The following is a 144,179-nucleotide window of genomic DNA, read 5'->3' as shown; positions in this document are numbered from 1 at the left end:
CTCCCACTCACTTGTGGAAATCTAGAAAATAAATTTAACTGTATTGCTAAGCAATAATCTCTCTCTCTCTCTCTCTCTCTCTCTCTCTCTCTCTCTCTCTTTGTGTGTGTGTGTGTGTGTGTGTGTTAGAGAGTCAGAGAGTCCATGTGTGTGTACACAAAGAGCCATTGCTAGATACTGAAAAGTCTCAGAGCACAGGCCCATGACACAAATATAAAGATGGGGGTGGGAGTGGGGAAATGCATGTTCTAACTTATATGTATAGATGCAGATTTAGGTCTCTTGAGCAAATTAACTTGGGGTGTCTGTGACTGGGGGTCACAGTACTTTGTGTCATGCCCAGCAACCCTGTAAGCAATTTTTTAAGAAGGTGGTGAGAAAGAAAATCTGGGGCTCAGTGCAAAAGACCTGGAGTTTGGGGTCCCTAGACTGTGCCCCCAAACAACATGTGCATATGTGTGTGTGTTTGTGGAGAGGTGCAACAAGAAAGAGGCACTCATCCCTGCTGAGGTTTGGAGCAACCAGTGCTGTTTGGGATTGTGCCACCTAATTCTGGAAGTCTGTGTTCTGCTGCTAGGAGTAGCAAAGTAGCAAAGCTCAGCAAGAGGACTGGCATAATCCTCGTGTGGCTTGCGAGGGCAAGACACACCAAGTGAGCATTCATGATATGTGACAAGTCCACCATCTAGAAATACCCCTAAGATCTGGATTGGGTTTCATATTTCTGGGACAAGGTGCACATCCCCCCTATCTGAGACTCAAGAGTGCTCAGGCTCATATGGAGGGCTTGAGCAAATTCCTTTCCATTGGCTTTAGCTTTCCAATTCAGGGCTCAGGGACTTCTGAAAGTAGCACCCTCAGACTATTCCCAAATATGTGAGTGATGATGCAGCCATTCACTACCAAGCCAAATTTTACTCTTTGTATGCTCAGAATCATTCATAGTACTGGGGTCTCAAAACAGTTAGACATTCCAAAAGTAGATGTCTAATGCAGATAATGAGATATTGCAAGGAACTGGTACAAATGATAAGGCTTCTAGTGCATTTGTTCTTTCCAATATCCAATGTAGATGTTATACTTCAGTAAGAACAGCTTCACAATGCCCCCAGAGCAAAGGCTGTAGGGTTGGAGCAAGTGGAGGATCCAACAGACATGACAGGGGGGGGTGCCACCTTAAAAAGGAATCTTGAATGGAATTTTTAGATGATTACCTACAGTTCTGCAAAGCCTAATTGCTTGCTGGATTGAAACCCAGGCACTTTCATTGACAGCAGCCACCAGGCAGTTTTCTGTTTCTCATTTCCCTTTGCAAAAAAGGGCACTGCACATTAATAAGGGGATAAGGGACAAATTCAATAGGCAGATTGCACAGATTCCAATTTCCTGGGGTGGGGGGAACCAGAAGAGCACTTCAATCATTTGATTTTCCTTTTACTAGATAGATACTAGATGAAAAATGGGGTCAAGTACATGGTACTGGGTGCCCAACACACTTAATAAAGAATCTATACTGGTCTGATTCACACATCACACAAATCAAGCCATCCTAAGCCAAACCTTAGTACAAATGTGCAAGTGTGTGGTTCCTTGGAGAGGTGATCGCAGTTGTTTTGCTACTTCTCTGGCCCTCCTGTTGGGATGTTACTGTGATCTAAGCCATGGTTTAACTTAGAATGCTACTGTTCCAGACAAACTTCGAGCTGTGACCAAGGTTTGCTCTTTCTAGCTCAAGGTTTGTCTGGAGGGGGTTTGTCTGGAGGGGGCAAACTGAGAGCATCTGCTCAGACAACTCAATAAACCATGGCTTAGCTCAGTGGTAGGCAACCTAAGGCCTGTGGACCGGATGCGGCCCAATTGCCTTCTCAATCCAGCCTGCGGACGGTCCGGGAATCAGCGTGTTTTTACATGAGTAGAATGTGACCTTTTATTTTAAATGCATGTCTGGGTTATTTGTGGGGCATAGGAATTCGTTCATCCCCCCCAAAAAAATATAGTCCAGCCCACCACATGGTCTGAGGGACAGTGGACCAGCCCATGGCTGAAAAAGGTTGCTGACCCCTGGCTTAGCTCATGGCAGCATATCAGGAAGGCAGCCAGGGATGAAGCAAAGCATCCATTATCTCCTCTCCGGAGACATGCACAGTTGCACTAAGAAAGATTTGGCTTAGTGTGATCTAGGCCACATTGTGTTCATTCCTCTGGGCCTTGCTTTTTCGGTCTGACTTCCTGGCTTTACTTCTGACTTCTCCCTATAACTCAATTTTGGCACTGTGAAAGAAAGCCAGGCTAGCAGGAACTACTTTTAAGGGACTCTCAATAGGAGTTTTTTTTTTGAAAGTACTGAAGAAGACAAGGGGAAGCTTTCTCCCTACAATTCTTCACATAACTCAAGCAACTGTTCTTATGAACAATGTTATTACAGTACTGCACCTGGAAGGTATCAAGAATAACTTTGACCATGATAGGGATATTTTGCTCCACTGAGAGCTTTGTGAACTTCAGGAAGTCCTGCCTTTTAGCTGACCAAAGTCTGATGTGTGTAACAAAGCCAGAAGGAAAATGTGCTTTTCCATAGTGTCCTGCATGCTAATATATCTGTTTCCAGGAAGGCAAAATGACATTGAAGATGACAAAAATGAGATTAATTTTTTTGCATGAAAAAGATAATATTCTTTTCTCAAACTGCAAGCACGGGTTTTACAGCTAAAGCTATGAAGTACACCTCCATAGATTGATTATAAATTAAACTCAATGGCCAGAAGAACAACCAAAGTTTTTCTTTCATGAGGGATACATAATGTTTTGCCATTTGGAGTTTTTCAAAAGAGAAAGGGAAAGGGTCCAAGGTCGCAGGCCACAAGGAAAAAAGAATTTGAAGGACACAACACTGCCCTAAGACTGGCAAGGTCACCATTCGACTTCTATCTCTATTCTGAAGCTCCACTTGAAACTTCAAGCAAATTCATATGCCTCAGGGCCTTGTTTTTATTCTGTGGGCAGTAATTTTCCTTTGTGGTTTAGAGTGGATGAGCTGCCTTGCATGAGGGACCTTGGAGCTAGCTGCTAGAGGGTGCTACCACCAATACTTAAAACCAATCAAATTTGCATTGTGGCAGCTAAAATGTCAGAAACTGAAACAATCCAGATTCTAAAATAAGTTATAGCGGCACAAGTGGTTGCCGTGTTCTAAATTGCTCATAAGAATGTGCAGCCACAGCTCTCTTAATATAAGGAAAGCACTGTAACTGGATGTAGCACAGTAGCCCCCAGGGTAAGTTTTCAATCTTGCCTGAATAGATGTGCAAGAGCAAGACTGCCAGCTGATATATTATGCACTGTAGTCCAATTCTGAATTTATTCAGAAGAACAGGGACTCTCTCTTGGGACCTTTAACCTACACTATTTGCATCTCTACCCAATATATTGATCTGCCCCCCCCCCAATAACTAGTGATAACTCCCCAATTTGCCCTTCTCTTACTTTTGCTCACACAGATAGATTATACAGGGGAAATGCCTCTTCTACAGTGCAGATTATCAGTGAGGGGCTGCAGGTTCAAATCCACATTCTTAAGGGCATCCCCCAATAACAGTATCTTATGGAATTAACTACCCTGGGATATAAAAGTCTCTGGACTCACCTCACTTCAGCTTCTTCATTGCTATGTTCAAGAGAAGAATTGCAGATTGAAATAAATTGGCAGAAAGTCCATAATTCCCAGGAAGACCTTTTGTACCCACACCAATAATAATATAATATAGTTGGGGGGACCTTAAGGTTCATTTAATCCAGTGGTACCCAAACTTTCACCCCTTCCAACGGCAACATGAAAATTACTAAGCGTCTTGGCAGACCACTTAATGATTTCCCTGCCTGCTGTAGCAGTTGTAATGTGCAGTAATAGATGCCGCATGATTTAAATTGAATTTTTATTGCTTCTTTTATTTCTTATATTGTATTTTGTTGTTTTACAACCTGAATTCAAATTGCATTTTATTGTATCACAGCAAATAAAAGAAGCAATAAAAATTCAATTATAAATCAATATGAATATTTAATACAGACACATCGCGGACCACCTGAACGAAGCTCATGGACATAGGTTGGGAAACGCTAATCTAGTCCAACCCCTTGCTAATTCAAGAAACCTACTACTACTACTACTACTGCAGCGTATTTTTAAAAACAAATTACTAAAGATTTTCTTGGGATGCAGAAGTATGTGCATTTTCAGGTCATAGAGTCTTTTCTACAGATCAGTTACATTCGATGGGAGACATCTGATGAGCAGAGACTAGGTGGTCACCCAATAATCTCTAACAAGAGAGATTCCACGTCACGTAGCATTCACAGAAAAACACAGTAGCATCAACAATTTTGTCAGAATACGAAGCAGGGTGACTCAGGAGTGGCCAACAGAGTGCTGTGGTGCCCCTGTCCTGACACTGGCACCACTGGCATTTACTTGGATGGTACAAATGGAGAGTCAGGATAGAACAGAAGTCTTGGCAAAGCCAAACTGGTGTTGCCAACCATAGGACCAATCTCTCTGTTGGCCTGCCTCACTCCTCACTGTCCAGGTAAGCAGCCATGATGCTAGTGTCAGAAAGGTGGCTCTGTGGGTAATACACCTAAAAGAACCTGGAATTCTTTGATTGAGTAAACAAGGGATGAACACCCCAAGATATCAGTTATGAGGGAACAACCTTTGCTATTTGATTGTGTCAATAAGCCTTGACTAACAACATTCCTCCAGTGTACTAACAAATGCCACCGGTTCTGTTTTTTTAACTTCCTTCCTTCAAGTTAGTCAGGTTCAAAGTGGATTCTTCCCCACAGACACTAAATGTAGCAGCTGCTCCTACTCATGGAAAATTTCAAAAATGCTGGTGCACTATGAATAGCCGACTAGTCAAAAGTTTAAGGACATATAAAAGGCTTTGGGAACGTCGTGCAATATGCACTCTTGCAAGAGGCACAAGCCAAGAGAAGGGTCAGAGCTTCATAGAATGCTTGCAGAAACTGAACACACACCTCCTCACTCCCTTCCCATTTCAGGACTTGCGATAAATGTACGAAAGGGATGGAATAGAATGGAGACAGTCTTTTAGACAACCTGTGTAGCATAGCAACAGTAGTGAAAAAGGTGTTGCTTGCAACAGCACAGCTTGGCTCTTTACAGAATACTTTCCTATGAAGTGCTCGCTCCAAGATTATATGAAAGTGGAACCATCCCCATCTCTGAATGGCACAGCTTCCTCCTCTAGATCTACTTCCAGCTGAAGGGAATGATGAATACAAATGAGAACAGAACATACTAATGTCCACTGGAAAAAATGCTTGCAGTCTAATATTACTATTTTTAAAAAAAACACCTTTGTGATGGAAGGAAGGTCACATTTGAACAGATTTCCTGTTCTGCCACCCATGGTTTTTTTCACTGTCCCTTTATAAGTCAGCTGCTAAAAATGCCTAGCAACTCCACCAGCTTCCTTAATACCTTATATACTTGTCTTCAACTTTATTAGAGATCATCATCCTTACAGTAACAATTTCATCTCCTCTAAAGCAACATGCCAATCAACTCCAACTCACTTGGCTGGAAGAAATTAAAAATTAAAAATCAATGCCAGAAGCCTGAAGTTTCAAGGTACTAGGTCTTCCCCTTCACAATTAATGCCAGTATTGTGCTCATCCATCTGCAAAAGTCACTCTCCCTTTTGTTTTCTTAGAGAGAACAGTCAGTTTAAACACCCCTGGCACAAATTCTAGTCTGGCAAGGCAGGTGGCTCCAGTCTTATGCATTAGCTCATCTTGCTTAGGGAATGTCTTAACTCTATGGAAGAAAACCATGTCAAATAAGTATTTTAAAGACAGTTGTTCCATGAACTCAGAAAAACAATGGAGATGCTGGAGGAATCCAAAATGTTGTATGAGCAAAAGATTGTGCTTAATCTTTTAGATTAACTCTTGCTTGGACATTACATCAGGTAGCAGAGAAAAACAGAAACCTCTGAAGAATAGGTTTGAAGAATCTCATGCTGGATTTCCAAAGCAGAGTTCCTTCCCTTCCCTCCTCCTCCTCCTCTCCTATAAAAGCCAAAGCTTGTACCTGACAGAAGTCCACTTCAAGGGGTCTGGAGGCCAGGATAATATGGTTTAAAAGATATGGGAGGCTTCCAGGTGAACACAAGACTCCCCAGGTTACATAATGTCCAACTTCACTATCTGAATGGTTTGCAGGCATCAAAGATTTCAGATAAACCAGCATGCACCTAAAGATAAACACAGGGCATGGCCTGGCTTTTTAAACACACAAGATACAGGGATAAACTTGTGAACGCTCCAAACCACAAGTGGACCCTGCACAGGATTGCATGCTCCATACGAAATAACTCCATGCACACAGAAAGCCAGCTATTAAGAGAGAAGGCTGGTCCTTGTATTGCCTCAGTAACGGGCTAGCTTTCTGTGTGGAGGAATCTGTCACCAGTCCTCATGGAGGGAGAGCTCACAGTTTCCTTCTGCCATGTCAAAACTTAAACCCAGGGAGGTCAGAGGTGAGGTTAACCTTCAAATCCCAGGGTCTGTTTGGGCTGCTGCCTTCTCCCCCAAACCGAATTAGTTCCCCGAGTCTCCTCCGGGGTCTGAACTTTCTTCCCTTCGAGAGCCCCAACACACAGCCATCGACAATCGCACCCCTGAGAGGCGAGCAGCCGAGAAGGAGCAAGCTGGAGAGCTTAGCTCCAAGGGGGCCCTGGAAGAAAAGGCGCTTGTTTCAGGAGCCTCCTCCTCCTCGCCCCACCTTTGCTCTGTTTACACTGTCGCGCCGCCGAACTGAAAGAGAGAAGCGCGCCATGCAGGGCACGAGCCGGCGAGGGCTTACCGGCTCCGGCTTCGAGGGGCTCCCCTTCGAAAAGCGCCCGAGCCCCGTTTCCACGCGTCTCGCCCTTCTTCCACGCCCCGGCTGGGACTCCCGGCTCTTCCTCACCGGCCGGCCGAGAGCAGAAAGCAGAACTGGCGGCTTCTGGTTTCCAGCGACAACCTGAGGCAGGAGGAGGCGGAGCCACGGCTAGGGAGCGACCAATCCGACTTCGCGCGGCGCTGGCTCCTCCCCCCGTCGCTCGGTGGCATCGGGCGTGGGGTGCCTTGGGGTGTTGGGGTTTTTTGCTGAGGCTGCAGAGGGGGCGGGGCTGCCTCCCCCCCCTTCCGGCTTTAGAGATGCAGCTCTGCGCTGTCAGCGGCAAAGCGCCGCGCAAGGCGGAAATTCAACAGGTGCTGCTTTTCGTGGAACCGTTTGCTCCAGGGGTCAAGCTAGATGATCCTTGGGGGGTCTCTTCCAGCTCTACAATTCTGTGATTCGGTGGCAGGGCATCATCTTTGCATGCAGAAGATCCCAGGTTCAAAACACCCCCCATCCCCAATATCCAGGTAGTGGCCAGGGCCGGATTTAGGTTTGATGAAGGTCATTGGGGCCCTTTATATGTCCAGCTGTCCTTTGTCAACAACAAATTGTCGCTCTTTTTGTTGTTGAATATATGCTATATGGTAGGGACGCAGGTGGCGCTGTGGGTGAAACCACTGAGCCTATTAGGCTTGCCGATCAGAAGGTCGGCGGTTTGAATCCCCGCGAAGGGGTGAGCTCCCATTGCTCCTGCCAACCTAGCAGTTCGAAAGTACGTCAAAGTGCAAGTAGATAAATAGGTACCGCTCTGGCAGGAAGGTAAACGGCATTTCCGTGCACTGATCTGGTTTGCCACATGACCCGGAAGCTGTACACTGGCTCCCTCGGCCAATAAAGTGAGATGAGCGCCGCAACCCCAGAGTCGGCCATGACTGGACCTAATGGTCAGGGGTCCCTTTACCCTTTCTATGCTATATGGTAATTTATGGACCTAATAGGTATCTAAAGCCATTTGCACATAACAAAATATGTATTTTATCAAAGTAATTGTTGAACTGAAATACAAGTAAGAAGAGGTACCGTATATTAACAGTGAAATTTTTTGGGGGGGGCCCAAGAGAGTGGGGCCCTAAGCTATAGCTTGTTTAGCTTGTAAGTAAATCCGGCATATTTACGTTCATTCACTAGTGCCATAGGAGCCAATTCCTAGGGACCGAGGTCCCTTTGCCCCTCCCCAATATAATACCGGTATTTGAGGGGATCACCGTCGCCCCCTCCAAGTTGATGGGCATTGCCATTAAAATAGGGTGTGTTTGCCACATCTTGTGACTGATTGTGTGGGACTTACCTGGCTCCCCCCCCTATTTTATTCAAGTTGGCACCCTTGGGTAGTGCTGGGAAAGAACCCTTGCCTGAAATTCCTGAAGAGGTGCTGCCAGTCAGTGCTGGCAGTATGGAACCAGATGACCAATATGCAGCTTTCTATGTTCCTGAAGGGATTTAGCAGATGCCTGGAGAAGAAGGAATGGCATGACAGATAAGTTAAAACCATGTTCAGAGCAGAGGTAATTTCCCACCGAAAACCATGCATAGGGGGTAGCCCCAAGTGGTGCAGTTGTTTAAACCTTTTCTAGATGAGCCAGCTATTTGATGGTTATTTTGCATTGTTTTATGGTTTTTCATGCTTTATTACACCTGTATAATAGCTTACTTATTTCATAAAAATTATATAGGTACCACTTGATTGTAGAAAACCTTAAAGCCTTTTTAAAAAGCAGCTGATTTTGATATGAGGAGGTGGTCTATAAATATTTATATATATATAAAATCTGTAGCTGGCTGGGTAAGTACATGAGTTGATGGATGGGCAAGCTCATTAGCTATTATGTCACTGAGCCAGGATAACACAGTCTAGAAAGATCCCAGGAGCTCATAATTTAGGTACTCACATTAGTATAAAATGGCATGAGAAGACAGAGACGGAAGTAATGGAAATTCTTGGATTCTGGCTTGCTTGTACACAATATTGCCATTTTGTAGACATAAGGGTAGGCTTTGGGTCATACAGGAGGTCTGAGTGAGGCCTGATCTCCTCTATTCATTTCAGGAAAATAGGGCTGGCACCAGGATTTCCTTACTCATGTTATCTGCCACTGCTGAATTGCACTGGGCAAAGTATTTCTGCCGTTCCAAGGACAGAAACAACAACATGAGGTAGATCTGACAGCCCTGTGATCATTTCCAACAATCCAATTCCCCTTTTCAATAGCAATGAAAACACAAGCCTATTATTTTGTGACTTGGCTTTTGTATTCAGTCGCTTCCCCATTTTTCTGCAGTGGATTTTGTTATCTGCTTTCTGCTGCAAAATGTTATTTAAAAGCAAAACCAAACCCAGCTTCCTCCAAATAGATATCCACATCAGACAAGTGAAGGTGTGAACACCATCAAAATTGAAATTATTTAATTAATAATCACCACCACCTCACACTCATTTTTTATTGCATCCTGGAATGATTAATTCCAGGCTAACATCTAACCTGAAGGAAGCATAAGGTGATTTAAGAATCCAAATACAAAGCAGGGGATAGAAAACATGGACTATGTTGCGATTAACATATGGAATGACACCAGGATCTTGTAGCAGGTAGATAATGATGCAAATGGTGATTATAAATGGAAAAATTTGCATGTTGGAATACAAGGCAAAGAATGTTATTAAAAGAAAACAAAGTTAGCAGGAGCAGTGCTCCCTCATTGCCCCAGACAGATAGAATATTTTGCTTTTGTATTTGAATAATCAGGTGTTTTTTTTTCTTATTTAGATTTGGATGCTACTAAAAGATGCTACTAAAAGACAGAAGAATGTGCATACAAAATGGAAAAGGAGATTCTCCCTCCCCCCAACAATACACAAATTATTTGTGAAACTCATTAGTATCCATCAGTAGCTATCATAACCAAGTTGGGCCAGAAATGTGATTACTCCCCCCCCAAAAAAAATGCATTTCACATCAGGAGTCCAAGGTATGTTTGTCAATACCAATGGCTGAGTGAGAGCCCCTGAGCTCGTGTCTCAGTCAAAAGAGAGTCCATTCATCTCTGCTTTCCAGAGCAAAGAGTGCAGCCCAGTTAATAGTGTCCAAAATCAAGTATATGTTGGTGGTGGTGATCATCATCCATGTTCGGCTAACAAAGTTAATAAACATGTATCAAACCCATTCAGAAAAGTCTTTTTTCCCCCAGCCCATTGGCAACACTTTAACATTTGTGTTAACTTTTCAAGCAAAACCACCTGCCATACCCACTTATATGCACCCCCTGAAAGTTTTTCCAATTACATGGCATCAGTTTGATGGCTTTATGCTTCAAATCTAAATCAAGGCCTATATATAGATTTAAAAGCACCAATTGTGGAGAGGGGTAGACCCACTGACCTGTAATGGAGCTGGCTTCCTGAAACACCTGCACCCCCCCCCAAAAAAATGCTTGGGTGTGATTACTTATTTGGTTTGGGTGGAAGGAATGCATGTAACATGCCCAGATGATGCATACAACATCATTGCCTTTGGGACTAAAATTGATAGTTCATTCAGCAGCTTGGAACTCCCTGGCATTGCATACCAAACAGGTGCTTTCTCTATCATCTTTTCAACACCTGCTAACATTCCTACTTCAAGCAAGCCTTCTAAAATCCCAGCTGCTACCCGTCTATTAATTGAATTGATTTCGTGAATGTGATGTCAACGTTTTACACTGCTTTTTATATATTTATAATGTTTCTTGAATTGCCTTTCTATATGCAATTGTTTCAACTGTTTTATGTACATACACAAAGTATCAAATGCAGTGACAGTTATAATAATGCAACAAAACAACAACACCACAAACTGGCTTATAAGTATAAAACCAAATTTACTAGAATAATAGCTAGAATAGAGATAGACTTGTAACCATTCAAGCAACAAACACACTAAGGTGCCATATGCAAAACAAAGCCTGAAGATACTGTAATCATGGAGTGGATAAATGTACAAGTTATCCACAAGTTATCTTAACAAGTTACGTGTGCAATAAACATTATACAGACTGGATAAATGAACCGTTCAACAAGTAGCGTAAGTTCAATCACAGAATGGCAACCCCGTGCCGCCACAGTGGCAAAGGTAGCACACTGGAGAATATGAAAAAGTTTTTCAAAGCTGTTTTTCAAAGATTGAACTGGATGACAGGTTCTTCAATGGGTCTTGAGTTGGAAACACAAAGCCGTATGTATGGATCAATCACAGGAAGGCAAATCAAAGCCACCACCCTGGTGAGAATAACGCAAGTGGGCAAAATGATTTTTGTTGTTGCTTGAATGGTTATAAGTCTATCTCTATTATCAACTGTTTTACATACAGTAATGTCACTTTTACAATATTGTAGATCTCTTTGGGCTGCCTCAAGGGGTTTGTAAATTATATAAATAAAACAATTCTACTTTGAATTGCTCTGTTTCTTGCACACTGCTTATGAAGCATCTGCCAGCAGGTCTTGTCAAAAATGCGCAATTAAACTAGATGGAGAAATAGGTTAAGCAACATGCATGTTACATATATTTTAGGCTGCAATCCTATAATGGGAGTGCGCCTCATTGAACTCAATGGGACTTATTTCTGAGTAGACATGTCTATGGTAAACATTACAAATAGCTTGGATGCAAAATGGTCTGATTTCAGAAGCTACTTAGGAGAAATGTGCACCTTGTGAAATAAATATGCAGTTAAAATGTTGACATGGAATTATAGAATTGTAGAGTTGCAAGGGTCCTCGAGGGTCATCTAGTCTAACCCCATGCAAATGCAGGAATCTCAACTAAAACATCCATGACAGATGGCCATCCAACCTCTGCTTAAAAATCTCCAAGGAAGGAGATTCCACAACCTCCCGAGGGAGACCATTCTACTGTTGAATAGCTCTTACTGTCAGAAAGTTCTTCCTTATGTTTAGTCGGAATCTCCTTTCTTTCGTGCTCATCGAGATACAGTTTTCTTTACATTATTTTATCACCTACTTTGAGGGTGTTTAAAGTCAAAAGATGGGTTCAAAAATGTCCAAGAAACAGCTACAAAAAATGTGCATCAACGTTCATGCCCACAATGGCCCTCTACACCCAATTAAAACCAGGGCATAGGCTGGCACAGTGCCACAAAACCATTAACTTGTTTAGCTTACTAAACAAAACTGATCCTGTGTGAGATAATTTTATGAGCTATCATTGAGCTCAGACTTAAATCTTGCCACTGTGTCACAGGAACTATTTGTTGGACCATAATGTTAATTATATCATCATCACCAGTGGCAATGAGAGCCTAAGCCTGTAATTTGAATGGAAGGGATGCAAAAAGAGCCTGCTGGTTATCCAGAAAACATCAGCTGTTCAGAGACATCTTGAGGAGCAGTGCTAGAAATGATCACTGCTTCTGAAAAGCAGCAATAAAAGGACCCTACAGATTATTCTTTGTACCTCTGCATCTCATTTTCTGTACTACTGATGTTTGTTATTGTCTGCCAAGATTTTAGTAATATTCTCAATCTTCTTCCTTTGCTCATTCTACTTAGATTGCACATGCTTCTGGCAGAGACCATGTTACTTTTAAGCAGTCCTAGAACACAGTGGGAATTAAATAAATATTATGGAGAAATAATTATCCCGCAGCAAGAAGACTTGGGTCATCTGACTTAACTCCTTCTAAACATTGGTGGCCTTCAGCCTAACTTAGTATAAAATCCTTTCAAATAATTACATCAAATGCTGTTTCTTGGCTTCTGTACTGTGAAATGGGATGTAGGAAGTGTTATACAAAAAAGGCCAAACCAGGTGACATTGTGTGAATGAAATTAACATGGTGAGCGGCATGGGGACCATGGGGGACGGGTGGAGAAAGAATTTTATGTCCCACAAAAGTTGCCCTTCTCAAGGACAGGATTCCCTTCAATGCAAATAGCAGCTGTGTGTATGTGTATTTCCTCAGGATCACAGCAGAAGGGAAAGGGTGGAGCTCCACCTCCTCACTCCTTCAACTATTTACATTTTTAAAAAACGTGCACTTCAATTGCATCCACAGAATTCACAATGAGCCTCATTTGGCCCCTAACAAGAGCTGGACAAAAGGAGAAAACATCCTTGCCATCTTTGAAAACTGACTGCACAGCCTCTGAAAATATCATAGATAAATTTAATGGAAACCAGGTCCCTTTCAGATGGAGTCACTGGGTGGTATTAAATGCACAGGCAGAACAAATTCTGCTTGCATAAGGGGTCTTCCCTCCCCCCCACCCCACATGTACCCCCAATGTTCCCCCCACCCCACATGTACCCCCCAATGCTCTGGAGAGATGACAGAAGCCCCAGAACAGGTTTAGGGTGGGCGGGGAGCAGTTCAACTGCTGAGCAGACTGTCAAATATATTGTCAAATCTACCTTGTTGTTGGATTGAGAATCAGTAGCTAAACGTAACATAGGGAAGTGGGGCTGGGACAGATTCTGCCAAGTGCCTGGCCTAAGACTTAAGACTTTTCTCTGGCAGACTCACTGTGCTTTGAGCAGGTGTGGGGTAGGCTGCAATTTAGCAGGTGCAATAATCCTATCACTTCATCTCCATGCTGGGAAATGTTTATGTACCAATTTCCTGCCTTCAAACTATTATGGCACATGTTTGGTAGATTGCTAATAGAATAACTGCTTTATGATTTATCGTAAGGCAGATATGGGCACATCTGGAGGTTTTTATTTTGTAGTTTGGAAGGGATATGATCGGAATTATGTTATGACCTGGAGCTGAGACAAATGCTATTCATTTGTCGTCTCTTTTGCAACTGTGAAAGGTAAATCAGCCTTGATTGTTATTTTATCTGTCCTTATGAATGTTATAGATTTGTTTTAATTGCAGTTTCTGCTGTTTATTTTTTTAGTGGTTTATATATTTATTGCATTTTTTAAAATTGTATTTCAGCCAGGGAGTTCCTCTACCCCGTAGTGAAACACAGACCCTTCTCTTTCTGTCCCTTTGAATTCGATGATTCAAGATGGCCTTAACAGATTGCAGAATTGGGCCCAAACTAACAAAATAAATTTTAATAGGGACAAATGTGAGGTTCAGCACTTAGGCAGGAAAAACCAGTAGTATGTGTGAAAAGGATCTAGGTGTCTTAGTAGACCACAAACTTGACACGAGTCAACAGTGTGATGCAGCAGCAAAAAAAGATGTTGATGCTATTCTAGGCTGCATCAACAGAAGCATAGAGCCCAGATCAAGGGAAGTAATAGTCCCACTCTATTCTGCCTTGGTCAGCCATATCTGCCTGTGTCCAATTCTGGGCACCACAGTTTAAGAAACATATTGACAAGCTGGAACATAAGTAGAGGAGGGAGACAAAGATTATCTGGAAACCAAACATTATGAGGAATGGTTTAGAGAGTTGGGTATATTTAGCCTGGTAAAGAGGAGACTGAGAGGAGATATGACAGCCATCTTCAAATATCTAAAGGGTTGTCACATGGCAGATTGAAAAAGTAGGAGAGTAGGAGCTGAACAAATGGATTCAAGAAAGGAGATTTTGACTAAACTTCAGGAATAACTTGTTGACAGTAAGAGCTGTTCAACAGTGGAACAGACTGAGGTTTCTAAGCAGAGGTTGGATGGTCGTCTGTCATTGATGCTTTAGTTGAGATTTCTGCATTGCAGGGAGTTGGAATAGATGACCCTTGGGGTCCCTTCCAACTTTACAATTCTATGATTGCAAAGTTTGGCACTAAGTGAGAACAAGTTACATTCAACACATACCTCTCAAATCCACACTCTCAGCCCACCTAACAAGAAAGACTGGACCCTGGGGTTAATGGTAAGATTTTGCCTAGCCATGGAATCTGTCTTACTCAGGATGCCTACCCAGTTACCCCCCCCCCCCCCAGTTACCCCATGCTAAGTTTTCAAAGAGAGAGACTAGGAAGCACAGATTGATAAAAGTCTCTCTCTCTCTCTCTCTCTCTCTCTCTCTCTCTCTCTCTCTCTCACACACACACACACACACACACACACACACACACACACACAATCACTATAAACACAGCCGATGTCCAACCCACATTAGAATTATTCTGCAGTATTGTTGCTTCTTGCATGACCGTAAATACATGTTCCAACCTGTAATACTGCTGCTATTTCTGCCTCTTCATTCCAGGATTTTTCAGACTCCTTTATGATTATGATTATGATTATTATTTACATATTGCGTTGTCCTTGTGCTGCTGATTTCAATGTGAGTTTTTAAACTGAGAGGCAAACTGTGTGCTTGCTTTGGATACAAACTGGAAGAAAGGGTCTGCTTCAATTAAATCTGGTATAGAAAGTGTGAATTCTCTGCATGGATTCTCTGGGTTCTCTGCATGGTCTGTCTGCATGGCAGGAGGCTGTTGTGGGCTGCAATTTTATGCAAACTACAGCTATTGCAAGAACTAGAAAATGAGACAAGCAGGAAAAGTACAGTAAAAGGGAGGGGGAGGCAGTTGTTATTTAGGATCCCAGGGATTTTTATCACTTGGTGTCCAAACAGCTTACCCCTCAGTTACAGCACTGATAAGTGATCACACTGATTATCACTTAAAGCTTGTATCTGCAGAGAAATAATATGAATTCCTTAGTTTCCATAATATTAATTCCATAATATTCTGCATCCAATCCATGCAGAATACCTGCAGTTTATATCTGCTTCAGAAACGTGCTTTTTAGAGAGAATAAAGGCTTGTATTGCAAGATAACCAAGGCCGGCCCTGCCATTAGGCAAAATGAGGCACCTGACTCAGGCAGCATATGCTAGGGTGTGGCAGCAGCCCCTGATCATTTCTCCTAGGGCCATTGCTCTCTGTTTGTAAATACACCTATGTCTGCTAAACAGCATGCCCTTGACTCCCTAAACTAGCCTGCTGCCTCAGGTGTTGCAGAGGACACTATCCCATCCCCAATACTGAAGGAAGATTCAGCTGCCTGTCGAGGCTGCTTGCCTGCTTGAAATGTGGAGGTGTACCATCTTGTCCACCTCAGGCAGCAAAATGTATTGAGCTGGCCCTGAAGACAATATAGAAAGAGCTCAGCATGTATTTTTCCACCACAGCCTAGATCAGCCTAAGGTCAACATAGACTGCAGCTCCAAATTAGCAGTGTCAGCAGCTGCCATCAGCTGCACTTCCTGATGTTATGGTCTAGCCCTTGAGTTCCTGTGGATTTACCAAGCCTGTGGCAAGTCCAGACATTAGGTGTGAACAAACTCTGGAACTGGAAACATGTTTGTCTGCTGTGTTTCCTTAAAAAACCAAAAGGAGCCTTTAATCCTTAATGCAGACAATAAGAAGAAGAAGCCAACTATGTATCTCTGTGGCTGGGTCTTAAGAAGAGGACATTTTCATTAGGCTCTGGGGCTTCTTTTCCTAGAGTATGCTTGTGAGGCCCAAATAGCCTTTCAGTCAAAATGTGAAGAAAACAATACTCAATCCATCATTACTGCTTTCCCTCTAATCCAAAGCTCCTTCAGGTGAGAAAAAAGTAGTTCCAGAAGACAAGTCTGATGCATTCAAGTGTGATGTTCTGGCCTTATGCAAGGGAGAGTGATGATGAAATATTTAGTTCCTTACTTTCCTCCATCTCTCTCTGCCCTGGTCAGAGCACTCCCCAAATCTACTTTGTGTCATGCTTCATAACAGCATGACAGATGGTGTTGGGGGCAGGGGCGGAGGAAGGGGGCAGTGGTGGCAGTATGACCTGGGTGTCATCACTGAGGGGGGTGACATTCAGCGCGCCACCCACCTGGGACTCCCAAGGCTACCCCAAGCCGTCGGGGGAAGAGGCAGAGCTGTGCCACCTTGCCGGCAGCCTTCCCTCCTTCCTCCTTCGCTTTGACAACTCGGGGGAGGCTTGGGAGTCGCGGGCGGCTGGCACACCATTGCCCCCTGCTCCCAGGCTGCTTCCTGGGAGAGGGAAGCCTCCCCCGAGCTGTCAAAAGGAAGAGGGAAGGCTGCTGGCAAAGTGGTGTGTGTCCCCCCCCCCCCCGTGCCCAGGAAGCAGCCCGCCATCGGCAGCTCTCTCCGCCCCCCTGCGCATCTTGCCCCCTGGCCATACCCCCAGGTGCACAGCATGTGCTCCGCTCTGGGTGCTGGAGTAGTTCGCTCCGCCTCTGGTTGCGGGTGAGGAAAATTGGTGAAATTGGCTCCTTCCCTCTTCTATTGAAAGAAGCCTTCCATCAGTACTGGGGAAAACTCACACAAAGAACTTTGCTTTGATCCAGCAAGCTCAGCTCTTCCAGAATGTTTAGGAAACATCAGTCTATGTATTTTGAGCTGGATACTTTTCCTCAGGTCTAACCAAACCATTAGGCAGAGTGAAGCGACCACTAGTGGCAGCTGATTTGGGGCATCCTGGGAAGGCAACAACTTTTAGGGCACAATCCCCCCCATCTGCCGCACAGGGTGGGTGTGAATGGGGTGGAGGTCTCCCTACACCCAGCCTACAACAGCTCCAATGGCCTGTCCCCACCAACTGACAACAGTGACACTCTGGCAGCATGGACCTCCTTGTTCCACTGGCTGAAAGTGTGGAAGGGGAGAATTATCACCATTGGGAAGGACTACATGAGGCATTCTGGGAATGAGGAGGGGCTGAGCCAGCCTGGAATTCACTGGATCTCAATCTGGCCCCACAACACCATTGGGCCAGATCCTGACCCACTTCCTGTGCCAGCTCCAGCATGGTGTAGCCCGGAGCAGGCTTTTCACTTGCCTTTTCCCCCAGCCAGTGTGAATGTCAGGGCTGCAGATCTGGCAGTGGCTGTGCTACTGTGTCACACCCTGCCTGGTCAGAGTTTGAATTGCTTTATTACTACATTTATATGCTTAGGGAGAGGTGTGTGTGGGATTTTCAGCCTCTGGTGCCAAAATGACTTGGCCATTCTTGGGTACTATGGACCTTGATCGTGGGAAGAGAGCTGGCCTGGCCCTGCTATCATCCTGTTAGTCACATCAATGTCCATGTTTTGTATTTTCCCTTTATTCATGGCATTGGCTTCTGCTGTGATCCACTCCCCGCACCCAGAATAAGGTACAGGTGGCCTTCTCCAGGGTCAGCATTCTAGTTACTAAGCATGCAAGCACACAGCAGTGAAATAAATACAAGCAGCTCTATAGCCCTGAGGATTTAGCACTACGCTATAGAGAAATAATGAACCCTTTATTTCACAGCAGCACTGTGTATCCTAGACACATTATTCTCTGCATGTCTAATCTAGTCTGCAGGTAGCAAAGGCACCTCCTGTTCCCTGTTCAAGGGCAATCAGTCTTCTCCCCATCTGTAGCTTCTGCTCCAGCAGAACAGCTTTGCTGTCCCCCAGCTGCAATCATTCCTGAAGGAGTCCCAGCGAGGTGGGCTACAGATGCTCAAGGACATGTTTTTTCTCTGCTCCACCAAACGTGCTTGTTCACAAACATGCTTAGCTGCGAGAGGAGCAATCACGAGGGATTCCGAAAAGCGACCGCCCGCTTTCCACGGTGTGTTGCAGTTCCCATTGCATTTACACTCTGAAGCAGCACAGGGCCCAGCTCAGGAAATAAAGCCCATCCATTCTCTTCTCAGCCAAGCTTCATTATGCAAAGATGCACGCTTGAGCATAATTATACCGCTCCCCGATTTTAGGAGTGGGAAATATTAGCTTCATCCTTCCCATCTCCCTGCACCATTTTGGGAGCCCATAGTTACTTGCAAATGCTGTTAAATGTTTTAGGTTCTTCAAGCAGAGCTACTGCCTGCCAGGAGTTTGCTCTGTTGAAAATAACTGGCAGGGGGAATGGATGTGCATGACATTAGCCACTTGGGTCACCAGTGATTTCAAATAAGATGAGCATGTATTTACAAAATGCATAGATTCGTTTGGATGTTTCACTATCCAAATAACTTCAGAGTTTATGGAGGTTCCTTTGAATGAGGCTACCTTCATAATGAAGGGGGTGGAGGGGGGGCTCAGATGATTCCCCTCACCATTTCTCCAAATGGCCCCTTTGTGAAAGTGGTTCTCCTTCCCTACATACATAAAATGAAAGGATGCAGGGATTAAATTACACCTGCTTTTATGTAGCATGTAGTTTGACCCTAAGCTGAAAATCTTTGGTCATCCAAAGAGGCTGTTTTGCTTTGAGGTTGAGAGGCTGCTGAGTGATTTCTGTAACTTTCTGTTGTTGCTAACATGCGCGCACACACACACACACAGAGAGAGAGAGAGAGAGAGAGAGAGAGAGAGCTTGTAGCTGTATTCTGATCTTGCTTAGTGTTTTGAGGCACTATGGCTGCTTGCCAAGTTGTATTGCTTCCTCTTTCAGGTCTGTGGAAGCACATTTTTAAGCTGGAGTAAGACAACAGAAATGAGCTCATTGCTCAGGATGTCCCCCCCTCCACAAAAGTCACATGCACAAATAGATCAGATGGTTTTCACAAGCTGAGAAAGGAGATGTGGAAGCTCAAATCCAGGGCCAAATGTGGTCTTCTGGGCATCTCTGCCTGGTCCTTGGAACTCTCTCCAAGCCACACACCCCCTGGCCACATCCCACACCAGACCTGTTTTGCATCCTCCTTGTGTATTTTTGCGTGACTGATAATGCCTCTTGCCTGCCTGCATGGAAGAAGCAGAATGGTGTGTTGAGTGTGAAGATACCAGCCTACAGTACAAAGGCAAAATTCATAGTTATTGCCCTCCAGTGGTACCTCGGGTTAAGTACTTAATTCGTTCCGGAGGTCCATACTTAACCTGAAACTGTTCTTAACCTGAAGCACCACTTTAGCTAATGGGGCCTCCCGCTGCCGCCGCGCCGCCAGAGCACAATTTCTGTTCTCATCCTGAAGCAAAGTTCTTAACCTGAAGCACTATTTCTGGGTTAGTGGAGTCTGTAACCTGAAGCGTATGTAACCTGAAGCATATGTAACCCGAGGTACCACTGTAGTTACATTTGCCTCTGGTCCTCCTGCCACCAATGTGCATCTCTTGGAAGGTTGTCCAGAAGGAAATACAGCCCCTAGGCTGAAAAAGGTTTCCTGCCCCTGGCCTAAAGGTTTGCTTCCCTTTTAATAAGACAACAAATCCTTAGATATTACCACTGAGGGACACAATCATTAATACAGTCGTACCTTGGATCTCAAACACGTTGGCTTCCGAATGATCGAAACCCAGAAGTGAGTGTTCCAGTTTTTCAAACGTTCTTTTGGAACCTGAATGTCTGATGGGGCTTCCATGGCTTCCGATTGGCTGCAGGATCTTCCTGCAGCCAATCAGAAGCCGTGTTTTGGTTTCCGAACATTTTGGAAGTCGAACAGACTTCCAGAATGGATTCCATTTGACTTCCAAGGTATAACTGTAGATGGTTGTGACGTGCAGGACAGTTCCTGGACTTCCAAATGTTGTGAGTCTGCTGAGGACTGCTGAGATAGGTAACTAGTGTGTTACCTATCTTCTCTTGTGGCTTCTATATATGTAGCCATAGGAACATATATGTATGTAGTTATTAAGTCCTGCATTGGCTGTAAAATAAATGATGCATATTTCGTGCACCTACACACCCTTCTATATCAGAGAGCTCTCCACCTCATTCTGGATATTCAGTGAGAAGCCTAGGTATTGCTCCAATAATCCAAGGTATTGGACTAACTGTGACCTTGGACCACAGGATGAAAACGTAAGCTCAAAATGCCTTAAACAAAATAATTTCGATGGGAAAGGGCAACTGAGAGGAATTCATGCTATATTTTCCAGCAAATCTTCCCTCTCAGGTTAATTTTAACAGTAGTTTCCCAGATTTAGTACCAGAACCCGTGTTCAACACCTTGTTACAGTTCCAGTAATAAGAAAAAGAGCACCTCTGAGTACATTAAGAGTTCTTTTCCTTTATTGTTGCACCCCACACATCTGGCAGAAAAGTGAGGGTGCTGGCCATTGGAAAGTATGGCTTCCAGGCAGGTTTGAGCTGAAGCATCTTATTTTAGAAACTAATAACAGCAAGATCTCCTAGTCTTACATATAGTCCCAAGCTAAGTCTGCCACCAGCAGTGATTCATTCTCTTCCAGCTGCACACACTTATTATTTTATTACACATATAATTCCATGTGATTAAGTGTTCTGAGGGAAAGTGGAGTCTTCCGCACTTCACCCCGGCTCTTTATAAATCATGCTCTTGCAGAAAAGGAGACTTTGCTCCACCTCTGCAAAGGAAACAAAAACAGTGTTTCAGAGATTGTTACCATTTGCCTTTGCTTATATAAAGTTTGGCTATCCTTGTTTCTCAAAGAAGCAACGATCACATGAGGAAAAACGTGAGCAACAGAAGGTCTTCCCTCTTCCTGTGTGCCCCCACGCTCCCAACAGAGCAGACTTAGATTTAAGGGAGAGGAGAGGGAGAGGAAGTTCCCCTGTTCAGCCAGAAGTCCTTGCACTAATGGAACTACAGTGGTAGCCTCGGGTTAAGTACTTAATTTGTTCTGGAGGTCCGTTCTTAACCTGAAACTGTTCATAACCTGAAGCACCACTTTAGCTAATGGGGCCTCTGCTGCTGCTGCACCGCCGGAGCATGATTTCTGTTCTCATCCTGAAGCAAAGTTCTTAACCTGAAGCACTATTTCTGGGTTAGTGGAGTCTGTAACCTGAAGCGTATATAACCCAAGGTACCACTGTACTTTGTTGGACAGCACCCATCAGGTTTTTTTGGGGTGGGTGGAGATTGTATCATGAAGGCAGCCTTTGCCAAGCTGGTGCCTTTCAGAAGTTTGGGACTAAAACTCCCATCAGCCCCTGATGGAGGGCACCGGCTTGGCAAAGGCTGCATGAACCAATGGTTTTTTAAAGTATGGGGCCTATTTGTCACTAGAAAAGGAAAGTGCATCAGCTGTTACACCCCAGCAGTTCTCCTCCAGGCTAATGTATCACAGTCCTGCACACGCAGTATTTTTCTCTTTTCCCAAAGCAATTCTTGGTTATTTATAGGGAAATTGGTTAACTTTTAAATTCTTAATCACAGAAGAATTAATTACACAGGAGCAGAAATCGAAGGAATTACCTCTCATTTGTCATTAGCAATAGCCATTAGAGCATGTAATCAACATTTCTGTTATTCCATGAACTATGTATGGCACCGTGAGCTCCTGAGATAAAAAGCTGGGGTATAAATTCTGTGCACGTGTTTTAAAGACAAGGGGAGCTGCACTGTACAAAAATACTTGAAGTTAATCTGAAGTTTATAAAGTCCAGAGGTGGCTTTTTGGCCCTTGCCTTGCCTTTTTCTCTGGCAGGTATGCAGAGACCTGTGCAACTTTTCTTTAGGGAGAAAAAACCCCCAGGAAGAACAGAAGAGTGCAAGAGCAAATGTTACCAGCCTTAGCTGTCCTATTTCACAAGAGGCAAAAACAGGGGAAGAATACCCTAGCTTAATGGTAGAGGATCTGACTTGCAAGCAGACAATCCCTTGTTCAACCCTTGTTCAATCTCCAGGTAGGGCTGGGAGAAACTCCTGCCAGAAATCATGGAGCTGCCAGTCAGTGTAGACAATACTAGATGGCCAAATGGTTTGACTTAGTATGAAGGAGCTTCCTATGTTCCTAGAAGCTTCTGCTTTTTGAAAAGGGAGGGCAATTTCCATCTGGGTTTCTTGAAGAACGGTTTTTAATACTGAGGTCATGCTCAACAGCAATAGTTACCTGACTTCGTCTTGCCCAAGAGTGAGAAGGAGGTGTTGTGCAAAACCTTCTTGTTGTTTTTATGATAAAAAGAATGTATTGCATTAGTCTCCAAAGCAATCTCTCACATGTGGCACAGGGAGATCTTGGGACAAGAGGCTCTTCCTAACTGGGTTCTTAACATTCAAACATGACTTCAGCACGCAATAGGTAAAGGTAAAGGGACCCCTGACCATTAGGTCCAGTTGTGATCGACTCTGGGGTTGCGGCGCTCATCTCGCTTTATTGGCCAAGGGAGCCGGCGTACAGCTTCCAGGTCATATGGCAGTGCACAGAAATGCCGTTTATGGGAAGGTACCTATTTATTTACTTGCACTTTGACATGGTTTCGAACTGCTAGGTTGGCAGGAGCAGGGACCGAGCAATGGGAGCTCACCCCATCGTGGGGATTCGAGCCGCCGACCTTCCGATTGGCAAGTCCTAGGCTCTGTGGTTTAACCCACAGCGCCACCTGCGTCCCTTTTCAGCACACGACAGTCGGTGCAAATAGGCACACTTGTATTACTTGAGTGTCTAGGAGCAAAATGGCATGGTTTTGCCCAGGCAATGAGCAAACAGCCTTGGGGTCTGTCCATTGACATAGCACAGCAGCCACCCACCCCAAATGCACCAAACAGGTTTTCACACTAACAGAGACTGCAGATGTGTAACAGGTTATTTTTTCTACTCACTGGATTTCCACATTTCCAAATTTGTATGAACTGTAAACAACAACAACAACAACAAAGACACAGGTTGGAATTTTGATGAGGAAGATGTTAGCAGACTCTGAAAAAACCTTGTGTGGATGAGCAGCCCTGATTCCACACTGAACTCCCACCTGGAAACACCTCACAGTTCCCTGTATTTTATGGCTGCTGTGTTTTTTTGTAGGTATGTGTATTGTGATAGTAAGAATTAATTTAAAAAGATGTTCATGGAGCTAATCTGAGAAGCCTGTGTATCAGACAGGACTCCTTTTTCCCTTTAATAAGGGAGAATTCCTTTGAAGGCAGAGGCAACACCACACCTGTATGGGGAAACCATCTCCTCCAGAATCCTTTGAAGCGAACAATAGGTTCGTTCATATAAGGCTTAAACTCGGCTGTTGCTCCAGGAATGGGAAATTACATATTAGAATCTCATGTATATAATTAGACGGTGCCATTGTGATAGTGGGCTCAGATACAGGAAGGCTCAGGTTGCGTTTGAAGAAGTGGCGAAAGCCCCTTCAACGCTGGTTCAGGAATAATGCTGGGTGGGAAGGTTTATACAGGGAACAAATTTATTTGGGAAACAAGCATTTCCATATGGATGGGACACAATTCACCATCCTTTAATGTTCAGTATTTGTTTGTTTTCTGATGTTTGTGCTGCAGAAGTATGGATGAGTAGATTCCAAGCTTGAGGACAAAGAAATAGTGGGTGATATTGAGTGTTAGTTGTGAGTAGACCCACTTGCAATTAACAGACAAATAACTTAAGTCTATTTTAATTAATTAATTAACACAATTTAAACACCTCTTGATTGTGATGAGAACTCAGAGCGGCTTAGAAAAATAACAATTGATACATTAAAATTACCTATAAAAGACAACTGTTCCTCATAAGGTTTCCAGACCCTTGATTGTCTTGGTCACCCTCCTCTGCACATGTTCCAGCTTGTCAATATTCTTCTTAAATTATATCTCCAAGAACTGGAAACAGTATTCCAGGTGTGGTCTGACCAAGACAGAATAGAACAAGGTGGAATCTACACAGATATAAGAAACGCTGTGAAAATGCTTTTTTAAAAAAAGTTTTGAAAAATACATTGAATTTTGCGTGGCACAGTGTTGCCATCTAGTGTCACACTTGTATACTGCACTTTACAACACTTTTAAAATGTTTTGTTTGCAGCTCCCAAGACTATCTGAGTCCCAAGACTACTACTTCCCTTGATCCAGACACTATACTTCAAAGCAGTATAGAGGATGAATCAATAACACTGGCTATATGTCAGGAACATCAATCAACTCTGCAGCAAATAAAAAATCAAACCAGCCACCCTTATATTTCATCTAGGGTGTACACCAGAGCTTTCCAAACTGTGTCGCAACACATTAATACATTGGCTGTAGTGTGTAGGTGTGTCACTCAGACACTCCCCGTTCTCCTTCTGGGGTTGGAAAGGGGTTGGTTTAACCTCCAGTTTGCTAGTAAAAATGTATTATTGTGTCATAAAATGATGCATGAAAAGTTTGGAAAGCTCTGGTGTTCTCACTCTCCTTGTTCCTTTGCATACAAGGCTAACGTCATCAGCGCCCTCCAGATGTTGTTGGACTCCAGCTGCCATCAATGTGGCCAAAGGTCAGAAATGATGGGAGTTATAGGCCAGAGGGCACCAGCTTGAGGAAGGAGGCCAGGGGAAAAGGTGCGTCACCTTTTTCAAAGCTCTGAAAACTCACCCTCAAAAGAGTTCTCAACTCTTTCCTAACCAGTAGCTCCCTTTCAGGCAACATCTCCCAGACATCATTCCTGGGTCATTAAGCAGAAATCTGCGAGACACAATGAATAGCTGGCCAGCAGCCACAACAATATTTTCATTTGCTCTGAAGAAGTGTTGCTCAACTGCACAAAACCAGCTAGGTAAGGTTGCTTTTCTCCTTATAATGACTGCTTGCCTAGAGCTCGTCTCTCACCTTCAACCTACCTGGACAGTGCATTGTAGACTGTGATGCTATGCATATTAAGCCCCACTATGCTCAATGGACTCTAATTCAATGTACATTTACCTCCCAACTTATAGATAAGTATGCCTAGGACTGAGCTGTTCATTGCCCTCTTCACATAATCCAATTCACATGATTTATTGGAAAATGCCTTGAAGGGCCCTTAGCTGAGTATCGGAACAGGGAACAGGACACTTAATGTATGGAAATGCTGCCACCGTGTGGCATTTTAGGTTCACTACCAAAGATTCACAAGGAGAAGGAGACGACAGAGGATGAAATGGTTGGACAGTGTTCTTGAAGCTACCAACATGAGTTTGACCAAACTGCGGGAGGCAGTGGAAGACAGGAGTGCCTGGCATCCTCTGGTCCATGGGGTCATGAAGAGTCGGACACGACTAAACAACAACAACCAAAGACTCAGAAGGCCACACATGCTCCAAAGAAGGTTTTGAATTATTCACAGAATTTAGCACATTTCTGAAGTGAAGGGTTTGGGTTCTAAATATGTTGACTGACACACATCAGTATTCTAAATATCTGGGTACATTTGTCTGCACACAAATGTTTTTTAACAGGTGCCAAAAAGAGTACAGTGAAAGCGCCTGCCTGGTATCAAGAGGCAGAGAGTTCCAAAGTTTAAGTGCTGCCATGCTAAACTAATCTTACAAATGTGGAACAGGGATTGTGGTGGCACCTGTACCAGTTCCTCAGATTGAAACTGTAAGGCGATCTTGTAGATAAGCTGTTCCCAACTTGTTGAGGAGCTAGAGCTAATTGTTGAAATGTAGCTCCCATCATCTCTGGGCACTGGCTATGCTGGCTGAAAGGATTAGGAGCCCAAGACCTGAAGGTCTCCCACCTGATGCCTTCTTACTATCAGTCCAGAGGATGGTATTGGCTCTCACCTTCCTACTCCTTAGTGCCGGTGTTGCCCTTGTAAAGCACAGCAGAGTGGAGGATGGGACAAAACTTGTTGGTTTTGCCTGTCTTTGGCTCTGGCTCCCCCTACTGTTGGCTTCCCTGCCTTCCACCCAACAAGAACTGACATACATCAGCCACTGCCATTAGAAAGACCTTCATCGTTGACGCTACTATTTTAGGTTGCTGTTCCCCATTGGCGGTTAGTCTCAAGCACCTGCTGTGAAATAAATTCCTAGCAGGCATCTAGGCAATTAGGTGGCATGGCAAGTAACAGCAGAGGACCTGCTGCTAAACCTGCATTTTGGAGCCAGTCCCAGAGGAGGTGATATTTTGAGTCCAGAAAATGAGATGCTAAACAAACAGCACATACATCCTTGGCACGTACTTCTCATGCATATTGATAAAGAAATAACAGAAAGCCTCACCAGGGACTGCAGTAAAAAATGAATTTTGAAAAGGCCTATTATTTATGGGCACAGAAGAGTTCAGTCTTCTGATAATGCTGAAACTGAACTCTCTAGCTGCAGGTCTTGCCCTTTTATCTCCGCTTTTGCTAATCTACATTCCAAGTAGAGTGTGCTAGCTGATGGAAAACTGCTATCATCCAAAAAACTGTTGGCATCCTGCTTGGTAAGCAGTAGTTGACATGGTGGGGAGGCTGTGCTTATCTGAACTCCCAACAGCTGAGTCACTGCTGCTTCCTGAGAGGGAAAGTGGGAGGTGCAGCAGGAGTAAATCCGCTGGCAGGAGCGCTGGATTGACTCCACTGGTACTAACTCCCTTCCCACTTTGCTCCACCCCCTTCCTCCTGGTAAGCAGCACCAATGCAGCCACCAGGAGGACAATTAAGCACTGCTGCTGCTCCACACAACCTGCTACCAAAACCTGCAATGGAGGAGAGTCCAGCACCTTCCGAGGCTATCCGTTGCACTGCTGAATAGCTTTTCCCATCAGAAAGCTCTTCCTAATGTTTAGTTAGAATCTCATTTCTTGCATTTTGAATCCATTGGTTGCTTCCATTCATGGATGCTTCTCCTGAGAATTTGTCCAAAGGCTGGTTAATATTGTTGGCATCCGTCTGTCCCGGGAGACTGTGGAGGAGTGCACCTTTGGGGGTGAAGTCAAACCATTGGAGAATTACAGCGCCTGCTGTAGCTGTAGAGACCAATATGGGAGAGACATGTTTTGTTGCAGCTGGGGTAGATGAAGGCGTCCAGTTGTGCTGCTGCTGCTGCATCATGGCATTTCTTCTGTCTGCACTCCTCCCAGTTGTCATTCCTTCTCTGGCCACTTTGTGGATACACAACCTGACAGTCTGTCTTCAGGCACAATAGTCATCTGCAAGTGGTTGGTGTTGCAAACCTTCATGTCTCGTTTGCAGACTTCTTTGTAACATGGAGTTAGTCTGCCAGTGGGTCTGGTGCCAGAAGCCACCAGGATGACCAAACCATATTCACATTTGAGGCACAGTAGCATTGATTACTGGGGAGCCTCGCCAAGCACCCACATAGATACCAGGAGATTGTACACGGTAAGACAAATGATTGGTATAGCCCAAATCCTGTATTACCCATAATACCACATGTGCCACCAGGAGGCAGAACTTTGATGGGACTTGTGACATTGAAAGGAGCTTGAAAAAATAGAATTGAGCTGTTGTTTGTCTTATGGCCTGCCAACACACACGATCATTCCTAGTTTAATGTTAGCACCTCATGATAAGCAAAAGAAAAATTGCAACAAATAACAGGGGGCCATCCAGACATCCTTTTTATTGTGCATTCATGGTTATTTGTGCTCATGATGATATTGGGGTGGTTAGAAGCAAGCCCAGTTTCAATACTGTTGGCACCTGCAAAAGTTTCAGGGCTAATATAGTGCTTTGTTACCAGTCTGTGGATGCTCTGTAGCTTCCTGCTGAAATCCTGTAACTTTTCATATTACATAAGCTCCACCTTCGTTGTGCAAGAGCATCCCTCTAGATGGCGCGAATGAGGTAGCCTTGAGGAAGCATCACAGAATGACTAAAACAGCAGAAGGATGTGTAGACAGTCCAGCATAAATTCACTATTACTGTGTCAATATCAAAACAGTGAAAACCCTCCAGTCCTGAGGGGTTGTGAGTTGTATCCAGTGCTGTTGTGTGTGAGAGGAACAGACTTCTACTCACACAGTGGGACTTTCCTTTCCTCCTTTCTTTGCCCCCTGCAGCAATCTCAAATTTGGTTTCAGGGGGTTAGGAGAGCCTCCACAATAGATTTTGGGGGTGTACAGGAGTTTGCAGAGGGGAGGGGAGCAAAAAAGTGAAGCCCTGTCTCACACTGCTCTGGACTCCGTTCAGTTTTCTTTCCTGAATAATGACTTTGCTACTGGCGCAAAGAGCCAAATACATATTTTGTGTGTGATCTTATTGGACTTATTAGTCACTTGTCATCCAAAGGTCTCCAAGTAACACACAGCAAAAAACAAAATAATAGATATGCAATACATAATACCATGGGGGGAAAGTGGGAGGGGGGGTGTCATATAATACACTAGTATTTCATATAACATAACATCCATTAAAAACTTATTCAAATAATACACAAAGCAATACTGTGACCCACTAACACATAAATAAAAATAACAAAGCAATACTCTCACCCCTAATTAGCAAATAAACAAAAATAAACAAAACCTCAACCTCCCCCAGTCCAAAAATCATTTACATCGAACCAACAACTTTTCCCCTTTAACCTCCCCAGCCCTCCCTGAAGCTTGGTGTCAAGGCCAGCTGTTACAAATCAGTGGTGGGTGGGTCCAAGTGTCCTCCAGAGGTGGTCTGACATCTTTCCTTTCCCTTCAGGTTGGAGCAGTAGCAAAACAAAGCAGGAAGATGGTAGCAAAAGGTTTACCTACTTTGCAGTTGACCTGGCTATTGCTCCTGTCCTGCTGCTGGTGGTGGGGGGTAAAAAGGGATCCCTGACCGTTAAGTCCAGTTGCGCTGGGGTTGCAGCACTCATCTCGCTTTATTGGCTGAGGGAGCCAGCGTACAGCTTCCGGGTCATGTGGCCAGCATGACTAAGCCACTTCTGGCGAACCAGAGCAGCACACAGAAACGCCATTTACCTTCCCGCTGGAGTGGTACCTATTTATCTACTTGCACTTTGACATGCTTTTGAACTGCTAGGTTGGCAGGAGCAGGGACTGAGCAACAGGAGCTCACCCCATTATAGGGATTCAAACCACCGACCTTCTGATCGGTAAGTCCTAGGCTCTGTGGTTTAACCCACAGTGCCACCCGTGTCCCTGGTGGTGGAGGGTGCTTTCTATTTAAATTGCACTCTGTTCTTTTGATTCCATTTATTATCCTAAATATAACATGTATTTTATTTCACAACAGAAAAGTTTGTGCTTGACCATTTAAAAAGCCATTTCAGGTTGCATTTTTTTTTTTTTGAAAACAACAACAACACAACTTCAGTTTTGAAGTATAATTCTGTCGACACATGAACATTTGCTTCCAAATTCTTATCAATAGCTTGTGTCCCTTTGAATCAATAGGAAAAGACAATGGCAAGTTCACCCTTTGCACAAAGCATGTTGAAGGTTTGAAGAACACGATGAGGACCAACTTGAGGTGATCCAGTTGTGCCATCCTTGGAAGCTACTGGAAGCTACGGCAGCAGGAATTCTCTTAATAACTAGACACGGACATGAAGGGCAGAAAGCTGAGAAGTAAACAGGGACATTTGGCAAATACAAATTTAGCAGAGAATTAGCACCAAGCCTAATAAAGAGCAGCATGAAAAGCTGCTGTTTGCCATGGGAAGCATCAAGCCCCGGAAATTAAAACTCTGGTGCCATATGCTGAAACAAGACCCATGCATATGGAAGGAGCTGGCATTCTCCACAGAGAAACTAGCCGTATCGTTGAGGGGAGCTGGACATCTCCGGGTACCATTTCCAAGCAGAGCCGCTTGAGGGCAGACTTGACACGCGCTGCCTTTCCACACTCGCTTTTTCGCCCGGGGAAGAAGTCAGTCTTTTAATTCCTCCTCCTCCTCCTCCTTCCAGCACCAAAGGGAGCAGGACAGTGACACAGGAATAAGGGGAACTGAGGCGAGGGATGGCATGTACAACCTAACGTACTAGCACAGCTGCCGAGGAGCTGAGCCAATGGCTGCGCAGCCAAGTCCACCCATCCAGTCCTGCTCTCAGAGCCTTAAGTTACTGCTTTGAACTACCCTCCTTGCTCAGAGAGGAACATGATGATGATGCTCAGTGTGAGTGGAAAGGAAGACCCTGCTGACAGTTAGATGACATGGCCCCTGACAGGGATTGCTGCTGAGAGGTACGTGGTTTCTTCCACAGGCCGAAAATGCAAAGCAATTGCCTTGGGGATGCAAGCTAAGCGCCAGCTTTATTAGTATTATTCTTTTCATTTTTAAAAGCAAGGAAAGAATCCAGCTTCATCTAAAAATTATTCATCTTGTCCCCTCACTCCACAGCTTACAACGCTCAGCTGATTTGTGCATTTCTTAATGCTCCCGGCGATGCTCGGTGCAGAGGCTGAGTAGATACTTCAGGGTACAGTGGGTGGGTACCTGTTAAGGCTGTTAGTTCTGGGTGAAGGTTGGCTTCTGCATGGCATGAAGGTTATGTGATGTCCAGGGGTGTCCATGTGTGTAGGTTCTGGATTTGATGCTTTGCACTGAGATCTCCATAGTAAAAAATGATGAGCATATGTCCCAGTGGAGGTATGTGTGTGTCCATGGACAAGCAAGTCTTTCTTCAGACGTAGGATTGCAGCAAAGTTTCTATTGTGAGGGAGATTTGCAATGCAGCCTCTTATAAAATCAGCCCAGGGACCCGTGTTGAATAAGCTGTTTCAAATCCTCCTCCTCCCTGCCAAACACAGGCACCAGCTTCCTATGTTTTCTTTCTAGAATGGTGTCCTCTCTCTGTCAGTCTGTGGGACACAGCATAAATTCCCCTAGCCCCCTCTAAAATGGGTAAGTGATGTTAGTTTATGAGGGCACATATGCAGTTTCTTCAAAACTGCAGCAAGAAGCAACGGAAAGGGCAGAGGGATGAAGTTCAGCAACAGAGCAGAATAAGGCACTGCCGTATGGCAAGAAATCACTGCTCATGTTGATGCCATACCCTGCTTCAGGGTCAGAGGAAGACACTGAAGTGATCCCTTAATGTTATTGTCACATGATGGTCACATGATGCATTTACAAACGGCAACTCTCAAAGCACAGAGAGCTAACTCCCTCGGTTATGTTTTTTTAAAAAAGAGTTTTAAACAGGAGATGTGGTTCTTGATTCAATGTGTATGCTCACGCAGCTCAAGATTGCTGCAGTATGTGTGTGACAGTGACTTCTACACTTACAGGGGTGTGTGGTAATTGGACAGATTTTGATCTCTGACACAGATATTGTCATTCTGGTGATGCAGATAGCTATCTCAAACAACCACCGCGTCTGAACTGATATATCAGAAGTTGCATTTGCACATTCTTGCAGAAACTAGTTGGGGCTTTATTGTTGAAATTCTATAACACTTTCTTAGGAGTCACACCCCACAAAACTATCTTCTGAGTAAACACACCTAGGACTGTGCTGGAATGAATCATTGTGGAAGGCACATTCAGGGACCCTCTGGGCCGGTGTTTTTTGCAGGTGAATTCTGGAACATGTCATCGATGGAATAATAGTACATTGGTGATGGAGTTATACTGGACTCCACTTTGGAGTTATACTAGAGGTCATTCTGCATTCTTAGTTCTGCAACACTTCTTCAATTGCCACATCCACACCATACATTTAAAGCACCATGATGCCACCTTAAAATGCTTGGCTTCACCCAAAGAATTATGGGAGGTGTAGTTTGTTAAGGGTGTTGAGAGTTGTTAGGAGACCCCTCGCAGATTCCAGTTCTCACAGTGGTTTAACAATCAACCCCTCTTCACAAGGAACTCCAGAAATCGTAGCTCTGTGAGGGGGATAAGGGCCTCCTCAGTGCCCTTAAGAAACCACAGCTCCCAGAATTCTTTGGAAAAAACCATGGCTGTTTAAAGTGGTTTCGTAGCATTTTGAATGTGTGGGGTGAACATGGCTAATGCCCGCACATTATTGCCACCTGGAGGGGCACTCTTGCACTACAGCGCAGCAAAAGTGGACTATTCTTTTTAACAAAAACAAAAACCTAGAACATTTGCTGTATGAAAAGTTACAGGATTTTAGTAGGAGGCTACAGATATGTCCCGATTGCACACAAAGCAGTATGACAGTGCCAAAAGTTTTGCAGGCACAAATGGTATTTAAAGTGTGATCGCATCTAGTCGCCCCACATCATGAGTATGAATCATGATGAATGCTCAGTGAAAAGGACATCTGCAGGGGCTCTCAGACAAGACATAAAAGGTACACTGGCATATAGGTACCTTGAAAAGCAATGGAGTAAGCCAGAAAGCACCTGTGTTCAGTTGCTCATTCCGATGTACATTTTCATGTGCTTCCAATGTACTTTGGCAATTCATAAAAGCATCCTGTTAAAGCTCCCAGAGATGTTCGAGCCTGTGGGTGGACAAATGGAAAATCCCATGGAAATAGAAACAGGTCTCACACATTCCTATTCTCACACACCTACTCAGCTGGTGCTCGCAGAGAATGCCGAGTTCTGCCTTGACAAGACTTCAGTCTGCAGGAGGTCTGCTTCTGATGTTTGTTCCTCCAGATGGCAGGGATTCATCCTAGCGCCTGGTAGGCAGGGATTGGCGCTTAGGGTCAGCTGACTGAAGGCTCAAGCAGACTGCTATTGATAGCACAAGGTAGGACTTTAAATGCACCTAATTTATGGAATCACATACCGGGTATTACAAAATTAATAGAGGAGGGTGTGTGTGATGATGATGATGATTTGTCAGCACCACAGCATGTGGGAAGATGTCCACTTTTTGCTCTCTTGCTGCTTCCCACACTCTTAGTAGTAGTAACAGGACACGGGGGGGGGGGGGGACACTGGGGGTGCAGAAGAAGATAACAGAGCCTGACATCTGGGAGTCCCAGTTTGTGACTCACCTTTCTGCCTTGCTGACATCTTAAGGACATTTGCAATCTTCAAAAGGAGCCCTGCCCAACATAAAGGCCTTGCTTGGGCCAGTCACAGTCTCTCAGCCTGTCCTACCTCACAGGTTTGTTGTGAGGGTGAAATAGAGCCGAGGGGAAAGCTGTGTGCACCACCTTGAGCTCCTTGAAGGAAAGGCGGGATACAAATAAGTGTGGAAAGATTGGGTGGAGAAAACCTGGATTTAGCCAATGAAATGTATCTGAATTAGTTTGAGGAGTGACAAAAGCCAGTATTTATTTGTGTGGTGCACCACTGTTAATCTGTGGAATTCATTGCCACAGGATGTGGTGGTGACCACTTGCTTAGATAGATTTAAAGGAAATATAATATACAAGCACATACATTAATGGAGGAAAATCAACTGTGGACTACTCGCTAAGGTGGCATAGTGTGTGTGTGTGTGTGTGTGTGTGTGTGTGTGTGTGTGTGTATGTGTATCCCATCTTTCTCCCAGTTGGGATATATGAAACTTTCCTTCATATGCCTGCTGCTGTGGAGCAACAGCAGGAGAGGATGAATGCCTTTTTGTGGGCTTCCCAGAAGTGTCTGGTCGATCACTGTGGAAAACAGGATTTTTGGTTCAACTGAGCTCTTTCTTATGCCACTCTTATGCTCAGAGTGGCACCTGTCAACACGCTCTCCTTTTCAAGGGTGCAAAGTGTTAGTCTCAATCTTGCCCTCTACTGACTAGAGGCATGCCTGGTTGCTTATACCTGACAGGAAGTCCCACAGAATTTGGTGGAGTTTCCTTCTTGTGTAGACACGCATTCAGTTTGCTTCCTTCATTAGTACCCCCAACACCACCAATGGAGGTGGGCTGCCTTTCCCTACCTCAAGGGGCCAGGGAACCTCTCTGTCTGGCTCCCAGGCCACTCCCTACACCAGCCTTGCTTCATACCCTCTTTTGAACTTAACTGGAATGCGTCCTTGAACTCTGATGGTCCTTGCTTGCCTGAAGTAAGGTCAGAAAGGAATGTGGGCAGAAATCAGGCTACTGTACAAAGATACTGTTTGTTCATATCGCTGTATTCACCTTTGCCTCTGGCCTCAGCTGCCATGGAAGGGAATTTCCCTTGTGTGGAAAATGGTTCCTCATCCCTGCCCTACTTGACGATGCTGCTAAGACTATTGATGTTATTCAAGAAAGAACTTAAGATGCTTCCTAAAACTATACAGTCATACCGCATGTTGCGTCCGCTTCAGGTTGTGGTTTTTTGGGTTACTTCCGGGTTTGGGCAGTCACACATGTGCAGAAGCGCTAAATCACAACCCGTGTGTGCACAGACGTGGGTTGCGAACACTGTGGGTTGCGAACGTGCATCCCACATGGATCATGTTCACAACCTGAGCATCCACTGTATAATGAGCAGAAATGAATGCCCTTTGGTTTCCCAGAGGAGGCCTCCTGGCTCTTCAGGAGCTCCCCAATGACTTGTCCTCTAACTGCCAGATTGTTGGTCCCCAGAGTATCTGTTTTCCTCTCCCCAAACCTCCTGGTCCTGCACCTAAAGCACCAGAGACTTTTCTCCTGGGGTATGTGACAGGAAGGGAACCTTTTCAGCACAGTGTGACACCACCAGCACCAGCAGCCACCCCGTTCTGGCGTGAGGGAGACTGTCCCTCGTTAATCAGCATTTAATTAAAGGACATGCTGACATTTGGAAATCAGAAGCAAGTCTCCTGTGTGGGCTGGCTCCCTCTCCTTGCCTTCATCTTGCCTTTTCTCTGAATCACTTGCTGACATTTTGCCAGACGGCCATGCATTTGTCTCCTTTCCCTTTTCAATTTAAAAAATAAACAGAGGAGGAGGAAAGCTGCACTGCTGCTCCTTTGGGAGAGGATGATGCGAGGGCCTAGGAGGCTCTGGCAGTCAATGGCGGGACTGCACGTTGCTCTCAACAGTCTGTCAAGACAAGGAACGAGCAGACAAGTGCCTAATTACTCCTTGTTGTAAGCCATGCCAAAAATTCCTGCTAGGCCTTGTCTAGACGGGGTGCAAAGGGCCGCTGTCAGCTTTTGCTACCATTTTCTAAAAAGTATAGTGTAGTGAATGCAAGCATCCCTGCATGTCATGGCTAAAGCATGATGCTTTCCTTGTTGCTCTTTGGATGCAATCCTTTGTGCACTGACTTAGGCTCACATTCTACTGAACTAGATTCTACACAGCAATACTTTCCCCATCTCAGACACCTTTTCTCCTGCCGGTAAGGTCATGGCAGTCCCATAATATCAGCTGTGCTGATAATATCTAATGTAGATTCTTATATTGTCAGGAAACTAACCACTCTTGCCTATTTATACAAGTTGCTAGAAAAACACAAATCTAGTTTTGGGGCGGGTGGGTCAACTCATGTTAATTTCAGGGGCTTTTAAAAATATGGATTGTATCCAGCAAAGTCATCCTGTTTGTACAATGATTTCCATCTGCTCAGCTGGACTTCCTTTCCTTCTGCCCCCCGTGCATAGGAGCCAGCTCCTAGGGGCCAAGGTCCCTTTGCCCCCCCATAAATATTTGAGGGCATGGATGCCCCCCCCCCAGTTGGTGGGCATTGATATTCAAATGGTGTGTGCACACCACATATTGTGATGAATTAGGCATGGAAGGACTTACCTGGACCACCCAATATTTTATTCAAGTTGGCACCCCTGCCCCCATGTGCTCCAGAGAGGGTTGGAGAACCCCCAGAACAGACAGGGAGAAGCGAAGGAGAGGAAGTCCCCTTGTGCAGGCAGAAGTCCTTGCACTAACAGGGCACCTTTGCTGGATACAGCTCAGTGTATTTATTTTAATTAGTGGCAAAGGGTCTATTGAAGCCTCATGCCCTGGAAAAGATCTTGCTAATTATGAATGCAACAAAAACCTGGCTTCATAAACTATGAAACGTTTTTTCTCATTTGCCCGAGTGAGGGAGAAACCTTGAGAGCCCTTCCGCTGCTCATACAGAGGAATGTGTAACAGCAGCCATGCATTTATTTCAACACATAAAGCAAAAGGGAACACCTGAACAGTCAAGAACAATTCCCCCTCCTGCAACCGAGTGCCTCAGCGGTGCTATTTATCTTTCAAGTGAACATCTGCAGCAATCTGGGTGAGAACTCATCAGCCCAGCTGCCCTTACCTTCTGAGCGGTAGGCCAGCCGATCTGGACGGGGCTTGAGAGTGCAGCTCAGGGTTGCAACCTGAAGCTTTGAAACAGCTGAGCCACATCCCGAGCACAGTTTTCTTAAACAAAGACTACAACGAATTCTGAAACAGGCAGGTTACTGTTTCCTAAACCAACTCCCTTGGTGTCCTGCTCCTGCTTGAAACATGCAAACAGAGGCTGTTACTTGTTAGTAAGAAAGCTATCTTTATCCGGGCAGGCAATGGTACAGGCTCTGCAGCAGATACAGTGCTCAGAAGCCATGACTCTGGGGTTCAAGAACAGGAACTCTTCCAAGGTCACACCCTTGCCTGGCCTTGCTTTGCACCTTCCTCAATGGCCTTTGCCTGCCTAGAATGTGTCCTTGAGCTGCCTCTTGCTTGCCTGGATGTGTGTGTGTGTGTGTGTGTGTGTATCTAAAATGACCTAATTGCTGAATGAGGGATGTAAAGTAGAGATGTGGTGAAGTTTCATCCAGGGTTTACAGCAAGGGTCAGCAAACTTTTTCAGCTGTGGGCCGGTCCACTGTCCCTCAGACCTTGTGGGGGACCGGACTATATTGGGGGGGGGGAATGAATTCCTATGCCCCACAAATAACCCAGAGATGCATTTTAAATAAAAGGACACATTCTACTCATGTAAAAACAAGCTGATTCCTGGACTGTCCGTGGGCCAGATTTAGAAGGTGATGGGGCTGCATCTGGCCCCCAGGCCTTAGTTTGCCAACCCATGGTTTACAGCATCCCCGTTCCTGAGGTGCCTGAAACGCTGACATCACACTGCAAGAGCATTCTAGATTGATGAGCAGATAGACTCCGCAGTCATTTGAGGCAGAAGTCCATCCAAAACTTCAAGCTTGCTGCCATCCAACTGCCTTTGCAAACTCCCAGCCCCCCCCCCCCCGGCATTAGGTGCTTCCTGCCTCCCATACCTTCTGCTACTTTTGAAGCTGGTCCAGAGTTTTTGTTTATCTCTGAACCCATTCCAGGGACGGAGAAATGCAATCAGCAGTGAGTGATGGGGAGAGGAAGGCGAGGTGGGGGCGGGGGGGAGCCTTCACCATTCGCTTCCCCTCGGCTGCTCATTTCAGCCTTCTTTCAAGCAGAAATTACTCGCATTAATCAAGGGAGAGAATGTGTTTGCAGCCCTGCGAATCTGGTGCCGTGGAATCAAATTCCATCAGTGGCAGCGGGAGGACAGGAGCCTCTATCTCTGTCACACATGGCCTAATAGAGCCATCACTGGAGGAAATTGGATGTGAGAATTCTCCCAAATAAATCTGCCCTTAAAAATACCAGATCTACATGACAAATGGATGCTCGTAACAGAAACCAGTTCAGATGTCCAGTGTGCCAAATCAGTATGGATCACCCTGGCATTGGCTAAGGTGGGGGGGGGGAGAGGTTTTGCAGAGGAGGGGTCTTCTAAGTGGGATTGTGACAGGTTGCAAGAGGAGAAGGGGCACAGCAGTTTCCTTGATCACAGTGCAGGGTATAAGGATTTGGGGATTTTGTTGCTAGGTTAGGTGTGTGGATTCTAGGATAATAACACAGGAGCCAGGACTTCTGGGGAATGTATTGCTGCTGAATTAAGAAGCAGCTCTCAAAACCTTTGTAGGGGAGCATTTCCCTCCAGTCATTCCTCTCCCCACCTGGTTTGGGTCTTCAGCAGTCAGGTGCACATGTCGGCCTATACCTACCCATTCTCTATGTTCATTCCCAGAGGCACTATGAAGGTTCCTCACCCTGCTATAGTGCCCTGGATGTAGGTATTATGTTTGAATTTATTCACCTACCCCAGAACACTGAGACGGTACAGAGAGGCAACTTCGTTACATGCAAACAGCACTATTACGTGCATTGTCCAAGATCACAGAGGGAGGAGGGATGGAGCTCTGTTGCAGAGCAGCAAAAACAAAGAAGTGTCTTGTGGATTCGCAGATTTATCTCGATGGACCAGAGCCCGCTTCATCCGAGTAAGGAACTGAATCCGACCTCTTTCTTTTTGCAGCTCTGTTTAGCAGACTATTTTTCTTCCATGACAAGAAGCAAGGGGAGTTAATGTCCCAGGTCTTGCTGCTTAATTATAAGCAACACTGTAGCTTCTGGCAAGTGCAACCATCTTCCAGGCGTCCTGGTCTGTGCATTTATCCTGAGCTCTCTAGGTGCTTTGAAGGAGCTATAGTGTTGCCACTATCCAGGGGTGACAGCTGGTTTATTTTTAGTAGTGGGACTGGGAATAAGAGGGTTGATATGCGCTTTGCCTTAGGGTGAGCCTTTTGCCTGTGTGAGGGAGACACTCATGTCGACTGGAAGGGATGATCTCACCATCTAAACATCTTCTGTGTACCAGGCGGAAAGGTCTCCAGCTGGGGCAAATTACTGTCACTCCTTTCAGATCAACAAAAGGTTGGAGATTTACATCCTGCTCAGGAGATGCAGGTTTGAAGGCCAGAAAGGATAGTTTTGTAGTCGGTTGGATAAATCTGCTCAATTGCCAAGGCCAGAGCATTTCCACCACCTAGTCACACTTGTGTGAAGTGTGTCTACTTGAGTTGCTGCTGTCTCTCTGGGTTAAGTTTATGGTGCTGTAACAGGGATGAGTGAATACGTCCATGTCAGTTTCTCCCTCATTTTTTCAATCTTAAATTGGGTTCTCCATATTTCTCCCATCAGTTTGTGAGTGGTTTGGGGGTTTTTAAAATAAAAAATTCTCATGAAAATCAACCAGCATTTCAGCATTAATTTACATTAATTAACACACCACATTTTTGTTAACAAATTTACCTAATATACGTACTGTTGCAAAGAAATTTTCCCTAATACAATGAGTTTTTCTATATTATTTTCAGTAATATTTGCATTTATATGCACACTTTACCCTTGTATATGCATTTTTATACACGTCTGGAAAACTACATTGCAAAATCCATAGCAGGGCAAGTTTTGAAGGATTGCTGTGTTTCATTTTGCATATTGTGTGGATTAGGTAACTTCTCCTTTAAATGTGAAAGGAATCAAAGTTCTTCCCCATCTCTTTCCAGTTAAAATGTTGGCACAATTTTCTTTTTTAAAAAATAAGGCCCCTACCCACAATCCAGCCCACCTCATAGTTTCATAGTTAATAATTAAATTGGGCTATTCATTTCCAGACTGGTTTCAGGCTTATCCCCCTTCACCTAGCCTGTTCCTAGGTTCCATCTCTTTGTCACACACTAGCGGGTGGGGCCATGCAGATGTCAACACTGGAAACAGCACCTTCTTCTGCATAGTTAATATTGCGCACTGAATGCTTGGGAACTGCGATATACCCCGCAGCAAAGTACAGCCCTGAAGGAACAAGATGGGACTGTGTACAATGAATGAGAAAAACACATTTATTCTGCAATAAGCTAAGGGGCGAAATCCCCCAGTCAGTTGTTATGTCTCTTGCAAGATATTACATTTTCCCAGCTTCTTCGCCCCATTCAATAGGTGTCCACTTTGCAAGGAAGTCTTAAGACAAGAACCTGCTCTGGCTTCTGCAAAGGAGTTAATCACTTTCTCCCACATCAGACTGCAAACTCGTCTTGCCATTGTTCTGAACAGTGCCCGCCCTGTACCCCTATCTATTCCTTTTCAACTGTGTCTGTGCCTGTGGAGCCACTGAATGCCTTCTGTTCTTTGCTTCATACCCAGCAGCACCAGATGATTGAATCTTGACCTTTATTGTTGTGCTTTATTAACTCTCTGTCTTACTGTGTGAGGACTGAGCACCATGGCAGGTGGACAGGGAGACAAATGCCATTTCCAGTACATGCACATACCTGGGGGTTGTTGGACCACAAAACAAAAAATTCGGAGTGAGTTAGTGCTGTAGATTTCTCAAAGGTTTTCTGTTAAAGAGGCTTCCAGTTTTTTCTGCCTCATTCTCAGGGGACTTTAGAATGTCTTTAGACCGTCAGTGGCTTTTGAGCTTGTTTTGTTGTTGCAAGGTGGCCGAGAGTGGCGTGTCTGTTTTTCTTTGGTGAAAGCCAGCAGCCAGCAACACGGCACCCTCAAGCATGCACGCTCCTCCAGAGGCCTTCCCTAGCACTCACAGGGTGCCTCTGCTACTGCTCAAATTAGGCTTGAAAGAAGCATCCTATTATAGTCAATAAGACAGGTTGTGGTTTGTGTTTGGTTGCGCTTCGAGGCCCCCAAGCCCTTCCCCCATAAATAACTTCACAGCTTGGTAGGTTTCTGGACGAAACATCGGCTCTCGATCCATTCCAGTCCGGCTTCCGCGCTGGTCATGGGACCGAGACGGCTCTGGTCGCCCTAACAGATGATCTCCGCAGGCAGCTCGATTGAGGCGGGTCGGGGCTGCTGATTCTTCTAGACCTGTCAGCAGCCTTCAACATGGTCGATCACGAACTCCTGGACCACCGCCTTGCCGACGTGGGGATCCAGGGCACAGTCCTTCAATGGCTGCGCTCGTTTGTCTCTGGTCGGGGACAGAGGGTGGCGCTTGGGGGGTTATTGTCATCGCGCCACTCCTTGGTGTGTGGAGTGCCTCAGGGTGCGATTCTCTCCCCGATGCTTTTTAACATCTTTATGCGCCCCCTCGCCCAGCTTGTCTGGAGTTTTGGGCTGGGTTGCCATCAGTATGCCGATGACACCCAACTCTATCTGTTGATGGATGGCCATCCTGACTCGGCCCCAGACACACTGACCAGATGTCTGGAAGCTGTGGCTGGATGGTTACGTGGGAGCCGGTTGAAGTTAAATCCTTCGAAGACAGAGGTCCTCTGGCTGGGACGGAGCGATATGGGATTGAGGGGGCAACTCCCATCTCTTGCGGGGGTGCAATTAGTGCCAGCATCGTCCGTTAAGAGTTTGGGTGTAATCTTCGATACCTCCCTCTCTATGGAGGCGCAGATTACAGCTATAACAAAGGCGGCATTTTTTCATCTCCGTCAAGCTAAGCAGTTGGCTCCTTATCTCTCTCACCCTGACCTAGCCACTGTGATCCACACGACGGTCACCTCCAGACTGGATTATTGTAACTCGCTCTACATGGGGCTGCCCTTGAGATTGACCCAGAAACTCCAGTGGGTGCAGAATGCCGCAGCGAGACTCCTTATGGGGTCTTCACTGCGAGATCATATTCATCCGGTACTATTCCAGCTGCACTGGCTCCCGGTGGAGTACAGGATCAGGTTTAAGGTGCTGGTTTTAACCTTTAAAGCCCAATACGGCCTAGGACCCTCGTACCTACGGGACCGCCTCTCCTGGTATGTCCCACAGAGAAATTTACGGTCTGCAAATAAAAACATCCTGAAGATCCCAGGCCACAGAGAGGTTAGGTTGGCCTCAACTAGAGCCAGGGCTTTCTCGGCCGCGGCTCCAATCTGGTGGAACGCTCTGTCACAAGAGACTAGGGCCCTGCGGGACCTGACATCTTTCTGCAGGGCCTGCAAGACAGAGCTGTTCCACCAGGCCTTTGGTCAGAGCGCAGCCTGACCCCCTCCTCTGGCAATCTGCACAGAATTTTGCTTAATGGTTGCTATCAATTTGATTTTAATTTGATTTTAATTAATTTTAAAATGAATGTTTTTAGAATGTTGGATTATTTTGATTGTTGTTAGCCGCCCTGAGTCCAGCTTCGGCTGGGGAGGGCGGGATATAAATAAAATTTATTATTATTACGTATTTATTATTATTATTATTGACACTTAAATTTTAGTTTAAGTTATTGGGCAAAATTTTAGGCCACAACTTTATTAATTACAGCAAAGTGAGCAGTATTGGCTTAGGCATTGGCAACAGACTATAACTGACTCCTGCCTCTCTGGCTGGTAGTCTGAAAGGGTAAACACCAAACGAGGGAGCAACATTGATGAAGATCAACCGAAGCTCACCCCGGGGTTCCTGTGGTCCTGGCATGGCCCTAGCCCCTCAAGTGGACTTTGGACGAGATCCAGGGCCCTCAGATTCCTTTATCGGAATACCCTATTTCTGGAGGGGCAGTTGATGGCCGCACCTCCCCTCCTACATACTTCAATAAGCCAATGCCTAACCGCCAAACCTTACAAAGTTCTGACGATTGCTAAGGGGGTAGGTGAAAACCAAGTGGCTACAGCCAATCTGCCCAATGGAAAAAAATCCTACCCAGCCCCTGCTCCAAAGCAGGTGACCCAATCCAAAGCAAGGCCAAAGCAGCATGACCTAAAATTAAGGAGGGAGGGTGGGTGTTCAGCAGCGTGAAGCAAGTGCCCCCATCACATCACGCTGCTGCTTTTATCGGCCTCGGGAATCAAAACAGCCTGGCACAATCCCAGGGTCTAACGGTTAAGGCTTGAGCCACACCTAGCTACAACCCACCCTACAGGGGTGTCCCGGGGGCCTGAGTGCAACCAGGACCTTCATTAAGGACGATCCCATTTGCACTTCGAGGCCCCCAAGCCCGTAAATAACTTCATAACACATAAATTTGTGTTTGGTTGTGGACTACTTCCTATGTTCAGAATGGCTGAATTGCCCTCATGACAGCAGAACCGGGTGGGAACCTGTGTAGCTACTAGGGCCTACCCTGGTATACCTGATTGCAGTTTGTGCATTGCCCATGATATTTCTCCAGTTTGCAAATATCCCCACAGATTCAGAAAGGGTTGGTGACGCCTTCAGTAAACGTTTCAACAACACTCTCCCGCTTCTCAGTCATCCTTAGTTGAAAAAGCCCCAAGGGTGGAGTTAACACAGGAAGGCTTGCCCTGGTTTTTAATTGAGGGACAGGAGTGTAAAGTGAGATGATTTGTAGAATGGGAGAAAAGGGCACTCAGGAGCATCCGTCAGCTACCCCATAAATAAGCACGGCAAAACCCTTTCATCCCACTTATGAGAATTTCACCAACATTTTCTCCCCTGTTTGGAGATTGCCTGATGCAAATTCTTTCTCATTAATTGATGGGAAATGGTAGTGTGTGTGTGTGTGTGTGTGTGTGTGTGTTTTGGCACCAGCAGGATTTGTGACTGGATGGGAACAAAGAAACAAAGATCTCTGTCCTCTTCAGCAAAATCTTATTGGGTAATTTTAAGCAATCTGCCACAAAAAGCATGGCGCTGTCTTCTTAGATGTTATTAAGGCCCCCTTCATGCATTATGCACATGAAAGTGTTCCTATGAGGGAAAGCAGGAACATGCTCTCCGCCTTGCCCCCAGCATTGTTCCTCTTTCCACCAGTGCCCCTTGATGTCCGTACCAGACCCATAGCTATGGGGAGGCTAGCCAGGATTTTTGCCCCAGGTGAATCCTTGAGAGGGGTACCATTAAGGCTCCCAGCCCATGTGTGTACACAAATGGACATGGGTGGATGTGTGCCAAACCAGTTCTTTGACCTGGGTGAAAAAAAGCCTAGTTTTGCCCCTGGTCTGCTCTTTGGGCATGGAAATCAGAAGAGGGGAAGCCTTACTACTTCTGTTTCTGTGTGATCTGGAATACTGCCCTCACAGGGTTGGAGATGCATAGAGCTCTATGCACATAGGCCCCGCTTCTTCAGATGTCTATACTGAGGGCAAGTGGCACAGCCCTCTTCCTCTTCATTGCATGAATCTCCCTTCCTACGTCTGGTGCACCAAGGGGGTTTCAGACCACATCCAGAGAGTAGTTTCCTCCAGAAATCACAGCTCTACATGAGAAAGGGAATCAGGTTTTTCTGCCAAAGTGATACCTGCCAACTAACACAGTGGTGCTTTTGTTTGCTTCTGTTTTTTTGCTAGTAACTGGTTTAAGCTGTGTTATCTGTGCTTTCAGGGATCAGCATAGATTGTATACAGCTAATGGTGCCTTGGTTCCATGCACTTGGGATTTTCAAAAGCCTCCCGGAAAAAGCACAGACATTTTCACAGGAGATAGAAATGAAAACAGGTAAAAGTAATCAGGGAACCAGAACTGGCTATAGCTCCCTGTCAAGTGTAAACCCAGGTTTATTGCTCTGTAATGTGTGAAACAGCCAGCTGTAAGCCAGCCCCAGTGCCCCTGTGTTGCAGATATTAGTGTTTGTTTTGTCCTTCAGTGTTACCTTTCTGCACATGTTGGGCTTCTTCTCACATTGTGGACTGTTAATATGGGTCGGGTGAGTCCAATTCTGGCTCATATTTTTTCACCTTTGAGGGCATCAATTTCATAGTTGGAACCATGTAGAAGAGGAGCAGCCTGTCTGCCAATGGTGCTTGGGCGCCGGCCACATTCAGGGAGATGATATGCAAATTGCCTTAATTATGCAAAATATAATTATATAAAATCAAAATTACATGAAACGGAATTATGCACCTTAGCTGCATCCCTCCAGCTCATGACAGATTTCAGATATGCTTCTCTGTGCAGAACAAGTTGCCCATTGCTGCATTAAACTCCCAGGTTCTTTCTGTTATTTAAAAATTCAATTTTCCCCATGGAGGTTTAGAAGTATTAAACAAAAAAGGGAGGGGAGTGGAAGGTCCCAATATGCTTGGAGTCCCAGGACTCCAAAATCTGAGGAACTACATTTTTAGATGATGCATATCAGATGTGCTGCTTCTGCAAGCCACATCCACTAGAAGCATACCTTTTTAAAAATAAAAACAAAAATTTCCAGCCAGCCGAAGTAGAATTGGCCTTGTCTCTCATTCCTAGATGCTATGGGAACCCTAAGATTTTGTATGGTGAGTACTATCCACTCCTCACCCTTCACCATGCTCTGCATCTCTCTCTCTCTCTCTCTCTCTCTCTCTCTCTCACACACACCCACACACACACACACACACCTACACCCACACACCCACACACCCACACCCACCCACACCCCTAACAGGGAAATGGGAGTCAGCTGGGATTCTTTGAATCTTTTAGCAGCAATTTCACCATGATATTAGCTGTAAAGTAAACTTGTGCCACAAGGTTTAAATCTGAGACCATGAGGACTAGAAACTAGGATTTACAAAATTTATAAAGCTGAAATCTGGGCCCATTTGGCACACATGCTAACGTATACATGGAGAGTCCCAAGTACTGTCAACAAATCTAAACTTTGACAAATAATTTGACACACACACAAATTCATGAAGAGGCACGCAGACACCTTGCACAATTCTGAACCATCTAACATAACCATATCATATATTTGTTGGCAGTACTCCAATAACTGACCCAGCACAGTTCCCTTAGTGAGGTACAGCTAAACATAGTCACATACTGCTGATGAGAGGAAAGTGTGTGTGTGCGTGTGTTTAAAGAGAGAGAGGAGTGAATGTGCCTCTGGGAGCAAAGGCCCCATTCCCACAGGCAATACCAGAGGTGGGGTCTACTTGCTAAAGCCTGACAGGCAGCTTGCTGGCCGCAAGGGAATATTGATTACTTTTACAGTGTAAACTGACAGAGCCTATTTGGATGATGTAATGAAGACAGATGATTCTGGTCTCCTCTCTGCTCAGCTTGGAGGAGGAGCTGAGGAGGGGGAAAGGAATCATCAATCAGATCCTGAAGACACACTCCATCGCTTTCTCCACCTTTGCTCCCCCCGCCTGGTCCCTTTCTCCCATCACATTCCCCCAGGCCTCTTTGTTCACACCTCTAGGCTATTCCGCACCCCTCCCTCCCTTAACCTTCTTTTCCATTGCAGCTCATTTTCTCAGAAATGAGCCGGCTCCCTATTAATTGCCCTGCCTTCACCCATGCAACAGCCGCTGATCATTCCGTTCTCATTAGTGCAGTCTCTGCCCGTGTCTCTGAGAGCTGGGGGAAGCCATTCAAACCCCTTTTTAATAAGCAAAGAGATGAAACAAGGTATGGCTATTGAACGACTAACCTAAGACCTCACAGCACATGTGTGTGAGAAAGAGGACAGGGATCTGAACTAATGTCCACTGTGGATCTTGCTCCTGCAGGAAGTAATGATGGCCACCACCTTGGATGGCTTTAAATAGGGATTAGACACATTCGTGGACTGTCAATGGCTATGTCCTTCCTCCGCTGTTGGAGGCAGTAGTAGTTGCTGGGAATCAGAAGTGGAGTGAGTGCTGTTGCACTCAGGTCCCGCTTTTGGGATTCTTATAGTCATCTGCTTGGCCACTGTGATAACAGGATGCTTGACTAGGTAGCCCATTGGTCTGATCTAGCAAGGCTTCCCTTGTGTTTGTGTATAACCTAGACGCCACCTTATTTTTGACCAGTGGCCTTTTTCTTCACTACTTTGTCACCAGTCCCCCTCCCATAAGTGTATATGTGTTGTTTGTTTAATAACAGAAATGATTTATGGCAGTGGTCAGCAAACTTTTTCAGCAGGGGTCCGGTCCACTGTCCCTCAGACCTTGCTGGGGGCTGGACTATATTTTGAAAAAAATTATATGAATGAATTCCTATGCCCCACCAATAACCCAGAGATGCATTTTAAATAAATATGTAAAAACATGCTGATTCCCAGACCGTCCACTGGCTAGATTGAGAAGGCGATTGGGCTGGATCCGGCCCCCGGGCCTTAGTTTGCCTACCTATGATTTAAAGCCTGTGTTTCCACACTAGATGCCAAAGTCAGCTAACATCAATATAAACGCAAAAACGCACAGCAAAATGAATGAATAAAAAGTAGAAGATTTGGGGAAATGTCCCCTAGTTCAGTGGTAGATCACCTGGTTGCATGCAGAGGATGGCGGGTTTTAAACTGCTGCCAATCATTGCCGATAAAACTGGACTAGATGGGCCAGTGATATTTCACAAGGATGATCTATGCCACAAATAAAGTGAGGAGAGGGAAGGTGGCCTTCAACAGGAAAGAGGAGAGTTCCCGACCCTTGGTGTAAATAATGGGGAAAAGATGGCTCTACCCTCTCTTGGAAACTATTGTCTGTTTCCAGCTTAATGAGGAGATGGGAAGAACTGGAACAATGATGACACCCCTGTTCCACTGCCCTGTGCAACGTGCATGCGACAGATGTTCAGAAAAGTAACGAGTTTGCACATTAATTTCAGGAGCTACTGCCCAATTAATACCTAGGGTGGGTGGAAGGGGTGTGCCTGCAGGGTGGACGGCTGTTCTGCAACACAAAACTTGCTAAGGATTCTGCAGCTTATACTGTGGGGGAGACTGATTCTGAAATCTGCCTTTCCTTCTATTTGTGATGGTCAGTACTGAATGCCAGGGATGCATACGTGACTCAGATAATGTCGACCTCATTGGTGTTCTGCAGTGCAACTTAGGACGCACCTTTTCCTTCCAATTTATGATGCAGAAAGAACTATTATTCCTTACTTGCTATCAGCTTCTACTATGCATGACTGTTAGGACTGAAATTGCATTCCAGCTTTTTTCCGGGTGCCCGTGCTTCCTGATTTCAAAAAGACACATGGGAAAAGTTTCTTTATGGTGTCTTCCCCTGAGTTTTATTTGAAGTGTGGGAAGCTGGAGCAGCAAGGACTCCTGACAGCAGCATACTTACTGATTTTGTTTTAAGTTCATATTGGAGTGCTGGACTAGGACTTGTGAAACCAGGCGTCCAATCCTCACTTGGCCAAGGAGCTCACTGGGTGACTTTGGGGCAGTCATTGTCTCTCAGCCTAACCTACCTCACAGGGTTGTTGTGGAGATGAGAATAAGTGTGTTTGCCACCTTGAGCTCTTTGGAGAAAAGGTAGGATATAAATGTAATAGCAGATAAATAACAGTGGCAGGCCAACTGTATTATGAGGACGGGGCACTGAAAATTCATGCTATGTGTCACATTAGTGACCTCTAGGAGCAGGGAAAACTTCATAGGGGATTTCTTAAAGGCCTGGATACCTCTGTCTGTTGTATGCAGGGATTAGGATGCTGCTATAGCTGTGATACACAACACTGCTACTAAAGCAGAATTATAAAACCAGACGGTTAAATATCTCTCCATTCCAGCTCCTGTTTCAAATAGAGAACAACTAAATATTCATAGACAACTTTCAATCAATCTGATTGCTCTACTGAATTTTCATGGTGCTTCCATCAAGAACTTTAAGTTCAGATCTGCCTCATATGTGCTCATGAATGATGCTTCTGAAAATACCATTATGTTTGCAAATGCTGCTTTTGAAGTTCACAGAGGTGCAATAATTTTGTTGCTCATTAGCTCTCATAGTATTTGAGATGCTTTAATCTGGTGTTGCTGAATGGTTAATTCAGTGTCTACATCTGATTACTTTGGGGACACACAGTCTTGATTATGTACTTTGTGGTAGCTTGACTCCATCTCAGGTGTGCTATGAATATAAAAACAACCTGCCCGCCTTGATTCTAGGTGATGGGAAGTTCTGAAAGAAAATGAATAGGCCACAATTTAGATTTGGGTACTTGTCAAAGAAAACCACAAACTGCACATCTGTACAGCACATTAAACCTCTGGCTGGCATAGTATCTTAAATTATATTCAAATTAGCTAATATCTGTGCAAATAAAAGACTTTGACTATTTTATCTACCCATTGTTAGAGCAGATTCTTGGATCAGCTGCAGAGGGGTATCCAGTGTTGTTAGACTCCAGCTCCCATCAGTCCCCGCAGTCTGTGGTCAGAGATCATGGGATCTGTAGTCCAACAACATCTGGAAGGCACGGCCACATTGGCTACCCCTGGTCTGCTATAGGCTCACTCAGATGGTGATTTGCTTCTCATATTGCTGGTCTGGTGTCACAAGCAATGAATTGTGTTTACTTCAGGTCACATGGTATAATTCAGTGGAGAACCTGCTAGTGGAGAGTTTAAGGAAGTTTCAGAGTGAGTCCCTTCACTGAATTCCTGCTCTTTCATTCTTATCTTGTGAATTTAGTTAATCCACCATTGTACCTTCACTATTGTGTGCATCATGCCTTCTGCTTTCTGTGCCCTTGGTGCATCAAACAAAGTCGCAGGTGTCAAAGGGTGTGTTTGTGTGTGTTCAGATGAGACCTTTTCAGAAAGGCATTACAAAAGAGAAGAGGTGCTGCAAGCCAGCTCACTGAGAAACATGAGACATGTAGACAACAAAATACTATGGACAGAGTAAGAGGTCAAAGAACACACCATCTTGCCAGCCCTGCATTGTTGTGGAAGTGTTTCTGGTGAGCGTGTGGAACGTGATGTGGCATGATTTTCCTTCAATAATACCAAATTTGTGTAATTGTGGCTATGAAATCACACGTTCTTACATAATTTTAATACATTTCTGCAGTGCACCGGGTCGGCGGTGGCAGCGGGGGGAGGGGGGCAGGGAGAATAATCTTGAACTACAGTTGTGAACTCACCAGGTCCAGAATAGTGATACAGCTCTGCTGAGTTCTAGGAGAGGGTGGTGCCTACCATACAAGTTAACAAAGTTAAGGCATGAATGAGCAGATAGAAGAAGGTTACTTAAAGAGCTTTTTTTCCAGTCAGAACTCATCAGAACTCAGTTCCGGCCAGTGGCGTAGCGTGGGGGGTGCCAGGGGTGCCAGCCGCACCTGGCGCAACATCTGGGGGGGCGCGAGTCCAGAGGGAAGGGACAAGTTCCTTCCTCCGCCGGGCTCCCCGCCGCCACCGCCACCGCCAGCCTTGCGCCCTAGCGCGCGTGCGCGCCCCGCTGCCGCTGCGGCTGCGCTCCACTCACTGCTCGCAGGAGGACCAGCCGCTGCAGCAGCGCTGCCGCCGCCACCGACGCCTGGCCGGGCACGGGCAGCCTCCGCACCCCGCCGCCACCGCCATCTCCTCGGCCCAGCCACAGGCGGCAGCTGCTTCTGCCGACTGGAAGGGAGGAGAGCTCCGAGGGGCCTCGACGCGCCCTGCCCTCCCCAAAACCCTCCGAGAGGAAGCCGGCGGGCGGGCGAGGGTCTGCCGGCGGAAGGGGGCGCCGCTGGCTCCGGCTCTCAGCGCAAGTCTCAGCCGCGGGGGGGGGGGGCGAGGACGGAGCTCGGCTGGAAGCCCCCGGACCCGGCCGGGAGGAGGAGAGGCGCTCGCCAAGCCCGGATCTGGAGCGCCTCGGAGCGCGGGCTCCACCTACAGCCCAAGGAGAGGAGGGGGCGGGGAGGCGCCTGAGGGGAGGGGGCTTCGGCTGCCTCGGCCCGCGGGGGCTCCGCAAATAATAAATTTAATAAATTCCTGCTGAGCCTTTGGGGGGCGGTCCTTGGCTCCTTCGCTCGCCCCCAGCCCCAGTGGCGTAGCGTGGGGGGGTGCAGGGGGGCCGGCCGCACCGGCCGCAACATGGGGGGGGGGCGCTCACACTCGAGTGCTAAAATCCACGGGTTAGGGGGCGCAAATTACTTGCCTTGCACCGGGTGCTGACAACCCACGCTACGCCACTGGTTCCGGCACCTCTCAGGTGGGCGCCATTGCCATTCTAAGAGAACGAGGGAGACGTTTATGGTGAGTTCTAGCACCTCTTTTTCTAGAAAAATAGCACTGGTTACTTCTATTCTGATTCCACTATATTTGGGATGCATCAAGCTTTGGGGGGGGCTGCATGAGGTGTTAGGTAGCACCTCTCTGGTGGGAGACACATCATGTTGTTTCTGGGGTAGTTTGTGCACTTTTGGTCCCCACCCTGCACTCAACTCTCATCTATGGCTCCTAGAAGTTGCCAGCATACAACAGCAACCACATCCCAGGAATGGCTTTGACTGGCTAGCTATACCAGGTGAGGGTAGCTGATGGGTCTCAAACCTTTGGTGAGTTAGGGACTGCCCCTGCATGCGAAGATGGATTGAGTAGACAAGACTAATAGTGGGTCCAGTCAAGAAGGTGGTTTCTGCATGTGTTATAGGGGTCAAGTGAGGGGCAGATGGGGCTTGTCAACTTGGGAAGGTAGCCCATCTAGGAGAAGGAAAACTCCACTGCCTTGTGGGATATCTTTGGGAGGAAAAGAAAGGCTAAGGAAGGCTTACACCAGCGGTTCTCAACCTGTGGGTCCCCAGATGTTGTTGGACTACAACTCCCATCATCCCTGAGCTCTGGCCTTGCTAGCTAGCTATATATCTGTAGATACAGCCACCAGTGGCAATCATACTAGAGTCTAGACACTAGATAAGCAGCAAACTATATCTCCAAACTGTATTCACCTCTTTGCCAGGTGAGTCATAGGCAGAGCCCTCCATCTCTGGGTAGATCAGCCTGATTCTGCAGAACTGGACTCCTATTGCAAAACATTTCTTAATGGCAATTCACTTCATGAAAAGAATTACAGAAGCAAATCTTCAGCGGCACAGTTATTTTTAGTGACCATTCATCCACTAAGAACAAAAGTTCTGTCAAGCTCCATTGTGAGGATCATGCAAATGAAAGCCGCCAAGCCAAATAATAACAATAATAATTTTTTAAAAAAGAAGCCCAGCTAGGAACAAAGTCAAAAAGAAAGATCAAGAGCACACAATGTTTGTACCATCATTGCTGCTTCTGAAAGTTGCACAGATGCTGGCGGGTGGAAGGGGGAGCGGTGGCTTCTGTTTTTCTGCCCAGCCTAATAAGGAAAGACCCCAGTGTGCATCACTCAGTCTTGAGTGCTCACTTTATGTGGACCGATACATTTCAAAGATGGACCAAATCCTAGATTCCTATCAGGTCCTCTTCCCATGTTCAACTCCAGAAAAGTGATTTGGATGACCTGTCCTTTAAACAGACCCCCACATATCTTGTCACTCTTTATAAGCTAGTCTGTGATTGCAAATTGCCACCTCAGAAACGGACCTCAAGGGAAGCCAAAAGATACAAAGGAAGTGCTGGTGGCGAACAATAGATGGCTAGCTACATTTCATAAAGGAGGCGCTGCTCTTTGAGACACAGAATACTATCTGTAATTTCCTGTTGTGTTGAAATCATAAAATAAATTGAGAGTTGTGATTTTTAAAATCTGGTCGCAGGGAGACAGAAATAATATAGTGTGTGTGCCTGAGGGAGAGAGACTGCAAATTAATTTGGTGCTGTTTCACTTTAGAATTAATTAGTTTCTTAATTGAGCATCCTAACTGGGTAATAATGCCCAGATCCAGGAGCCTGCCTTAGCAGAAGGTAACAGTGTGGAACTGTGCGGTGAATGTAAAGATCTCATCATAACACCATTGATGCAGAAGTCTTGCCGGCGCTGCGGCCCAATGAGGAGAGAGCAAGGGATGGGGAATAATGTATTCAATAACCTCACTTTCAGGTTGCAAAGCTCCTTTCCATAGCCTATGCCGGAGGGAGGGAGGCCTCTTCATATGCACTCGTCCAAGGGCTTCCCTCCCCCCTTCCTTGCGCGCGCGCGCACACACACACACACACACACACACACACTTCCCTTACAATTAGGAAGATACCTATTCAACACTGCTCTTATTGCTAGGCTTTGTCTCTCTCTGTCCTTTCTTTGCTAGCAAGCTCTATCCTGAGTCAATCGGTGTTCTTGCGCTCAACGGTTTGGTTAGTTGCTTTTGTGTAATCTCTGCCCAAGAATTCCAGCTCTGCTGAAGTCTTGAAATTAAGGCACCAGGGAAGAAATCACATAAAGGAGGAGAGAGGGGGGAAAAGTAAGGCAGTGTTCTTCTCTTTCTTTGTTTAAAGTCTTGTCTGGTAGAAGAAAGCATGAGTGACATTTTTGTGAATGTGTGTGCACTGTGTACTATATAATGTTACACTGTATCTCTGTGTTTTGTGTGTGTGTGTGTGTGTGTAGCCCTTTATTCTTATTTTAAGCAATGAATCGAATGCCAGTGCCTGTGAATGATAATCATACATTCTCATTTACGCACACACCCATTTGTTTGAATAGTGTTTTGTTATACCTGCAATCAGTATGTTCACATAAATCTGTGGATCGTTGATGAATAAGAGGAGATATATTGTCATTCCCAAGAAAGTCACCCTAAGTGGATGCGAAGACAAGTAGCTGCATGTGGATAGGGTCCTAAACATACCCATATGTCTGCAGTGGAAAGATAAATAATGTGCATATGCGCACACAATAAATCCTACTGGATCAGAGCTCTTTGGCTCAATTTAGATTTGTTTTAAATATAAGACAATTGTATGCAGGCATATGGGACCATTTGCTTATAATATGTTTACTATTGCTCATGGTTGGACACTATGTCCTTTTCAGATAATAGTTTTATAGGAGTGTGTGTATATGTGTGGGCTACTAAAATGAATTTGTTTTTAATAAGCTCTCAACTTTTTGATTTTTTTGCACTCTATACATATCTTGTTCATATGCTATAAAGAAAAGTCTTATGTCTGCATGATTAAAATGCTGCTGCCATGTGTGAAGTATGCATGCCTTTATAACCATAAGCTTATTTCTGTAGAGACAGGCAATATATACTAGGTATGTTGCTCTTACATACATTTCTTAGAAGTTATTTTGAAATGAATGCAGTTGACTTTAGACTGAGGTGTGCTCATGGGGTCAGCCCAATCAAGCACAAGTCCTTGCTTATTGTCAACTGCCATCTGTGTGTATGAGTAAAACCTTTGTGTTTTTCTGATGCCGTTTGCAAGGAACTGATGGCTGCCTGTATATTTGTGTGATCAGATAAAAAGTTCCTTAATCTGTTGCAGTCAAGTATCCCTCTTTGACTGCAGGCGAAAGGGAAAGACACACGGTTAGTAATTACATCTCTTTAAAGGAGTGTGACCTGAACAATAGATAATGGTAGGTAGCTTGGTTTTATTTAAAAAGTAGCATGTCTTTGGTTACAGTTACAGAGAAGAGTGATGACCACCTCTAAAATGCGACATTGTGCTAAGTAAAAGCTAGAACTTCAGCGTAGCAACTGAGATTTTTTAAAGGAAGTCTTTATGAAGCCCAATCAACAGGCATAAACAGGAAAGATGAATTAATTCTCGGAAGGGAGAACCTTGATTAAAGTCATTTAGTTATTATAATTACTTCAAGGGTGTACATAAAGATGCACTCTGAGACAGCCTTCACCAGCCAGGTGTTTGGGACTACAGTTCCCATCAATGGTGTTGGTTGGGCTGAGGGGAATTGAAGTCCAATGCAGCTGGGGGGCACCAGCTTGGCAAAAGATGCTCTAGGTGTATTCCCAACTGCCAATTTAAGAGATAACAGTTTGGTGCAAAGAGACTAAAGACTTTTCACTGATTTACGCTCCTACCAGTAAAGAAAGATGGTCAACATGAAAGCTCATGAGATGAATAATTGTTTTCTCTATTGGAAGCTTACTTGAGAAGGACACAAAAGAAAAGGGTGAACAGGGAGATAAAGAGTGGAGAGAGAGAATGAGAAAGCAAAAAAGGAATAGAATTTGAGACTGTATTAGTAGTGCATCTTAGAAGTGTGTATGTGTGTGTGTGTGTGTGTGTGTGTGTGTGATCTCACCCACCACAACCCCATGGGGATATTGATTCGTGTTAATAGTGTTTGCCAGCTGGCATGATTGTGAGATGAAAGAGTATGTTGAACTTCAGATAGGATCTCCCTTTTCCTTTGATTTTGCCTCACATTTCCAGATCCTCTGCAGGTTCGCCCAGGATAAGATAGACACGGCATTATTGGCCCTTGCCTTGCTCCCACTGGCTTTATTTGTAACAAAGGTGGAGAAATCTTGTTTGTACTCCATACTGTGCGATGGAATTTGTCTATTAAAAGCAAGCTAGCTGGGGAGACACCGTAGTCTCGATGCAGACACATCCCTGCTGGGAAGAAATCTGCACTCCCTTTGTTTCTGCCTTAATATTTTTTCAATAAGGAGAAACTGCTAGCCATAGATTAGAGACGGCTCTGGCACACCTCCTGGGTGAGGAGAAGTGCACTGCTTGGGGGTACAAAGAACATTTGCTAACTACTAATTGTTGAGCTATAGGATCCTAATGTGATGGAGCTGGGTGGGTATGTTTAGACTGGAGAAGAGAAAAGTAAGTATAAAAGGAACAGCTGAAGATGGAGGAGAATTGGTCTGTTTTGCTCCAGAAGGCAGAACTAGACCCAAGAGCTAGAAATGGCAGGGAAGCAAATTTTGGCTAAGCATGAGGCAGCACACTCCCCAAATGGTGAGAACTGGTTGGCAGTGGCCCAATTTGCATGTAACATTGAGCCAAACCATAGCTCAGCAGAAATGAGGAAATACAAGTGAGTTTCTGGAGTGAATATTTCAGCCACCATGTGCTCTTTCTCTGGTCCTGTTGCTGCCATGCTACTTGGAACTAGTTTGGCGTAGCATTATGTCCAAACCCAGGTTTGTGGCTAGTCGCTGAGTCTGGTGTCATGAAAGAACAGCAAGTTGTTAAATATTTAATTTGTAATTTTTGTGTTTTTTACAGCCAGGAAGGAGAAGAGACAGTTACTAGATTTTCTGCCTCAGCTGCCCAGACAGCTTGGCTGGCCTTGGGTGCCATGCACCTTGACTTATGGTGAGAATAGGGCACCATTTGCTGCTCCATTTTAGGCAGCAAAATGTCTTGAGCAGCCCGGGGGGGGGGCTTTCTGTCTTGGAGGCATTTAAGCAAGGGCTGGGGAGCCTCCTCTCAGTGGTGTTCTGGTTGCACGCATCCTGCACTGCAAATCCTGCCCTGAGCAAGGGCTTGAACTAGATGACCTCTTAGCTTCCTTCTAACTCCATGTGTGGTATTCAGCTCAGTTTTACCCAGAGTACGACCGTACAACTGAATGAACAAGACTAAGTTGGTCCATTAATTTCAGTGAGTAAAACTTGGTTGAATGCCACCCTGTGGCCCTGATTCAACCAACCTGGTGTGCTAGTGGAAGCCAGCGCACAAGATCTTGCAAGTGTAATGGGATTTTCCCCCTGCACACCCCCTGCACCTCTCCTAAATCCACTCTGGAGGGTAGGTAGAACCTCCAGACCAGTGCACAGGCGAGGAGAGGAGAGGGGTGATTGCCAGGGGAAATGCTTGCACTGAAGAAGCAATCAGAAGATTATGACATTGAATTCCACCCTGTGTTTCTGTGATTCAAACTTGGGATACGGATCAAGATAAATGTGAAACTTTCCCCCCGCTTATGCTCAGAAAAGAAGGTGATGAATACTCTAGATTGAGCTAGATTATAGCTGTGAATATCAGCAGAGTGAGCCTATAGATGATTCAGAACAGAGTGTTCATATTTCCAAAACGAAAAAGAGGATTTGCTGATGTCCCATTGCCAGAAAACTGAAATAGCAAAAGATCTCTCTGTGTGTTTTGAAAATGTATTCTGTAAAAGAAAAGGGGGGGGGGGGGATCTCTGAGTAGTGTGAGATTCTAAGGGTTCGTGTTTCCACCCCCCCATCTGCAATCTGACACAGAGCCCCTTTCCTTTGCTCCCTTTAATGGCCCATCACCCAGACAATCGCCTCATCAGGAAGCTATCCTGGGTTATATTTGAACACTTGCTTGATCCAGGGGTTAGAAGGGTCTCACATACAGCCTACCCCCACAAATGAATAACACTACACAGACACACCCCAGAACAAGACAGTTGTCCCCAGATCTACAAACAAACAGCAAAATACAGATTCTCTGTAGAAGTACAACAGACAAGTAAGTAAAGGCATTAGAACACACATCGTTAAATCAGCTAGTAAAACACAATTGCTCTTTTAACCCAAGGCCAGTGAAGTAACAGCTTATTCAAGCAAGTTTTCAGTCCATCAGGATCCCTTCAGGCCTTTCTCTTTCTCCTTGGTTCACACTCCCAGCCACATTTCTGCATCTCAGAGCTGCTGTCTCCCACATCTGGCAGCTCCAAATGGTGAGTTTTGACATGTTTAAGTCAGGATGCAAGACTCGGTCCCAGAGCTGCATTGCTCAAAGGCCTTGCTCATTCTTTACCCTGTATAATTAAACTGCACTCTTGGACAGTGTTCCAATAGGGATCTCTGGCAGTGGCAGAGCTTCATGCTCCGGCACCGGGGGCGGAAAGCAGGCGGGGGCATGGCGCACTGCCCGCAGGGGCATGGCACATGTCCTGGGGGCATGGCGTGGCACGCCGCCTGTGGGGGCGGGGCGCCCAGCGCAGGTGGGTGGAAACAGCCACAATGGCACCCTGGGCATCTCACTGCCAGGGGTGGTGCATTCCCCCCGCACTCCTCTTCCTCCGCCAGTGATCTCTGGCACAGTTTCCTATCACTTTTAAACTACAATTCCCGGCATTCTTTGAGGTAAAGCTACAGCAGTTAAAATGGGACAAAGCCTATGCATGTACTGAAGCCTTGTGTATTCTTTCCCTTGCCCCACCTCCAGCAGTCCTGATCTTATTGGGGGTTGTTTTGCAGAACTGAGACTCTATTGTCCTCACTGATTCCTAAATGAGTTTATCTGTCCATCCCTCCCTCTCTGCTCTCCCATCTCACCTGTCATTAGTCTGGGTATAAACCTGCTGAAGCTGCACATGCAGACCCTATTTTACAAATATGAAGTGGATGCCAGTATGAGAGGCCTCTCTCTCAGTCCTCCTTAGGGTACTACCTACATGTTGTCAGACAAGAAGACAAAAGAGAATATGAATTTGCTTAACATTTCCACATGCTAATTCATATGTATCAGTGCAGATTTCAAAATGTTTGCTAAAATTTAAATAGAAATACCACATGTCCTATCATAGTGGGGAAGCCTAGATCCTAGTTACCCTCTGGGAACTGAAGTTCACTCCTCACACAGCTACAGTTCCCAGCACCCCTTAACACACTATAATTCCCACGATTCTTGGCACGGCTGCATGTTTTAAATGCCCTGTAAGTACATGATTTGTATGCAGCCTTGGACTGGGGTAGCCCTTCAAATAGCAGACTCCTCCCAAGTGAGGACGGTGCTCTGCAAAGTAGGACATAGGTAAAGGTAAAGGGACCCCTGACCATTAGGTCCAGTCGCGGACGACTCTGGTTGCGGCGCTCATCTCGCTTTACTGGCCGAGGGAGCCGGCGTACAGCTTCCAGGTCATGTGATCAGCATGACTAAGCAGCTTCTGGCAAACCAGAGCAGCGCACGGAAATGCTGTTTACCTTCCCGCTGGAGCGGTACCTATTTATCAACTTGCACTTTGATGTGCTTTCAAACTGCTAGGTTGGAAGAGCAGGGTCGGAGCAACAGGAGCTCACCCCGTCGCAGGGATTCAAACCGCCGACGTTCTGATCGGCAAACCCTAGGCTCTGCAGTTTAACCCACAGCGCCACCCAAAACTACCACCCAAAACCCTTTTCTGCTCCTTCCTCACCATAAGAGACAGGTGAGAACCAGTGCCTAGTTCAGTGCCTCTTGCTTTGAGTGTCTCTTGGTGGTCTCAGTTCAACTCCGTTACCATCCCAGGTTTGGCCAAAAATGTTCCTGGCTTTTAAAAATATCCTTAAACCTGGGTATATTTGCAGTAAACGGATATGTGACATAACAGAGAGAATGGATACAGCTTTTGCAGTTTGCTAACATGCTCTTTGAGGTTCCTGACACTTATTGTTATGTACTGAAGTTCTCACCCTGGGCCAGCAGGGGGATACTGTAGATAGTTTTCACTCAGGTCCACGTCAGTTATTTTAGGTGGGAAACCCTGGGTTGTTGTTGCTACAATGTTGACAGCCGGCTGCCTATAAAAGCAGGCCGGCTGAGCTGTTTGCTGTTCAGTTCTGTCCAGCTTACAAATAAAGAGCTGCTCTGGAGAAATCGCTGTGTCGTCTGCTATGTTCGCCCACAATTTAACACTTATTATCCCTCATCTCCTTTCATCCTGATGCTTCCAGTTCTTAATCCTATCGGGAACTTAGATCTCTTACCACGGATGAAAGAGGAGGAAGGTTCTGGTCAGGTCTGCACCTGGCAGGTGCAGCTCTGCTCTCCTTGCACTTCCATAGCATAAATGTCACCGCTCACTGAGACCTGAGGACAAACTGCACAGTATGTTAGGCACACTTTTGAAAAAGGAGCCGACTGTCAGCCATTGCTGGTCAGGAGAGATATTAAACAGAAAACAGTAATTGACAACTTCTCTCCTCTCTTTACTGCAGTGCTGCCTGTTTGCTCATCCTCTTTCTCTCTAGGCCAGGGGTTTCTAAGCCCTTGTTCAGGGGTCTAGTCCAGCCCCCACAATCAATTTTAACCCCCCCAAAAAATAGCAACAACCCACATTGGTCACGGCAGTGGTGGCAAAAATAGTTTGTTTGTTTGTTTGTTTACTAGACACAGCATTCACCCCACAAATCACCCCCTTCCTGGCCAGCAAATCAATCATTTGATGAGTGGAAGGGAATTAACAACCCTCCTCCTCAGCTGGTTTGCCTGGATCAGTTGAGGAGGGGGGCTATGTGCCTCTGTCTGTGTGGCAGTATGTGTTCAAAATTGCTTGGACCACCTGCAACACTGACATGGGGCCCTGGGAGAATTGGTGAAAGGTGAATTTGGCTGATAAAAGGTTAGCCATCTATGCTCTGGGTGCTGCACCACAGAAGGCTGGTGGTGGAAGGAGCAGTCGCAGTTCATCTGCAGTCTCCCTCTGGGTGGCATGGCAGAGACTGAACTCCTCATTCAGCCACCCTGTGGAAGCCTGTTCTTCCCACCAGAATGAAGAGGGTTCATGAGCCTGCCGGAAAAAGAGAGCAGCAGGCGAGTCATCAGAGGTGGCAGCAGCCCTCAAGAATCCTTGCTGCCCTTGTTTGTGTTCAGTGGCTAGTCTTATCTGATCCAGCTCCAATGTATTAGAGCCAAAATAGCCTTTAAAAATAGACAAATGTGCCTTTGTCCCTTAACTCGAACAGTTAAACTTTGTCCCTGCTGATTATAATTGGGTTCCACTGATCATCCAGTTATCGATATATCCAATTATGAGGCTTACTAAAGCTTACATGCCTAGCCAATTATGAATTTCATATACAGTACAAGGCTGAGCAGTTCTGTATTGCCCACACTAATACAGCTCACAGCAGCTACTCTACTTATTTGGGACAACTTTGCAGTGGCATTTTAGCATGAAAAATTCTGCCAGTGACCTTTGGCTGCTCAAACATCTGCCGAATATTCTCAGGATATTTGAAAGCTACATTTGAGACCTAGTGATACTTGATTTCATTTTTTGATCAAACAGTCAATATGTTATCGTATCCGATAGTTACATGTATGTAGTCTTTGGCATACATGCATGCATGTAGTATTTGACTAGGTATGTCATCTTGATATATCAGTGTTGTCAATCTGTCTACAGAGAACATAAGGAATCCTTTCAATGTTGTACAGGATTTTAGGATATTCAAATTCAATTTGTGTGGGACACCACTTGTCTTCACCACCAATCACTGTGAAGTGAGCGTATGCTCTAGTGCAGACCTGTGGTTGGTTTGGAGCCCTCCAGTGTGAAGCACACTCTGGCCATGGGAATTGTTGTCCAACAACATCTGGATGGCCACAGATTCTCCACCCCTGACTATAGTGCACCCAACACTCACCTATAGCTGTGCTTTACATGGGAACAGTGGCAGTGATTAGCTTTCTTTCAAAGAATTTCTTCCATCAACACTAAGCTTCTCCAAAAACCCTACATAAAGCCAAGTTCCTTAGCAAATATGTAGCTTGAAAACCACTGTGTGTGGGGTGTGTGTGTGATGGCTAGACTGCAATCATATTTTCAGTATGCAACAGATGACATACAATGGCCACCGGTGTTTGAGAGCCTATGAGATTTCATATTTTGGATCATTCTTTTTGCAGCCAAACTGGGTAGCTTTATCTAGCAGTTGGTAGGAGTGTCTAATTTTGTTTTTTCCCCCAAGTCATAAAGAGAGTAAAGGTAACCATGTTGGCTCATCAAAAATATTTCAAATTCCATATTACAACAATACCTTTATTAGGCCCACCAAAATATCACAAAACAGTGTGCAAACTTTCAGGTTCCACAGAACTCTTTGTCAGGCCAGATGGTAAACATGTGTGGGGCGGGGGAGAATTTTTTTCTATTGATGCTGAAACCATGGAATCTGCATCTGGTCACAGTCTTATGATGGAAGGGGGAAAGAGGTAGCAGACATTCAAATGAGGTTCTTTTGAATGCACACGCAGGGAACAGAATTACTAGGGGAATTGCCATGTGGGTGTTAAACAGCAGCAGTCGGAGCAGGCAAAGGAGGGAGGGAGCACAGCAAAAGCTCAAATCAAGTGAAATGGAGCAAAATGAAATTCATCTAGTATCATTTTAATCCAACGTTCCAGCAGCTGCCTTGGCTAATTATTCTTCAGCCGGTGCTGGTGGAATGTCAGCAGGCGGGCGGTGTCCGCAGGGAGGTTGGTTCGCAGAAAAAGAAGCTCAGAGATTCTGCCAGCATTCTTGTCTTCCCATTTGCCTTAATTTGCTCTCCTTCCTTCTGAAAACTTCTCTCTTTTTTTTGGAAAGGATAATGGTACATGAACAGAGGACTTGGGGCCACTATAATGCTGAAAGTTCATGTCATATCAGATTGGATCAGATTTCAGGAAGTAGGACCAGATTTGTTTTTGAACCAGGAGGTAAACCATCCCCCCCGCCCCTTTCCTGGTCAAAGTGGTTTAGTAAAAATGCTCCAAATTAGCTTGACTCCCTGTAAGAGCCATAGATAATCTAATCCAAGATACTCAACTCCAACAGAGTAAAGGCACACAGGCCAGTTTCATCCTTGTAGATATGTGTGGGAGCACTTAGTTTTCTCATTATTCCCCTTAATTTGTTAGCATTCAGAATTATAGTAAAGATGTAACAACAGAGAAATCATCTGCTGCACTGAGCGCTCAGTTAATTGCCAGTGTCACTTCAATTTCACTCTGGGGGTGTGCATATTTTTTGGCAGGGACCCCACCTTGGAAAAGCATTCGCTGCCTTTCTGACAGGGAAGAGGAGCATATAGCTCTCCAGGTGTTGCTGAACTCTCCTTAGGCCCAGCCAGCATGGCCAATGGCCAGGGATGGTGGGATTTGTAGGAAGCTGAATTAGCTGTAGAAAGGGGGTAGTCGGACATGGGGCCCTCAGATTGATGTGGGACTCCCAGGAGTCCCTTCCAACTCTACAGTTCTATGATTCTGTGAACATCTGGAGGGCCACAGGTTCCCCATCCTTATTCTTCAGGGACAGAAGGAGCCTGTTGTTCATGTTTGAGTAGAAGCCGGATTTGCACAGTGCTGATTTGACTGAGACTGTATTCAGACACCACTTCATTCCATTTTCATGATGTTTCATTACCTCATAATTTCCATGTTTTATGGTCCATAGCACATAAAAGGAACATTAGAAACTGGGACAGAAATGCTACCATTATAATCAGGATAACTAATGCAATAGTCCCCAAGTCTGAATGCAGAGCAGGGCTCTGCACAGCTTTGATTGGCTGGTCTGTGCGTCAAACATGCTCCCCCATAAGCAGCGGATTTCAAAGTGTAAAAAGAAGTGAAAATGACAAGCAAATAAACATTTGAGCAGATAAACATGCTGTTGCTTGGGGGTGGGGGGCAAAAACAAAATGCCACCTTGCACAAGGTAGAGTTCATTGTTACTTCTCTTAACTTTCTCTTAGCTTATCTTAACCCAGATACAACCCAAGCCCACTTTTTTATTGTTGACATTCCTTGGGGGATGAACAACCAAGAAATCCATAAACACACCCTGAGTGAGAATTCTAGGCTGCAGGCTGCGGTGCAAGGGTTATGCTTGTTTTCTTTGTTCCGTTCATGCAAGATAAATGGCCAGGCATTGCTAGGAAAATGTTTTCGCTCATTTCCCCTTTCCCTGTTAGACACTCTGGAGATTAAGTTCATGAAAGTGATTCCTTCGCAGTGTGTGTGAGAGTGCAGGTCAGAGGCATCCTCAGAAATAGCTGGAATTCGAACTCGCAGGGTTCGACCGGTAGCGTTGCCATGTTTCCATCCTCTCTCTGGAGTTACTCTTGTTAAGCTTGATATGAAGAAAGGGTCATATGCCCTTTGCTTTGGTAAGTATGTGTTTGTGAAAGGGAGGTGGGAGAGAGGGAAAGAGAGAATGAGTGAGATCTGATGTGCTCCTAGTACAGTAGACACAGAGGTTTTCAAAACCTTATTTTTCAGCTTCTGAAATGCTTATAACAGAGAAGCCCCAGATACATCTATCCCCCAAGAAACATTCCACATACCGTATTTTTCACTCTATAACACGCACCAGACCATAACACGCACGTAGTTTTTAGAGGAGGAAAACAAGAAGAAAAAAAATCTAAACGAAATAGTGGATATATGATTTTTGTGGTTCATGCTGTGGCCACAGACATGTGATCTGACAGTGAGTTTGGAGTAGCCCAATGCAAAAATCCTGAGGATCCATGTGGATCCATGCTTTGTAACCACGGAGGAGGGAAGGAAGGGGAACCATGGATCCTCTGCTCACGACTGCAGCAGATTCCCCCCCGCCACCCGCAGGCATTCATTCGCTCCATAACACGCACAGACATTTCCCCTTACTTTCTAGGAGGAAAAAAGTGAGTGTTATGGTGCAAAAAATACGGTATTTACAATGTACACCATACAGTCAAACGTTAGGCAGGTCCGGACAATAGTTTAGAGTTGATTATATCAGTTAAGTGTCTTCTACTCTCCGTCTTAACAGGCTGTCTCAGAGTGAGCCACAACATGGTCATTTCCAGTGTACTGAATAAACATGAACCATACTGTTTTGAAATTGTCTTTGGCCTTTGTGTTCCTTCATGAGGTGTTTCGTTAGTTTCTCCATAACAGCTTTGTTCTATAGTGCATCTCACCATACCTCTAGAGACAAGTTAGCAGCCGTTTTCCAATATTGTGTTTATATATTTCAAGCTGTACACATGAAAAAGATCAATAGGTCCTTAAACAATCAGTACTTATGGCCATCTATAAACATATTAAATAACAACCGCCATGTTTGGCTCCACCCTCGACTCCTCCTGACGTCAAACGCCTGCAGCGTTGCCCCCCACCCCATCGCCCTTGCAAGTGGGCACCTCTGGACAGGTGTAACCTGCAATGTATACTGATATTTTATCAGTGACACCACTTTGTAGATTCAATCTGACTCCTTCTATGCTGTTCTCCCTCTTTTTAATCCCCTTCTTCTAATCTTCTTTCCTCCCCGCTCTCCTCAGTCATATCCAGATCACTGAAGCATAATTTACAAGACTGCTTCTTCCCTCACTCTCTAGTTGCTTGTCAAAATTACTGGGGATTAAGCAGAGACCTAACAGTTTAGTCCTTCTTTGCATTTCTGTTTTGGGCACCTGAAAATGACACCCCTCATTCCCCAGCTCTTCCTGTCCTATCCTGTGTTCCTGTTTGACTCCGCTGTGTCACCGTGCTCTCAGATGACCCACAATTTTCCTCCAGGGGACTTGAAACCCAGACTGTTCAGTTTCATGAGGAGAGGTGCTCTTGCTGCTGCAAGGGAAAGATGGAAAAGTTCTCAGCTTGCTGATAGGAATGTAATAGGTACTCAGAGCAGCTTTTCCTTGGGCTGAATTGTTGTGGTGTTTTGGTTGTGCTAAGTAAGGGAAGAGACTGAGGCTGTGTCAACGTCAATCATGAGGAGCCTGATGGGCAGGAGATGGACAATACAACATCCCTCCCTGACCAGATTGACTTTTGAATCTTATTTCAGCAGCAGGGATGGGACAGCATCTTCCACCACATCTGAGAACAGTAAGCTGCTTACGGCAGGGGTAGGCAACCTAAGGCCTGTGGGCCAGATGCGGCCCAATTGCCTTCTCAATCTGGCCCGCGGACGGTCCAGGAATCAGTGTGTTTTTACATGAGTAGAATGTGTCCTTTTATTTAAAATGCATCTCTGGGTTATTTGTGGGGCATAGAAATTTGTTCATTTTTTTCCCTTTCAAAATATAGTCTGGCCCCCCACATGGTCTGAGGGACGTTGGACTGGCCCATGGCTGAAAAAGGTTGCTGACCCCTGGCTTAGGGCATGGGAGAGGAACCTGGTCTGGCCTTATCTTCCCTACTCTCTGCAGGCCACCCACATGTCAATGACTTGATGCTACAATGCTACCAGGCTTCAAAGCACCATGCAGGGTATGGAAGGAGCCTGATCAGCAGCCTTGAAGTCTTGATCAAGCAGCTGATGGGTGGTGATTTCCAGTCTGTTTTCTGCATGGATTGGCCATGCAATTGAGTTTCCCACTCCTGACATCATGCCTTATCTTTAAAAATTTGTTGGCACACCTTCATCTCTTTTGAACTTCTCACCTCTCCCCCAAATTCCTGGATTGTGACTCCCGAGCCTTGTGTCTATGGCTCAGCCTTGCCATTACTTGCTTGAACAAAACCCTCCTTCTTACTATAAGTAAGAGCCTTTGCTTGCATGTTTTGGAGGAAGAGCCAAGACCTGCTTCTACATGGTCTAGTGGCAGCATACATGCAGAAGAACCACAAAGATGGTGTACAAACCCCTGCTATCTGATTGCTCTGAATGAGTCTGGATTTGGAGAAAAGCATGTTAATAATGGTGGGGTGGGGGGATTACTGTTCCTTAATGGTCAATGGCCAAGCTGTGCAGTCTTTGCTCAGGGGGATTTACATATAGTTCCTCTTACTAGTCCACCATCCAGGCAGTTGACAGTTTTTAGAGTTGCTTAGCTACTTCAACTTAGTAGAAGTAGGTGATGTACCTGCAGACCATTTTCTGGGTCCTCAGTAGGGAAGGGAGAAAATCTGCCCCCCATTTAAAAGTACTGTTTACCTAATTTGCGTTTTCTGGAACAATATGAGAACTGAAACACAGTCATCCTTCAAAATATGTGCTTCTCTGAATTATGCAGCCAAGTACTATGAAGAAAATGCATAATCTGGGGCACAGTGTCCATAACTATGCATTTATTATTGAAAATAACGTACAAAATGTATTATTTAAGGTAGTGCTTTTTTCTAAAAAATGTTTAGGGGTACTCTCATTTTCCTATTCGTATTGAAATACTGCCCTGCAATGAGGCCAAACATAGATTCACAAAATGTTTAGGGGTAGCATACCCCTGCGTTCCCCCCCAAAAAACACTGATTTTATGGGATTATGACTTTGCAGAGATGTGTCTATTGGATGAAATTGCATAACATGTATATATTAGGAGAAATTCACACTAAAATGCTGGTGAATTTTCACAAGGACTCCCTTTTTAAAGAAATCACAAATTGATATGAAAATGTGGAGGACTCAATTTGAGATTAGAAAAATGAGAAATTGTGATTGTAGCACTGAAAATAACCTTTACAGAACAGAAAAAAGGTTACTGCTATTGGGGAAAATATTATTTTGAAGTGCTTTATTTGATGTGGTAATTGCAGGGATTTTCACAGAGGAGACATTTCAGGCAAATGGCTCCCCATATGAAAATAAGGTGGGGAACACCTCATGTGTGAGTTTTACCACTTAAAAATAAATGTGTGAACCAGTCCTTTGCTCTAGTTCCCTCCTAGGGCAGATCCATCCATATGCCTTGGCTCACATCCCTTGTTTAGTTGCTAGTAGTATATGAAAGAACCAGTATTTATCGCCATTTTCTCCTCTAGGTGGTAAATTTTGCCGTCATAATGCAATGTGCTTCCCAAGGTTCCAGGTAATTATTTGAAATGGACCGATGTATAGGGGGCTTAGTGTCACTCTATCCCATTTGGAGCAAGCTAGATTGTTTCATTGGTTGTTTATAGGAGAGTTCTCAAAACTCTAATCTTTTATTGCAGAGCATTACTCTCAGTATTTTTAGGCTGTCACAATCTGCAATGCAATTTAGATGAATTGTTTCACCCCAATGAAAGACACTCTAGAAGAGAGGTGGTTGACCTTTGCTGGCCTTATACCAGGCATAGGCAAACTCCAGCCCTCCAGATGTTTGGGACTACAATTCCCATCAGCCCTAGCTAACAGGACCAGTGTTCAGGGATGATGGGAATTGTAGTCCCAAACAGCTGGAGGGCCGGAGTTTGCCTATGCCTGCCTTATACATATGCCTTTGGCCAACCTTCTAGGCCTGCATGCCTGTGGTGGGTGTGGCCAAAGTGGAGGGATGGGGAGAATGTTCCATTGCGCAAGCAAAAATATTTGTAGTGATTTGTACAAGGTGCATTGTAGCATGTACCTTCATTCTACGTTGGACCTTAGGGGAGTCAAGAAGGTAGAAAGGAACCTGCCTTTTCGTCGGAACAAAGAGAGCTGCCTGACACAGAGTCAGACCATTGGTCCATGTAGCTCAGCATTGTCTGCAGTACCTGGTAGCATCTCTCCAGCATTTCAGATGGGGAGACTTTCCCCAATGCTACTTGGAGCTACCAGGGGTTGAACCTGAGACCTTCTGCATGCAAGGTGGAGGCTCTTGCACTGAGCTGTGATCATTCCCTTTTATTTCGCAGGGATGGCCCTACGGTTAGGCAGAATGAGGATGTTTCAGAGGCCGGATGCAGGAGTGGGGTGGCAGTGGCTTCCAAGTCTAGCTTGTACAGGCCCTCCTGGCTTACAGCCCTCATCTATCTCAGCACCAGTACTGAAGTAAAGGTTGGTTGCTGATCTGCGCAGCCTTTTTACATGGAATTGAGGGAGGTTCTGGCGCCATCTTGTCCTCCACCTCAGACAGCAAAAGGTCCTGGGAATCAACACAAAGGACCGTGTGTGCATACAACTGAAAACTGAGAATCTGGGAAGCTCTCATTATGCTCAGACCAGGATTAAGGTGCTCATGAAACTGATGCAAATGTGCTTTTGAAGATTGAACAGCCTGGCAGACTTTTAAGAAAATAATGCATCGATGCCTCCAGAATATCAGCATGTGGCTTCAGGAGTCAGCCAGGCATGGTGGGAAGCGGGACTGGGAAGTCTTCAATCTCTGAAAGAACCAATGTGGCTGGAGGGCTGGACTAGAGTAGACCCATCACAATTAATGGCCCCAGTTTAGGATTCACCTAATGAACCCTGTCAATAGAAGCCCTGAGCAAGGATTTCCGCTTGTGCCACAGCGATTTCCCCATGTCCTCCCTGCATGCTCCCCAAATGAGCCTTGGGGGAGTCAGGAGAACCCCCAAAATGCCACACAGGGGGCATTGTTCCATTTGACAAGCTGAAAAGCTTGCACAGACAGAACATTCACCTTAGCACTATGATGAATTCCATCCATAGTCGAGTTCATTTCGGTGTGTGTCCGCTGTGTAAAAGTTAGTTGAATTCCACCCTTGGTGTGGGGAGAGCAGGGGTCAAATCCCCATAGCCCCCAAACTGACTGGGTGATCTTGAGTCGGCCCCTGTCTCTCAGCTTACTCCTCACAGGGCTGTCATAAGGCTAAAAGGCAGGACATACCGGTAATATGCTTTAGAGGAAATATTGGACACAAATCTAATAGATAAAACATCTTTATCCTCTCTGGCCCCACCACACACAACTCATTAAGAGCAACGTGGGAAACTGAGCACCTTCCTCCGCTTCAGATATCTGCGTAATACGTACCTCCCAAGCCACCTTGGTAACGTCAGCATCCCCTGTGCTGCATGCGTGTATTGGGGGAGGCAGGCTGCTTTTCTATTCAGTCCTGGGAGAGCTTGGCTGCCTTGTGTAGGTGGTCTGCTGCAGACAGCCCACCAGTTGATTGTTTAGAGCGCTAATCAAAAGGGGATGCTTTCCCTTGCACAAAGATTTGTGTGAGGCAGCCTCTGACTCCCCTCTCCTCCCCACTTTTAAGGAGCTTAAAATCTTTAGTAGCTCATTGTTGTCATTCTCTGTATTAGAGTCCATTACTCATCAGGGCTCTTTTGTGCTGTTCCTGCAGATCTAGGTGAATTCCCCACTGGTTGTATCATCTGGTATTGCATTTCCTAACTCGCCGCCTAGATTTAATTACAGGCAGTGCTGCAGAGAGATGAAATGTCTGAAAGACAAAGCAGCGCTGAGAGACACTGGGGCATCCTGACAGGCTGGGCCTGAGCCTGCTGCTGCTGCTGCTGCTGCTTTGAGCCGACAGGAAACATGACAGTGTTCCTTGTGTCTTGAAAGCCAGAGATGGTGTAGCTAGGGAATATATACACATATTGAGCAAATATATACACATCTCAGTGCTGATCACTTTTGTGTGATCCTGTGTTTATGCTGGGCTGCTATACAGAGTGCCTCCAAGCACATCTATTTATTTGTTTATATATTGAATTTCTATTCTACTTTTTTCTCCAAGGAGCTCAAGGAGGCGTATATGGTTCTCCATCTCCTGCATTTTATTCTTCCAACAACCCTGTGAGGTAGATTAGCCTGAGAGGCCATGGTGAGCATCATGGCCAAGTGGCGATTTGAACCCTGGTCTCCCAGGCCCTACTCTGGCATTCTAACCACTATATTTGGCCAAAGCAGAACTGTTGTAGTTGTTAGAACATGGCTGACCAACACAGTGCCCTTCAGATATCGTTGAACCACAATTCCCATTATCCCTGATGGTTGACCATGCTGGGTGTTGGTCCAACAACATCTGGAGGGCAAAAAAAAGCTAACCTGGGTTATGCTGTTAGACCAGGGCCAGGGACATCCAAGTTTAAATTCCCACTCAGCTGCAAAGCCCACAGCCAGTTCCATCTCACACAGCACAATCCTATGCATCAGTGGGGCTTACAACCAACGCAAGTGAGTATAGGATTGTGGCCTTAGCCTAATCTATGGCACAGGGTTGCTATGAAGATGGAACAGAGGTGGGGACACTTTGTCTGCAGTCCTGAGATCCTTGGAGGAAGGGTCAGATCAAAATGGAATATTTTTTTGAAGATATACAGCCAAGATACTGTAGAAGTGTTACAGTGGTGGAGACCCCTGGCTTTATTGGTTTGCTAGAGGTGTGCTCTGTTTCACCCAAGTAACAAGCTAATGGTATGGTTTGACCTTTGCCTTGTCCTGTAGGTAAACCTTGAGGGGGAAGTCTCTAAGCATTGTAGCATGCTCTGTAATTTATCAAACAAAGTGTGTGAAAACGTGGAATTTAACACTTCTCCTTGTTGCACTGAAATAGTAACACCTTCAGCAGGCACAAGCAAGTCTACTAACGCTGCTTTAAGGCATGCTTGATGAAGACTGAAGAAATCCACACTCAGTGGGTGAGATGCATCTAATGTACACAGGGAAGTTGGTGCCCAAATTAAAGTAAGCAATTGTTTGGGTTTTCATTTAATTAGGGATGTTGTTCTTTCAGCTTTGACCACAGATTACCAGGAACAACATTTACTTATTTTACTTACTAACAATGAAAAGGTGATTTGGCATATTTTATATCATCAATTATTTCTAAAGGTCTTTTGATGTGGAAATGGGTTTTGGAGGAATGCTCTCTTGGCAGGATATCAGCCAGCCTTCTTGCTCAAAGATCTTTCCTGCAACCTCCTACCCGCCCCACCTCCAAGTGTTATTGTTGGAGCAAAACAGTTTTTACATATGTTCCTCTGTGGGAATTACCGTATTTTTCGCTCTATAACACGCACCCGACCATAACACGCACGTAGTTTTTAGAGGAGGAAAATCCGTAGGCATGCCACCCGTAGGCATTCCCTCCATAACATGCACAGGCATTTCCCCTTACTTTCTAGGAGGAAAAAAGTGAGTGTTATGGTGCAAAAAATATGGTACTTTAAGGCACTCCACTGGAGCAACTGACCTGTGTTTTGTCAAAACACAAGGAACCCGATCATAGCAAAGAGGTTACAAGTAGAAATCCAATGGCTTGCTCACCCAAATGGCAGAGGTAACTTGAGCAAGTATATGGCAAATAGGTGTCCTGCTTTCTCTTTACTTTTATTCCAAGTTTCTAAATGTCAGATGGGGGCTAACTTCCAGGATATCCTAGGTCCACTCTATTAATCTTCAGGTTTTGTGAGTCATGCTGCTCTCTTATGCCAAACACCTATTATTGTGCAGGAAAGCAGAGCTCTAAAGCATCTACAAGAGTGCAGCCTGCTGGATATTGTGGACTACAACTCTCATCTTCCCTGAACGTTGGCTATGCTGGCAGGGGTTGATGGGAGTTGTGGTCCCAAACTTCTGGTGGGTACCACATCAGCTGCTCCAGGAATATATATGCCATCTATATTTCAATAGTTTGGGAGATGAGAAGAACGCTGCTGTCTCAAGCACAACTTCTATTCTTTCATGCTAATATGAAGTAATTTGTTAGCAAGTGCCACAGGAGCAATAGCAGCTTGCGCTCTGACCCTGGATCACTTGTGGTCAAACTTAGTTGCAAGGCTTCTCTCGCTGGCATCTCCTAAGCAGGAACACAAGCAGCTGACAGGGACAGATATCACGGCCTAATAGACAGATAAAGTGTCAGGCTGAGGCAGCATTCATCAACTTGGTGCCCATCAGCCCTGATTTCATTCAACACCTTACCCGGCCATGTTACTCCTTAGGTGAAACTGAGCCACTCACACACTCTCAGCTTAACTTACCTCACAGGGTAGTTATGAGGATAGTATGTTATGCATGCCACCCTGGGGGAAGGATTGAAGCCAGCTAAAACAAGAAGCTCGTTACAAGTTCATTAAGGTTATTGCCACTGTTTCACAGTAACAGCTATCTAATATGGTTTTCGCAATTAGCATACGTATCAAACCTCTCAATGATTATTATCTTTATTGTTCTCATAACATGCACATTTGGGAAAATACTGCATAATGGCTGCTCAGCCTGTGCAGTCTGTACACACATAAGAAAGGTTTGACAATCTTTGAGTGGCCAATGGACCAAATCCTTTTTGACACGATCGAGGGGGCCTCCAAACTGTCCCTATTTTGCATGAGGAATTCAAGTACACACCAGTAATCAACATGGTGCTCTCCAGATGTTTCAGACCATAGTTCCCATCATCTCTGGCTTTTGACCACACTGACTCACACCCACTTGCAAATCTGATTATTTGGGGAGTAATCAACGTGGTGCTCTCATTGTCATCTGATTAGACACTGTGAAAGTAGGATGCTGGACTAGGCGGGCCTTTGCAGACCCTCCAAGTGTCCCTATTTTCCAGGAATGTCCCTGATTTAGAGAAGCTGTCCAGGTTTCTTTTTTGATCCTGGAATGTCCCACTTTTCCTTAGGACGTCCATTGGAGAAATGTTGGAGGGTATGGAGTTATCCGACCCCTGAGTTGCCTGAAGGCAATCCTGTATAGAGAAGGGTTTTTTTAAAAAATTTTTAATGTTTTATTAGGTTTTTATATATGTTGGAAACTGCTCAGAGTAGCTGGGCCAACCCAGTAAGATGTGTGGGGTATAAATAGTAAAATAATCTCTATGGAATGGGACGTCCCTATTTTCATCAGAGAAATATTGGAGGGTATGCCTTTAGTCTGATGCAGCAGGATTCTCCTTATATTATTATGAATTTAATAGAAGGACATGATCCTGCTGGATCAGACCAATAGTCCATCTTATCCAGCATCCTCTTCTCACTGGAGCCAAACAGATTCTTGTGGGAAACCTTCACACAAGAGAACTCTCCCATTTTGTGGTTTCTAGAAACTGGTATAGCAATACTTGGATCTGAGTAGGAGACAGCTGTTTTGGATTTTATGAAATGGGATAGACAATGTACTGGGAATAGCACCTCCTGCCTATTTGCAAGCTTCTGCACCTCATAATTACATAAACGTTTCCAATGTTTACAACCTCAAAGTGATTCTTATTATTTAGCCTGGATTTCCCACTGCTTGAGGAAGAGAAACCATCTTTAGAAAGTATGTTGTTGTTTAGTCGTTTAGTCGTGTCCGACTCTTCGTGACCCCATGGACCAGAGCACGCCAGGCACCTCTGTCTTTCACTGCCTCCCGCAGTTTGGTCAGACTCATGTTTGTGGCTTCGAGAACACTATCCAACCATCTCGTCCTCTGTCGCCCCCTTCTCCTTGTGCCCTCCATCTTTCCCAGCATCAGTGTCTTCTCCAGGGAGTCTTCTCTTCTCATGAGGTGGCCAAAGTACTGGAGCCTCAGCTTCACGATCTGTCCTTCCAGTGAGCACTCAGGGCTGATTTCCTTAAGAATGGATGCGTTTGATCTTCTTGCAGTCCATGGGACTCTCAAGAGTCTTCTCCAGCACCATAATTCAAAAGCATCAATTCTTCGGCGATCAGCCTTCTTTATGGTCCAGCTCTCACTTCCATACATCACTACTGGGAAAACCATGGCTTTGACTATACGGACCTTTGTTGGCAAGGTGACGTCTCTACTTCTCAAGATGCTGTCTAGGCCTGTCAGTGCCCTTCTCCCAAGAAGCAGGCGTCTTTTAATTTCGTGGCTGCTGTCACCATCTGCAGTGATCATGGAGCCCAAGAAAGTAAAATCTCTCACTGCCTCCATTTCTTCCCCTTCTGTTTGCCAGGAGGTGATGGGACCAGTGGCCATGATCTTCGTTTTTTTGATGTTGAGCCTCAGACCATATTTTGCGCTCTCCTCTTTCACCCTCATTAAAAGGTTCTTTAATTCCTCCTCACTTTCTGCCATCAAGGTTGTGTCATCTGCATATCTGAGGTTGTTGATATTTCTTCCGGCAATCTTAATTCCAGCTTGGGATTCATCCAGCCCAGCCTTTCGCATGATGTATTCTGCATATAAATTAAATAAGCAGGGAGATAAAATACAGCCTTGTCGTACTCCTTTCCCAATTTTGAACCAATCAGTTGTTCCATATCCAGTTCTAACTGTAGCTTCTTGTCCCACATAGAGATTTCTCAGGAGACAGATGAGGTGATCAGGCACTCCCATTTCTTTAAGAACTTGCCATAGTTTGCTGTGGTCGACACAGTCAAAGGCTTTTGCATAGTCAATGAAGCAGAAGTAGATGTCTTTCTGGAACTCTCTAGCTTTCTCCATAATCCAGCGCATGTTTGCAATTTGGTCTCTGGTTCCTCTGCCTCTTCTAAATCCAGCTTGCACTTCTGGGAGTTCTCGATCCACATACTGTTTGAGCCTTCCTTGTAGAATTTTAAGCATAACCTTGCTAGCGTGTGAAATGAGTGCAATTGTGCGGTAGTTGGAGCATTCTTTGGCACTGCCCTTCTTTGGGATTGGGATGTAGACTGATCTTCTCCAATCTTCTGGCCACTGCTGAGTTTTCCAAATTTGCTGGCATATTGAGTGTAGCACCTTAACAGCATCATCTTTTAAAATTTTAAATAGTTCAGCTGGAATACCATCACTTCCACTGGCCTTGTTATTTGCAATGCTTTCTAAGGCCCATTTGACTTCACTTTCCAGGATGTCTGGCTCAAGGTCAGCAACCACACTACCTGGGGTGTACGAGACATCCATATCTTTCTGGTATAATTCCTCTGTGTATTCTTGCCACCTCTTCTTGATGTCTTCTGCTTCTGTTAGGTCATTACCACTTTTGTCCTTTATTATGGTAATCTTTGTACGAAATGTTCCTTTCATATCTCCAATTTTCTTGAACAGATCTCTGGTTCTTCCCATTCTGTTGTTTTCCTCTATTTGTTTGCATTGCTCGTTTAAGAAGGCCTTCTTGTCTCTCCTTGCTATTCTTTGGAAATCTGCATTCAATTTCCTGTATCTTTCACTATCTCCCTCGCATTTTGCTTGCCTTCTCTCCTCCGCTATTTGTAAGGCCTCGTTGGACAGCCACTTTGCTTTCTTGCATTTCCTTTTCATTGGGATGGTTTTCATTGCTGCCTCCTGTACGATGTTACGAGCCTCCATCCATAGTTCTTCAGGCACTCTGTCCACCAAATCTAAATCCTTAAACCTGTTCGTCACTTCCACTGTGTATTCATAAGGGATTTGACTTAGATTGTATCTTACTGGCCCAGTGGTTTTTCCTACTTTCTTCAGTTTAAGCTTGAATTTTGCTATAAGAAGCTGATGATCTGAGCCACAGTCAGCTCCAGGTCTTGTTTTTGCTGACTGTATAGAGCTTCTCCATCTTTGGCTGCAGAGAATATAATCAATCTGATTTCGATACTGCCCATCTGGTGATGTCCATGTGTAGAGTCGTCTCTTGTGTTGTTGGAAAAGCGTGTTTGTGATGACCAGCTTGTTCTCTTGACAGAACTCTATTAGCCTTTGCCCTGCTTCGTTTTGATCTCCAATGCCAAACTTGCCAGTTGTTCCTTTTATCTCTTGCCTCCCTACTTTAGCATTCCAATCCCCTATAATGAGAAGAACATCCTTCTTTGGTGTCACTTCTATAAGGTGTAGAAAGTATATACCTCCCTAAAACGACTTGATGGGAAAGTAATATGGATAGTCAACAATACCACTATTCTATACCACTTTTCAATGTACAGAATGCTTTGCTTTTCTTATCTCACCACTCTGTTATGAATCTGTCACATGAACCTTGCAAACCACTTTGCTTGTCAATGAATAATTCAGCTCTGTCAGCCAAAAAGTGGGCATCCCTCCTAAAATAAACAATCTCAGCTGGTTTTCTTCCAATAATAATTCACAGCCTAATGTGTTGATTCAGATCTGTGATGGTGAAATGTGACATTATTATGCTACTGTACTGCAGAATGGAGCGCAGTGGTTCGATAGATCCACTTTATCTTTTGTCAAGTTAGACAGGAGATTCACTGTTGTCTAGGCTCTGTCTGTACTACATTTTTATGATGGATTAGTTATTACTTGAGGAAGGGCTGTCGCTCGGTGGCAGAGTACATGCTTTGCATGCAGAAGGTCCCCAGTATCAGCAGGTATGACTAGGAAAGATTCCTGCCTGAAACCCTGACATACGGTAGACAATATTGAACTAGATGGACCAACGGTTGACGTGGCATGTGCTAAGATTAAGAAAGATCGTGCGAGGGCATATTATCTTCGGTTGCTGACCTTTCTCCAGGGCCTTCACAAAACTTAGATTTCAAGTAATGCCATCTGTATATCTTGAAGGGAGTAAACAGTAGGAGCAAAAACCTTTTGGGATGTAATCATATCAGGCATATAATTCACTATTTGCTATTCTGTCCCTTATGTGACCACAGCAATATGACAAGTATTTCTTGATTTCTATGTAGACTGACGTGATAATGACGGTACAATACAGATGTACCACAATGCATAAGGAGGAAATTTGGTGTCCTATAATAATAATAAAATTATTTTTCTCTTTCTCCTCTTGCCCTTTCCCTTTTTTGTTATTGCCTTCCTTCTGGGTCTGTCCTGGTTAACATATCCTGCACCTAGTTTTCCTCTTGGTTGGAAGATTTCAGGTTCAGCTTTATATATATAGATCTGGTTTGCTTAGCCAGAGCTTAGCACAAATGAGCAGGTTCCTGGGCTGAAGATCACAGCTGCTGCACTTCTCCCCTGCTCCTGGGGCTGGTTTGGCTTAGTGTTACTTTCAAAGCTGGGCCAGTGGTTTGTCTCACTCCAGACAATCTGCAAGCCGCCATCAGTGTTTGTTCTTGGGTTATCACTTGTGATTTGTCTGGGAGGACACAAACCATGAGTTTGGGTTCAGAGGTAATGCTAAGCCAAACCATGGTTTAACCCTGGGTAGTGAGGCAGCAGCAGGACTGGGGGAGAAGTGCTAAGGGGAACCAGTTAAGGGGAGTGTTGGGGATGAAGAGTGGACATGGCAACATTGCAGCTCCTCTTATTTACAGCATTTCTGCACCACAGTGGAAAGTTCTGCTTAATTTTTTTTAATCAATAAAATGTTAATAATAGCAACAAAATCAAATATTTTCCCACAGTATTGGGTTAAAACATAACAATCAATTATTTGTAAATAACCAGGTTTATATTACCTATATGCTGCCAAGAAACTATGCATCCTTTTTAAAAATACAAAAAATGAAGGTACATTCTTTCACCTTTGGTGGACGTGCCCAAAGATTAAGGCTTTCTGGGAGATGATATATAATGAAATGAAAAAGGTATTTAAATATACCTTCCTGAAGAAACCAGAGGCTTTTCTCCTGGGCATAGTCGGCCAATTGGTGCCAAAGAAGGATAGAACTTTCTTTATGTATGCAACAACAGCAACAAGAATACTTATTGCAAAGTATTGGAAGACACAAGAGTTACCCACCCTGGAAGAGTTGCAGATGAAGGTGATGGATTATATGGAATTGGCGGAAATGACTGGCAGAATCCGAGACCTGGGAGAAGAGTTGGTGGAAGAAGTCTGGAAGAAATTTAAAGACTATCTTCAGAAACACTGTAAAATTAATGAATGTTAAAATGATGTTGGATTGAAAATAAGTGGCATTAGCAACAAAGTTAATAAGAATATGCAAAAATGAATTGATAATGGATGAAAATATAGAGTTATAATATGTTAAGATATAGAGTTAAGATAAACGAGAGGGTAAGGATTTGCTGATTTGATTATTTAAATGGGAATACAAAAAGGGGAGGTGTGAGGAGGCCAAGGAAACAAGCTAATGAGTTTAAAGTTACAAAAACGGATTTGTTTTTAATTTTTTTTAGCTATTTGTTTTTTGTATTTTGTATTTTTATTCTTCTTTTTTTCTATGTATTTTTCTATGTTCTCTTTTTTGTATCTTTTTCTTTCTATATGACTTTTTTCTATATTGTAAACTTATGTTTTTGTAAAATCTCAATAAATATCTTTTTAAAAAAATACGAATTCTGTTAATGGTTTTAACTGAATTGGCTTAATTGTGTGCTAAATATGTTGGACATGGCTTTTCTTTATAATAGATGTTTAACAAATATTGTAAATCTGCATTGTATCTTGCTGTTTGCTAGTCGGTTGAGGTTTCGTCTTTGGTTAGATGCAATAAAGTACATATCAAAACTGACTCGGTCCAAGACAGCCTCCTCGGTTTCAGGTCTCCTAGCTTTTGGAGACTAAAGTGTTAACTTGCGCTTCCTTGATGTGGTGCTGTAGAAATTTTTCTTCATCCACCTCCCATGCTTTAAAAATTGTTCTGAACATTGGTTTCAGATTTCCCCCACTCACCTTGATTATGTTTTGTGCAGCTGCATTAATTAGACCCCAATTGTGAGCACCACGAGAGATTTAAATATAAAAGAAAAAGAAGCATGTGACAATACATTTTGCTGTGTAGCTGCATTCCCCCCTTCCATTTCTTTGTCTTAAATATATTCTGTGTTTAATTGGTTAAATATATTCTTTGTTTAATGCTTAATTTCCCAGATGTTGGGACTCAAGCCTCATTCGAAAACTGTGATCCCTTTTCTTTAATCCTAGATGAGAAAGGGTTGCCTATGATGATTCGGAGGGTGGAGGGAGGTGAATATGGCCTGCCCTTTCCCACAGTGTGTCCTGTCTGAACACTGGCGCTGAAAACCAGTGAGCCCAGGAGGGACGGGTTATGACTCAGTGGCACATTTCCGGATAGGGCTGGTAGAGAACCCTGTCTGAAATCCTGGAGACCTGTTGCCAATCAATTTTATCTATTTATTTATTGCATTTATACCCGGTGTTTTTCTCTAAGGAGCTCAAGACACGATTCTCTCCCTCCTCCTTTAATCCCCACAACAACCCTGTGAGGTAGGTTTGGCTGCAAGGCACTGAGTGGTCCAAGGTCAACTGATGAGTTTCATGGCCGAGTGGGGATTTGAACCCTGGTCTCTCAGCTCCTAGTCGAACACTCTAACCACTACACCACTCTGGCTCTCAATCAATGTAGACAATGCTGAGCTAGATGGACCCAACAGTCTGACACAGTATAGAGCAGATTCTTGTGTTCCTATTTTCCTATCCCCTTTTGCTCCCAGCTCATTATGTACTTCAAGCTCAGCCTTTTATCATAAGAAGAGAATACAGGCAGATTCCTCCCCTCCCTTCTAGATAGATGTCTCCCCCCCCCATCCTTTTCTTCTGAAGCTCGGGGAGCTCTACAGCCAGAGGAAAGAGCTCTGGTGGGTGGCTTGTGATGTGGGCCCAGTACGACTGTCAGTTGCGTTGCCAGGAGTTCTTTTCCTTCCTTGGCATGTACTGTTTAACCTGCCTCTGGATGGTAACAAGGGTCTCATCAGAAGCTCAAGAATGTGTGTAGTCATGGTAAACAATGAGCTCTCAGAGGGGACAGAGCTGGGAGAAGAATGGGCATTCTGTCACACTCCCTGCAATCTCTCAGCTCCTTGGAGACCAGGCGTAACCTGTGGAATGAAAGCACCTGAGAGGCTGGAGGTGGAGAGAGCAAAGGGAGGAGGCAGCTGGGGACTAAATTAACTGGTGCCTCACAATATGAGGGGCACACAATAGGACATCTCCTACGACTTGCGTTTTAGAAACTAGAAACTCACACCCCCAGCTGCCATGGAACAAAACTGCTGGGGGCTCACAACGTTCTTGCTGATTGAAGGCCTCATGAAAGCCTTATTATGTCTGAGACTCAGAGCACGTATATAATCTGTGAGATTTTTGATGTCCAGTTTTACACACAGTTTTGCTATTTTATATCCCAGCCCCTCAAAAGGAGGCAGTGAAAGCTTGTGGATGCCCTAAACCTAAGGGCTGATAAATCACCCGGGCAGTTTTCAAAGCACAGGTACTTTAAGCTCATAAGGGTAGGCCAGCCGGATATTTCAAATACAGTGGTACCTTGGGTTACATACACTTCAGGTTACATACGCTTCAGGTTACAGACTCCACTAACCCAGAAATAGTACCTCAGGTTAAGAACTTTGCTTCAGGATGAGAACAGAAATCGTGCTGCGGCGGCGCGGCAGCAGCTGGAGGCCCCATTAGCTAAAGTAGTGCTTCAGGTTAAGAACAGTTTCAGGTTAAGTACGAACCTCCGGAACGAATTAAGTACTTAACCCGAGGTACCACTGTACAGGAAGCTGCCTTATACCAAGATAGACTGGTTCATCTAGCTTAGTACTATCTACATTGGCTGGCGGCAGCTCTCCAGGATATCAGGCAGGAGTCCTTTCCAACCCTAATTGGAGATGCCATGGGCTGGTCTTTTTCAAGAAAAACATGTGCTCTACCACTGAGCTATGGCCCTTGCATATACAAGTGAGATTGCCAGTGTGGTGCAATTTTACTTTTCTTTTTTAGCGGACAGGAATTATAGCCAAATTCCCCTAAAGGGCGTCTTCATTGCATCCTCAGAATAAAGCTTGGTAGTGCATCCTCCTCTTACAGCCAAAATAGTGGATAGCAAGCTATTAAAAAAGTAGAATTTCTATTTTTCCTAATTTTCATGCTGTTTTAGACAATAGAAAACAGCTTTACACAGTCCACCTCAAAGGTCCATCTAACTTAATTATAATCTTCTGTACTGAGAAGGTAACTGGGAAAACGGATAAGAACCTTTCTCTTCTCCTTCTTTCAGTTGCAGATGTATGTTGGGAAAAAGCAATGGAATAAATATGCAGAGAATGCTGCAGCTGAAGTTGCATTGCAAAAACATCATCTCCAAAGAGAGATTTTATTCCATTCTTTTTTTGGACTATGCACTATTCCCCTCCTCAGACTAGCCAAGTTTTATTTAATGCTCCCACTTGAGATTTGATACGGATGTTTTGACTAGGGGATATGCAAGCTTTCTCTGGTTCACTCAAAAAATGCCTTGAGCTTTTGAAATGTTCAAGCTGAATGCCGGGGAGGGGGGAGCGCCTGAGGTCTCTTCAAGCATTTAACTTTGAACACTTGAAAAGTCCAATATCCTGCTGCTCTGCCACCCATTCTGCCACCCATTCTGCCAGTCCTCCCACCCATGGGTGTGGACAGAAGACAAGGAGACAGTTGCCCCCTCCCAGATCTCAGGACTCTTCCTCATCGACTGAAATGGGGAAATCAGCAAATACCTTTAACCTTTTTTCTTTCTTTTTTACAGAATTGGTCAACATCAGTAGGCATGGCAAGGCCTTTAGAGATAATCTTATGAGATCAAGTCTGTCAAATTCTACACAACTAGATACAAAGTGTGTGTGTGTGTGTGTGTGTGTGTGTGGCACCTTGACAAAGTTTGAGGCTTTTAGAAAAAGAGAGAATAAAAGAAATGACTGTAACTTTTTTAATGAATCAGATGAAATGGTGTCAGTAATGGAATAAACAACCTGGGTACAGAAAGTTTCAGTATGTGACATTTTAGAACTGTGTATCATCATTCTTGCCACCATCCATTTTCTTCACTGCCACCACCAAGGGACTAAGGCTGCACCCCATGCCAGCTTACCTAGGAGTAAGCCTAGCTGAACTTAATGTGCCTTCCTTCTGAGTAGGCATGTATAGGAATGTGCTGTAAGGGGCAGCATTGGGATCCTGCAGCATCTGCATTTCATGTTTATCTTGCAAGTCTATCCAACTGAATCATGAAAAAGTTTTCAGGCAGACACCAGAATTGTGAAAGGTTGTCCTCAGCTTAGATCTGTGAACTTCATGGAAAGTGGATCAGTGCCAGCTATTCACAGAGTTTAGTTCTGATGACATAAGCTAGGTACTTTCCATGCATTTTCTAGAAATAAGAGAATTTTTAAATGGGGCGAGTTTAGCCTAGCAATGAGTAGTCTTTCTAGACTTCACATCTCAATGTTACCAAAATCCCCTCTCCTCAAACAGGTTTCTTATTTCCATAGCTGAAATTGTGGGGAAGACATTATGGACTCCCAGCCTTCCTTGCCTAACCTGATTCTTTAGGCACATTAATGGTATATTTTCCATTGTGGGACTTAATCTTCTTTGCCAGGCTGAAATGGTGGCAGCATTTCCAGCTCTCACAGTGCAATGCACTCTACATGAGGCTTACATCCATGTAAGTGCACAAGCTTTTCTTAGAACACATTGGCTACAAGCATTAGTTAAAGGCGTATTGGTGGTTCAGTGGTAGAATTCTTGACTGCCATTCAGGAGGCCCAGGCTTAATTCTTGGTCAATGCAACTCCCATTTGAGCAACTTCAACTGGCACAGTGTGTCGGTAGATCTGGCTGTTAACCAGAAGTTTGGCAGTTTGAGCCCACCCAGGGACGGCTGTGGGCAGGGAGCTGGACTAGATGACTATTGGGGTCCCTTCCAATACTACAGTTCTTTGATTCTGTGCTCCTAAGATCACTGAAATAAATGGGCTTGGATGCACCTGATTATATGTTGAACTGAGACGTCTAGGTCAACAGAGTTAATGGAGGAATTAAGTGTTGTGGCTGGTTGGAGAGGGAGGTTTGGAAGACATATTCTTAACTACATTCTCCTCCAGTTCTGAAGTTCCCCTGTAGGACATCTTAAAAGCTGTGTGCAAAAATAAAAAGTATGCGCCCAAGCAATCCAAATCCTGCACCAAGAAAAACTGAATACGTTTAGGGTGCAGTGGGCCCAAACCTGTGGACCTTCTTTCATGCAGGGACTGTCCTTGCTGAACTTCAGACCCATGACTAAGACCTGCTTGTTCCAGTAGGCATGTTAATGTAGTGTTCAGTTTTATGATAAGTTTGCATTATTCTGTTATTGCATTCTCTGTATGTTCTGTTTTTATGTACCCTGCTTAGAAATGTGAATGATTAAGTGGTATATAAACATCATAAATAGAGACATCACCTTGCCAACAAAGGTCCGCATAGTAAAAGCTATGGTTTTCCCAGTAGTGATGTATGGAAGTGAGAGCTGGACCATAAAGAAGGCTGATCGCCGAAGAATTGATGCTTTTGAATTATGGTGCTGGAAGAGACTCTTGAGAGTCCCATGGACTGCAAGAAGATCAAACCTATCCATTCTGAAGGAAATCAGCCCTGAGTGCTCACTGGAAGGACAGATCGTGAAGCTGAGGCTCCAATACTTTGGCCACCTCATGAGAAGAGAAGACTCCCTGGAAAAGACCCTGATGTTGGGAAAGATGGAGGGCACAAGGAGAAGGGGACGACAGAGGATGAGATGGTTGGATAGTGTCTTCGAAGCTACAAACATGAGTCTGACCAAACTGCGGGAGGCAGTGGAAGACAGAAGTGCCTGGCGTGCTCTGGTCCATGGGGTCACGAAGAGTCGGACATGACTAAACGACTAAACAACAACAAACATCATAAATAAATACAATATCCCACCTTTCTGCCAAGGAATTCAAGGTGGCCTGCATGGTGTTATTCCCCTTCTCGTTTTGTCATCACAACAACCTTGTGAGGCAGGACTAAAGAGATCAGGGTTCAAATGCCATGCTCCGTCCCACAGCCTAACCTACCTCACAGGTGTGCTGCCAGGATAAATGCTCTCTTTGAACTTTCTGTTTACTATTTTAAAGCACATTTTATACCATCCTTCCTCCAAGGACCTCCTGGAATTGTTCTTTCCTACCCTTATTTCAAAGGGACACAGGTGGCACTAAACCACTGAGCCTCTTGGGCTCACGGATCAGAAGGTGAGCTCCCATTGCTCAGTCCCAGCTCCTGCCAACCTAGTGGTTTGAAAGTACGTGAAAAAGTGCAAGTAGAGAAATAGGCACCGCTCCGGTGGGAAGGTATACGGCGTTTCCATGTGCTGCTCTGGTTTTGGTGTTCCGTTGCGCCAGAAGTAGCTTAGTCATGCTGGCCACATCACCTGGAAAAACTGTCTGCGGACAAACGCCAGCTCCCTTGGCCTCTAAAGCGAGATGAGCGCCGCAACCCCAGAGTCTTCTGTGACTGGACTTAACGGTCAGGGGTCCTTTACCTTTTACCTATCCTTACAACAATACTGTTAGGTAGATTAGGTTGGGAGACAGTGACTGGTCCAAGATCATCCAATGGACAATCCAGATGTCATCCAGATGACATTCTAGCCACTATACCAGCCTTACCCAACCTAATGCCTACGAGATGTTTAGATGGAACTACAACTCCCATAACCCCAGGCCAACATAGCCAATGGTCAGGGATGGTGGGAGTTGTAGTCCAACAACATCTGAAAGGCACTAGAGGTTGGGGAAGATACTAGCTCTCCGTCTTTCTTTTCTGCACTGGAAATAAGACAATGTAGGAGGGTGCCAGAAGAACAGAATAACTTTAAAATTCTGAGGGACTTGCCTGCACTTGGTCAATGGAAAACATAAATGTTTTCTCAGTCATTGACAATACACTGATCTAAGCTATTAAGGCATTTGTTATCAGTGGGGGCGAATTCTGGTAGCTGTTGGAGGCTAGCTCTGCTTCTTGGGTCCCATAATCCAGAAACCACATCCTCTTAGGATATATCTCCCCACAATGCCTCTACCCCCCCAAAAAAAGTTTTTTTGTGATAAAGGAGCCACAGCAGAGGATCTTTGCAAGGCAGGAGTTTAAAAAGCACATTCAGTACCAGAAGATCTAGGCATCCAGTCAAATATTTCCTTTGTTTGCCCCTTGTCCAGCTGCCAGTAAAGCCCTTTTGGAAAAAAGAAACGCATCCACCAGCTTCAATGTTCTCAGGATGCTAAGCCAGGACTGAATGGATTTTGCAAGGTGCTTAGTCACAGCAAGGGGGAAAAAGCTCATAATAAAAGAGGGCTCTAAGGCATAGCGGAATATTGATGCTGTCACTTCAATGGTTGGGCGAGTGATAAAAGGCAGGGATAAGTGTCTGTATCTCATCCTTGAAAATCTCGAGGCTGGGAAGGCGCTGCCTGTTTGGGGCAGGGAGAGGCTGTAGGGCAGGGAAACAGCTGTGACCAGACAGGGATGGGTGAGCCCTTTCTGCCATGCCTCCACAGAGGAGGAGAGGCCTTCCAAAACAGGGGAAGCTGGGGAGGGGTGGAGGGGAGCTTACACCCCAGGTTCTTGGCTGCAACAGCTTAGCAGGAGGGACATGACTAATACACATCCCACTGGGGGAGTTAGATCAAAGGCAGTGAAGTAGATACAAGAGGTTTCTGCTTCACAGGATCTGGTTAAATAGAGCCTTTGTTACCAGGGCCCTCCAGAGTCAGGAATGGAGAAATACCTGATCTCTCCCAGCCTCCCCCCACCCGGCCGCCTCCACCACCGCCAAGAGCCTTGATGCGGAATCAGTTCAAGTATGAAGCACAACAGTAGCTGCTTGGCTACTGCGGGAGGAACCTAGAGGGAGGGGAGAGGAGGGGGGAGATGAGGGGAAGGGAGGGGTCCGGGGCTTCACACACACACACAAAATGAGTCAGGTTTAGTTGGACACACAGCTCAGATTTCCGAAGCTGGAGTGGAAAGCAGCGTGCTCAGGGCTAGCCACCAGCTGGATTGCTTGGGTGCTTACAAGTGGGACAATCTTTTCCTGAAGCTTTGATGGGAGGTCTAGGAAGGACAAAGCCTGGCCTGGCTTCTTGTCACCAGCTTGAGGGTTTGATGCTGCTACCTGGTGCTGTCCTTAAGGCCTGCATCCTTCCCACCTGCCTGCCTTGGCACCCTCTCCGCTGCCAGGGGGTTTTGTCTGCTGAAGGTGAGATCATCTGCGTCTAGTGGTCAGACCAGAGACTTCAGAATAAGTCTCAGGTTCGGTCCTTTTAATTTGGAGAGGGGTGTGCATGTTGTATGTGCAGCGTGGCGAGGAATGGTTTGGCAGCAGGGGGGAAGTGGAGGTGGTGGTGAAAGGTATGAGCACTTGGAGAGCACCAGGTTCGAGATCATTCTGGTTCGTTTATGCCTTGACCCACTGTATCTACCCTTATTTGCAACTGCACAGCCAATACATGGGGGATGAAGTGTGGCAAAAGAGCTGGAGGGTTTGTCGGCTTTCTGTGTACGTTTAGGTGCAGAGCGTGCACCTATTCTTTTATTCTTTTTCACACAAAATATTTCTATACTGCCTTTCATTTGAAATCGCAAGACGGTTTACAGTAAAAAGAATAAGAACAAGTAAATATTAAAATTACGATACAAACTAAAACAGCAGCCGGCAGACCGGGGAAGGAATAAAATTAAGAAATACAACCAACTGGTACAAATGACCAGCAAACATCAGAGAAATTAACTGAGTTTTTAGCAAGTGCGAAAAGGCCTTTAGAGGGGAGATGGCTCCATAGAGAAGACTAATCTGTGTTAGTGATTGAACATAGAGTTGTAGGTCATTTGAAGCTAATTAATCTGGAATAAAAGGCTATGACTTTTGGTGCTTTCACAAATGATGCTAAGATGACTTTTTGTGCATTGAACAAGCTGCATGTCCCACTAAATCCAGTGGTCTTTATTCACAGGTAAGTATGAATACTGTTTGTAGTTTAAGGTTTTGAACACTTACTTGGGACTAAGCTCCAATGAACTTAGCAGGACTTTCTTCTGAGCAAGCATGTATGATTGTACTGTTAGCATGGGATGTCCTGTTGTGATTAATGGTGCCAACGTGCCATATTTAATATATGAGCTCGGTCAAAGCAGGTTTTTAAATTTGGTTTATAGTGGGAAATCCAAAAATGTTCAAGCATCACTTGTGAAACTGGCCTTTATGTATGCATTGCTGAAATTCCCTTCAGGCTGTATCTATGCGTGTACAATTGCTTGTCTGAAAGGGTGTACACTTGATGACTTGTACAGCCAACTGTTAAATACACAGACTGCACACCCACTGAATATTATGTTACATGAGAATAACTGTGAGCATACAGCTCAGCTATTTGTGTACACAGGTACACATATAGTACACCTGATGAAGGTAATGCTTGAACACCCCTACTGAGTAGGCAGGAGGAGCAGAATGGGAGGCCTCCATTTTTTCTTTTCCCCTCTGTACAACCATAGTGCAGAATACTACCATCTTTGACTATGCAGGCCGTAAAGTAAAGGAGCCATTTCCACTGCCATACTTGCTCCTGGTGGTTGCATGGCTGGTAGCAGTGATATCATCAGAATAGGTCTCTGGGGCAGAAGTCCAGGACACCATGAATCAGAATGGATGGGAGAGGAGGACCCAAAACACTGTGGGCTTAGCTAACCACATTTTATTTTATTTTATTTTTTAAGTAAGGGATATAACACACATCACCATTTAAAGGAGAGCAGTCCTCCTAAATACATAAAGTTCAGAGTCTAAAATTACCTAACTGCAGTATGAGCTGGTAGAAGTGGGAAGTTTCCAGAGAGACCTCACTTTAAGCTTGCATGACTCCTCTGGAAAACAGGAGCTGCACTCTATGGTTCATTCCCATGACCTTTTAGTGGGGAAAAATATATTGTACATATAGCATATTATGCATGCCCTGAGGACACCACATAAGGCCACTGCCCATACAAATGCAGCTAGACATGTAGCTTTCCGGCCTGTGTAAAAGGAGAGAATAAAGTTAACAGATGTTGCAGTGAAATGGAAGGTGCATATATAAGACAGAGGTCCTCTTAGCAGCTGTTGGAATTATGATTGGACATATAGTTTGAAACACAGAGCATGCACAGAAGATTACAGCTTTGTACTGACTGTTTTATAGGACATTGTCCATGATACATGACCTTATAACAGCATATGGTGAGGGCACTCACAGCCGTGTCTCCTGTGATGGACACAACCAAACCACCCTAATTTCTGCACTTAAATGAACCATGCACTAATCAAAGTTTTAAAACAAAATGTTAAACAAGAAAGGGTATTTTGTGTTGTGTTCGTTCATGATCAATTCAGCTTTCTTTAGCACTATGGAGTGAGCTAGTGAGAAGCACCCACTGCAGCTGTGAAAGGTATGCATATTTATTTATTTCCCTATCTTCCACCAAAGAGATCAAGGCATTGTACATAGTTTACACACACACACACACACACACACACAGAGAGAGAGAGAGAGAGAGAGAGAGAGAGAGAGAGAGAGAGAGTGAGAGAGTTCTCACAACAATCCTATAAGGTAGATCAGACTGAGAGACAGTAACTGACCTAAAATCAACTTTGGCTGAGCTTCATGGCTGAATGGGGGTTTGAATCCAGGTCTCTCCTCTTAAGCCAAACACTTCATCTACCACATCATACTGGCTGTCATGTATTTGTGATGGGTGTTTATGGGCGATGGGGATCATTCATCTGAGCTTGCCTAGATTTTGCAGCAGGTCATGCACTGGACATCTTCCCAGCACACACAGACACACAGACACACACACACACACACACAAACACACACAAACACACACACACACACACACACACACACACACTGCTGCTTATTGCTCTCATAGAGATAATGACTTTCCTATAAATACACACATATACATACTTTTTCTGGCTTTGGAAGGGAATAGTTAGGTCAGAATTGAGAGCCCATGTGATTTGATAGCCAGCAATGTTAGGCAAAGTCATACCAGATGTTCCACATTGTAGGATGCAAGGTTCACTGCCGAGACAAACAGACAGACAGACAGACAGACAGACAGAGCACACTAGCTTTCTGAGGTTGCTTAAAAATAGCAGTTTCAGAAGTCTTGGGGAAGGAACAAAAGATGGATGTGGAAGTTCTTCCTCTACCAGCCATCCTCCTGTCTTGGTTAAGTTAGTAAATAAGCACTGTTGTTGAGCAAGCATGAGTCAGAGCAGTGTTTGTACAGAGAGAAAAGTAAAAGGCAGAGAGCCAAACCTTCAGCTGGCCAAACTCATGTAAGTTCATTGATTTCCACAGGCGCTCGGCAGATTTAGCCCACAAATCCCATCTTGAGCACAAGGTGCAGACACATTCATTAAAGAGCAGGAACTGTTCCCATCTGTAGGAAGGAGCACTGGGGAGATTTTGTTCTTCTCTAATTAAAGCATTTTCCTTATTCCAAGAGCCCTTCTTTCTTTTTGTAGTTTCCCCGGCCTAAGCACCGAGAGAGGTTCCTTTGAAAAGGCAGCTGAGGAGAGAGACCATCCACCTGAAACGCGGGAGGCGGAAATCGTACACTCAGTGCAACTCTCTTTATCCCTTTTGTCTGGGAACTACAAAAAGAGAGAGAGAGAGTCTTGTTTTGTACACCTTTCAGAGCTCCACAGGCTGGCATTCATTCATTTCAGGCCATTTTCATGAGTGATGCTTAAATCAGGTCTCGCATTTCTTGTGTCTGTAAATGGAATTAAAACCTACATTGACTGGAAAATGTACATTTGGTTTAAAAAAGTATTTCCTTCTCCCTTTCTGACTTGCATAACATTCACAGAGGACACATTTCAGGCTGAAAGGCAGCATTGCGTATTGTGGAAACACTCAAGTTGTGGACTTGTATTCAAAGTTGCATTTTTCTTATATGCCTGCTGCCTGCCATGTCTACAAAGGGGCATTTGAAATGCATGCTTATGGGAAAATGCTGGAAAATAATTCACTGCTGAAAGAATAGCAAGTGGCTTCTCTTTCACTGATCTATTATCTTTCCGTATCTTACAGAAAATTGCCAGCAGTTGTGCGCCTCTGCATGAGCCGCTGAGCATCATACACATAAAACCTACAGTTGTGAGCATAGGGAGTGCATATCTGAAATTGGCCTTGCTTGCCTCACCGTGTCTTGTAGGAAAAATACAAATGCAGAACAATTGGGCTACAGTAAATTTTCAAACTCAATTTGGCATATCCTGATTTCAGTGTGCAGCATGGTGCAATGTTACTCAAATGTAGCCAGCTGTGACTGGTTTGGGGGCTATTTGTCATATAATACTTTGAGAGCTGGCTTTTTCAGAGGCTTGGCAATTCCTCTTCCCTTTGTGTCACAGTTAGCAAACAGATCCCTTGCAGTGATGTTTCCTGAAAGGGACAACGATCAAGCAAATTATACATGTTTATACGTACAAATGTTTTAAATGTAAACTTAAATTGTTAAGAGAGATTTTTTAATTGAATTGGAGAATCTGAGGTGAATACAAAAAGATTTGAAGGTTGGTTTCAAATTTAATTCATCCAGTGAAAATATCTGGGCTCAGTCCTAGAGACTTGCGCTATATGATCTTTGTCAAATCCATTTTACTCCTCTTCTTTCAGGAGAGCTTGGAGTGCATCATTATTTTCAGAAGTTCTTCAAAGTACAGCCAGTTTCCCAAGTGTCTAGCAGTCAACATGCTCTGCTGATCCTTTAGCCAAATCCTAGCAGTGCTGGATACTTTTATATGGGCTGTGCTATCTGGCTCCACATGTGTCTGGGGAGCTTGCTGGAGCAATCAGGAACTTGTGGATTTCACTTTTGAATTTATTGAGACTCATTCTAAGATATCCCCTGCTCTGCAAAAGCAGGATGAGGCCACTAAAAGCTTATCTCAAGAGATGAGCGCAAACAGACAAAGGAAATTTCATTAGGGCTGAGCTTAGAGTAGACTGGAAACTATCAAAGTGGATCAATTACTGAGGACATGACTAGCCAAGGTAGCATTTCCTGGAATGCCTCTGTAATGTGGAACACTGGAGACACAGTCAAGGTGGCCCCTTTTCTTCCCCTCCTTTTGTATTTTTCTAAAGTCGTTCCGCTTATCCTCCTTAAGCCCTCTGCTGTGGTCTATGGCTTTTTATTCCTATGTGATTGCTTTTCATAACTCATGTAGGGCTAAAAGCCATGGGCTACACAGAGGAATAATCCACTTTCTTGGGCACCTCAGCAAAGCTGTGTGAAATACAGATTCCTTAATGCTATCCCTCCTTCATTTAATAAAACCAAACATCCATATTTATTTTGTAACCAACGGTGAATGAAAAAGAGGCTAGGGTATAGCGAGACTTAGCTGGGTGAATGTGGCAAGGAATACTTAGCAAATGAACGTACAGAGGTGAAGGGACTGGTCTCTATACTTCTGGGCTTCTTCTCTCCATCCAGAGGCCAGAACAGCCACTGCAGTGCTCAGGGTACAGCTCAGTTGTTGTGAGACGTTTCCTTTTTTTAAGAAAAACCCACACCAAACCTCTGCTTTCAAACCCAGGGCCCAAAGATTCCATTGCCTCGCAAAAAGCCCAACATAATAAATGCTCTGAGCAGAATGCAGAGCCATTTCCATGAAAGATACACCGAGTGATGGTAGTTAACTAGGCGTGCCGAGAGCAGCTACCAGGTAATTAGAGATACTTTCTCACAGTCAGGTTCCACAGGTGTCCCAGCCAACAGCTGAGGGAAGCTAAGAAATCGAAAAGTTTGACTTTTCAGCCCACAGCACAGTTACAATAGTTTTTAGACCACCACTCCGGAAGACATGGATTTGCTGCCGCTAGGGAATCTGCAAATGAAGACTGCTTCCTTTTAAAAGTGCCACATAAAAAGCCCTGCTCCTTAATATGTATGTGGTGCCAAACTTATGGGTACAAACATACATGTGGAGTTCTGATTTCTGATGACACTCTCACAGCACAGTCCTAAACATGTTTCTTATGTCCCACTGAGTACGACGGATCTGCCTCTGCTTAAGAAGGATTGTTGCTTTTAAGCATACTCTGCCAAAAAGACAATCAGCTGAATTTTGATAGCATATTGTTGGAGAGAGCCCCTTCACAGTACATTTGGAGAGCCTGATATATGAAAATCTGGGCATTTTAGCATGGTCTTATCAGCTTCTCAACCGGCTTCCCTAGCTGTGCCTTTGGCAGCCGTTGGTGTCCAAACACCAGGAGGTGGTAATATTTATCTACATGCTGTTATATATATAAAAAATCACCTGCTGATTTCTGCAGACAGGAGCAGCCGATAACACTTTCCTCCGGGCTATAAAAAGTTCCACCTGCTAATTTTTTCAGATCAAGCAGGTAATAAAAGCAAATGTGACAGACCAAGCCAGTTTGGGGTTTTCTGGTCAGTTGGCAATCCAGCTGTGGTTAGTGCCTCTGAGAAGCACATGTTGCTGTAGCAAGAAGCTACATTTTACTTGCTGTAAACAGCTGCCAGTTTTATCTCTGAATGACTGGGTAGCTGTGTATTTGTGTATGGATAGGTTATTTTGAAAAGTGGGTGGATGGAGGTCTTCCTCCTATCCTACTCCTTTATATCTAGGCGTATGATATCTGAGACTTCTTTCTAACACGACCACCCTAGAAAATGCGCCTCTGCTCCTATGGCAGACACTCCCTTTGTGTGCTGCAGTGCCAACTGCAAAGGTCATACCACACACCTGCTTTTCTGATTGTATTTCTCGTCGCGGTGAATGAAGGGGACTTGGATGGCCAGTGCCTAATTAACTAGCAATAATAGGAAAAGGGATGGAGGGGGATAAAGAACCCATTTAACCAGCTTCTTTGTTGCAAACCAAAATGTTTTCTTGTGCTGGGAAAGTAATGAGCAAAATCCCCTTTGCCTTTAGCCGAGCCTGAATTGGAACAAAACCCCTATGGAATGTACAGGCCTGTTTTCGCTTTTTCCGCCCCCCCAATTGTATCTCTTAATGATCAGGGCAGCTGCATCAGGGGCCCAGGAGCTTTTGAAGGCCAGACTTTTAAATGGTCAACATTACTGAAAAGGATTGAGGAGCAGCTCTTCTCAAACCCTCAACCTTCCCTGTGTGGCGCTTGCTCACTTCTGCTCCTTTCTGATCCCCAAGTTAGTTCATCTGGAAGAGGTAGCCAGTACAGTCCATTAAAATGGTGGTGATGATGATAGAATCCATAGGGACAGTGATCCTTTTACGAGGATCAAAGGGGCACTTCCAGACTGAATCCCATCCCAAAATAATGACAACTACATACCAGCAAATTCAGGTTGTGTAATTAAAGCTGGTTTAGAGCTCTTATGGAACAAACTTGCTTCCCCAAAAGACTCTGCAGTAAGGGAAGGGATGGGGAAATGCAGTGGAAAGTGTGTGGCAAATTTTGCTTTGTTGCAATGTCATCGAGCCTCTCCACAAACCAATCAGAATGAATGCTCAACAACTAGGTTATCTAGAAGCACCCTAGAACTCTGTACAATATGTATTCTGGGGCTTGACAGCTGGCTAGGAAAATGACCCACTTGGCCAACTCTTATGTCTTTAAAGGCAGCTAGCTGCCTTTCAGTAGGTGAAGCTTTTCATGACTATCAGATATGTATTATTGGTGTTTCATGTCTGCTGATGAAGGTGCTGTTAAATGCACAGGAGCAGTGGCCAGTAAATAAGTAGCAATCCTGGCTGGAACAGAGAAGAAAGGAAGATCTTCTCCTTGGGGTGGGGGGGATATATTAGCTGAATCTGTGTCTAGCACTAAGCAGGACTCACAAAACCCTTGTAAAGCAGACAATGAACTAAACTGATAATCTGGTGATCTCTGTAACAGCCAAGCGAGATATTGATTTTAGAAACAACATGCTAATCATACAGGGACAATAGAATCGGAATTGAGCAGTGTTGCTGAGTGGTTGCAGGACTGCATATAGTTCCACCTTAGACAGCCCCATCTCAGATGGCAGAAGGTCTGGACTGCGTATTCTAATTGCTTGTAATTGTAATGCTTCTCCTGCTAATCTAAGAGACAGGGATAATTTGTTTCTCTGTTTAATTAAATATTGAGCGCCCAACATCCTTTTTTATATTCCAGACACAGGAGACAGGCAATTGTTTGTAAGAGCAAATTTTTATATTCGTATATCAACAGATTCAAGAAACAGTAAGTGAGGTTGTCCCCAATAAATATTCGTTTGTTTAGCAGAGAGGCTCTGAACAAATTTATCACCAAGTTTTTGTAATGTAGGTTAGATCTTTGTCCCTCACACTTTGCATCGCTCTTCTTTATGCTATTGATTTTCCTTTTAGCAAAGCAGATACCAAAAGAAGCACTCTGTTCCTGCAATGCTCCCATCGGACGGCAAGGACGGCAAGAGAAAGCGTTTCGTTTTGTGTAGGGCTTTGTCAATAGGATGGATAAATTAGTGTGACAATGTCATCTAATGGTTGAAATTATAGGGGGAAAGGGAGGGGGACCTTAATGGAATACATGAGCCATTGCCCCCGACTCTGCCAAATTGTACCCAAACCATAAGTATATAAAAAAAGTCCTTCTGGATCAGACCCAAATGCAGTCTAGTCCAGCATTCTCAGAGCTGGCACAAGGCTTTAGGGGCCCCTGCATGGTGTTGCTGGAGGGGCCTCACATTCCCTCACAGCCACGACTGCACAGTATTTTTCTGCAGTGGTAGCGCCACTGCTACCCGCCATCTTCCCCACTGGGTGCTCAGATGGCATTTTAGCAGTAAGTGGCAATGCCACTGTTGAACGGGGGTGGGGGGTGGGGGGGTGAAGCTCAGCTGAAAAAAGGAGCTTAAAGCAGCAAAGTGAGGCAGGGTGGGCTTAACTTAAGGTTACCAGACGTCCCCATTTCCCGGGGACAGCCCCCAGATTTACAAATCAGTCCCCATACAAAATCCATTGAAGTTGAAAAGTGTCCTTGGATTCACTGAAAAAAATCTGGTAACCTTAGCTTAACTCCCTGTTTGAAGGTGCTCTCATTGGTCTGTAGTTCCACCAAGACTGGACCTGGGCAGCTTGCTGCTTGAGCCCCACCCCCCTTGCAGGCACAACATGCCATTGCCTCCTTCTCTGTGGGTGCTCCACACCGCCACCTCTTCCATGTGTGTGTGTAGTGGCAAGCAGCATGTTCCTTGGGCCCAGATCTGCCACCTGAGGTGACCACCACCCTTCGCGTCATGGGAGGGCCAGCTGTGCCTCTCACTGGTGCCTTATAAGCCATATGAATGAGCACATGTATAATTAGCAAGTCTGCTTGGGCCTCTATGGAAGAGTTGGTCTAATGAAGCTAAAAAAATGAACCAGGGGAGTCCCCACATTTAGTGTCTCCTCCAATAGGGGTCCTGTCTCACAACCTGTATACAGTGGTACCTCGGGTTAAGAACTTAATTTGTTCTGGAGGTCCGTTCTTAACCTGAAACTGTTCTTAACCTGAGGTACCACTTTAGCTAATGGGGCCTCCCGCTGCTGCCGTGCGATTTCTGTTCTCATCCTGAGGTAAAGTTCTTAACCCAAGGTACTATTTCTGGGTTAGCAGAGTCTGTAATCTGAAGCGTCTGTAACCTGAAGCGTCTGTAACCCAAGGTACCACTGTACTGGACATTGCTCTTGAAATCTCTCAGGAAAGCAGGGCTAGGGAACCTTTATTTTCCGACAAGGGTTGCATTCCCTTGGACAGGGGTGAGTGGCCACCCCAGATGGAACAGCAGGACTCCACAGCGCAACATGGTGTTGCCTGCCCACTTTGTTATTTATTACAGACCCCCCCCCACTTATGCACAATTGACTTGTGCACGACAGCATAACATGCAGAAACACCGGGGAATAATTAAATAATTCAATTCAAACCAGGAAATGGTGGGTGAGAGCTGGAGAGTCCTCGTGGCTCATGAGGAGACCCTCCCCAGAGCCCAAAGAGGACATCAGCGAAGGCGGAGGAAGTCTTGAAGAGACTGGAGGTGCAGTGGGCCTTTGTTTAAGCTGCTCAGCCTTCCCTCTAACAGCTGGCATGCGGGGCAGCGCTGTTGTCATCACCGCTTTCCCACACACCCTCCAGCCTCCTTCAATTCTAGTTGTGGATATTTTTGGTATGGATGGAAGAGAGAGTGGCAGAGAGGGCATTTGGAAAGTACTCCTCACTTTACATGATTTCACTTATGCTCGCAGAGTTCCCAAAACGTAACTCCTGCATAAGTATTAAAGATACAGGAGCCCTGCTCCTACAGGAAAGCTAATCACAATAGTGATGTACTTTGCTGCTTAACACAGAAGCAGATGTCTGTTGTTTGAAAATGTAGCTAGTAGATACACTACATTAACCAACTTCCTTATGCTCAGCAATATCTCAAGCATGTCAGGCTTTTATTTTTACCTCCTTGGAGCTGACAGTTAACAACTGTGCTGTCCCTAGTTGTAACTAATGATACACTGGATTTTTTTTCTTGTGTGTGTGTTTAAGTGATCTGACCAAATTGTTGCAGGTGGCTGTGTACATTGGCCTGTTGGCTAACATACAATCTGGATTGTCCTGCCTCATTCTTACGCAACTGGGGCAAGCAGGTGTGTCCAATTGGAGATTGTTCTCTGCAAATGATTTACTCAGCTCTGTCTCTTTTTGGCAAGTGAGACGAGAGAATTCTGGTTGTGTTGAACCATAGCTGGGTGGGTCGAACGCTCCCCACCCTCCCTTTCAGTTAGTTAGAAAATGGGTTATTAAGTAACAGGCTACCCCACTGGTGCTGACTCAGGCTGAAACTAATGAACACCCTGGCTGGCCATTTGAAATTTATTGCACCTATTAATTACAACCATTAGCTGCAGCCAGTGAAATTTTTATAATGAGGACCCTTGCGACTTTGCTTTCCTAGCAGCAAATTAACTGTGTGTATATGAAGGCTGAGGGGGGGTTGGGGTTGGGATTGGAATCAATGGGATCAGCATACTTTACAGAAGCAATGTTTTAATTAGTGGTTCTCTGCAAACACTGCAACCTGAAACGCCAGCTGTATAGGCACCATTATTTCCTTTTAAAGAGCCAGTGCTTCCCTTTGCTAATTGAGTTTATTTCTTTTTTAAGGCTTTTTTTTTAACGCAAGAGGTGGGTGGTATGTGCTTTTGTGATATGTGTGTATATTTCTTAGGCTGGCGGTTAATACATGAAGGCCAGGAAAAGAAAGGGACATAGAAATTAATAATAGGAGGGTCGGGGAAGGGGAAAAAATGTTAGCACTGTAGCCTTCCTTGAAGGAGCTCAGAGCAGCATATGTAGGAGTTATCTCATGTTATCATCGTAATGATCCAGAGAGGCAAAATTAGACCGAGAGGGTCTCCCCCATTGATCTAGCCCGCAAACCACTATCCCTGCAAGCGTGCCCAGACACAAAAGGAAGCCAGGCTCCTGTACCTTGAAGACTTGTTTAGAAGAGGGGATTTCAACAGGTGTAGCTTTTATTGCTACACCTGTTGAATTTCCCTCTTCTACACACATGTTTAAAGTGCAGGAGCCTTGCTTCCTTTTGTGGTTGGACCCACTCGCCCTGACTCGGATAGTACATTTTATCCTCTGCTCCCTATTTCAGACTGAATAGAATCAAGGTAGTTTGGTGTGAGAGCTTTTGTTAGTGCCCCTGGATACCTGAGAGGCTGGGTCTCCTGCGTCACAAATATTTATTATCTTCCCTTCACCAAAAGGTCCTAGGGTGAGTTACATGGCAATCAAACCATAAAATGTGATATATAAATAACCAGCAGACTAAAATGGCAACTAATAAAACCGCTCCTATTGTTACACTGAATAGGGAATTTATTTTTCTTTACCGCTTTTCCATTTAAACGTACTCAAAGCAGCTCACATCAGGGGTGGGGTAGGGAGAGCAAATCAGTACAATTTCAACTCAGGCAAGTTGCAGCTGGCAATAATAATGATGAGGATGAGGATAATAAATTGCATGTAGGTACCTTAACTTTGTATAGGGACGCGGGTGGCGCTGTGGGTTAAACAATCAGAAGGTCGGCGGTTCGAATCCCCACGACGGGGTGAGCTCCCGTTGCTCAGTCCCTTCTCCTGCCAACCTAGCAGTTCGAAAGCATGTCAAAGTGCAAGTAGATAAATAGGTACCACTCCGGCGGGAAGGTAAACGGCGTTTCCGTGCGCTGCTCTGGCTCCCTTGGCCAATAAAGCGAGATGAGCACTGCAACCCCAGAGTCGGCCATGACTGGACCTAATGGTCAGGGGTCCCTTTACCTTTACCTTAACTTTGTATACTTTTTATTATGAGTAGCCGTCTAAGGGAGCACCTGCTCTTTCTTGCAGTAGAATCTACCACAGTTCTAGAGGTGCCTAACTTATCACTATTACTTGACTTTCTTGGTTAATATTCAAACTGAGTCGTGGAGGAGGTGCTGTATCTCAGTGGCAGACCACATATTTTTCATGCCCAAAGTCCGAAGTTCAGTTTCTGTTTCCTCCAGGTAAGGCTGGGGGAAATTCCTGATGGAAATCCTGGAGAATCAGTATAGACAATGCCGTTCAGAATAGACAAGGCTGAGCTAGATAGACCCAATAGCCTGACTCAGTGCAAGACAGTACTGTACCTATTTTGTCTGCAGTTTTCTTGGTCAAATGTTGATACAGTTAAAGTTTATTTTGTGTTTCCTTTATTGCCTGGCAGTTCAAACATGCAGGTTTATAGACCCAGTTCACATGCCATGTTAAACCATGCAGGTGAGGAAACAAGCCCATGGGCCTATGTAGGCTTATCATTTCCTTCTCTCCAAACAAACCCTCAGCCCAGGTTTGCACACTGTGACAATCCTGACTCTGGCTGTGAAGAGCAGGACAGGAACAAAAGTGTACGTGCTCATTAAATCATTGTTTATTTTAAATGGTGGTGTAATGTTATTTACCAACATCCTCATATTCCTGGATTTTTTAAATGGCATCCAGGCATAGAGATGCACCCTTAAATTATACAGGCCTGTAATCACCTGATACAAAACAATCATTTCTGTGGTTGAAGATTTGATGGCTGGCTAGTCTAATCCTTTCAGTGTAGATCTTAGAGAGATTGATGCACTCATGTGATCAGGACTAAATATGTGGTCATGACATCATGCTCTGCCTGTATTGACTATTATCCATGATTTGGTCAGAGCAGGTTCCTTTGAAGGAGTCCATTTATATTCTAATGTTTGCTCCTGCACTTTTCCTGGACACATAGTAGATATGCCCCAAGAAGGCATACTCCAAGAGAAGAATAGTTCCCTCACCAATATATACTTTTTGTGTCGGTGGTGGAAACAGGAATTAAAAATCAGTCAATTTCCTTGCTCTTTCCATAGGACAATTTCCCTCTAATTCCTTGTGTAGGGCTTTAACAAACTGGATCTCCTCCTTTCCTCGTGGCTGGGAGAATGTGTGAAAATGGATAAAGATTTCCAATTTCAGCAGCAGGGCCCTAACTGTTAAGAAGAGCAAAAACCTGGTGAAATCGGTAATTGTTGGTCTAAGGAATTGGTTCTGTCCAGCTGGTTCAGAAAGACATTTATTAGAGCTCAGGGAAAGTGACATTATTAAAGTGAGCATGCTGATTTCAGACAGCTCCCAATTCATCACTCTGACAGTGACAAACACAGTCTGAGGTTAAGCAAATGACTAAAGAGAATTCTTTGGTTTTACATTTTTAATGCTCACCACATTTTCTTGGCTGCAGAGGGTTCTATTCAAAGGATCCTCTCCCTTGAATAGAAAGGGCAGAACAGGGCCATGAAACATGCTTGGATTTTGCAAATCAAGTAGGGCATCTGTCACTCCACTAGCGCTAGTTCATTTATTTTTTAATTATTCCTCACTCCTTAAAAGATCCCTTTTCTCCATTTTCAAGAAGAACAGGAGCATTTGACTCAGCTGTGCTGCCTCTGTTCTTCCAGGCTCGTTCATCATTGTCTGCCCCCGAATGGAAAGTGGAGGGTCAGTTTTAAAAGGCTCCATGCTACAAGCTTTCCTAAATACATCAATAGCTCCCTAATGGAATTGGGGCTCTTGTCATTCAGACCACCCAGGTCTTCCAGCAAGCAAATGTACCTCAGGTACTTTGGTATACACTCTATCCCATTAGCAGGCAATCTCATGCTACAATGTAAGCAGATTATTGTCTTTGCCACGGCTTCCCTTTCGACAGTAACATGATGTTGGACTACTGTAAGGAGCTCTACATGGGGCCAATCTTGAAGACATTTCCAAAACTTCAATTGGTCCAGAAAGTTGCCTCTAGGATGTTAGCAGGGATTGGGAGATTGGTGCATATAACTTGGGTGGGATATTTCCTTATGGCTTTGGGTTGCCTTGGGGAAGATAAACGACTGACACACACACACACACACACACACACACACACACACACACGATTGTGTATCAACTATACTTCTTACTAATTCAAGGTACAGCCTAGGAACTTTAAAGCCTTAAATCACCTGATGCCAGGGTATCTTCAGATTTGCCACTTCTTGTGAGAACTTTCCCAAGAATTCCATTGCACTGTAGCGTAGCAGGTGGACACAAAAGAGAGGTCCATCAGGTGTGGTGCTCAGGTTGAGGAGCAGCTTACTTACAAAGGTTCACCTGAGCAATCCATTGGCCTCAATGAGTGGCAATGAAGGCAATTCATCTAAGTGCATTTAATTAACTTGACCTCTCATATGTACGGTACATTTCTAATCTTATGATATTTATAGTTTGATTTTTTTATTGATTACTTTTTTAGTGAGTTGCCTTGAGTAGAGAGTGACAAATTTGTCCATTTTGTGTTGTTCAGTTTTTCATTTTTCTCATTTTGAGTCCAGTTCATCACATTTCCACATCAGGCTATGCACAATCCTTTTGATCTTAATCTTTTTTTTTTTAAAAAAAGAACCATGACAATGTATTTTTTTAAAAAAATAATTATTGTCTATATGTCATAGAGTTGGAAGGGACTAGAAGGTGATCCAATCCACCCACCTGCTCCAAAACAGGAGCTGTAAGTTGTTTTAAATTGTTTTTTAAATTGTTTTTAATGCTGTAACACACCCTGGAGGGAGGGAGGGAATAAAATAAAATAAATAAAATAAAATAAAATAAAATAAAAAGTCTCTTCATCCAACCAACTCTCTCACACCAGATTACAGTGTTCTACTAGTACTATTTAATGAGCCTATGAAGAAAATAGTTTTAGGTGCTCAGGTAAAAGTGGAAAGCCACATTAAGCTGGGGAAAGCAAACGCATAAAATAAAAATACTTTTCCTCTTTCAAATCCAAAAGCAGCAGGGCATCTATCCTGAATACTTAGTTGAAAAATATATTAACTTTGGAAACCAAAGCTTCCAAAATTATTTAGCAGGACACGTTAGCACTGAGCCCAGTGGAAGCAATTTGTTTGCATCATTTAGTTCTGATGAGTTGTGCTCTCTTATGACACTTGATACACATGTACTTTAAATTATATATTTATTAACAGCAGGTGCGTATTGTAGGCCACGGACAACTTGAAATCCACCACAGCCCTTCAGACTGTCAAATAAGGAGATGAAGACCAGATGGAGAGTGCCTGATATTGCAGGTGCAAACATGACATTTTCGAGTATTTTTACTTTTCTTTTAAAACACGACTAAACGACTAAACAACAACAACAAAATGCTTTGCAGACATTTATAGTAAAATAAGTTTTGAAACCATTTCAGAACACAACACAATAAAAAACAGTATGTGACACACTTTCTTCCTGAGTGTACACATGGTATTTAAATACACTTTTCCTTATGCTATGTATTCAAAGTATGCAATAAAAAACGTAAGAAAATAAAATGGCTTAAAAACTGTGATTTCTCTGGTGATGTGTGATGTTTGGCATTCATTTTATTCCTCTACTTTGCTTTTAGGAAGTGTTTTTGTTTTTAACATGAAAACCAGAGGGGAGGGAATATAAACACAGAAGCTGAAAATTTAAGGATGTCCATAGAAAGTGGGTTTCCTTTTTCCTATTTCCTTTGCCTTCCTTTAATGGAATCTGGTGTCGACTACGGTATTCTAACACTTTCTGACAATGCCATTTACCTAGAGAGGATTGACAGCAAAATTGCAGTCTGAAAGCAAAGAATGAGTTCACTTTTGTGGCTGCATAACTAGCCTTGCAACAGCTTCATTTGGTAGAACTGGCTCTCTCCTGGCCATTACCTCAGAAAACTCTTTTGCACGAATGCAATATAAGCAGCTGAAAGAGGCACAGAGCTGGCGGTCTGCTCACAAACCTTGCAGACAGGAAGACTCATTAAGGAGTCCCTAGTCATTGCTTTGTGAGTCTCAGAGGAAGCATCAGGGGCCTTATTTAAACTAGGTGTCTGGCAGACAGGTATACCAAAACCTGTCAAATGAAACTGGGGGTGGGGGTGGTGAGCGTGCAGCTGAATAAGTGAGTTCAATGGGAGGTGTGCATTTGTCTTGCTTATCTGCACAGGGACTGCTTTGTGCTGAAGGCAGGGCCTGTCACTGCAAAGACAAGGTCAGGCTGAAACAGAAAGGATAAAGCGAACCTCCTCTGGTTCCCAGGTTACAGGATGGGAGGGATGCAATTTTTATTGCCATGTGGAACTGACTGTTCTGAGGTGCTGAAGGGTTATTTAATGAATGCCGAGCGGCTGTGTTTGAAGTTAGAAGGTCAGTCAAATATTCCCTGTAACCTTGGAGGGCTTAATCATGCCCTGAGTGCTAGCCGAGCTATTGAAGAGCAACCATCGCAAACCGGGGATTTTGGCTTTCGCCTTTTCTTTTTTCATCTGGCTGAGGTAATTCGCAGATTGGAATGCTGTGATTCGGTGGGGGCAGGAGTGCGAATGGTGGGGGGGGGCGCTGGCGGGGAGAAGAAAAAAGTCATTTGGACTCCGTATGTTTGATTTTACTTCACAAGCTTTGTGCAAAGAAAATAATTGTTAGGGCTTTGCTGGAGTCTCTATGTTCCCTACGAGAAGTTCAGGCCCTAGACATCTTTTCATCTTAAGATGAAACCTCATTTTAAAAACAACATAGCTGAGATGGAGTGAGGGAAATGACTGGTGCCCACATTGCTTCACATTGCTCTGCAATAAGGCCAACCTCAAAAGCTGGCGCTTAGTTCATATTCTTCGTGGTTAAGTTGGCCTCCAAGCCGTTGCTTAACGTTGATTCATGATCATGCCTTTTGCTTGCCTGGATGGAGGACTGAGAGTTGGGAGGGGGGAATGCTGTGTTATTTTTCTAGGAAAAGAGGTGTCAGAACTGACTATGAACAGCCTCCCTTGTTCTCTTATAATGGCAATGAGACCCACCTGAGAGATGCCAGGACTGAGTTCCACCAAGTTCTGGCTGAAAAATAGCCCAGGGGGATGTACGTGTATGTCGAATTTAGCCTCCTTTACAAAGGTAACCTTTACACTCATTGCTCCACCTATCTTTTGAGGTGATGTTATTGTTTTACTGACTGGTTTCATTGCATCTTTTATTTGAGTGTGACCTGCCTTGAGATAGTTTGCGAGAAAGGCTGGGATATAAAACGTGTGAATGAAGGGATGAATGAGTCAATACATACCAAATTCATGATAGCAATTCTTGATGCCCAATGTGGGGATCAAACCTACAGTGGTGAAGCTGTACTCTGCCGCCTCAGCTAGCCACGCTGGTGTAGGAAAGGTGAACGATTAGAACATCCATACATTACTGATGCCAAATGGAAGCCAGAAGTGGGTGAGTGGCTTTGCAGCAACAACCATACCACAAAGATAATATGTGAGTCACTGGACCATAGTCAGAAACAATGAGGCGGAATGATTGAGATGAGGGGCAGCCACCCAGTGCTTAATTTCTAATGTGAGAGATGCGAGGCGACCCATACCTAAACTGTATATTCATGAAAGGCATATGTGGTTTCAGGTGTGCAGGGGGCGGGGGGTGCCGCTGGCAAACCCAGCCACAGTGTGCATTTCATATTGAAGTGTTTGCAAAAAGAAATCCTTTCCACATGATATTTACAGAAACAGCTTTCTCAAAGATGAGTTTCTGGTGGCCTTTGTTGGGAACAAAACAACAAAAAAGTGGGGAGTGTCAAAACTATAATTTGGGGGGAGGAATCATAGATTGAATCCAGGGGTTGATCTACTATGAAACTAATGAAGCTAATCCCAGAGAAGCCCCAGAAGCGACCTTAGTCCACATGGCTTTAAAAATTTGCTTTAAAAAGTGCATCATGCATATATGTAACATTTCCCTAATTTTCATCCCCTCCCTTCAATAACTCAAACTATAAGACATAGGACATTTTTGTTCACACCAGTGACTTTGACATGAGATAATCCAGTACAGCAATTTTAATGAAAAACTGAGATGTAGTAGTTAATTTTTTTAAAAAACGTGGTGATGTGTTGTAGAATAACCCAATTAAGAAGATAGCAGTGGTTAGCCAGACCTCATTGCTGGTTGCAAAGGGCTCCCCCATAACAGTTTAAACTTCAGGGCCCCCCAAATGTAGGCCCACCACTGATTGAATCTGATTGTGGATGGCAGCAGCTATCCATGTTCAAGGAACATAGGGTGCTGCTTTCTACCAACCAGGTGAGGCCTTGCCCATCTGGTGCAGGACAATATTCTCTGATGGTTTGCAGGGTCTCAGGGAAAGATGTTTAACTGGAGATGCTAAGGATTGAACCCTTGGACCTTTTGCTTGCAAAGCATATGCCTCACCACTGAGCTTGGTCCCTGGTCCCCCCCCCCAATATGTAGAGGTTTTAGGTGGGGGAGCCGAGATTCATTCTAGGTGGAAAACCCGCTGTTCTCTAATGCACTGAGCATTTGGAACGCTGCTCTAAAGTGAAAGTAAGAGATGTTCTGCTGGAAAGCGGGGAAAGAAACCCAAGCTTTTCTCTTCTCTCACCTTACTTTGCATAGATTTCCTTGGATGCTCCTGTCCTTTGCCTGTCCCAGGGGATGCCCCAGTTCACCTTTGCTTGCTTCTGTGGGCTCCATGGCTTCTGCAAGATGAAGAGGAAGAAGGAAGAGCCCAGCGCTGAGCAAGAGACAGCGGTGTGACCTTTCCATTGTGCATCATCTTACTTCTCTCTGTTGAGTTGGAGGAGCACAGCAACTGTGGTATGATGCTGTTACCCTTGTAGGCTACCTGCTGCCCACTCTCATGGCTCTGTTCTGGGGGGGAACTGAAGGGTGCAGCATCTACCAGCACAGGGCTGCATGTGGCCTCCAGACAAATTTTCTAGAGCCCTTAAGTCCATTTCCAAAAAGCCCTCTGCAAGCTATTAGTTTAGACCTCTGGGAAGAGAAAGCTTTCCCTCCACCAACAGCCTGCTGTGCAGGGAGACAGGACAGAAAGAGAGGATGTCAGAAAGTGAGAGAGAGAGAGAGAGAGAGAGAGAGAGAGAGAGAGAGAGAGAGAGAGGTGCCAGAAAAAAGAGAGAGAAAAGGAGTGACCCCACTCATTTTTTTGGTCTGGCCTGTTCTGGCCCTACCCACAATAATCATGTGCCCCTGACAGAGAAGGGTTGCCCACTCCTGCACTAGCATCTCTGCATCGTCATAACTATTTTTAACATCACCACAGATTTGTGGAGGTGTCAACGGAGAGGTTGGAGCAAACCAAAGGAATGGTCTTTCTGGTGGAGGCTGAGTGGGGAGAACCTCGCTCCATGCCCCCCACAGAGATGCTGCCCCTCTCCTTTCGGCTCTTCCATGGAGCTTGATGGATTAGCTCAGGAAGGAATACTGGCAGGAAGAGATGAACCCATTATGTGAATGATAGCCTCTCTCATCAGTGCCGGCAGTGGGAAGAGGAGAATGTGGAAGACGTTAATCTGCTTTATTACATTTATTTTTCTCTCCTTGTTTTTCTCCCCTAGAGACTTTGCAGGCTTGGGGGGGGGGGACCTCGCTCTGTGCAGACAGGAATGTAACTGAGGATCCAGAAACCAAGCTGGGCAAAATGGCAATTCTACACGGTGTCCTATTTGGAATTACCCTGAGCCTTAGAGACGGTGGGTATCATGACTTAAAAGATTCTGTTAGCTTCTTAAGATACCACTTTACTGGGTTTTTTTCATCTATTGTGTAAGAAAGCTGCCTGCAAAATCCTCCGGATATAATCAAAATTAATTTGAAAGTTCATTTAGAAACAAAGCACTAATGTGCTTATATTGGATTATCTTAATGAACATTCTGTCATACACTTTCATATAAAATCTAGTAGATGCCCCCCCCCTTTCTATTGAAGCGTTGCCACTTGCACGTTGAAAAAGAAGAAGAAATTCATAACAAAGAAACAAAATATAGATGTGGTAAGTACAGCTATTTAGAGATGCAATGCATCACAGCACAATGGGAAAAACAGTGACCAGGTGACCTTATGTGCCTGCTCAGTCTGCTGTCCCAGGTCCTCACACCTGAGGGGCAAGTTGAAGACCTTGCAGCTCCTCCTCCTTATGGTTTTAAACTTAACTTGGACCAGATAGTCCTCCCAAGAGAGGATGTCCTCAAACAGAAGATTGTCCTATGTAAAGTAGGACACATGGCCACCCCATTAATTGTTGAGCCCATTTCAATTATTGAATAAAACCAAAGAAGGCATGAGGGAGAAGGGAGCCTTTTAACTATATAAATATACTTGTTTTAACTGATTTTAATATTGTATTTTTCCATTGTTGTAACCCAGCTTGGGACCTTATAATTAAGTGTAGGATACGAGACCTAATTAATAATAATGAATGAACAAATACTACCACTATTACTACTGCTGCAGGCCACCTGAGCCTTGACAGTGTAAAATTTCCTGAGCTGGAACTATCATTCTAATGCATGGTGTTCCAGTGTGTTTATATTAGGATTGAGGAACTAGATCTGGCTAAAGAAACAGATGCATAGCAGCCAATCCTCCATGGGCCACTTGGGCAGATGAGAAGGGATGCCTACCTGTCAGTCACCTGACATCAGCTGACTGAAACTGCAAAGGAAGATTGTTCCTTCATTTGTGATCCCAAATTGAATCAGATACTTTAAAAATTTAAGCTATGGCTGCAAAGGAAGACTCAGGAATGCGCCCCTGATGCTTTCTTTGTAGCCTTGGCTTGAATTCTGCCCTTTTTGAATATAACATCTTTTTCTGTCATTGGGCACAGGAAAAGTGGGCATGGTTCACCCAAGACAGCCTAGTGGGCCGACTTCTGAGACCATTACTGCTTTTTTATCATGAGGGCATAATTTGATGGATGTCACGTCACATATCTTTATTCTATGGGGCACAGGAGATTAATACAGAATAAATCTAGCCCTGGAAGTATCTGATGAGCTGACTGTGGATGGCATGCAAGTTTATCTTATGATAAACTCTCTTAACCTTTCCAAGCTCCTCATCTCTGCCAAGAGACCAGATTTGCACCATAGTAGCAAAGCTGTACATGCTGGTGACTTGAGCTCTTTTTAGGAGGACTTACAAGTCTGGCTGATTGCCAACAAGCACACAGCAATTGTTCTATTTTCTTAGCCCATAATGGGAATGTAAAATTTGTGTCCAGTAAAGATGACCAACTATGAGCTAAATATGATGTCATTCCAGGGAAGGGGTCCCCCCCTTTTTGTAAAGAAAAAAAATAGAAACTAAATAGGTTTTAATCAATCTTTGTCAAGTTCTAGGGAATGATGTTGCTGTAGGAGATGGCTGAAATGTTCCAAACCTGTAATTCTAAAGAGCAGTAAAATAATGGGCATGAAGCCACAATGAGGATTCATCTCCTCACAGAATCAGTTTTAAAAGTTCACAGGAGTCCTTTTCTCCTTCTCATTGCCATGGAGCTGAATGAAGACACTCATACAAGACTTTGGCTAGTTCAACTATACACAAAAACAAGGCCAGGAAAGCAGCCTAAAACTCATCTAACAATGGAAGCCACCCTGGTACAATTTGGCCATCGCAACAAAGAGTGCTCTCTGGATACCACCACCTTATACATTGTTACTTTGGACCAAGTCCCACTGAACTCAGCAGAAGCCTATTTCTGATGTAGGATCAATATATTTTAGATTCATTGTCTTCTCAAAGAGCATTCAAAATGCATTCTAACCACATTTTAGCCACAAAAAGTGTGCAAGTCTCATCTCCATAAAATAAGTGTCAAGATTACCTTACCCAACCCCCCCCCGCCGCTTTAAGATGTTGAACTATCTATGCCACCTTGTACAAATCTGGGGATGCTAGCCAATAGGCATCCACCAGAGCTGAAATTTCTGCAGTTTAGATTGAACCATGATGAAAACTGCATAACTGGGATTTTTTTCTCCAAAGCTTGCACTAGGACAAACATACACATTTACTTGGAACTACCAAACCATCTCCCATCATGCTTAATAAGTCCTGCCCCCCCCATATACATAACTATATAGCCCTTGATGTTTTCCAGATGAACTGCTCACTACCATTTTCAAGATAAGTTCTTCCCCTCTAAGGAAGCCATTTCCAACAAAACTTATTTAATATGTTCATCCCTATGGAAGGTAATAATGTAAACAGAGTGCACTATCCCCAGTTTCCACATACGTGTACATTCAGACAAGGCTGTATCAGAACTAATCAAGCAGTGACATTGTTTTTGCCCTCATCCTTGTCTCTAAAATTACATTGGCAGACTTCAGTGTTGACTCTAAATCATATGGCTCAGAGTTGTTTAACCTGCTAGTTTATATTTTCCAAGTATCAATACAGTGTAACCTCAGGCTACAGACACTTCAGGTTACAGACTTCACTATCCCAGAAATAGTACCTCAGGTTAAGAACTTTGCTTCAGGATGAGAACAGAAATCGTGCAGCGGCAGTGGGAGGCCCCATTAGCTAAAATGGCACCTCGGGTTAAGAACAGTTTCAGGTTAAAAACGGACCTCCAGAATGAATTAAGTTCTTAACCCGAGGTACCACTGTACTGCAATGTATGGATGCAAATGACTCATTTTTGGTTGGAATCATGTGCATCCGAAAGAAACATAATAATATTTGCAGTTTTTCAACTTTGAGAAAGATGTTTAAAAATGAATGAGCATCAACAGTCAATATAGGTGAGTGGGAAGTTAGTCGGTGTGTGTGTGTCAAGATTTTTACCATTAACACTAATTGCCTGCAACTTTGCTTCAGGGTATCTTTCAAGATAGATAATATATTGTCTGTCTGGATAAATATTAGTCTTGCTCGGAGCCAGAATGTCTCCCAAATGTTTAATGGTAGGGTAGGAAACAAAACTGTGTGTGTGATGAAGCTGTCTTCAAAGTTGTGCTTTGTTTTGATCTTTTGACAGAGGTGATGCTGCCAAGACAACTTTCATTGCACCCGTTTAAGGTAAATGACAAGTTTTTGTGACCAGCTGGACGGGTGCAGGACATGCACAAATTGCAGGAATGAAGCCAAGGAAGGGAGAATGAGTCAAATACCTTGTTGTACAGCTTCCCAAGAAGAAACTGTGCTAAATTATAAACATGAACATCTTTCCCAACCTAAACCACTCTGCTATGTACACTTGCACTACTAATCCTAGAATCTTAAACTGTGAAATAGGAATAAATCCAATAATTGTGTTATTTCTGACTGGCATTTAAAGGTATTACAAAAATATAAGTATCAGGTTAATTTCAGGTTGTACAGTTACTGCATTCCAATATTACCTAAAGTAGAAAGGATACTTTTAAAAAATCATAATACAGTTGTATGGTGGGTTTTTGCACTGAGGCTGATATGGCTATAAGAAGCACTTTATTTCTACAGGGTCAGTAGATAATATGTTTTGGGATGAGGTTAGACCAGCATCTAAACATTCATGGCTTTGTTGCTCGCAAGGATACAGTCCCTCAGGAGATAGAAACAAAGAAAACCAAACATCTACTCAGTATCTCTTACCTTCTACTTATAGCTTATTGCTATAACCATCTGATGTGTTCTCTGAATTTCAAAGCTGAATGCCTGGGTGGTCAGTGAATTTATGAATTTTTCAGAGGGTGGCTGAAAATGTTTTATATTATTTTGTCTGGCCATAGAAAATACTGCAGTGACCAAATCTTGTCATAATTATCATTGTAAGCAATAGGCACTATATTGAAATTGAATGAAATCCTGTGCATATTTAGGTATGCAGTATACAAAATTGTGGGCTGGATTGATTCTGCATCTCTGATTAATGGAAAGAATTGTTATCTACCCCATCTATTTATTGAATGTACCTGCAGTCAATTCGCACAGTCACATTTATGAGTGACCACACATGTATATAGACCACTAATGATTCAAGTAAAGTCAATATAGATTTATATATTTATCTATATACAAATATAGTCTAAGTTTACTCTTAATTATGCTGGAGCCTAGCTAGTGCACAGCAATTTATTTTTATTTCAAAATGTCCTACGTTCTCTGAAATACATATGTGTAGAGATGGGCATTGGTCAAACCCAGCAACTTTGAGATCCTTGGATGTACACACCTTGAACCTACCAGAAACATTACAAGGCCATTATATATCTTTGTGAAATAAATTAGAAACTCAAATGTTTCTTTAGTTAGGTTCGTGAAAGCTGTTTTTTCCACAGGGCAGAGAACTTGCCAAGAAGTTACAAAGACACACAGATAACTCTTTCTGTCTTTGCTATATGACTCCAACAAGTTCCTCTTCTGGGAACAATGACACTGATCATGTCATTGGATATAACAGTAATATTGTATGTATTCAGGGTCAAAGGTGCTATACAAAAGCTAAGTGTTAGCGATAAAGCACAAGCTTCAGCCCATTCCTTTTGACAAACTACTTAAACATCTACTTATATCTAGCTGTAGGCTTTGAGAATCACAGCTACCTTGGAAGTTAGTTCCTTTGAACAACTTGAGCACAGAGTCATTGAAAAGGGATGGAATTAAGTGTGCCTCCAAACACTTGCTAGGCCAGACCTAATGATAGTGGTTCATATTCACCATTACTGTAATTCCTGTGACCTCCATGGATGTTCAAAACTCTCCACATTTAAAGGTACTGATGTGTCCTTATCAGCCATCCAAACCTCCTTTGAGCAGTGCATGAGATTCCAGGGGTCTTGGCACTTAACCAAGGTTTGTGTTCCATTTGGAAAATTAAGGCACATATGCAGTGTATTGACGTCCTGAACAGGATAAGCGGCATAGCCTGTATTTTTACACTGCTCTTTCTATCTTCCCTTAATACTCCAAATATGAGCTAAATGATAATATTTACTAATTTAAGAGTTTAGGGGGATCTGCCTGACAACCCATAACAATATGTTTACTGCCATTAACCGACAACCAGGGTATTGAGACTCACTATATAGTCATTTTCAAGACACCTGTATTGATTTAAAACACTGAGGAATCTAACTCATCCAGAATGCATGTATCATCCATGGGGAATATGCCAGCAGAAACCCCTGCAGTTCCTAGATATAAATCTATGTCATGGGCATCAGAAATGGTAGCGATTGTGGTATTGGAATGTCTGAGGAAACAGATAAAGGCATTGCCTGTAACAAGAGGAGCAAATAAGAGTAATTGAGGGGACGGACAGAAATACAACTTGGCATAGACTTTGATGCCTTTCTAAGGCACTCCAGTGTGGTGTAGTGGTTAAGAGCGGTAGGCTCGTAATCTGGTGAACCGGGTTCACGTCTCCGCTCCTCCACATGCAGCTGCTGGGTGACCTTGGGCTAGTCACACTTCTCAGCCCCACTCACCTCACAGAGTGTTTGTTGTGGGGGAGGAAAGGAAAGGAGAATGTTAGCCGCTTTGAGACTCCTTCGGGTAGTGATAAAGCGGGATATCAAATCCAAACTCCTCCTCTTCTTCATCTGAAAAAGTCTGATGCTTCCAAGTTCATTATAAAGGATGTCACATTTAGGGAGCTTTCTTCTGTCATAATTATGGGTCATGCCCCATATTAAACCTCCACCTGCCCCCATTAGTGGTAGCTGTTACCTGTTACACATGCTCTGTTCATCTGCGATACTTTGGCCAACTTTTAGAGCTGGCAAGACCAAACTGTGTAGTAGTTAACAAGAGACAGTCAGTTGGGTCATGTCAGGACATATCTCTGCAGCAGGGACAAGGAAGTCTTAAATGTTCCTAGCATAGCCCCACAGTCCATCCCCCTATGCTGCGGACGATTTGTTCAGATCTCACTGCATGGAAAATCTTGAGCCTATCTTGAATGCCTTCTGTGTCTTGTTTTGTTTGCTCACATTGCATTTCCCCCCCTAAAACTCTGAAATGTCTATTCAGGCTTCTTTGTGGGAAACCCCCTGGACATAAGGGTAGATGAAAATAGATGCTGTTATATTAACTATTTTTAGATCTCATTGTAATTGTGCCTATCGTGCAGAAAGTTCTTGCCTTGCTATGCCATACTGGTTGGTCTGACCTGGATCTCCAGCTCTTGTCAGTAAAAAGGAGTCTTACTTGAACTGAGGACAGGGAAACACGAAGGCAGAAAATGTCCCCGAAGCTGGCTACATTTGTTTCTACTCCCCTTTTTGCTCTCTGGATTCCATCATATAGGAACGTAAATAGAAATATTCCTCAGTAGTCTTCCAGCCTCAGTAGCCATAGAAACCAGCTATTTTTTATCTATTTTGCATGATATCAATAAATGACTTTTTCTACACTGGATAGACAGGTCAACTCAGCTTCCTGCTAACTGGATGTCCTTAATAAGCCATGCATATCTCTTGTATAATATTGTACACTGAGAATAGAAAACAGGATTGTTTGTAAGTGCACAAAGGATTCTGCTATGTAGATAATTCACATTCTATTACGTACCCTTTCAGAGAGAGAAAATATTTACGAGAATTTTTAGAATACACCCTTTGTAGTATTTATTTATTTTTAAAAATGTATTGAGAACCAGGTGGTGGTTGTCATTTATCCTTGATACAGAAGCATTCACTTTTAACAAAGATGACAGCTTTTTTAAAAAAAAGACACACCACAGTGCAGTGGCGTAGCGTGGGGGGTACAGGGGGGCCGGCCGCACCGGGCGCAACATCTGGGGGTTAGGGTTAGGGGGCGCAAATCCACGGGTTAGGGGGCGCAAATCCATGGGTTAGGGGGCGCAAATTACTTGCCTTGCCCCGGGTGCTGACAACCCATGCTACGCCACTGCCACAGTGTCTCCTTAAGATTAAATTAATGACTGTGAGAATATCATTGTAACACTAAAGAAAGCCAGCCAAAAATAGTGTAATTGTTTTATGGAATCCAGTCTGTATTTGCTAAAAGAGGCTTTTATAAAGCAGGATAAATAATCAAATTTGTATGCTCAATAATCAAGTGCACTTCACAAAAGAACATAATTGCAATTTGTAATGCAGGATGCTTCTCCTAGGATTTCCAGTCCCACAATTGGATGATTATGGTAGTCTGCCATATCTCTTTGGAGTCATAAATGTTTATCCATTTATTTACATTGCAGAGATGAAGGCATTGCAATACATGTAAAATGTTTATTTGAAACCTATACAGTAGAGTCTCCATTGTCAAAACCTTAATTGAAAACTTGTTATCCGAATTCACTGTGTACTTCAGAACTTTTGTATCCCTCTGAAAATAATATTTCCATTTATGTGTCCCACTGAGTATCTGAATGCTTTGGATGACTACAAGGCCATTTCAACACACATATCTGTACAGAATTGCTGTATGTGCCCTTAAAATCCTATGAGCCTTTTGGTTGGGGAATTTTTTTCTGGTGAAAAAAATGGTGCTAAAAATACATATTCATGGATTGTATGTGATATATATGATATATATTGATACAAAGTAAGGCTCATTGACAACTTGCTAGATGTTACTGAGATTACCTTGCTAAAATGAAAGAGATCGTTCTACATGCCCCAAAACCTTAGCTAAGGTAAAATCAGAGAAGCTCCACTGACTTTATTACTGATGCAATCCTGCTGAGCATGTTATATATACATTCCAGTGCTTCTCAACACTGACACAGCAGGACCCTCTTCCAATTGGATCAGTAAACCCCTCACGGCACAGCTGATTTTCTTTTAGCACTTAACAGATATATTTTGGGTTGTAACAACATAAAGCCCAAAGACTTCTGCTTTAACAAGGTGGTTTACAAGGTTGTATTATAAATTATAGATGCCTATCATGTCTGTATCTTTCACTGAAATACTTGCCGATCGATTGGCCTTCTGGCTGATTAATTCCCTTTTCTTCCCAATGCCCGTTTTCGAACTAGCTTGCTTGACTTCATTCCTTCCTTTGTATTTTCTTTCTGTAAACTATGCACTTGAAGTAAGCACTTTTTTGCTCTAACTGTGAAAGCATGCTTAGGAGAGCAGATATGTTAATTGCTGTAATAAACAGACTTTATTATTACGTCTCTGTGCAGTCTATAAATTACATCTGCTGTTGCTTGATGCTTTCTTTATTGTTACTATGGATGAACTGAAATACACCCCTAACCTGAACCACTGGTTACTTAAACAAGTGAAAGGAGCACAAAGGTAGAAACACTTGCTGACTATGATCAGGAATAGAAAACAAAAGGGTGGCTGAAAGAGAAGGCAAATGAGGCCGCTTTGCTGGAAAATGAGCTGTCCACCCTCCTTTTTATTATTCAGTATGATGCAAACAACACAGAAATAGCACAGCCATTACAATGTTTTCACTTAACAAGTTTTTAGATCTATATACACTACCCTGGCAGCCTAGAATATTCTAGATGTTTGGGCCACTGGGCCAGGAAATCCAAAAGGTGCCCTCCAAAGTGGCACATGCCTAACATCTTGCTGTTCTTTAAAGCCATCTCCAAATCTGATGCTTAATGGTAGGATAAACTCTGCATGACAATGTGGAAAGGAAATAGAATGAGTGGGAAGGTCCTCTTAAATCCCTGCTGATGTATCTAGGCATATCCACCCTGGCACCTCCAGGCAGGGATGAAGAAAAACCTGTAGTTAGTGTAGACCAGTGAAGCCCAAACTTGGCCCTCCAGCTGTTTTGGGACTACAATTCCCATCATCTCTGACCACTGGTCCTGTTAGCTAGGGATGATGGAAGTTGTAGTCGCAAAACAGCTGGAGGGCCAAGTTTGGTGTAGACTGGTGTAGACCAAGGATGAGGAATCACAGACCTGGAGGCCAATGTAAAAGCCTCTTTCAAGCCCTCATGACTCTCCCTTGGCCATACATGCTTTCCAGGCCACAGCCCTCACCAGCCCTGCTTTGTACTCTCCTAGGGTGTAGTTGCCTGGCTGGAATATGTATGCAAACTTGGGTTAGGATTGCCTGGATGGAAGACTGAGGGAGAAACTAGTCTACCATAAAGGTAAAGGGACCCCTGACCATTAGGTCCAGTTGCAGACGACTCTGGGATTGCGGCACTCATCTCGCTTTATTGGCTGAGGGAGCCGGCATGACTAAGCCGCTTCTGGCAAACCAGAGCAGCGCACGGAAACGCTGTTTACCTTTCTGCTGGAGCGGTACCTATTTATCTACTTGCACTTTGATGTGCTTTCGAAATGCTAGGTTGGCAGGAGCAGGGACCGAGCAACGGGAGCTCACCCCGTCATGGTGATTCGAACTGCCGACCTTCTGATTGGCAAGCCCTAGGCTCTGTGGTTTAACCCACAGCACCACCCACATCCATACAAACATAATAAATTCACATTTGCTGATGTGCCCACTCTTGTCTCTGGTCTGTTCCATTGGCAATGCTTTTTACTAGAACCAACTAATATGTCACCAAATCATGACAAGCTTTCCACTTCTACAGAAGTCTATCAGGCAAGATGCTACACAAAGTATGGGGGAGGGGAGGGGGAAGTACAAAAACTAGCCTGGGTGTTGTAACCAGGTCAGCTTACAGATTCAGTTCCAAGATGGAGATTGCAGAGTGACTGGCCTCTCCCAGGTGTCAGAGCCATGAGGACCCCCCCTTATCCATTCTCCTCATATGTTGTGTAAGATATTTGAGTTCTGGGGAACTCACAAATTTGTTAGAATTTTGTGACATTTTGGTTGGTCCTAAGACAGCTATTGCTCAGGGAGATCTTGAGATGAAGACTGAAACCAAAGAAGCATCCAAAAGACGAAAATGTTGTAGTTACAGATAACCTTGGCTACCCTCACAGGTCTAATTCCAGCATTTAATCTACTGGATAAATGGTTCTTTAGTAAGATGGGTGTGTTCCCTAATACCTTTTATTGCCTTAGATATTCCAGGTTCTAAAAATAAAACTGCAAAAGTTGTCACCATTTTTAAATACAAATACAATAAAAAATCAACAGAAAGATAACCAACATAAATCAGATTAAAGCAGCAAAAAGAATACAGAGAGCCTCCTTTTTAAAAAAACAAACCCCAATTCAAATAAAAAGAAACCAGCCTTTTATAATATTTCAAGATCACTTGTCTTTTTTGTTATTTCCCAAAGAGAGCAACCCTAGTATGAGAAAAGGACATATGAAACACTATCATCTATATGTAGCCTATATCCAAAATCCAGGAAGGTCACTTGAAACTCTATAAGAGATCAATAAACCTCAGATTTAAGCCTTATTTGATGCGGAGAGCTCCAAATCTAGTAATCTAATCCAAAATGAAAAATAAATGTGTGAACCACCCTAAAGATGAAGTGTAAAAGAACCACTCTTTTCCCTTTCTCTGCTTTAATGGTAAAATATATTCCTGTGAATTATTAGATTATTAGAATTATTAGATTCCTTAGGTAAGATATAAAGAACAAAGTAGCAGCAGTCTGTATCAAAACAAGTACATGCTTCACAAAGCTTTTTCCTGGGATATAAAATGTCAAGACAAACTTTATTATCTATTGCAGTGGTGGGCAGACTTCAAACATGCTTTTTCCCTAGAACTCAAGAGCTGGAGTGAAGTGCAAAATATTGGCTTAGAAAGAGGAACAGACATATACTTAGAACTAACAAAGAGGGCACCTCTAGGAATAACCCATCCCAGAATATTTTTCAGTGTCGGAACTGAAATAAAAGTCCTTTCACACAAAAATCCATTCTTGGTTTTCCCCCCTCATCTATGCTTTTTTATTGTTTTTGTTTTTTTGTTTCAGTAGCCTAATTTCAGGAGGAAAGCTGAAGTTATGGGAGTCAGATATCTAAGGACCTGGTAGATATGGATCAACTTTTTGCCTACCCCTGACTATTGTATGTGCGTCATTAAAAGTTGAATAAATTATACCGGAAACTTCAACAAACATGTTAAAAAAACCCATTTATTATAAGATACAAGGCATTTAGAGATATCCTAAGGTAAAACTTCAATAGGGCCTCTTCCAGAAATCAGCTTCCATAGGGACAGCAGCTGCTGATCTGAGAGTACATTTTAACCAAAAAAAAAGTGCTGGTAAAAGTGCTAAAGAAGTATTTAAAAAGCAAACAATTCAGAGAATGGGCACATAATAGCGTTAAGAAGATGAGGTCCGCATGGGGCAACTGAGATTAGGGCCCTGAGCAGACTCTTTCAGAGGTCCTGACAGGTTCAGGCCGCTTCCAGCTGTTGAGGATGCTAGTGATAAGAACAATAAAAAAGATGACATGTGAAAACAATTAGACACCAAAAACTGGTTTTGCTTATATAAACAGCAGATCTCAGAAGACATGTTCATCACGGTCCAGCGGCGTAGCGTGGGTTGTCAGCACCCGGGGCAAGGCAAGTAATTTGTGCCCCCTAACCCGGGGCAAGGCAAGTAATTTGCGCCCCCTAACCCCTAACCTGCCGCCGCTGCCAGCTTCTTGCTGCTGCCTGGGCTGGGGTATTTACGGTAAGGTAGCCACGGCGGCGGCGGCGGGTCCGTGTCAGGTGATCTGAGGCGAGTTGCCGCTGGCGCTGCCGCCCAAACGACGCTGCTTGCCTGGAGGAGGAGGAGGGCAGAGAGGCGAGGAAAATGCAACATGGCCCAGCAGCTGCAGCAGCAGCAGCGGCAGCGGCGGGGCTGTGAGGAGGGGCTGCCTGGCGCGCCCTCCGCGGCCCTGATGCGCGGGGACCACGGCGAGCACTGAGAGCCGCTGCCTGCCGGACGCCTTCAGCCCGGACGCGCGCACAGCTCGTTGGTTCCGCGAGACATGAGGCTCTGCTACAGCCTGAGCCCGAGGCTCTTCGGCGACTCCGGAGGCGGCAAGCGCGCCCCCCCCAGATGTTGCGCCCGGTGCGGCCGGCCCCCCCTGCACCCCCCACGCTACGCCACTGTCACGGTCCAATTTTGTGCTATCAGAACCGATGTATTTTTACGAATAGTTGTGAGCATTTTAAACTCTTTAACAGAACAAAATCTGTATCAGTTAACAACAACAAAATTACATTTAATTTGCTTAAATTTGCAGTCCTAATTGGACAGAGTGCGCCACTTTTTTTGGGGATGTCTGATGCACATAAATACAAGTTGTGAAACTTATCTAATGCCAAAAAACAAACAACTGTGTGAGGTCCCCACCCTAAATCAATAAGTGTCTAAATTTAATGCCTTGGCAAAATGGCCTTCCTGGGTCCCCTTCTGCTTGGCCTTTGCCCTGAGTGCACAAAAAAACATGGCTCTGGAACCTGTCTTTTACTTCACAAAACAGTTAGAAAGAAGTGATTGATGCCAAAGCTTGATAAATAGCAGGTTAGATAAGAAAAAAATTAACCTGAAATGGAATCAGTGAAAGCTATTATTTCAATGGTATTTCCATGTAAGCATTTGTTGGTTTGTACCTTTATTATAGGTATTTAGGGATGCGGGTGGCGCTGTGGTCTAAACCACTGAGGCTTAGGCTTGCCGATCAGAAGGTCGGCAGTTCAAATCCCTGCAACAGGGTGAGCGCCCGTTGCTCGGTCCCAGCTCCTGCCAATCTAGCAGTTTAAAAGCACGTCAAGTGCAAGTAGATAAATAGATACCACTCCGGGGGGAAGGTAAAGGGTGTTTCCGTGAACTGTTCTTGTTGGCCAGAAGCGGCTTAATCATGCTGGCCACATGACCCAGAAGCTGTTTGCGGACAAACACCGGCTCCCTCAGCCAGTAAAACGAGATGAGCGCCACAACCTGAGTCGTCCGCAACTTAATTGGTCAGGGGTCCCTTTGCCTTTATTATTTAACCCAGGCCCACTTCACATATAGGTTAGTTTTCATATATATTTTCCCCAAAACACCAATGTCTCTTTGGTCAGAGGTCTGCACATTTAATTTTATGGCAGCCAGCAGCAGCAGGCTGCCCTCAGTTTAAAAATAACTATTTTGACAGTTTTGATGCAGCTATGTGAACTACATGATTTTTGCATTCTGTACTGCCTGGAGCTATATGAGCTGAGAATAAGGCAGTAAGGAAAAAGATCAGACAGTGCCATCTGCAGGGCTTTCCCTCAGCTTTTTTTTTCACAGAACACAGCAGCTAGCAAAGCAGCACTTTGGAAACTTAATTCCTTCCACGAGGGCACTTCACCACAGCAGGAGTCTAAGATCCACAGTAGGCTGAAGATAGGCCAGGTTTTTTGGATATAAGTGAAAGCAATGAATGGTGTCATAAACATCATTTACAGAGATCCCTGATGAGGAAGAAAGGATAGAAGGGAAAATTGTCACTTAACCCTTGGGTTGCAACCTTATTGATGAAGCCGTTAAATTAACCTTTTAAAACTAATTGCACAAGCATCCCTGTTTACTCAGACAACATCTGGAGAAAAGTTAATGATTTTGGAGATTTTCAGTGCAAAAAAATTAAGTATAAATTTCATACAGAACCATCTTAGAAGTATTCTCTTTACTAAAGATCCACCGTCTTCAAATGGGCTGTATGGGGTGTTAGCACAGGAGTAGTACCTCTACTGTTGGGGGACATGTTGTGCTCCTTCTGGGGTAGTTTCTCCATCTTTGGTCCCCACCCTGCACTCAGCTCTCATCTGTGGCTCCTGGAAGCTGTCAGCATTTGACAGCAGCCACACCCCAGGAACAGCTTCAACTGGCCAGCTAAACCAGGTGAGAGTAGCTGATGGGTCTCAAACCATCAGTGAGTTAGGGATTTTCCCAGCATGTGAAGACAGGTTCTGGCAGACTGATGGATGAGACCAATAGTAAGTCCAATGGTCAAGACGGTGCTTTCTGCACGTGCTGTAGAAGGGAGGGGCAGGTGGGGCTCATCAACCTGGAAAGGGAGTCCATCTAGGAGAAAGAAAACTCTGATCCTAGATCTCTGCTGCCTTGCAGGATACCTTGGGTGGGAGGCAAAGGAGTAAACCCTACAAAAATCCAGAGTGGAGTCCCTAAGACGGTTTGATGGTGCCTTGTAGGTCTTCTTCTGGCAACTCCAGCAGCCAACCTGGTACCAAACATATTGCTCTGCTTTCATTTGGACCACATCAATGAAGCTGAGAGGAGGGTCTTGTCATCTGGGCAGCCCAGGACCTCCATACACACTGTGCAGGCTTATGGCCTGGAGAGGTCACTTTGGTGCTACTACTGCAGCAATTTGGCTTCACCCCTGGAGGCACACTCCATTGTGTCTTGAGGCAGAGGGATGCCAACAGCCATCTTGAAATAGTGCCTGATGAGAAATATGCAAACGGCTTTAAAAACAAACTAAAACACTATTTCCCCCCCCCCCTTTCAGAACCATTACCTCATGCAAACTGATACAGATTTAGTCAATCTGATCAATTATTTTATCAAGTAGCAACCTGATCCTGTTAGGTGAGCTAAAAAGCACATTGATTTGGATGGGCTGGTGTGTGCTATCGCTGCCTAGAATGCAGTTTCACATATGCACAGGATTTCTGTGGTGACAATCCTGTGCACACTTACTTGGTAGTGGTGATGAAGCAGACTCAGTACACAAAGAAGCTTGTACCTTACTAAATTTGGGGTCAGTCTTCAAGGAATTACAGCACTGTAGCTTTTACTTGGGAGTAAGTCCCATTGAACTAATTATTTCCTTTTGAATTCTAGTTAAATGTGCTTAGACTGCAAACAGTCTATACCGCTATTTATATTTCTATTTATACGACTATTACATTTCTAGGAAAGCAGTAATTTGGTGAAATGCTGGCTCTCCTACAGGCATGCACATGCATGGTTTCGGCTGGACTTTAGTTGGCAGGTGGCAGCTGTAAGATTTATTGGCGTGGGTTACGTGGACTCAAGTCTTCCGTGGCATCAATGTTATCGACCTGTTGTGTGTGAAAGTGTACGCGGTTTACATCTTAATTAAATTACAGAGGTGAAGTCAATAGGGAGGCGACAAGAAAATAAAAGAGTCTTGTTGTGCATTAAAGACTTTAACCATTCACGAGAGAGGTAAGAAGTGTTGGTCTGCCAACTGAGGACTTCTCATGCCTCAGAAGACTCGGTCCACAAAATAGCTACACCTTTTTAAAGTGACACAAGGCTCTTTGTTGTATTTTCCTATCAACAGCGACAGCTCGCTCTGCAAGCACCGCGGTCCCTGCCCAGAGACAGCCACTTCGAACCTTACCACTTATTGCTCCCCCCCCCGCCCGCAGGACCTTTAGTGGACCTGTCCAGTAAAAGTATGTTCCCCACAAGGTGGTAGCTTCCGGCGTAACTGCCTTCTCAGGGTCTCAGTTTCCCCCGTAGGTTCCGCCCATAAAGAGGCGTGGTCTGCCTGGTGGTTGGCTGGGTAAACACATAGGGGCTGTCCTTCAAAACGGCGGTTTCAAAACAGCCCGGGAGGGCGCGAAGCTGTTGCTCCTCCTACTAGCTGCCTTGACATCTCTTTCTGCGGGGGGCTTAGAGTAGGGTTTTGAAGTGAAAATAACTAAGGCTATGTAATTTACTTCCTTTAGCAAAGGGTAGCCAGTCTAGGAATGCAGAAAAAGCAAGGTCCCCCACCTCGGTGAGTGTGTATTTAAAAAAACCCCAAACAGAGCAGAGCGCATGCGCAAAGAGGAAGCGGGAGGGGGGGAAAAAAAGCAAGCCGAAGAGCGGCGGCAGACTCTTCAAGCTGAGCTTTCGAAGAGCTTCCTAAGACCTCGTGGCGCAACGGTAGCGCGTCTGACTCCAGATCAGAAGGCTGCGTGTTCGAATCACGTCGGGGTCACGGGTCCCCGGGAGGGGATTTATTTTACCCCTTCGATGAAGTTGTAAGCAAGCGGAGTCGAAGGTTTAGAAATACCTTATGTTTAGAAACACGCCGTTCTCTCTACGCCGGCCGTTTAAGAGCAGGGGGGCGCCCCCTCGGGGTTTGCAGTGCAGGGCGAGGAACCCAGACGGGGGTGAAAACGGGCGTAAAAGGCGCGGGGGTGGGAGGGGCGTCGCGTTCCGCGTGGAATGTGGCGAATGGAGCGCGACAGCTTCGTGAGAGCGAGGAGACTGAATAGTGAGGCGGGAAAGCGAAAGGGCGAGGCCCAGTTTGCTACCGTCCAGGACGAGTTAATAAGACCGAGGGGCCATCCAGATTCATTTGCCTTTTCTTTTCCAAAGGAGGGAGGAGGCAAGTTTGAAAAGTAATAGCCGTTTAGGGAAACTACCTCACAGAGCACTGTGAATTTTTATAGGGCGTTATTAAAGCCCCTCAATGAGGTAAATATAGAGCAAAACAAGGTTCAGGAGATGCCTTTGGGGAGGCCCTACGGAGTGCTTTTTTTCCTTTAAAAATGTTTAGGGGTACTCTCATTTTGACTCAAGAAAATCGATTTATAGTTCAAATCGGGGGGAAATAAATACAGTAAATAGTACAAAGTAAAAGTACAAAGATTCACAAAATGTTTAGGGGTATGTGTACCCCCAGAAAAAAAGCACCGGCCCTACCCCTTTTTACACTGCACTCTGTTACTTGCTGTTTGTTCACAATATTGAAAACGTGGCCATTTTCATTTTTAAAAACCCAGATGTCCTATTTTCTATATCCCTCAGAAAAAGAGAAGGGTGAATCTGAAATTTTATCCTCTTTCCAGCCCCTCACTTTCACATACATTTTAAAGAACATGGCATTCAGATTTTTTTTGAAATGGAAAATTAGGGACTGACAGGGTCGGCTCCAGATTTGAGAAACTCCAGGGCAAAAGTGCTTTGGTGGAGCTGGCAGGAGGCTTACCTAGCTGTTTGTATCAGCTGGTTGGGATCCAGCCTCCCTTTTAATTTTTCACAACATCTGTGATCTAGCATTACTCTGGGGGAATTGTGGGGAATTAAAAGTGTGTCCCGATGCAGCTGTATGGACCAGATGTACTGACACTGCTGCATGTGGGACACCCTGACCCACATTGCTCAGGACCTCCTCAGACTTGGAGCTGGTCCTATCATTCCCCCAATTTTTCATCCCATAAAATGTGTTCCTAGCCGCCGCAACCCAAAAAAAGGCATGGGGACCTGGTGTGTGTGTGCGTGTGATCTGCTGGCTTCCGAAGGGTGCCAAACGCTCGTGCCAGTTCTTGGGGTGATTTAATTGGAAACACCTAAAAGATGTGAAGATGCTCACCTCAAGGGTATTCCTCCTGGGTGCCTCCTGACTTGCTGTTTTGCAGAAATAATTCTGGAAATACTGGTTTCTGCAGTTAAAAGTGTTCCATTATGCTAGTGCAACAAATCCACTTTCTTTTTTTAACCTGGACTTCTTATGGTTAGGAAAGTATTCAGAGTGTGGCAAGAATGAATGATTGACAGGAAGATGCGTAAACATTCCACAAACAAATAACAAATGGTCAATTATATATATATATATATATATATATATATATATATATATATATATACACACACACACAAATACACACACACACACACTGCCGTTTCACAGAAAATATTTCACAAAAAATATAACAAGGTAGTGTATGACATAAAAGCAGAATACTGCAGTAACAACAGTAAAAATCGGTGAAAGCCAATTGGTAAAAATATAAAAAGCAATAAAGACCAGAAATAGCCTGCTCTCCCTTTAAACTTTGTACAAGTAAATCGGGAGGAATGCTCAATAAACAGGTTGTCTGGAGGAGCCCTTGGTATGATTTATATGTGGGGATAATAAGAGTTTTGAGGACAAAATGTATTCTGAGAGCGGATTTTAGAATATATACTGATAGATCTTATACAATAAAAACTCGTGCCTTTAATCATTTACTGTATTTTCAATTGGGTTACAATAGAAATAAGGTCATAAAACAAGCTGGAACAGCACATTGATGCATCTGATAATATTGGCTTGAGAGCAGGAAAATATGTATATGTAAATCTGAAAAGCAGTTTTGTTCTTTGCAATGCTGTACTGCAGTTAGTGGTTGGAATCTCTTTTTTCTACTTAGCTGTGTTGTTACTAATCGGATCATACTGCTATGGGGGGATGATGTAATTCTAAACACCAGTTTACTTAAGAGTTTTCAAGGGCATGCAGTGTGCCTTCCTCTCCAATAGGAGGTGCACCGCCTCTTTTGGCTCTCTCTTTTGCAGAGTGCCAGGAAGACAATGAGTTTTTTGCTCTGTGCCATTTCTGCCCACCTTCTCCTTGCACAAACAGTTTATCTTGCATAACTGCAGTCCTGTTGAAAGAAACGTTTCTTTGCTTCTATAGGGCAGGCTACAATTATAGCATGTTACTTGGTGAGCTTCACAAGATGTGGAGGGGAGTATTAGACATGGGACAGTAATCCCTCCTCTGCTGAAAAGTCTAGTTTTGCCCAAAATATATCCAATCATTCTGGCAGTCACTTTTATTGGTTCATCATGATTCCTGACACTCTTTCTAGTTATATATACTTTCATTTTTGGAGCACTTAAACTGAAATTTTGGCAGAATCATTTTTGTTGGTGTTGTCAGTGAGATATGTCACTTTATACTTAATTTGGTTTCTACATTTTTATGAATATGCATATAAACATTGCAATACTGTTCAGCTCATCATTCTTTTAAGACCATAAGAAATCATTCCAAAGCTGGCACAAATCCAGATGCAGCACTTAAGCTAATTCATGTTTACTTGTCTGATTCAAAAGTGATTAATGGGGGGAAATACTGCAATAAAGAGAGTATTCTTAACCAGTGTTGTGTTTTTTTCATAGACCCTACCATTAGGAGATATGGAGAAGGTTACTGTTGATGTGCACATAGAAAACAAGGGAAAAGATTCTCCAGAACAAGGCTCTGTGGAACAAGACTCCAAAGATGAAATTGATGTTACAGCTCTGAGTGACACTGAGCTATGGGAGCTTCTCTGTGCATATGGAATCACCCCTGGACCAATATTACGTATGCTTCAGAAGAGTGATCACTAAAACAGTGATATAAAGGGCAGTTGAGTCTAATGTAGTGAGGAGTTGAATTTGCAGTAACAGATGAGTGATTTCCAGATTAAGGCAAATAGTTGTCAATCCCAGCTAGAGGCAGGCCAGTTCTGGGCAGGGAGAGTGTATGCAATTGATTTGAGGTTCTTTTTTTTGGGGACAGAATGAATGTTTGGTTGCTGCAGGTCAGCATGGGCACATGGCTCCACCGCTATGCCCATGGTGCCTTGTCCTTGCAACCACTCCCTTGGTAATTGGCAGCAGCCTCTGTGTTGGGAAACTAGGTGAGCAATGCCTCTGCCCTGCCAACAGCTACTGCATAGGAGAGGGCAAAGATACTGGATAGTCCTCTGTTGGGAATCCCCCAGCTCTAGATTTCCTGCAGTGGTTAAAGCTCCATCCAGCTCTAACTATGATTATCAACCATTCTGAGTATGTAAAATTTCCCGTTCAATGCAAACAATTTAATAACACTTTGAAATGCAGCAAGCTATTGCTAAAAACATTTGTGCTCTGGCCTGTTTCTTTTAGCTTCTACAAGGACCATTTATGAGAACAAGCTCCTGCAGTTGATGAAGCAATGCCCAGGAACAGCAGCTGAGTTGAACAGTGAGGTTAATTCTGAAAATGATGGAGAAGGTAGTACATAGTAATCATTCCCTAAATGAACTGCTTTGAGCCCCCACCCCCAATATATAGTACAGTCCTAATGGCTAACATAGATTTGTTGTAAATTCAAATGATGACATTCATAATTAAAGTAAGCATGTTGTGGGGATCTCATTCTGGAGCAATCTCATGAAGGGTTGGTGTGTGTTTGAACCATTCTCGGGATTCAGTTGTGTGTGTGCTTTTCAGGTTTCACCCATGCACATTATTTGCATGCATAGTTCCCCATCATGTTAGGGATGCATGTGCAGAAGACTACTTTCATGAGCATATGGCTGGCACAAGGCGCCTGGATTCTGTAAATTCAGAAAACAGGATTGCTGAAAGTACAATGGCTTGGGAAACAAAGGAATGCTTTACCTATTTGAATAGTAGAGTGTGGGGAAGGATGTTCTAGAAATCTACCTGAGAATACTTCAGGAAAGCTTATCACTTTCGTAAAATCCCATATCCTAGCATTCTGCACAGTAAATTCAGCTACTTCAGAGCTCTTGAGTTTGGAACTCCATTTTTGAAAGTATTGTGTTGTATAATGTGGCATAGATGAATCAGTGACAGTTACTAAAAAAAAAATATATTCTCACCTAGGAAAAACCACAGAAGTAGTCATCCAAACAAATGGCCTCACAGTGACAACTGAACATACCTCTGGGTCTGAAAATGTAAGTAACCCAAGGCATGAATATTTTATGGCTATAGCTAAATTGTGAGCTAATATAAACTGATGTACTTTGTGTCAGACTCCTGACAAGTGAAGCAATTACTCCAATCACATAATTAGAATGTTCTTCTGTGGCTTCTGTTGATGCACTAGAGCCCTAGGAAATCTGATGCAAAATAGATTTCACAGACAGTTAAGAATATTCAACTTTATTTACAAACAGAAAATACACATCAGAGGAATTATAACTGGGAATGTAGACGAATTTCGGGTATATTTAAACGGGACAGAACAGCATTCATATCCATGCAGTGAATTGTTCCATGATACATCTTCTAATAATCAAATTGGCTACTTTTGGTTGTTAGCCTAATGAAGATAAATTTTGGAGAAGCAATCATGGCAGAAATTGATTTTCTGGCAACCCACCAAACCCCCTAGGGGTGCCAACCTTGCACTTAAGCACTGGTCAGGTCCAACAATGTGGGGGGGGGATTGCTAGATACAAGTCACACCTCAGACATGCTTATCTAACCTGTTATTCTTTCACAAAGAGTTTACAAACTCAAGAGTAACCTGTTACAATGCCCAGCCATACTTCACTCCCTCACTTGATTTCTCCTGAGGGCAGCTGCTGGGTTGTCTGCAGGAGCAGCACTTGAAACACAAACCTTTAAGTCTCTTTTGGAAGAGTTTATTGGCCAAAGGGGGCAACCCCAATATTCTGTGATGTTTATGATGCTATTAAAAAAAACAAAAAAGGCTGCTTGCTAATTCAGGAGTTACCCAGATATCCCATGCTAGTAATTTATGGGTAGGAAAACATCTCTTTAAAAGTATGCATTAATTTTATTTAATCCTACTATTGTATAGAGTAGTTGGCTCTTTGTGTTCTCTGTGCAAGCACATCTTTTGGTTTTTCACCTGTCCAAAATACTGCTGAGATCTCTCTAAAGTAAAAGTCTATAAACTGATACCTTCTCTCAAGGGGGAAAGTCCTCCCACTACACTTATCTCATAGGGCAAAACACACACTTATCATTCTTGGGGTTTTTTTTGTCCACTGAAGCAGCATTGTGGAAATGTTTATTTCTTAGTGAATTTTGTTAGCCATTTTTCATAGTTATGGGCTCATTTGTTTTCAGTTTCCTTCCAGTTACAGTCTCTGGCCTGTTAATTTTTATCAGGATTTGTATTTTACTTTTTATTTGCTTTTCCTCCTGCCCTGGTCACTTATTGTGCATCAGACTTCATTTAAGAAATGTCATGGTAGAAAATGTCCAGTCAACAAAGAACACAATAACTACCACCACTGTTTAGGTGAAGAACACAAAACTGATTCCTGCCTCTTATTCAAAAAACTTACTAAGCATTCTGATCTCAGAACTCTGTAGAGCAGCCAACTGGTTGCATAGTTTCATGTTTATAAAGCAGTATGCCCATCCTCACCCACACATAATATCATATGACCTTCTCTATCTTCAGTTTCAGTCATAGTTTTTATGGTTTCTTTTTTGCTTCAGAAATCACCTGCAGATGTGGCAGAACGTCAGAAAAAACTCTTGTCATCTGATGTTGAACACAGTTTAGCTAAAATAGTGGCAGAAGTAAGTAGCTACTGTTGCAGCCCTTTGATTTAGTCAGGCTGATGCAACTTTCATTGTCTGGGTCATTTAACTTAGTTCTTCAACCTTGGGTCCCTAGATGATGTTGGACTACAGCTCAGATCATCCCTGACCATTGACTGAGGATTATGGGAATTGTAGTCCAACAATATCTTGAGACTTAAGATAGAAGAACATTGATTTAAATAATCTGCGATACTCTTTGTTGTAGTACTTACTTTCCATGGATGCTAATTCTGAAGGATTGCTACTTTGACTTAACTATTTTATTTCCAAATTAGTTTTTGTTATCCTCTGTGGGGGTGGGAAACTGATTCTCTTATTTTCCTAAAGAAAAAAATAATTTTCAAATTTTGGCCAGACTTGTCATATGTTTAAGTTGGCTGCAATTAATGATAAAGCTGGAGTTGCAATGTCTCTTTTACATCAACAGTTTCTCCATTTTTAAAACTCTCAGAGTGAAAGTGTGGAGTGACTGCTGCTAAAGGAATTGTAGCAAGCAGACTTTTTTTTTAGCAGACTTGCAATTTACAAATGAATGATACTGTTCATGTAACATGCCTGAACTTTTGCCAAAGACGATAGATCAACTTTGCTGTGAATGCTTCCAGCTTTCATCCTTTTCTTCTTGCCCACACATCTTTAATTAATGTCATCTTGTGTATTAACAAGCTGCAGGAAATATTGCCAGAGGGTAAAGTGGCACTGCATCGGTCACAAGGACCAAGGAAGAAAGCTGGCAGTCCTGAAAGGAATTACAGACAAAAGGTATTTTTGCAGCGATGGTACAGCACACTCAAATGTTAAACCTGGCACTAAATGTGCCATTCTTGAAAGCAGAGTTCTGGAAGCAAAGACATAAAATATCACTTGTGAACAGCACACCACTCTATAAGTCTGAATATATATATACACACACACACACACACACACACACACACACACATTCATTCTCTTGTTCTTTGCCCAGATACTGAAACTTGATATATATTTGCTAGACCAAAGTTGTCAAATGTTAGATATCTGTTCTTGCTGTAGATGCTAGCTAACCATGATTGCATTGCTTATTTGTGGATGAACTAGAATTTGACTTGCATTTTTAAAGTCAGAACCTTTTTTTGAACCTGTATTTAACCTTCAAGGGTGACATTTCTGAGAAGCTATTATAAACTGTTAGGACATTCAGTTTATGTGTAAGACAGAGTAAACAACAGGCAACCAACGTTTTTATTTGAACTCCTGGGTTGCCATAAATGTTTCACAGGTTTTAATCTCACTTCTTTACTTCCTTTTCACTTTATTGGCACATAAGCGTTTTGATCACAATGTGTCAGATGGCCTTCTAAAAAAGTATGAAAATGATTCTTTTTCTTAAGATGTTGCCTGTTGTTAAACAGATTTTTTAAAATGTATTTTACTTCTAGTTAAGGCTGGGCAGGTTGAAAAGTTTTGTAGAGGTGCAGCAGGAAGCACACAAGCTCTGCTAGTTTTACAGTAATGTCAGTCTACGTCCCCAGAGTACAACTAAGCAGATCATGTCAGTTGCTCCTCCAGATTTCCCTTAGCAAGTAACATGCCCTCTGACAGCTTTCAAGGTAGGAATAATTTAGGTTGTGGAGGACTTAAAACCAAGAATTGGCCATAGTTGTATTTATAACCTCAGAAAAGCAATTCCTGTGTCTGATCTTCATGTCAGATATGTCTGAGCATTTTAGGTCCGGTAAAGAGAATATGTAACTGGCCTACATGGACGTAGGCAGGGGAGGGCAGGTGCCCCCCCCCCAATCAAGTAAAACAATAGAAATAACTAACTGACAAATCACATCAGTTCTGCCTCCCCAAGTCCTGCCCTTTCCCCCCCAATGAAAATCCTGGCTACACCCATGCTGGCCTATATGCTTACCATTTCATACTTGCTTAGAAGCAAGCAGTTTCATTAATCAAAAGTGATGCACATATGTGGGACAATGAATTTGGAAACCTGGACACTCTGGAAATTGCCTCTGGTTCAACACATCAAACCAAGAAAGCCAAATGTTTCACCTTCCCCATATAGAACTCAAGGAAAGTTGTGTCCAGACAATCCATGATGAACTAACACATTTGAGTTTGTCTCTAAGAAGATTATAATTAATAAGAAAGGAACACAATTGTTGTTTTTTTAAAGGGCTTATGCCAGGAACCATCGGGAACAAGAGAGAGAGGTGATATATTTGGCTATGCTTAGAGAATCAGATTGATAAAAGCACAAACCTTATAGTGGGGAACTTTCACATAATATGATCTAAAATAGAATATTATCCCTACATGACAGTACCATTCAACTACAAGCTTTCACCATAACCACAAAAGTAGGTAACTGCTAGGATGCCTATGAAACAAACCTTTTTCCTTTTTGCAGACAACTGATCTACCACACCAAGACTTTGGCTATCCTGATGTTAATGTTACTGTAGGACAAAGGTAAAGCTCTTCAAAAACTGCCTGACAAAGGATCTCTCTCTCTCTCTCTCTCTCTCTCTCTCTCTCTCTCTCTCTCTCTCTCACACACACACACACACACACACACACACACACACACACACATGCACGGAGATATCAACAGTTCCTTAGAATTCCTAGTCTTGGAAGTAAACTGAAGAAGTTCTGTTATGGCTTTCCATATGTTGTGGAAAAGAAACTCATTGAACATACTGAGTTTGTGAATATTTACAGTACGGCAGAGGTAGAGAACTGGATCAAGCCATTGGACCAGGTCTTTACCTTCACAAATCCCTGTGGGCCAAGTTAGACTGGTGGACAGAACCCACCACCTATTAATTATTTAATGTTACTATGATGTCAGATGACCTGTTTTTTTTCCAGGAGAAAAAGGTATATGTCCCTTCCCGGGCATCAACAATCAGCTGATTGTTGGCACTTGAGAAGCATCTGTTCAAGGCCTGTGCTTGGCAGTTGAGATTATAGGGGTTTGGGAAGCACTTAGCACAGGACCTGCAAAGCCCTCCTACACATCACTCTTCAAGTACCAATAACCAGCTGATTATCATCACTTGGGAAGCATTGCACTGGGGGCCTTGGTTGATCGTGGATGCAAAGCCCCTTTCATCAAGCCCTGCCTTTACCTTCCTCATGCCTGCTATCATATATGATGGGAAGTGTAGAGTAGATGGATGTGGCTTGGCCAAAACAGCCTCGTGAACCAAATGAGGATTCCTGGAATACCTGATGAAGCCCATGGGCTGGAAGTTCCTCACTTGATTTAGAGCTTACTGGGTTGCATAGGTCAATAATCTTACTCTGCAGATATAAAACAATTGTGTGTTATATTAGTTTCAAGGGAGGTCAGTAGCTTAACACTCTGATCTATGGCTTAGCATAAATGAGCAAACATGGATTCTCAGAGTGAAGATGGGGACTGCAGCACTTTCCCCCTGGTCTTGCTGCTGCTGTTAAGCCATGATTTGGCTTAGCATTATACCCAAACCCTAGCTTGTGGTTTCTCTCTCCCAGACAAGCCTCAAGTGGTAAACCAAGAACAAACCTTGGTTCTAACACCTAAACTAGACAATTATTCCAGCTTTTCTTCACAATTAGTTTACAGTGGCGCCCCGCAAGACGAACGCCTCGCAAGACGGAAAACCCGCTAGACGAAAGGGTTTTCCGTTTTGGAGGCGCTTCACAAAACGAATTTCCCTATGGGCTTGCTTCGCAAGAAGAAAGCCCATAGAGAAATCCCCGGGGACCTCTTTTAAATGCTGGCCATCGGGAGCAAAGACTTTCGCCCACCGCCGGTCTTTGCTCCCCCGCGCCTGCCTTCCCGGGATAGCGGAGAAGCGCAGCGCGTTTCTCCGCTATCCCGACGGCTTTTGAAGGCAGGCGGGGGGGGAGCAAAGACTTTGGCCCACCGCCGGCCTTCAGAAGAGGTCCTGGACCTCTTCTGAAGGCCGGCGGGGGGCAAAAGTCTTTGCTCCCCCCCGCCTGCCTTCCCGGGACAGCGGAGACTTCTCCGCTGTCCCGGGACGATCTTAAAATGATCGCTGCCGCCCGCCAGCATTTTCAGATCGCCCCGGGACAGCGGAGAAGTCTCCGTTGTTCCGGGGGCTTTTAAAATGCTGGCGGGCGGCAGCGAAGCCTTCGCTCCCGCCCGCCAGCATTTTCAGATCGCCCCGGGACAGCGAAGAAGTCTCCATTGTCCCGGGGGCTTTTAAAATGCTGGCAGTCGGGAGGAAAGCCCTCCTGTCCCCGGAGCTTGCGGGGTGGGAGGTGGGGAGAAGGACTTTTCTTCCCACCGCCAGCCTTCAGAACAGCCTTCTGAAGGCTGGCGGTGGGAAGAAAAGCCCTTGCCCCCCCCCCCAGCCTTCAGAAGAGGTCGGGGGACAGACTGTCCCCGGACCTGGTCTGAAGGCGGTTTCCATAGGAACGCATTGATTGATTTTCAATGCATTCCTATGGGAAACCGTGCTTCGCAAGACGAAAAACTCTCAAGAAGAAAAAACTTGCGGAACGAATTAATTTCGTCTTGCGAGGCACCACTGTATTTGTGGTGCAAGCAGGTGGTAATACTTTCTGCTTTTCAGAGCACTTAATTTTAATGATAGAGGGCAGAATTCATCTAACCAGCCCTGTCAGTCAAAACCTTGCATAAAGACTGCTGCTTGCATTATGGGGCTTCCCTCCCCCCCTCCAAAAAAAGAGGCTTTTGGAGGGGTTGGGAGAACTCACAGGAGAGTTGGGAATCATTTCATCTGACAAAGTGAAATGTTTGTGTAGAATTGGAAGAGTGCAATACTTAAATAGGTTAGTCTGAAGGTAGGGAACAATTGATTGCTGGGAAGGGGAAAACAAGCAACAATGGACTAAGGCTTTGGAAGATATATCTTTGTTGGGATGGGACTTTACTAGTAGTTCATCAATTGGCCTAACAAATGTGCTGCTAGAAAGCTTGAATGGTTTCCAGAAAAGTTAGGACAGAGAATTTTCAACAGCATTAAGCTGTCCGGCCCCTGACATTCAGAATACAAAGTTCCCACCCAGTACCACTCCTGCACCTGTTCTATACAAAAATGTTATTCTGAATTATAGTGCTGCAGTTTAGTAATCTTCTAGTTTCCTGTTTTTCTAGGCTAGGATGCTGATCTAGTGTGAGACTACATGTCTTAATTTGAAAAGTGTTAGGCAATGTTTCTCTTTTTAAAAGTATGATCAGCAATATTGCTTCTTGTGTTTCTAGTGCTAGAAGAAGAAGAAACGCAATAAAGGAGAATCCTCCCTCTGTGAAACAAGAACCTGAAACCAAATGCCATGTAGTACCTGGGAGATCAAGAGAAGGACGTATACCAATACGTGTAAAGATTGCTGCTTTTGCCATCTTCATGTTCCTTCTCTTTGTGTATGTAACTATGGAAACTAATTTTCATAATCCATTCACAAGCTTTGCCAAGGGCAAATGAGTGTATTCTGTCTTTTAGAAATGGAGTTGTTAGACCAGACAGAGTGGTTCTGTCTAGCTGCTTATGAATTAAGTATTTGGGGGTAGCTGATTAAAACACAAAAAGAATTATCCAGTGTGTGTGTTTTCTTCCTTTAGAGTTTGTATTAAACCAGTTTCTCTTGACTTAAACATCTGGTAGCTTCACTTTCTTTATAATACCACTTTTCATTGTTGAGTTCATATATGGACATTTCTTTAGAAGGTTGAATTAAAATTGCTCACTTTGGCATGTTGTGCCATTTTAGGGGGGGAAATCATAGAAAGTTGCGTTATCTCTTTAGCAGTCAATTTTCCATTCTAGTTACTAGACCATCTGCCCAGAAAATATTGTTTAAGCTGATGAACCAAGCAGTAAGAGATAGGAACCCAGAAAAGCAATATGCCAGCAGTCTTTCTCCCCCAGTATGTATTCATGCCTATAAATTTTGTTGCAGAGTGGTTCTCTGTAGGTGCTGAGCAGGACGTGTGTCCCCGTCCATGCTGATGAGCTGAGGTCATGTCTGCATGTTAGAGCACAGCCAGGCACTTTACCTCAAGCAGAAGCCCTTATTACTTCATATAGGACAGGCTTGCAGACTTCTCCCAGGAGGAGCTGGACCACACAGAGAGCCTGAGAAGGAGCAAGCTACTAAATGGTCCAGGGCAAAGGACAGGAGAGCTCCTGCTTGTGGTAAGGTGTCCACCTGTAATGAAATGTGGGTGTGCAGCTGTAGCTCACTCAGCTCAGAATAGACTGGTTTTATTGCATCTTTCCTTCTGATTGGCATTCTGACATCTGGGTATTGAGAGTTTAATTACACCTTTTTGTTTGTTTACACAAATTAGACCAAAGCTTTTCTTACTCATTTAAGGCTTTGTTTTGTGAAGCATGAAAGTGATTACATTATCAATTTCAACTCCCCTTGTTATAGGTTGAATACTAAGAAACTAGATTACTGGGTTATGGAGTCACAGCTTTTGTAGTCATGGTTTTTAAAAAGCATAAAGTATCTCACATATGGTGAAAGCTCAAAAGTTGCTTTAAGACAAATTTTAACTTTTTAGCAAATGCCAAGTTACCTGTGTAATTTCTACAATCTTTGTTAAAGTGCTTTATTACATTTCTATCATCCTAAATTGTACACCTTATGATTTTATTCTGTGGTAACAAAGGGGCACAAGCAGCCATCAAGTTGTCATTCCTCTCATTCAATGAATGTTTCCTGTGATTACTTCCTGACATATGATTTAGTAAGAATGAGAGATGGTTTGGTTTGATATCTTCTAACGTATCCATGAAAATGATATTGTACAATTAGCTATAATAATGTGCAGGAAGCACAGGGTAAGGAAAGTTGACTACTGAAGCTCAAAATCTTGTGGGGTTTTTTTGGGCAGGGGGTATGAGAAATCTTTTTATTGTACATTCATGATGATTTTATACTTGGTATCTTGTTGGTTATGTGTAATCCCACTTTTAATGCTATTTGCACCTGATCAACTTTCAGGTTAATACAGCTTCATTTCCAATCCTGTAACATTTAATACCAGAAATGTGGGTGGGGTGGGGTGTTGTTCTGCTTTAGCTGTGCTATAGTGCAAGAGTACCATTGACATAAGTAGATGGAGTTGGATTTTGGGGTACCTGAATTATTTTCTTTTTTTAAAAAAAGTTCCTATGTGCTGTAGTTCAAAAGACATAAGACAAAATGTGAGCTCTCCACCCCCAAAATTTCTGTAAAATGCTGGCTGGTAGTCCCTGTTTGAGGGACACGGGTGGCGCTGTGGGTTAAACCACAGAGCCTAGGACTTGCCAATCAGAAGGTCGGCGGTTCGAATCCCCATGACAGGGTGAGCACCCGTTGCTCGGTCCCTACTCCTGCCAACCTAGCAGTTCGAAAGCACATCAAAGTGCAAGTAGATAAATAGGTACCACTCCAGCGGGAAGGTAAACGGCGTTTCCATGCGCTGCTCTGGTTCGCCAGAAGCGGCTTAGTCATGCTGGCCACATGACCCGGAAGCTGTACACCGGCTCCCTCGGCCAATAAAGCGAGATGAGCGCCGCAACCCCAGAGTCGGTCACGACTGGACCTAATGGTCAGGGGTCCCTTTACCTTTAGTCCCTGCTTACAGGGTTTCACCCAGTGAGTGAAGTCAAAGCTGGAATTGGTGAGTGACCTTTTTGGACAACTAGAGCTAGGCATCACTAAGTAGTTGCCATTTCTGAATTTATCTCATTGCTGCCCATCTCAGGCATTGAATGTTGGGCAAATCATTTCTAGAATGTCTTCTTAATTTCAGGACAGCCTTCAAGTTTGAGGTGGTCCTAGGCAGTGTGTTAGCTTCCATTCATGTATCTCAACAGCCTCAGTTCACAATATCTATACTCAATATAGAGTGTAGCGCAGCTCTCTTTTTCTTTGACTACAAAATTTTTCAACCTATTTTGTATATATTATAACAGTGAGGCCCAGATTTCCCCCATGTTCTTGAAAGGGACTGGTTGCCTAAGGCAATTTTTTTACTTTCTTAAATTTGGTATCACAGCTTTCCACCAATGCTCAAGGTGGCCAAGAGCAATAAAATACAAATACAATAAGACAACACAAGTTCAAAGCCAATGTGAGATTTAAACAGATGGTGTCTTTTGGCTCCATACCTCATCTTAGCCACAACACTGTAGAGGTCTAAACCTCTGTATGGCTAGCCAAATTTTTTTATTCTAGTTTCTTTATGAAGCAATGCCAATATCCAAGTTAGAGTTTCACCAGCCAGAAAAAGAAGACTTCCTTTTAATATGGGAATGGATGGATCACATATAGTTTCCCTTTGATGTTCATGTAAATGATCAAGGTGAATTCTTGGCTTCCTGAATGTCTAATGAACAGACTTGTCAACTGTGCCTGGCTTATTTCTCTCTGCTTCCGTTGGTCTGGAAAAATACATGTGAAACAAGAAGGAATTAGGGGTTTCTTTTTGAGATCAAGCAGCTTATCCTGGTTGTTAATAAAGACATGTGGCTTCTTTTTCATTCCATTAATACCTGCTACTTTGAATACAGCTTTAAGCTCTTCTGTGTCTAAACACCCAAATTACTGCTGCTAAGGAGTGTGTGCATGCGTGGGCCGGCCTGTGCATCTTATTTTATTTTTCCCAGGCCTTGTCTTTTCACAGCAGCTGTCTTTTCTGAAATGATGCCTCTCCGTGTTTTGTCAAATGGTCAGGCACAGCTGGTGAACTTCTTCCCTTGGGTTATGTACCAGTCAGAAACTCAGCTCGATCCACATCTTCAGATGTTGACCTGACTCGATGTGGCAATAACTGTCAGAGCACATGGTAGAATTCCATTTATCAAGTGCTTTTTTAAATCAATTGTGCCACAGGACTAGGCTAAACCAGCAATTATCAAGCCTTCTAGACTAACAGAATGCTGTGCCAAATCTCTGTGGTATCAGTATCACGAGAGTATGCTCTGTATTCAAATCCCAGCTAACTTTGAATTTGAAACCGAGACACTAAAACCAGATTGTTCAGAGACCAGTACAGTTTAGCAGGCAATCTCATTTCACAAAACAGCCAGGGACAAGATTCAGAGATGGATCAACTGCCATTGCCTCCTTTTAAAAATAATAATTAGACTTTCCCATTACATTAATAAAAAAACAAACCAAAGATGTGAGATCCTATCCTGGAATTTCTGGTTTGCATCTTGGTGCATAAGCCGAACACTGGAGATCACAATAGAACTTGCAAAAATTGGGCTGAATTCAGAGCAAGGAATTTTGACACATTTGGGTACCTCAAAAGCCATATTTGTTGTTTTATTCTGACTGGAGACTCTTGACTTCATATATATATATATATATATATATATATATATATATATATATATATCCCACTCCGTTCGGTGGGCTCAGAATAGCTTTTACAGTAGCTTTCCCTGAATATAAATCCTTAACCGTCCTGTCCTCATGGGGCTTGTAATCTATTATACAAAGAAACTTTATACATTCAAAGAGGAAACAGCTTGCCACCCCTTCCCGATGCCAGTAGCTTCTGCAGCCTGAAAACCATTTTGCACCTCACATGGTCTAAATCTACGGGTGAGGAACCTGCAGCCCTCCCAATGCTGTTGGACTCCAAATCCCATCAGCGATTGTGTTGTCAGCGATGATGGGATTTGTAGTCCGACAGCACCTGGAGGGCCACAGATTCCACTTTCCTGGTCCTAGTTAATTGCCATGTAACTGTCCTACATTCCATCTTAAGACGTTTACAAGCAGCAGGGGGTGGAACTTTTTGATCATAACCTGAAACATCTTTCTGCCTCTAGCACCACATTCTGCACCACTTCCGCCCTGAAGCACAGCAGCATTCACAGATTATGTCTCATTTCAGATGCATGGCTCCAGAATGAGAAAGCTCATGTGGTGTAGCTATTAAGAGTGATGGACTAGGATTGCAGACACACATGTTCAACTCCTCACCCAGCTTTGAAGCTCACTGGTGAACTTGGACCAGCCTAGTGTACCTCACAGGATTGTTGTGAGACAGCAAAACAAGACATATTGCATTCCTTCGCTTCATTTCCATCCCAGCTATTCAACGTAACCTGCCTCAGCAGCCCTGTGGGGTAGGCCAGACTGAGCTCCTCGGAGGATGTTTGGGGTGGAAATGTAATGCAATCTGTCTTGTTTCACTTAAAATATAGACCTGCCCACAAGATGGTTATAAATAGCTTTCATATAGCGCATTTCAAATGTTTACATCATGTCACATATATTATTCAATAGTCTTTACAACAATCCTGCAAGGTGTGGTAAGCTAACTGCTTTTGGCAGAAGTGGCAGATACATGTGTGTGCGTTTAACATAGTGGCAACTGGGAGGAGAAATGGACATTCTCTGTTAATGGCACACATTCTACGCCAGAAGCCAGCTGTACCATCAAATGCAGCATATTCTGTGGGGAAAGGAATATGCAGCATGCAGCGTTCAAGCCATGTTTAATTTACAAGTCCAAAGAACCTTTCCGCTCTTGTTCCCATGGAAACAGATGCCTGTAAAAAAAAATCCTTACAGCTGTGTGCTTTGCCTTTACACCACAGCTGCTTAAATGTATCTGTCATTTTTATCTGGATGTTCAGAAATCCATAGATTTTTGCCCACGGTCTGTTTTACAAGGGCTAGCTGTGGTGATTGCCGCGCCCCTTTTTGTGCAACGGGAGCATCTTGCAACACATTTAGCTCTGCCTCAGTGTCACGAGGAAGCAAAGCCCATCTGCAAGACTCCAAGCAGCAGCTGGAGTCCAGAAGGCCTGCCCTTTTAGCTGTGCACAGCTCTCTCAATTATATTTCAGCTTAATAAGCTGCTGCACAAACCTCTCTCTGCCACAAACATCTTGTCCCCACCCCCCTTCAACAGTCTGCAACGGTCTGACTCCTTAAATCTCTTTGATGGGGTTGTTTCCATGGCATTAACTGCATCTCTCTTTGTACACAAAGCAGCATTCCTCCTCCCCCAGCCGTCAAGGTAGAGGAAGCTCTGGAGACTGTCGTTTGGTGATGTGTGTGTGTGTGTGTGTCTGTGTGTGGCCTTTTGAAACGGACCAGCTAGACAAAGCCAACTTCTGCCCCCACCTCCTTTTTTGTATTGAGAGCCTCGTATTATATAAGTATGGCTCTGAAGCGTCAATTCGTATCCAGCTTGTCAGCTCTGAGCTGAGCGCCAGGGAAATCATTAACCGTGCACACACCGTACACCTTGGATTTTGTATTGTGACAGAGATTATCGTCTTCCTCTGCTATTCAACCTCCCTACCCTTGATATGTCCCTTCTTTTGTATTTTCCAGTTGATAGTCTGGGGTCCTGCCTTCTCAGTGGTAAGGTAAGCCCATTTAAACGAATCTTCTCAGAAACTGTTGCCCTTGACGCAAATGGCTGTAAGATTTAATTATCTGTTTTTCAGTGAGGTGAACTCGCTGCTTAGGAAGGCAAGGGATATAAATTCTCTTTAGCATCTGCTCAAATTAGACCCTGCTAACAAGTTTACTCACATGTGTGGCCTATAGTTTGAGATGCTGGGGAATTGGGCAGACCTTTTTTGTATGAGCTGCAGGGAAGATTTCTGGTCCTACTGGCAGCTTAACAATGATAGGGTTTTGAGGATGCCATTGGTATGTGTTTACACCAGCCTCTCTCTATTTTCCATTTGTGCCAGGTTTTCAACCGCATGTATAGCTAAAGGTAAGGATAGGTCATCCGTCCATTGCAAATAATGGAGCAGCATTTTTATTGCACAGTATGCTTATTTTCTGCATTGCAGGGGGTTGGACTGGATGGCCCTTGGGGTCCCTTCCAATTCTATGATGCTAGGGATAACAATGACCACAGCTTCTTATAGAGTCTATGATATAGACTGAGCAGTTGATTGTGGCAAAGGCCTATTTCATCAGATGCATGAAGTGGACTGAGAAGTGTAGGGGCATATGCCTATATGCTTATAGGGTAAGATGCAATTCTTTGTGAAGGATACCTCCAGAAACATGGAGCATAACACATCAACCCAGTGTGTGTTAAAGAAAATGGGTATGCAAAAACCACATCCTAGTGGTTGGTAGGCTGCATGGGATGGTGGTGGTAAGACATTAAGTCCTACATTTCATTTTAGGGGAAATTCTGTTATGTTTAATCTTCTTATGGGTGTTTTGTCCACCTTCTAAAATCTTAAGCTGGTGCTTACAATGTGCTGTTCTTGCTTTTTTTTTTTTAATCCAATTTTTTCCTGACAAATCTCTGGGGACTAATCCAGGGTCTTCCCTCCCGCCACTCTCTTCAGCAGTTGGGAAATTTCATTCAAACCCAAATAGGAATTTGGTGAGACAACTGCACATTGCACACTGTTGCTCATCTGTGGGAGAGGTACTTTTGTAAATAATGATTATAAATGGTACGAGTTTGGCGGCTTGAGCAACTTGGCGTTATTCCTTCCGACAACATCCCTTGTGGTGCTTGTTCAGAGTACCCAAAAAGAAAACTGGTGAGTTGCATCTTCATATGGTGGGTTGCAGCAGGAATATCTCCACCTTTTCCTAAGAGAAAGAAAACACCAGTTTTCCTCCCTGTTCCCTATCAATCCTTGCATGAGTGGGTGGGCTTCCTGAGAGGTCCACAGGAAAGCATCTTGTCCAGGGCTTTCTCAGCCCTGGTTCTGGACAAGAGTCCACAAGAGTCTTTGCTTCCTCAGTTCTTGGCATGCTCTGTAGGAGCTGTCCAGCAGTCCTGATGCTGCCTTGAATTCTATGCTGAAAGACAACTCAGAATTTAAATAGAGATACCCATTTACACCAGTCATTTTGTATTTCAGTCCAGTCCAGTTGTTGTAGCAACAACTATAAAGAGGTTCACTCCAATTTAATGTTCTTTTGGCTAGTGTATGAGGATCCAATGTGCATGCACACAACTCTTGAGTAGTCATTCGGTTTAGTGTGCATGTGATATGTATACCACCTGCTTATGCATATCTATGTATCTGCACAGATATGCCTGCATAAGCCCATGCAGGACTGTAGTGTCAATAACATCAAAACTCTACAATCTACCCTGCCTAAATGCAGCTGGAGAGTTTTTAAATTTTATTTCTTAAGCGGCAAATGCACTCACTTTAATTAGCATTTTAACATTAGATTGGTTCGGTTCCTAAACATCCTATTTGTATGCAAATTAAATCCTCCCTTTGGATAGTTAGGAGATTAAAATAGCCGTTAGGGGATGGAAGGTTGCCCTGGTATGGAAAGTGCTGCAGACATCTTGCTTATTGACTTGCACATTTTTCATGACCTGCTTTCCTTTTAAAAAACAACAGCAGAGCAGATCTGTTTTGAACTCTGCAACCAAATAAGCCTCACTGGGCAGAAAACAGAAGAGAGCTGGTGTTATATTAGCTCCTTTAAAAACCTGCCCCTTGGCAACTGTAACTGCAGAGTGGTAATAGTTTATTATAGCATCTGACCTCGTGTTCAGTCCGGTATGACCACCCTCTAAAAAACACTCAGGAGACAAGCTGTGGCAGGTGGGGAAAGTGGTCGCAACAATGGTCATGCTGGACTTACCCAGTGATCAGAGACCATATGCTGCCCTGTCTCCATGCCCTTAAGGCTACAACATAGTGTGTTTTAAATGCAGGTCTAAGTGACCTGTGCAGCTCCAGATATTCCTAGACTACAACTCCCATGCCGGCAGAGGCTGATGGGAGTTAGAGTCCAATAACACCCGGAAAGTCACACATTCTATGGCCTTGTATAAAGTGATTACTCTGCCGCTTGCTGGGCTGAACGAAAACTATTTCCACTTCCATTTTTTAGTGCATTCATTTCATTTTCAGCGTACTCATTTTTATCCTGCTCTGCAGCCAAAAAGGGCGCCTCGGGCAGCTTGCAGATGTGAGTGGCACAAGATAAGCCCTGCCCCCAGGCTTACAAGCTGAAATGCATGACACAAAAGGAAAAGAGATTGAGAGGAGGAGGAGGGGAGAAGGGGGAAAAGAAGGGGTAGAAGGGGTACTAGTTCTTGCAGTCACTAGCTGGGATGAAAACGTTTTGTTAAGAGCAGGAGCCAAAAGTTCCTGAGTTGATGGAGAGACCCTGTTCCCCCATCTCTCGCCCTCTATGGTTACTGAAGACAGTTGAGAGCAGAGACTGATGGTGCTGGAGAGAACTACTGTCAGTGCATGAAAGTGACAAATGAGGGGGCGAAGGCAGGAAACCCTCTTCTCCTCCCACACCTGCTGTTGCAGATCCTGCTGCCACCTCCACTTGCCAGGGAAGTCAGGGGAATCGGGAAGTGTGTTCTTGGGGCTTGGGTGGTACAAACAGTTTCTTTCTTTTTTTTAAGTGTCTATTTCAGTTTTTATAATAATGTTAAATAACCGTACAAAGTCACAACCGTTCAGTACAGAGCAGTCTTCAGATTGGCTTAGAAAATGCCATTTATCCCCTCCCCCAGGAGAAATAATCTAAGTCCCAAGAGAAACCAAAGTGAGCATTGGAAAACTCACCCCTCTCCAGTTTCAACGGAGATTGTAAGGATTATTGTGGTAATGTAAACTAGTAGGTTAATTTTATCCCCATACTGTAGATGTGGTGGTGCTGGCAAGGAACGGCTTTCTTAATGCCACTAGTGAGTTCACAGCATGGGTGACATCCAAACCAGGGACATTCTGGTTCACAGCCCAGTCAGAATTGGATGTATCCCTACCCTTTACCTCCATAGCGTAAGTGGCATGCAGAACATTTCCTAGGCTGCATAGTGAAAAGCTGTATATGAATAACTTAACAGGAGGCAGCTGCAAAAGGGGAAGCCTAAAAGCAGCCATCAGATGGGAGCCCTTCAGAAATATAGAAAGCGGCCTTATACTGAGCCAGACCATTGGTCCACCTTGCTTAGCATTGTCTCTGTTGACTTGCAGCAGCTCTCCAGGATTTTGGACCGGGGTCTCAGCCAGCCCTAAAGATGCTGGGCAGATACTCTACCACTAACCCACAGCCCTATCCATTCATTGACCTCTGGCCCTCAGTCATCACTTAAAACTGCCATGAAATCTATTTGCATTCAGTCACAAGCACTTACGTACATTGGCAGGTTTTTAACAAAGCTGCCAGTGCAGAATTCCCTGAATAAAAGGCTTGCTCTAATATTTTCCTTAAGTGTGGTTCAACATTTTCCCATTATCTTCAAAATAGTAACTGCTGTGTGGATAATTTTAGTAAGTGCCATGAAATCTTTGCTATCAATCACTTATTATGCATAATAATAAGTACAATATTATTACTTAGTATTGGGCAAAAGGGAATTACATAGGCACTGGGGAGAAAGGCTTGCTGAGTCTCAGCAGGAGACTATGCCCCTTGAGGAATGGAGGTCAAATTGCAAAAGATAAACATTGCTTGCTTCTGATCGTAAGTTAACTCAGCTATTTCAGTTAACTTGAGTGTTATAGCCTCATAAAGTCTATCTTTGAAGCAATCCGATCCAAATGCGACAAATTCTCCTATCCCTCAGCTGTGGCAGACAAACATAGAGTAGACTGTATACATCCCAATGGGGATTCACCAAATGCAAAAAGTGAACGCAATAGCTGAAGGCTGCTTGGTTATTTGACTGTGATTTCATGATCTACAACAGAACCAACTGCAAGCATTTGTCTTAAGAGCACCATCCCATAACGTCTTTCCGAAGCAAGCTTCATTGACATTACACCCAGGTGTAAAGCATTGCAGCTTATTCTAATTTACCATATAGGGGCAGTATCTGACAGGGAAAGCTGAAATACCAGTCAAAAGGTCAGTATATAAATTGGTATTCCCCACCCACGCGGTCCATATTACAGAGGGTGTCATATTCAAGATTGGTTCATTTTTATTTCTTTTTACATGAAATGTGGCTTCAGGAGGGAAATGCAGAACAGGTACTTTTTTGTATCATATCCATGGTGCAAAGGGCAGCGTGTCTTGCCAACATATATTGAGAAGCCAATATATTGTACTTGGCTCGGCATATGAATTCTTTTTTTAAAAAGGCATTTGTTTTCAATCACCATTCATGCCTAGCAGGGCCCAAATTTTTGTCTTGCTTCATTTTGTGGTGGAGAAAGGAACATGTGCTGTATAGTGAGGCTGGCTCATATGTCACAGTACCAAATGCCATCCATTGGCTCTTCTGATCTTTCCATCCATGCCTTGCTTCATCTTGGGGCATAGGAGCCCCAGCCCTTGGATGAGGACGGTGGTTGACAGTGCTGCAGGCATGTTCAGTG

At 44.0% G+C, this 144,179-nt stretch overlaps 3 protein-coding genes and 1 non-coding gene across 27 annotated transcripts in view; all 4 read left to right on the top strand.

Moving 5' to 3' along the window:
* The first annotated feature begins 30,318 nt into the window (after positions 1-30,318).
* Positions 30,319-110,503, top strand: BLACAT1 (BLACAT1 overlapping LEMD1 locus). 19 transcript variants are annotated; one of them, XR_008331134.1, is made up of 5 exons: positions 30,319-30,655; positions 30,813-30,900; positions 81,230-81,317; positions 100,601-100,656; positions 101,135-101,276. XR_008331134.1 is itself a non-coding variant. In XM_053393319.1 (4 exons), exon 2 carries the CDS (start codon positions 104,630-104,632, stop codon positions 104,729-104,731), a length of 102 nt encoding a protein of 33 aa, XP_053249294.1. In that variant the 5' UTR covers positions 30,322-30,655; positions 104,591-104,629; the 3' UTR covers positions 104,732-104,791; positions 105,553-105,687; positions 108,988-110,503. The 19 variants fall into 19 exon arrangements, 4 of the variants coding, with proteins under 4 accessions (XP_053249294.1, XP_053249296.1, XP_053249295.1 ...); XM_053393319.1 differs by lacking the exons at positions 30,813-30,900; positions 81,230-81,317; positions 100,601-100,656; positions 101,135-101,276 and adding exons at positions 104,591-104,791; positions 105,553-105,687; positions 108,988-110,503 and having other exon boundaries at positions 30,322-30,655; XR_008331135.1 differs by lacking the exon at positions 81,230-81,317 and having other exon boundaries at positions 30,324-30,655.
* A 10,822-nt stretch (positions 110,504-121,325) lies between these two features.
* On the top strand, positions 121,326-133,456 carry LEMD1 (LEM domain containing 1). Of its 5 annotated transcripts, none has more exons than XM_053393313.1 (8): positions 121,326-121,558; positions 124,717-124,903; positions 125,470-125,577; positions 126,196-126,269; positions 127,792-127,875; positions 128,566-128,661; positions 130,295-130,356; positions 133,127-133,456. In XM_053393313.1, the coding sequence occupies exons 2-8, from the start codon at positions 124,735-124,737 to the stop codon at positions 133,344-133,346; spliced, it is 813 nt and encodes a 270-aa protein (XP_053249288.1). In that variant the 5' UTR covers positions 121,326-121,558; positions 124,717-124,734; the 3' UTR covers positions 133,347-133,456. The 5 variants fall into 5 exon arrangements, with proteins under 5 accessions (XP_053249288.1, XP_053249287.1, XP_053249290.1 ...); XM_053393312.1 differs by lacking the exon at positions 121,326-121,558 and adding an exon at positions 121,566-121,707; XM_053393315.1 differs by lacking the exon at positions 121,326-121,558 and adding an exon at positions 121,704-121,805.
* Positions 121,691-121,762, top strand: TRNAW-CCA (transfer RNA tryptophan (anticodon CCA)). The gene has a single exon. It is a non-coding gene; the product is annotated as a tRNA-Trp (tRNA).
* A 5,719-nt stretch (positions 133,457-139,175) lies between the features above and the next one.
* Positions 139,176-144,179, top strand: part of KLHDC8A (kelch domain containing 8A) — a 25,421-nt gene continuing 20,417 nt past the window's right edge. The window contains exon 1 of one of the 2 annotated variants that reach the window (XM_053393307.1): positions 139,176-139,253. The gene's annotated coding sequence lies outside the window, so the exon portion shown is untranslated. The remainder of the gene's footprint in view (positions 139,254-144,179) is intronic. The other variant, XM_053393311.1, reaches the window with a different exon arrangement.

Source organism: Podarcis raffonei, chromosome 6 (assembly GCF_027172205.1).
Source record: "Podarcis raffonei isolate rPodRaf1 chromosome 6, rPodRaf1.pri, whole genome shotgun sequence".
Taxonomy (NCBI): Eukaryota; Metazoa; Chordata; class Lepidosauria; order Squamata; family Lacertidae; genus Podarcis; species Podarcis raffonei.
Note: the sequence above shows the minus strand (reverse complement) of the source record. Positions and strands in the feature narration are given on the sequence as shown.

What these genes read in the sequence shown, in the direction of transcription:
- BLACAT1 (XM_053393317.1), top strand. Translation starts at nt 103,370, where the DNA reads ATGCCAAATGGAAGCCAGAAGTGG. An exon ending in CAAATGGAAGCCAGAAGTGG is followed by an intron (nt 103,394 to 104,590) that starts GTGAGTGGCTTT and finishes TACTTTGCATAG; the next exon opens with ATTTCCTTGGATGCTCCTGT.
- LEMD1 (XM_053393312.1), top strand. Translation starts at nt 121,600, where the DNA reads ATGCGCAAAGAGGAAGCGGGAGGGGGGGAAAAAAAGCAAGCCGAAGAG. An exon ending in ATACCTCTGGGTCTGAAAAT is followed by an intron (nt 126,270 to 127,791) that starts GTAAGTAACCCA and finishes TTTTTGCTTCAG; the next exon opens with AAATCACCTGCAGATGTGGC. An exon ending in TAGCTAAAATAGTGGCAGAA is followed by an intron (nt 127,876 to 128,565) that starts GTAAGTAGCTAC and finishes TGTATTAACAAG; the next exon opens with CTGCAGGAAATATTGCCAGA.